Source organism: Salminus brasiliensis, chromosome 1, assembly GCF_030463535.1.
Source record: "Salminus brasiliensis chromosome 1, fSalBra1.hap2, whole genome shotgun sequence".
NCBI lineage: Eukaryota > Metazoa > Chordata > Actinopteri > Characiformes > Bryconidae > Salminus > Salminus brasiliensis.
In genome coordinates, this window is record NC_132878.1 from 46286168 (window position 1) to 46430346 (window position 144179).

At 37.1% G+C, this 144179-nt stretch overlaps 1 protein-coding gene across 12 annotated transcripts; it reads right to left on the reverse strand.

Moving 5' to 3' along the window:
* Positions 1-1190: 1190 nt before the first annotated feature.
* pum2 (pumilio RNA-binding family member 2) lies at positions 1191-78393 on the reverse strand. Of its 12 annotated transcripts, XM_072679830.1 has the most exons (24): positions 77961-78381; positions 76507-76708; positions 76342-76422; positions 68442-68510; positions 61156-61261; positions 52037-52224; positions 51732-51904; positions 51168-51459; positions 47210-47303; positions 46946-47050; positions 46717-46862; positions 37267-37384; positions 36160-36300; positions 28150-28455; positions 27819-28046; positions 26736-27003; positions 19162-19291; positions 18926-19060; positions 18637-18774; positions 4893-5018; positions 4644-4715; positions 3780-3901; positions 2926-3118; positions 1191-2771 (listed from the first exon to the last, which is right to left on the reverse strand). In XM_072679830.1, the coding sequence occupies exons 2-24, from the start codon at positions 76693-76695 to the stop codon at positions 2640-2642; spliced, it is 3552 nt and encodes a 1183-aa protein (XP_072535931.1). In that variant the 5' UTR covers positions 76696-76708; positions 77961-78381; the 3' UTR covers positions 1191-2639. The 12 variants fall into 12 exon arrangements, 8 of the variants coding, with proteins under 8 accessions (XP_072535931.1, XP_072535902.1, XP_072535882.1 ...); XM_072679801.1 differs by having other exon boundaries at positions 47210-47267; positions 76342-76708; positions 77961-78382; XM_072679781.1 differs by having other exon boundaries at positions 76342-76708; positions 77961-78382.
* Between the last annotated feature and the right edge of the window lie 65786 nt (positions 78394-144179).

A 144179-nucleotide genomic window follows, 5' to 3' on the forward strand; every position in this document is an offset into this window, starting at 1 on the left:
TGAGTATTGTCAGTACAACATTGGAAGTTCCATGTAAGATACCAAGTTTACTTTTAACTTAGCCAAGTGGTAACTTAAAACAATGTGGGACTACTATTTGGTAGGACATCCATTTGCTTTCAAAACATCATAGCAGCCTTAGTTACATTTTACCAGAATAAAAAAAAAAAAATGAATTTGAGATTGTAGTTCATGTTGTCCTTGTGTCACGTTCATGCTATGAATTTCCTGTTCTACCACATCTCAAAGATTAGATTCAGATCTGATGGAAAATTACTGATCTCTCCCCCCCCCCCCATTTTAGTTTAGCTGGCCCCTATGTGCATGATTTTATGCATTGCACTGCACTTCAACAATTTTATAAATGGATACAGGTGTTTGTACTGATGTGCTTAGTAAGTGTTTGTGAGAATTGAAATCTTCACCTGTGGTAATAGATGCAGAGAAACAAATAAAATACATGATTTAGTTAAAGTGAGCCTAAATGTTTTCAATGTAAACAAATGTTTGAGACCCAGAATTAAATGTTAGAGGAATGGTTTAATCGTAGTAACAATTCTGCTTCCCAAACCCCCCCCCCCCAAAAAAAAGTAATCTAATATCTAGAAATATACATAAGGCCACCTGAAAATGTACATGACTGACAGTGTGACAACACTCATTCATATTTATATAATTGACAAAATATTACATTTCTTTCGCCAAGTTTGTGTCTGCTCTGAAAAATCTATGTTACCCGATTCTGGCGCCCTCCAAACTATAGATAACAATAATAATAATAATAATAATAATAATGTGTTTCTTCTCCAGGTACAAATAAAGAAACCTTTTTAAGAACAGATTAAACAATACACCCTTGTGATGCACACGCGCGCGCGCACACACACACGCACGCACACAAAAATCCACAATTTTTTTTTTTATATTTTTCTTTCCCAAAAGTGTAAAAGGCATTCAATTTACAACATTAACGTTTACAAATGTACAACTGTACAGACAAAATAAAAGCAATCACTACTAAATTTAGCAAGGCCTGTCTATCATCACTACATTTTTCTCTTCTACTCAACCAATAAACTTACACTTAACTGCACATATATACTACATTTATTTATATGAGGCAAACCCCCCCAAAAAAACAGAACAATATACTATTAACATGGAATATTGTGTGTATGTGTATATATATATATATATATATATATATATATATACACACACACACACACTTTATAGCAAACAGTAGCCAATGTCATATGCCCACCTGTAATGGCAACAAAGATAATTTGGATGGCACACAAAATGATTTTGCATCTTCAGCCTCAATTAATACTGCTAATCCAAAAATTCTGTGCCAAGGACACTATCTGTGCACTTTATCTATATGCACGAAACATATTCCAAACCTCAACTTCCCTCTTCTACCCAAACTCCTACAACCCAAAAATGAAAAAAAAGAGATGGGAAAAATGGCGATAATTAAAAGCTACATAAAGATGCATTCATCTCCATACACTTTCCTATGTTAATACAAAGTAAAACGGCTATCACTATATATAAAACAAACTGTTTTTAGGCCGGTGCATCTTAAAAACTACTTGACCATTAGATGCTTCACAAACTTAATAAAAAACTTTAATTTGGGTAAATATAAATGTTGACAGCATGCCAGTGCCCACCTGTCCCTTCCCCTTTTCTGATCCCTTTTTAACCCCACCCCACAATATTCATGGAAGGATTATTCAAATGTATTAGAGTCTTTTCTATATAAATGTAATTACTGTACTGTCAGAACTGCAGAAGTAGCTGTCTTGTGCACAATCCCAGAATAAAAAACTAGTGCAAGAGATTGTAAAGTTCTACTTGGGTTGTCATAGTACATGTAATGGAATGCATACTTATTCATCTATAGAGTAAATTACATGTTTCACCGGTCCAGTACTTAAAATGCAGTTATTAAAATTATTGGTGTATGCAAATTATAAGAATGTGAGTTTGGGGGTTTTGGGAGTTTAGGGAGTTTGATGCAAGTAATGGTATTTAACTATATCTTTCTTGCGTCTCTTATAACCATGCAGCTCTGACTGGCTAGTTAAGATCATCATTTGTTTTCCTTTGGCATTAGTACCATAATGTTAGATCAGGGCTTGTAAGACCAACACTTTCTCTCTGCCATTAGTAGGTATAAAAACAAATAAAACATTTAAAACATAAAAAATGGCCTTACAAATTCACTTGCTGGTGCATATTGTAAAACTATAAATTTCAGCAAATGTTTAAGTAAATCTCTTTTTCTCGCTTTTTTTTTTTTTGTACAATTTACAAGGTAAAAAAATGTACAAGATATTTATGTGGAAAAAGAAAAACAATTACACCACAAATAAAGATGATGTGCTTTTCTCCAGAAAGATCAGACAGAAGAAGTCTGATCTGCCCCACAAGAGGACTGTGGGAGGGTGTATAACGAGGGCCACCAAAGGGAGCATGATCGCAGCATTCTTAGGTAAAGCTGATGTTTTCATCTCCCATTCTTTGTTTTGGTTTTTCAAAAATTAAACAAACAAACAAAGTGAGAGGACCCTTCGGTAGTAAAAGTATGCTTCAAATGGAACGGGGGAGGGAGGGCAAGGGCAGTCTTCTTACATAAGGCCATTGGCAGGGCCTCCGATGGGGCCCAGTTCTGAACCGCTTTTCATGTAATATTTCTCCAGCTTCGCCAAGATGTGTTTGCCGTAGGTGTACTTTCGCAGTGTGGCAATGTGTGGTCGAATCTACAGAGAGTAAACAAAATTAATAGATCTGACAAAGTACCTTCAAGCACAGTTTCACCAAACACTGACATGGCTAAGAATTAAATACTTTCCACAGTTTTTAAGTACATTTTTCTTTGAGAGTGATGTTGCAATAAAATTATTTTGTTTGTACCTTGTGCATGATAATTTTACGTTGAGCAGGCTCAGCCATGTCAATCATCCTCTGTACCACATAATTAGCATACTGATCCTTCATCATTGTGTAGAGGGCACTATGGGGGCCATCCTTCTGACAACAAACTTCATCAATCAACAGAGCTCTCTCTGCACGGGATGAGTGGATCACACACTTCTCCACAACATTACTAAGGAGACAAACATCAATGTGATTAAATACACTCACAATCAGGAAACAAAAATGTATGTGTACAGTTGTGGTGAGAAGTTTACAGACACTAATCATGGACATATATATCATGGCAATATTGGGCTTTCAGAAATTGTATGCGTTTCATCCTTCTCAGATCTGCACCGGGATCCATGGACCACCCCCTGCACAATCCATTAGGTGCTGTAAAACTAACCCGTTTTATGTCAGCACAGAGAATCTACCTGCTGTTGTCAGTTATGATCACTAAAAGAAAATATATATAAGTCAGGTCTGTCAGAAAACTAACAATTTAACATTTAACTTTTTCAACCAATTCAACTGGACCATTCTGCCAACAATAGTGTTGAAGTATTAAACCAGAATTCTGTCAGAAGCTTGTTAATATCCAGGGTTGTTTAGGTGTGCTGTATGTGTACTTTTTGACCTTGTATGTAATTCTGATTTCAAAATTGTTCTGGTTTCAGAAAACTTCAGCACCAAATTATTACTTTCTTATTAAAAAATAAACGTACACTCACTCTGTCCACAATTCAAAGAAATAACTGAAAGCCCAATTTTCCAAGACATTGATGTCCATTATGAGTGAATGTAATACTTGAATAAGGACATGCTCTTCTAAAGGAAAGTTGACAAACCTTGCAAATTTATGCTGACTCAGAGCCAGAACTTTTCCTCTGACTTCTGCCACAATTTTACTCTTGTCCTCAGGCCGCCCATGCTCCAGAACATGCTGGATGACGTAGTTACCATACTGATCCTACAAAGGATATAATTGCAATAAAGAGTGACCAGACCATGTGATCTTTCAAATCCTCTGGGATTTATGACACGTTTCAAGTCAGTGTTTTTGGAATTCAACAAAAAAAAGCATCTTAAAAATGTTTAGGAGAGTTTCATATTGTTTCACTCCAAAAAGGAAATCAGTCATTCACTGCATAGCTCACAGGGTGAAAACTATACGCACTATACTAAAAGTCTGCTTTATGAAAGTCCAAAGACTTCGACTAACATTTGGCTTAAAATCAAAATCACATTAATATACCAAGAACAACGTTAAAATGTTATGAACAATGTTAAAAAATGCATTGTTTGTATACAGAACCATTTTAAGTAAAAAATCCCACTGATGCAGATTAGATTTTACTATACTCATAGCCTAAATTGTCAAGATTAGTCAATAATCAGCACATCTGAAGTCAATGTTGCTGGTTCAAATTGCTTTTTGGTTAACTCTCTGTAGTGTTGAGAGGACCCAGAGTACAAAAGCAAAGGGCAAAAATAAAAAATGTAGAGTAAAAAGGGAGGGAGAGGTTCATCTCGGCTCAATAGGGAAAGTAGTAGTATTTTGTGTCTAAAATAAGTGAAGATAAAAAGCAGCTATAGTGTGTTAAAGACAATGTATAGATTATAGAAGCAGCTTTAAGATGTTAAAACAAAGTTAGTTACAGAAAAGACGCCAGAAGGTATATGGGACAGAGAAAAAGGCGCATGGGTCTGACCTTGAACAGTGCATCGCTGGACACAGAATAATATGTTTTGGGGGCCATCTCCAATGATACGGCTTGATATTTCTAGATAAAATAAGGTAGGAGCAAGGGGATTGGAGTGATGTTTTTTTTTTTTACATTGTAATCCATCAGCTAAAGAAAGATTAACTAGTACCATGAACATCCTTCACTGTGCATAGATATGTTTCTTTTCAAAAGTAAGGGGGTGAAGGGGGAAAAAAATTGACTAGGTGTGTTTACCTGGCCTAACTGCTCAGAGTGTTGGTGGAGCTCATCCAGAATGGGCAGAGTCTGCTCCTGAGTACAATGCTCAAGAATTCGCTGTATCACTCTGCATCCATATGGGTGAGTGGACAGTACAAACACCTACAGAAAAACATGATGAAGAGGATGCTTAGGTCACTAATAGACATCTGAAGACTACAAACAAAAACCTTTGTAGAAACTAATGCGTAACAAATAGTACAAACAATATTCACCTTGTATGTATTTTCAGTTAAAGCATACTGAACGACTCCGGACACTTTTTAAGGAAAACCAAATGTACTGCAATGACAAGGCCATTTTCTGCTGTGTATTAAATACATTTGGGTTTGGGATCAGAACAAATGTCTAAATTCCATCAACATGTGGACTTTGTGTAAACAAGGTACAGCGCGTTCGCTCCTCTCGTTGCAAACATACCTAGCGCGTACCGGGCGGAGCCCCGTCCCTACCTGTCTGTGACCACATGTCTGTGTGGCTGACTTCAGCATACACACCTCATCAGACGTTCCAGACCAGTTCAGAAACAGGTGAAAACCTGGCCTGCAGGAGTCATCTCTGCCCTTCAAGACTGTTTTGAGTGCACTGCATGGGACGCAAGGGAGGCTGCAACTGAAGGCGACTCTGTTAACTTGGAGGAGTATACAGCATCAGTCACTGGCTACATTAGCAAGTGTATTGATAATGTCACTGTCTCCAAGACCATCACCACATGCCCAAACCAGAAGCCGTGGATGACTGCTGAGGTGCTTACGCTACTGAGGACCCGTGACTCGGCCTTCAGAGTGGGTGACCCTGAGGAAAGAAAGAGCCAAAGCGCAATCCGAGAGGCAAAGCGCACACACGCCCAGAGAATCCACAGCCACTTCAAGGACACGGGTGACATGTGGGAAGGGCATCCAGGCAATCACAAACTACAGGACAATGCCACCGTCCTGTGACAGTGATGCCTTCCTCCCTGATGCCATGAACGACTTCTATGCACGGTCTGAGGCACAAAACAACACGTCGGTGAGGAAGATCACGCCCAAGCCGGATGAGCAGGTGTTGTGCCTGACTGCAGTGGATGTGAGGAAAACTCTGCGCAGAGTCAACCCACGGAAAGCTGCAGGACCAGACAACATCCCCGGCAGAGTGCTCAGAGAGTGTGCAGACCAGTTGACGGATGTTCTCACTGACATCTTCAATGTCTCCCTGTGCAGCTCCACTGTCCCAACGTGCCTCAAGACTACCACCATCGTCCCTGTGCCGAAGAAGTCCACGGTGTCCTGCCTCATTGACTACCGTCCTGTTGCTCTCACGCCCATCATGAAGTGCTTCAAGAGGCTAGTCATGAGGAACATCAAGACCCAACTGCCCTCTTCATTGGACCCCCTGCAGTTTGCATATTGTCCCAACCGCTCCACGGACAATGCCATCACCACCACCCTTCATCTCTCCCTTACCCACCTGGAGAAGGACACCTATGTCAGAGTGCTGTTCATAGACTGCAGTTCAGCATTCAACACCATCGTCCCACAGAATCTCATCAGGAAGTTAAGCTTGCTGGACCTCAACACCCCCCTCTGCAACTGGATCCTGGACTAGCCCCAGTTAGTCCGGTTCGAGGACAGCATCTCCAGCACCATCACAATAAACACTGGGGCACCCCAGGGCAGTGTCCTGAGTCCTCTGCTGTTCACCCTGCTGACTCATGACTGTGCTGCGAAACACAGTTCTAACAGCATAATAAACTTAGCAGATGATACACTGTGCTGGGTCTCATCAGCAAAGGCGACGAGTCAGCATACAGAGATGAGGTGCAGCAACTGACAGACTGGTGTACAGTCAACAACCTTCACTTGAATGCAGACAAGACCAAGAAAATGGTTGTTGACTTCAGGAAAACAAGACACGACCACTCTCCGCTCAGCATCAACGGCTCCTCTGTGGAGATTGTTAAGAGCACCAAATTCCTTGGTGTCCACTTAGCGGAGAACCTCACCTGGTCCCTGAACACCAGCTCTACAGACAAGAAAGCCCAGCAGATTCTCTACTTCCTCCGGAAGCTGAGAAAGGCCCATCTCCCTCTACCAGACTCTGCAATAGCTTCTTCCCCCAAGCCATCAGACTTCTCAACTCCAGAGACTGAACTGATGTTTTTTTCTATTCCATGCACACACACACACTGTATTGCACTGTCTATGTTGCACCATGGTCCTGGAGGAACGTTCTTTCATTTTACTGTGTTCTCTGTATATAGTTGAAATGACAATAAAAACCCACTTGACTTGACTTGAAATGTGAGACAACATATCAGATTTGTAGCTTTTAACAAGCAATAATATCTTAACAAGCAACAATACAGTCTTAAAATAAATTAATCCTTTCCTCCAATTTTGTTATACTAGTCTGAATGGTCACAGGAAAAATTCCTGTTATGTTTTAGAACACATAGTACAGTGGTATGAAAGTTTGGCACCCCTGATAATTTTTATGATTTTTCTTTATAAATCATTGGTTGTTCGGATCAGACATTTCAGTTAAATATATCATAGCAGACGAACACTGTGAGAAGTGAAATATAAGTTTATAGGATTTACAGAAAGTGTGCAATAATTATTTGAACAAAACTAGGCAGGTGCATAAATTGTTGTTCAAGTTGAGGGGCGGATGGATTCCAGTCAATATTAGCAGATTCATGAGAACAATGTTCAAGAATCAGTGACAAAGTTGCACTAAACACTTAAAGTCTACTAAGGCATTCATGCAGAAGAATAAATACAACATTCTGGAATGGCCATCTCAGTCCCCAGACCTGAACATTATTAAAAATCTGTGGTGTGATTTAAAGCTGGCTGTTCATGCTCGGAAACCATCAAACCTGACTGAACTGGAGATGTTTTGTAAAGAGGAATGGTCCAAAATACCTTCAACCAGAATCCAGACTCTAATTGGAAGCTATAGGAAGTGTTTAGAGGCTGTTATTTCTGCAAAAGGAGGATCTACTAAATATTGATGTAATTTTTCTGTTAGGGTGTCCAAATTTATGCACCTGCCTAGTTTTGTTTAAATAATTATTGTACACTTTCTGTAAATCCTTTAAACTTCATTTCACTTCTCAAATATCACTGTGTTAGTCTGCTATATGATATGTTTAACTGAAATTGCTGATCCGAACAACCAATGACTTATAAAGGAAAACCATCAAAATGATCAGGGGTGTCATTTATACCACTATATATACATACACAAGATATATCATTCCAACCAGGTGATTATTTAAAACGATAAAACTAAGCATGGTTATTAAATTGTAATATTTACAAAACTTTATTAAAATTTCGAAGTAATCATACAAATATCACATTTCTCTTAAACAATTTTTATCCAACTTATGATATATAACTTCTTTTGGGTTGTTTTGTGGAATATTTGATTAAATGTTTTTTTCACTTTGTGGATCCACAATATTCTGCTATGCTATAAACTGTGTTAGGAAAAACACAAATGGTAATTTAATTATTACATAATGGTATTAATTATTACTATAAAAAAAGACCTGACCATATGTAAAAAGCAGAACAGTCAAATTCTCATATTCCAGACATTCAGGAGTTTCTCCATCCACCTCAAAATAAAAAAGATAAATATAGGAGGTGTCCATTAAATAAAGTTAGACCCACACTGTATTCAATCATGCATTACTCTAAATCAAGCTATTTTACTATAAATAGTGTTTACACAAGTCAAACTCCAGGGCTCCTATTTTGAAGTGCAGCCTGACAAAACAGGCCATCCTTGGTGAGAGAATCAGAAACCAGTATATATCTGACATATATTTAAAATCTGATAAAACTTTTTGCAATGACGATGATGATTTCTTATATTTGCTACTGAATGACATCTAAACTTGTTTTACTTTACTATACAAAAGCAATAGGACAAATAAGTTCAAAACCTTTGTTTGTATTAAACTTGTTTAAACATTACACTAATCTGACTGGATAAGGGACATTTTCAGCTGTTTTTTGTTCTTTTACTTGTTTGAGCACCCCTGGTCAAATTACATGTATTGTTCATTTTCTTTTGGTTCATATTGTTCACACTTTTGCACATTCTGAAGCATATTAGTTGCTTAATTTAACACACTGCAAATAATAAAAAAAACGGTGGCATGTGCAAAATGGTTTCCTATATATTACGTACAGAAAATGAAAAAGAAGTCTTAAATGTGCAGTCTCATGCCAAAGGTTATTTATGTATAAAAATGCCTAAATGTGAATAAGTTAATAAATTCTCTACAGAAAAAAAAATCTTAAAAAAAAAAAAAAGTATTTAATGCTCTATTTTATTCATGCAATGAAATGCTGAGAGGGAACTTCACTGTGCTCTGGGAAATAAATGACCAGGAAAAAGTCATATATTCACTTTAACCACATCAAAGCATACACTTGCTTAGTGAACTTCTGTAAGGTATTTATTCTAAATAATTTCAATAACAACTAGAAAAGTGCAATTCCTGAAGGAAACGTGAAACATCTTAAATAGTTCCCACCACCTGCTGGGTTGTTTCTCTGGTGTTGCTTGATTGCACTGGTGTTGCTGATGGTGGATGCTATTGTCAAATACAACTACTAGAATAAAAGCAGCAAAGTATGTGGCCATACTTCTTTTGAACTGTTTTTGGTGAGAATCTTTTTAACAATTAGTGTGCTTATTGTGTCTGGTGTGGTGAGTTTGTGTTGTGTGTTTATTTACCTTAAATTTCTGTGACCCCTTAATTTTAATGTTAACTGACGTTACATCTTAAATTTCACAGATTTCACTTGGATGTACTCTCTCGCACTCTCAGGCACATTGCTTAGGTACTCAGGCCCCAGTTTTTATGAGTTTCATGACAAACAGCAATTCAACATCTGTGGATGTAGCGGTAACGATTTAATCATTTTGCTAGGAGATGCAGGGATTCCCCCTACTACACTAGCCACATAACAAGCTACCTCGTTGTGTGTCAGTTTCTACACCCCTGCCTCCCAACAGACAGTATCTATAAATGCTCAGTTCTCCCTGGAGCATATTCTGCAATGGGAATCTCATGAGAAGACGCTGACAAAGGTACTTTGTCCAGTCTGCGGTTGGTGATGAGGGGCACTAACAGCTTATGATCTGTCAAGTTTAAACTGTTCCTGTCCACTTGGGTCTCTGTCTAACTTCTTGCATGCCCACACGCTGGCCATACTTTCCTTTTCTATTTGGGCATAGCGTGTTTCTGCTTCAGCATGCCGTCTGGAGCACAATGCCACAAGTTTCCACTGCTCTCCATGGAGCTGAAAAAGTACCCCCCCCCCCTGTCCATAACTACTGGCATCCACCGACAGAGCAGTGGGTTTGTTTACATCAAAATAGGAGAGTGCTGGAGCAGTTGTCAACAGCTCCTCGATTTTTTCAATGGCTGCTTGTTGTGCGTGGTCCCACATCCATGTGTTCTGATTCCATTTTAGAAGCTCATAAAGTGGTTGCCCTACTGTTGAGAGGTTGGGAATGTATCTTCCTAAAAAATTCACCATGCCCATAATTCTTTTCAGCTCTTGCAAATCTGCAGGTGGAGGCAGCTGCTGAATGGCTTCCACTTTGTCTGGGTCCGGGTGGATACTGGACCAGTCAATAGGATGTCCAAGGAACCGTAGCGGATTTTGCCTGCTGGAGCACTTCTCGCAGTTGAGTTTCATACCAGCTGTCTTAATGCGATGCATTACCATCTCCAGACGACGATCATGCTCCACTGTTGTGTCCTCATAAATTATGACCGCTCTGCTCTCACTCAAAGCTTTCCTGTTCCGACACACTCTAGCCCAACTTTGCTACATGCATTGGATTTGTAATTTCCTAGCTGGGTAATTTTCATCTTTGATGTGCCTTGCTCTCCCACATTGTCCACACTAACCATCATTTCCACATTTTGGCTTACCGTAGATGCTTGGTGTATTTGCAGCACTTGTGAGTTATCTCATTTATCATCCCAGTTAGCTCTCTCAACCTCTTCAGACTTCCTGACCGTCTCAATTGTCAATGCTAGTGTCAGTGTTCTCACCCGGTCTTTGCACTCCCTAATGGAAAAACATGCGTTTGTGTGTTACTTTTCTCAGGGCACAAAGTACTCATTGAATTTTCCCCAGCACTCAATCAAAGTCATTTCTCTGTCCCTGTGAGCGGTAGATGTTTTCAGGAAACACTCTTCATGGCGTATATCAGGCTAATTACTTGCACGGCGATATCCTCCTTGTCTAGCTTAGTGGCGGTTCTGAATCTCAGAAAACGCTGCTTCCAATCCGGCCACTCACCTGGCTTGTTGAAAGAAAAGTTTGTTGGTGGGTTGAACTTGGCCATGACCTGTTTACTTCTGACACCATGTAGAAAAATGAGACTGAGGCTTTACTCTCTCCAACTTTTTAGGAAGTGTTGTGAATTAGCGTTGTCTCAATCACATAATTTTCCTGACTTCTTAATGAACCCATTGACAAATGTTACATATTCATTTACATAGCTGCAGTTTTAAATGCGTCCCAGTTATCACACTCGAAGCAGTTCTGTAACAATGACTCTGCCTCTTCAGGTCACCCACACATTGTCTCACCATTGCTTTAACTTGTTCCAGCAGCTGCAGTTATGTGGGCTTTATCAGTTGACAGATGTGGTCACTCTTACTGAATGGAGGCAGAGGGCTGGTTCTCCAAGCCTTCTTGATGTTCATGTAGATATGATCCAGCTTGTGAAGTTTTCTACATTTGCTTGTATGACCATCTTGATTTATGCCATATGCTGCAGGGTTCACTTTCACTTTGCCATGTATTTGGCATATCTAAACACCTCTCTTTTCCATAGATTGTGATTGAATATTTACCACGAAGCACAGCTTGCATACCATCATAGCATGAAAAAAACTGTATGATTAATCAGACCTCCTTGCTAGCCCTCGCTAGCTGTGCTTATGAAGGCCTACGTGCATCAAAAGAGTGCTTTCATCAAGCCAAATTCATTCCAACAAGACATGGACTTCATTCAGCAAGAAAGCGAAGAATTTCAACAGGAAATCATAAGCCGAAAAGGAACGGGCACATAGCCTGGTTGTCTGAGAACAACATATGCCATATGTACATATGCCTCTCTCTAGATCTAGGTCAAAATCTTGCTCGACTGCACCTATGAGGATAGGTATCTTACGATGTAAAACACCCTGTGTGACCAACCATCGAAGTACCTTTAGCACCACTTCTGGCAGCTAGCTGACAGACCAATCACAGCAGCGAATGGCAAATTTAGGGTGAAGTGCAAGGAGGGAAGTGTGGCGGATATACCTCAACCAGGGGTTACATGAGCTTACCTAGAGTTCTCTTTTATCATTTTTTGGTACCTCACTATGGCAATAATGAAGCCAACTCCCATGCAGTGCAAGAAAGCCAAGGTAGGGGGAATAAGATGGTTTAAGCCCATAGATCTGTTAAGACAATGCTGCAAAAGAAAAGAGAAGATGAGATAAAGAAGGCAAATGGAGTAGCACCAACAAATGAAATGATAAAGGGACTAAGATCTTATAAACTAAGACTTTCTAAAGCTCCTTGTGCATTTTATACACATACGTACAGCATGCATGTGACACACAGTTCAGCCTCTAGGCCTCTTTAAAAGAGAAAGGGGAGGTGGAATGCCATGTGCTCTAAGCTGAAGCATTAGAAATATTCCTAGCCCAGGGCATAAAAGCCGGGTTAGGACTCAATGTAACTTTAGCCATGCATATCAAAATCCATGCTGGATGCACAAAAAGAGAGTGTAATTTGCTAAAACAGTCTTAGAAGAGAATATTACATTATATGCTCCAAGTCAGCTTGAAGGTGGCTGGAAAAGCATTTCTATGACTAAAGAAATGTTCCATAAAAAATTAAAACTAAGCAAATAAGTTTTTGCTCACACCAAAACTCAAACACAAAATACTACTAAAATAGCATGTGGACGTAGCTCTAGTGCACTGGATAGTTGCATCCACTTCAAACGTTAGATATTACGTCACCACGACCTTAGAAGGTTTGATGGCATATGGCCAGTAAGTGCTTAAAAAATAAAAATAAGTCAGTAAGTCTCGGTGTACAACAAGCAAAGACCAACAAACCGTTTTATACAGTACAAAGAGATGTGTGCTGTAGGGGTCACCAGTAATAAAGAGAGTGATACACTGAGACTAAAGGTTTAAATATAGTTGCTGATGCATGTCTGTGTTTTACATTACCATAATCCAAAATAGATATGTTGCTTCAACAATGCTTTTTTCTGGTGTGCATTGGGAAATTAATTTAGTTTTGATACAGGAAGCCAAGTTTTTGCGACTGTGTGTCTGTATGCTTGTTATGCCTAAAAGTGCATGTCATCTAACCATATGTCGAGCTACCTCTACTCACCAACTCTTTTCTCGTCATAAACCTTGAGAGTTGTGATTTTAAATGCATTCAAATTGATGATAGATTATCTGGAAAACAGCATCAGTTTCCAAATTTCAAATATTTGTTTATCATTTAAAATGACTGCAAAAGGCAGACTGGCATTAAGAGAGAACTGATTTAATTTTAAATCATTTTATAGTCGACAATGAAGGGGATGTCATTATTGCAGATACAAAAAAAAAACTGAATACTGAATCAATTCTTGAGGGACACCTTTAGTGATTGGAAGTAGATCAGATTTGCTCTGTCCCAAGGCCACATACTGCTGTCTGATCAGAGGTAATGGCTCTGTAATCAGAAGTATTAAATGTTTAAGCAAAATCAAAAGGATGGCTGAACAGTGTTTCTATATATGGCAGTTTTGAGATAATCTAGAATGAGTAGGACAGAATTTACAGAAAAACATTGTGACTTGATCATTCATTCAGGATTTATGCCAAGCATAATAGATTTGATAGTAGTCTAAAACGATTAAGATTTGAAGTAGCACCTCCTTTGTGGAGAAGAATTACATGTGCCTTTTCCAGATACTAGGAATTCTGCTTGATAAAATAAAAAAGGTAATGTGTGTAACATTGTTCTAAGATAACCAGGGTCGCAAGCTAAAATGACCTACTGCAAAGTTATATCTGGGATTTTAGAAGTATAGTTTGTAACTGAGCACCAGGTAATTTTAAAAGGCTTGATCAGTAAAACAAAAAAATTAACATTTCTTTTAACCACCATCTGAAATGTTTACAGTGTTTCTAATGGATCAAATAGGACAGTAGTCACTAATACCAGAGTCAAATACACTTTTAGAAGTACGTAATCTTATGTTAAGTTGTAGTTTTACATCAAACGTTATATGCCACAGCAGCTTATACTGCAATATACTGGTTACATTGCTTGAATTGAATTATTTGACAAATTATATTAAATATTATTTTGTTATATAAACAAATAAACTAATAAACAAATCACTTGGCATTGTGGAGAACTATAGTAACATATCCCCTCTCATGTCAGATTGCCCTTAGAATATTACAAGACAGATAAAATGAGACAAGCTCAGTTGGATCAGAATACAACATGGCTGAGAAGGGTTGAATATTACTGCAATTGTTGCCAAATGTACATCATGAAATCCACCTTATGCAAATACACACTCATCACAAATAAAATCAGCACCCTTGATCATAACTGCTCTGCTTATGAATCTAAAAAGCTCATTGGTCAAGCAATATAGAATTAAAGCCTTTTTACACCTGCCAATAACATGCACTTTGTAACCAGATAGTAAAGACTCACAGTAATATTACTTGCTAAAAAGAGTGGTCAAATATCCAACCAGAATTCTGTGCCATAAAGCTTGTTGATGGCTACCAAAATATCTGGTCATTTTTACTGGTAAAACAGTAAAAAAATACTCTGACTTACAACCAGCAAATCCTGGTGAAAAATCATATGCAGACATTGTGAATACCCTTTGATTGCACTTTTCACCAAAACCGCTGGTGGTAAACAAAAGATGCAGTTTTCACAAAAGAAATCAGAAGAATAGAGAAAGTGTGACCATCTGAAGCAACTCTTCGGAGCACTTAATTTGTTTCACGCAAGACAATCAGAGACACACTAGTATGCCAACTCAAAAGCATACATATGCAAGCTATACAAAGCTGAGGAAAAGTAATCAGAAAGCAACAGTAAGCTACAACAGAAGCACAGCATCTCAGCAACACAAGTAAAATGCACAAAATAGTGACTGAAGCACAAGGGGTCAAAAACACCACGTTATTGCTGTGGCAATTTAGGGTGTCATGCACTCGAGTAATGGGGCAAAGATTCTTTGTGCAGGGGCTGCAGAAAGAAATACCACATTAGGTGTGCAAGTAAGGGGAAGTAAAACACAGATAAGAGTGCAAAACAGAAATATTACTAAGCTGTAAAGCACTGATTATAGTGATTTATCTATTGACGGAATGACACGGATTTTGGCTGTAGAGGGGGATTCAGAATGCCAGTGTTTCAGTAAAATCAACCTCTTTCAGACATATCTGCAGATGCAAGTGGACAATAGTTGTAAAGAGCTGCTAACAACTGACACAAAGGTTTGTTCAGGTACAAGCATTTGCCTTTTTGAGACATGTAAGCGCACTCACTGTTTCAAATAGGAACTGATCAAATCCTGAGTGGCCTGCCTGTGGTCCAGTGCTACTTCAGAAACAGCCTAGTAACTGGAAAAACACGAACAACTCTACTGCAGCATTAGAGCATCCTAAGGATTATGGCCTACGAGTTCACAAAAGCATATGTAACTGTTTTCAACAATCTGTTGAATACTTGAGGCACATAACTACCATTGGTCTTCACAACGCACTATTAAAGATGAAGACTTCAAATGCTTTTGCCCAACTCAATGTCAGTCCAGTTCCACTCATTCCTGGGGCTTCTGAATTACTATATCAAATTAGGGGAAATAATTAGGGGCTTGGCTACAGTTTTAAAACCACTATACCAGCTACTATGCGTGAACAAGCAATGAAGATAAAAAGAACACATGCCTTTGAAAGCACTTAGCAATCACTGCTGATCCTAAGTTGCAAATTCAGTGTGCCTGTGACACCTTACCTTATGGTGTGGGAGGGATATTTTCGCACATGCGAGCTTGTGTTTTGGTCAGGTACAACTGCATTCGCATCATGCCCTTTAACATAAGCAAAAATGGATAGGCCCAGCTTGAAAAAGAACTGCCTGCCATCCGCACCTGTATGGTCTGTCAGCAATTCACACTGCTGACTGACCACAGGCCACTAAACACAATCTTTATATTTTACACAGGTATACCTTTCCTCTAGTCGTTAGGAGAGGAGTGAATGCAGAGATGGGCTCAGCTGTTATCAGCCCAGACATACGGCAATCCAAACTGCACCACAATGCTGATGGACTTTCAAGGTTGTCTCGGCCAGTGACTTGCCCTTTGAGCAGCAAGAGGCAAGGGAAGTAATCATAGTGATGGTGCTGTAAAGGACTCCTACATTTGCGACCTTACCTATCAAGGCAACATGAACTCTCAGTCCAGGCAGGATGCATTCTCTGGGGAAGAAGGATTGTTTTTTTCACCAGCGTTGAAAAAGGTGGCATTACAGAAGTTATACTCAGGCCACTGGTATGGTGCAGATGATGAAAGCAAAAAAACTATTTCTGGGGTCCTGGTCTGGATGGGGACCTAGAGGAAAAAACCAAGTCATACTTATGCCAGAAAATCAGAAATGCACCCCAGCCTTCACCCTTAGATCCATAGGACTGGAGCAGGCAGCACTTTGTTTTTCTGTTATATTAAAGCACCATCCATTCTACAGCCAAAGTCTTTCCGGCCACCTTTATACTGAAACGATCCTTACAATTTGATCTACTGAGACCTCCCAAGGCCAGACATGTTGTACAATGTAAAAAACAAGCGCAAGTTATCAAAAAAGAAGAGAAAGCCAAAAAAATATATATATATACAGGGGACAACATACTTGCACGCAGCTATACGGTTTCAGTGATTGCTCATAATGAACCTGTGTCATTCACAGCCCAGACATCTGATGAAGCTTTTAGGGGATGACATGCAGATCAAATGTTGCAAGGATCTCACAGCTCTCCATCAATCAGTGAGCCTGACATACAGGTGCCTTTAGATGTCACCATGAAACAGCTTTCTTTATCCTCACATCAGATGAATCCTGATGGAGCAACAAGAGTCGACTGCTGTTCCTGTGTCCATATCAGTGTCTGACAGGTGTCGAGTTATCCTGCAAGAGAACGTTATCTCCCTTTTTGATTGACTTATTAGTTAAAGCAATTGTTAGGTGTGTTGAATGTATATTTTTGATCCTTCATGAGTAATTTTGACAACATTGGTTTCAGAAACAATACGCATTCTGCTCAAGAAAAAGAACAGTTCAATCATTAAAAGCTCAATTTTGCCATTAAACTTATATCAATTATGAGTGTATGCAAACGAATGACTACAACTGCATGTGGAGGGTCTGAGAAGACAAGAAATCTATTTAAAATATATTACAAAATTATATGAACATCTGTATAATTGTGCAAGGAGGTAAGTTCTACTCAAAGTGCCACTGCGGTTGATGTGCACCACGTCTATGAAAATGTCACTTGTTCTGCACACATGCACATCCATGTTAGCATTGAAAATATTTTTCTACATGTCCTAGCGTGTCAAATCTGTGGAATCTACCGTTCTTTGTTTTCTTTCGCTACATAACACAAGGATCTGAAAGTGCTTTTCAAATCAGGTGTTACGTATCTTGATTAAGTTTGGTCTACATGAAATTTGCATTATATATGCATTAAATAGTATAACAATTAAAGCACAGACAGATTTTAGAATTTTCTTGCAGCCTTTTGATATTGTAGTGATTGTTTTCTAATCTAGATCATTCATTCTGTATTATCTTTTCTTTATTTTTGTACTTCCTCCATTGGTGTGCCAGTAATGCTTAGCAAATTTAAATTCTAAATGAAAGCACCAGTCTACTGTTTTTTTATTTCTGTTTAGCGGAGTTCTTTTATACAGTGGCAACTGATCTGTAAAGCAAACTTCTGTGTGTGTTGTATTTTCTACATCAGTATTTTACAAATCTCTGAATTTTAGCTTTGTTAGATCACATTCATGGTGATGAAAATTTGACGCTGTAGAGGCTGAAAGTGACGTGCAGGGGTGAAGTCCACAGTCAAATAAGGACTAAAAACAACTAGACTGCAGAAAGGTGTAACCATTCATAACTCATTTTATTTTACCGTCTCTTACTTTTTATTTATCTAACTATGTGTTGCTATCCATCTAGCAGCTGCAAATATTAAACATATTTTATTTACAAATGTATGCAAGTTGGTATGGACGTGTGTATGTATGTGTGTGTGTGAGAGTGAGTGAGTGAGTGAGTGAGTGAGAGAGAGAGAGAGAGAGAGAGAGAGAGTGTGAGTGTGTGTGTGTAATGTGTGTGTGTGTGTGTGTGTGTGTGTGTGCGCGTGCGTGATGAAAGACACATCCTTGTATATGCAGACATACTTGGTCAATAAAGCCAAATACTGAATTCTGATTATGAAACCTAAATTCTATTCTAAAACCATTACTTTTATCTTGGGTGAGCAGGTGTCTAGAAAATTCTAGATTGTATAGCATCACTAGTTCAAGCTAGTATGCTTCTTCAACCAAGATAATAACTAATGCTATTAATGAATGAATGTTTTACCTGGCCTTGGAAAGCATCAATGATGAACTGCAAGGCCTGGGGCTGAACACATTCTATGCACTTCTGTACAACATGGTTGCCATTCTGATCCTTGACACACTTCAGCACATGACCATCCAGCTCTCGCACTATATCACCCTGAGAAAAACAAACATTAAGGCTGTGATTGCTGATCCTTAAGTGATACTCTATATTATATCTTGCAGTGGAGAATATTTTACTAAACAAACATTTCAGGATGTCTGTACTACGTTGAAGGCAAACAGAAAATAATCTAAAAATGACTTACAATTACCTGCTGGTCAGAGGAAATAGACTCAAGAGCTTTCTGTATGACTCGGCAGCCATACATCTGAAGGGCCAAGGGTAGCACATGGCCACGGATACGAGTAGCCAGAGCCAGTTTTTGATCTGCACTACCAAACTAGATAACATACATACAATTATTCATATATACATACAGTCTACCATTTTTAACTATAGATTTTGAAGAAAAAAAAAAAAAAAAAAAAAAAAGATTCTCACCTCAAAGAACTTCTGAATGACATAGTTGCCAAAGACATCAGTCATGAGTTGATAGGCAGCCTGTAAGATCTCTCCAAATACCATTTGTCTTTCTGCGGGGGTGGCTCGCTCCAACTTCTGCTGAATAAACCTGGGGAATTTAGTGACAGAAATGTATAGATTAAATTCAACTTCAGAAGTGCAAAGCAGGAGTCAAATCGTCACATGGGCTACAAAAATACCGCCTACATCACAATTTCTGTACTATAATAAGATTAATAAAAAGAAACAAAACATTGTAGGAAGTATCCACTTTACTGTTTTTGTCTGTTCATCCAACTGGCCATATCAGCATTATGTGTGTGAATTCCTTGGATGTCCATTCAGTAGTAAAGTGAATCTTACCTTTATATCACCACATAAAAGCTACAAAATATTTTTTAGTAAGTAATGGGTACTGCAGCAATTTACATATGTGCATATGCACCCTGTGCATACAGTATGTACATTTTCAGTGTTTTCCTGATGATTGACTCATAAATACTGAAATTACTGTAGAGAGTTCTCTGTGACTGTGCTTTGGAATGAGTCCTTGGCAGAGTAACAGAGTTGCTCAAGTGAACTAATGGAGGCCAAACTCTTCAAAAATGGTTTTCTGATTTTTTTCTAGGCTGTTGGGCTTTGATTACTCTTTTTGAGGTCCTCAGGAATCATCCTTTTGCAAGGAATGGCACATTTCTACAAACCTGTGTGGTAAATGCCAGAATGTGATTTCAAATTTAAATTTTGAATTTTTTAAAAACTCCTGCTACCCACTCAATTGAAAAATCTGACTCCAATTGCATTTTTAAATTAACTCACTTGTTCACATAACATTTTGGACAAAAGTACTTGATGTTTGTTTTGCTCAATAAATTGAGTTGATTGGATTCTCTGCATCTAGTAGGATTGATGAAGATCTAATGACCTTGTAAACTCAGTTTGTGTTACTTTCAGTATGGCTGAATAAGCATCAGGATGCAATAAGCTTGGCTTATACTAAGCTTGAAAAAAAGCTTGATTTTTGTTTGTTCAATTTTATTTTTATACAATACCTTCATCAGACTAGTCTGTATTACTAATTGCACATTAATAGATTCCAGTCAGTATCTACTGCAAACAAATCTTAAAAGAAATGTACAAAGACAAAACTCTTTATTTGATAGTAGATCTTTAAATAAAAACAAAAAATACTGTATTATAAGTAATAAGTAAATAAGTATTTAACCTTTTTGCAATAACTCAAAATAACTCTTGAGCTAAGTTTCTACCTGCTAGAAGTTGTTTTGCCCAGTCTTCCTGGTTAAAGGATGCTTGTAGACATTATTTTCAAATTGTGTCACAGAATATTGCTTGTATTCTGATTTGAACTTTGGCTTCTCCATTGTGGGAATGGAAGAACTCGCCTCTTGTTTAGCCTTGTGCTTGGGATCATCGTCCAGTTGAAAGGTAAAATTGCTCTGCTTCTTTAGTAGAGGTCTGACCACAGCAACTTTGAGAACATCTGAAAATAGTGAAAAAAGTCATAGGTGTTTTGGTGGCCTCCCTTACTACTCTCCTTCTTGCACGATCACGCAGGTTGTGATGACTGCCTGCCCTAGACAGATTTACACATGCCATATTCATACCATTTCCTAATGATGGATTTAACTAAACTCCAGATGATCAGTGATATTTTAACAACTTTTTCTATGGGTTGCATGGAGTGTTTTTTTGTTGTCATGGTGTATTTGTAGCCAGGAATACTGATTAACCAGTGAGCTCCCAGACAGGTGTCTTCATACCGCAATCAGCTTCAGACACATTTGCTGCACTCATGTGATCTTCATTCACTAATTGTAAGAGGACTAGCACCAACTGCCTGAACCTCTCTTGAATTAGATCACTTCACTTAAATGGAGGTGAATCCTTATGCAATCACTTTTTACATATATACTACATGTGTGGCCATCATATTTTACATTATATACTTCTATTTAATTGACATTACTTTGTAGAAAAAATCTTTTCAATTATTTCTTTTAGTAAATTTTGTAAAGAACTAAAAATATTGGCTATGATTCTGGCTCCCTTTGTGAAATGTCTACCTTGGTGCCTGACAGCTTCATTGTTATGTTGTACAATCAAAACTGATAGATGATGTCTACCAGTGACCACGATAGGGTTGGTGTCATCTACTCCAAATCCAGATTATTTGATGCATCCACCAACTCAGAGTAGCTAATGATCATCAAGAATCAGGTTTTCTCAGACTACTTCCCAAGTATAGATTCTGCTCATTTACAAAGCTCTTCATCTCACCATGGAAACTTATGTTGAGCACATTTCACGATGATGGTCTTGGCTTTCATTTTCTGAAGGACTCCTAGTGTGCACACATACCATCGGGTACAACTTGTCTGAACATGATGAGGACCATGTGAATTAGTCTGCTCATTGCTCTGATTATTGTGGAGAACTGATCAGACCACTTAACATTCTCGAGCCTTTTAGTCACATTGGAAGTTTTCCGGCCCTTTCGGAGTTCAATGAACATTTCTTGTTCATAATCCTGCTAAGATTGACTACCAGCCCAGCCTTTCTAAAGAATTAATCAAGTATTAGGTAATCCTATGAGGAAATGCCCAAGCTTTACCTTCCTCACAGAAGGTAAAGCTTGGGCACCACTGGACCTTCCAGCAGGACAATGATTCCAAATATACCCCAAAGTCCAGCAAGGCTTGATTTTAGAAGTAGTCCTGGAAGATTTTGGAGTGGTCATCACATTCAACTGACTTACTGACCCCATAGAAAATCTTTAGTGGAGTTTGAAGAAGGTAGTTGGAACCCAAGAATATTAGTGAACTAATGGCCATTACCCTTGAGAAATGGGCTAAGATTTCTCATGAACACCGTCAGAAGCTGGTGTCTGGTTATGCATCATGTTTGGAAAAACACTTGTTATATTGTTATACATCTGTTGAGCTATTTAAATTGTTCTTGTTTGTTGGTCTATTCCAAACAGCTGAAAGTTTGCAAATGTTGCTAATAAACCTAATTTGCAATGAGAGTTGAATAATTTCTTTCTGTAAATCCCCAGAGATTATCCATTCTAGATCCAACCTCTGGGCTAAGTGAGCATCAAGACTATTGATCTGTTTTCTGACTATGTACTTGTAGAATATCCCTCTCTAGTAAAAGTAAGTCTGAATCTGGGTTAACGAGAGGAATCGCTTGAGCCATGGGTCTCAAGTGGTTGTGATAACATGCCACATCTTCTGTTGGAATTTACAAACACCTATTGAGGATTTGACTGCATTCAAGAAGCGCAGACAAAATGAGACATTTTTATCCACTGATTCCATAACATTGCTACTAGTCTTCCAGCTGTCTATGCTGAACCTTCACCTAACCTCAATGTGAGGAAATATGCCTCTTTTAATCTTGAAGACCTCAAAGAGCTCTGCCATTTTATATAACTTCAGTAATCAGTCTCTGGCAAGGACACGCATCCTCTTGGATTGGGGCAGTGGTGGCTCAGCGGTTAGAGCACTGGTTATTTACTGCCTTGATTCGGTGTGCCTTCTCAGAGGACCATTTGCCCATGTACTTAATTAGCATATTACACTCTTCACCAGGGAAAAGATCCAATCTTTCTTTTGATTTTAAGGAAAGGACATATTCCATGCTTAATAATGCACAAATTTGTCATCAGATATAGTCGAACACGTAGCAGCTAACTGACTACAAGCAAGGTATTTACTTCGGTGTCCTTAAAATACCATATTGTCCTGGTAGGACTTTTCTTTGAAATTGTCAGGAGGCTGCTGCATATTGGTACTTCCGAGCCCTTTACAATTCTTTTTGAGCTGCAAAATAAGTCCACTGTGGGGTGAAAGCTGGCTTTAAGCTGGCGATGCTACTCTGGTCTCATAGTCAGCTATACGTAGTAGCTTGTCTTTTTGAGAAACATGGTTAGTGACTGTTCTAGCAGAGACCTTTTCCAATTAGTCCTGCCTCTAGAGTGCCTGCCTCTGCGATAGCAACATTAATTTCCTTTCCTGTTGAATAGATTCTAAAGTAGTTTGCAGACAAACTTGTGCAACTCTTACTCTTGCATCGCAAATGCAGCTCTAACCAGGGCAGGAGGTGCCTTAGAGCTCTCAGAAGTCTTAGACCTGCATGATTTTACACTTGGAGTGTGAATCTTTTGTAATCTCCAAATTAATGGCAGGTAGAAATTGACAAACATGCAGCTGGCTTGCTTAATGGCTTTTCACTTTTTCACCAGTGGCAGTATGCTTTACACCACTGCATCCGACACTTTGCATTGTACTTGGTGATGTAAGAGGAACCCATTCTTTCAGCAAATATTTGTAGACGCAATCTGCATGCATAGCTGCTTGGTTTTGTACACCTGTGGCCATGGAATTGATTAAACACCTGAATTCAATTATGTGGATGGGTAAGAAATAAATCTCGTCAACAGATCAAGGTTAAAACCCTGACTCTTAATATTAACACATATTAACACTCGTTACACTAACACTTAGGCTAATATTAACTAATGACTAAACTTTTGTACTGGATTTGTCTGTATAAATCACCTATACTACCCAAATTGCAACACACTGAACCATGTGTACATTAACACAAAAGAAGTATGACACAGCCCCACCTCAGACTGATTACACCACTGTGATGCCAATCACCACATACCAACCCATGTTGTAACAGGGAAAACAACTGCTTGAAAATAACTGCCGTTTCAGCTGCATGACTGTTAGTGCCACTGAGAGGAATACGCTTTTGGATGTTGTTACATATGAGAATCACAGAGACTATTATCTGCATTATTAAGAGCAGAATGTGCTTTATACATACAAAACACTACATTGGTGCATCTCTAAAATTTTGAGTATGATAAAAAAATAAAACTTGACAGTTTTCCAGAAGGCAATTATCAACATCCTCCACAAAGAGGGTAAGCCACAGAAGGCCACTGCTGAAAAGGCAGTTTGAAGAGTGCAGTATCAAAGGGCTGACCTCAGCCTTGAAAGGATTGTCAAGAAAAGTTGATTGAAGAACTTGGACTGAGGCTGGCATCACTGCATTAAAAGTCATCACACACAGACGTCTCCAGGAAAGGGGCTACAACTGGCAGGTCCAAAATTCTCTTTTCATTTACATTTACAGCATTTAGCAGACACTCTTGTCCAGAGCGACTTACAAAAGTGTTTCGCTGTTTACTCAAGAATAACCATAGCTAATTTTTATAGACTAAAATTCAAAGACACATCAAAACAAGTCACCAGTGAAGATACTCTTGGAAGAGGTGGGTTTTCAGTCTGCGTTTGAAGACGGCGAGCGATGAGATGGGATGCTACATTACCCTTCCTAGGCAAACTTGAAGATCCCTTATCATGCAGGGCTTTTGTAATGTATTATGCATTCTCTCAACATGAAATGTACTTAACTTTTTGAAATCAACCACTTAAAACATCAAACTCAGAGCAGTCACTGTGAGAGCCACAAACCTGCACAGTGGAGCTCAAAGAAAAACACCAAGAAGGGCGGCTTATCTAGCGCTAAAAACTCAACTCAAGTCCTTTAGCTTTCTGACCATTGCTGCTGTACTTTTGGTCAGCGTTAAATGTCATCTGCACTGTTTGCTGTTTTTAATAGTGTCCGTTAGCTCTGTTAGTTGGGTGGTCACAAGTCCTCCAGTCTCTGTTTGGACACCAGAGTGCCACAAGGCTGTGTTCTGAGCTCTGTGCACTTCTTCCTCTTATACTCAAGACTGTTTGGCTCTGCATAGATCCAACATTCAAGATTCAAGAGTTTGTCCTATGCACAGCAGAAACAAGCAGTTAGACTGTACAATGAAATTCTTACTTTGCAGTTTACTCCAAAGTATATAATATGCTGTGCGCCCTCCTGATGACCCTGGTCCTGTAGTTGTACTGCAGTTGGAGAACTGTCCTGTTCTGAGCGGTGCAGTTTCCATACCAGGCTGTGATGGAGCTGGTAAGAATACTCTTGATTGTACTCCTGATCTCACGCTGGGTTGTTATCCTCATTCTTAGCTCATCCAGCTTGTTTTCAAGGGAGCAAACGTTGACTAGCAGCAGGATAGGTAACCTTGGTCCCATTGATTAGGACAAGAGAATGTGTGTAGTTTTTGGTTTTCCAGTAGTCCACAATGAACTCTTTGGTCCTCTCTGTTTTGAGAGAAATTGTTGGTGGAGCACCATGCTGCCAAGTGCTGGATCTCCTCACTGTAGGTTGATTCATTATCATTGCTAAAGTGGCCAACCACTGTGGTATTGTCTACAAAATTGATGATCCAAGATGGCCCCCACCAGGGCAAACGTCTTTGTATGTTCTTCTGGCAACTGACACTATTTCTTATTTATTTTAACCTATTATATTATTATTTAACCTATTTACTTTACACATACAGTTCTCCTCCAGAACAGTTAGTTACAGTAGAGAGGCACTTCTGGAATTTGGTAAAGTTAATTATGAACTGATTTGGACTTTCTTTTGCGGTCGGACACCACCAACACCAGACAGCAAGGCTCAGCAGCACCGTCCCCCGGAAGACGATGCAGTGGACGGACAGAGCTCCCAAGGCGGAAGGAGGCAAGAGAGGTGGGCTACATGCTAGGCTAAAGGCTCCTTGAAAACAAGCTGGATGAGCTGAGAATGAGGATAACAACCCAGCGTGAGATCAGGAGTACAATCAAGAGCATTCTTACCAGCTCCATCACAGCCTGGTACGGAAACTGCAACGCTCAGAACAGGAAGGTTCTCCAACGTGTTTCCGGAGCAGCCTTCCCCTCACTGCAGTACAACTACAGGACCAGGGTCATCAGGAGGGCCCACAGCATATGCTGTCCAGGCTTTTTTATGTCCTGGCACCGAAGTGATAGAATGAACTTCCACCGGTTCTCCAAATGGCAGAGTCGCTCGCCGTTCGGTTAAATCTGTGGTGTCCGACAAGGAATTAGGGAAACAACAAAGCTTTGTCAACATTTTATTTATTTTTTATTATGTTTTTAGAAGTTTCAAGGTCAGCCATGTGGCCTTTGCTACAGGGCCCCCTGGAGGCCAATCAGGCTCATGTCGAGCACCCAGACTACTAGCGGTGTGTGAATTTGCACATCAGTCAATGGGTGCAAATTAAAGTAGCTGAATGCTTTCACAGAAATGGTTGTCCACAAACATTTAAACATATAGTGTATGCTGTATGTACATTGCTGCATATATGTACATTGCTGTAAGTACATTGTTGCCCCTGCATATATCATTATAATTACTGTTAATTTTAGAAATGCTCCAAAATGTTTAAGAGTTGCTTTATTTCTGCTGAACTGTTGAAATTATTGATCTTTATTGTATTGTTCATCCATTCTTTTGACATTAATTCTGAATCACATAATTCCAAATTCCTATCTATCCTATGTCATCTTTTTGTGCAAATAAATTTTTTTTTTGAAGTATACCATATCAATTCATAAGTTGGTATTTTTCATAAAAGAAATTTGAAATTAGCAGTGCATAATGTCACTTACCTGGAGCCATGCTGGTCCTGGGAAAATTCTACCATGTGTCCAGGCAGGTCTCGGAGCTGCAGGTTTGGAAAACGATTGTTGCGGAAGTCTTCCAGTAAGCGGCTGCGGCCTGAAGGCATCACATCTGAGCGGCTGTAGCGCACCCGAGGAGGGGGGAATAGCTGGCTGGTAGAGCTGAACAGGCTTGAGGTGCCACCTGTGCTCCTGTACTTCGCCTCAGCGCCTGGGGCAGCTGAAATATAGCGGCCACTGCCATTCGGTAGACCACCTGTAGAGACATGTTTCAAGCGTTGAACATATATTTTAATTTTGCACAACACCAAGGAGTTGGCTGCTGACCCAAGGAGAACTGGGGGTGGGGGGGGGGGGTGTCGAGAGTGTCGTAACCAGACTTACCATAGTTTGGAATGGAAACTGTACTGTCTTGGAAAGGAAGGCCCTCCAGTGTTTGATCATTACCGCACAGTCCATCTCAGGAGAAGCCTCACTCACTACTTGACATTAACTACACCTGGGCTATTAGGAGGGCACATCTTCAGCGACAGTACACACCCACCAACACAGCCTGATCACACGTCTGCCTTATGGCAGATACTATAGGAGTGTCCAGGACAACAAGACCCACAAACAGTTTCTATTCATGGGCCATCAAGCACACTTTATTACAAACTTTATTACAATTTAGCACAATACTGCACATGTAACGGTACTGACATGCTCTCGCACAATATAGCATGGTTAACAGTTCTAAGCTACCTATTTGTGTCTACATTTTCACTTTTCAAGTTTTTTTCACTTTTTTAAACTTAATAACTTTTATCAGAGACGAATTATTAAAGAAAAAATAATTGTACATGGTAAATCTGTTAAATGTGCCTATCACAATAAAAGTCTTGATCTTGAATCTTAATTTCCTTTTGTGTTCTCGTAATTATGACACTTCTTATGAAGTTCTATAAGTTCTAACGTTATAGACACATATTAACATGTTAAAATATTTGTTATTCCGCACAGTAACATTAATTCACTCACACTAATAGGGTAACAAAAAACTTCAACCAGATTGCAGTAAGGAGAACATACCCAAATGAAGACTGGATGATGATCCATAGGAAGAAGGCAGTGAGGGTGGAGGTGTAAGAGGAGAATGACCAGGTGTTAGGCCAATTGGACTGGGAGAAGAGGAGTAGCCCAGGCTATTGAAAAAAGGCTGTCCAATTGGGGTCAAGCTGCTACTACTACCACGTTTATATAAGTCTGAGCTGGCCAACAGGGAGTCTCTGCGAGTAGAATTGTTGGTGGAGCTGGAGCCTGCAATGGAGACCAAAAAAAACATTTAAAACTCTATATATAAATTCAAATAAATTTATCTTAAGAGCTTTCTAGCCCCCTAAATTAACCTGGTTTCTCTCACCTGAAGAGCCAAAGGCTCCAAAAGCAGACCCAAGTCCCACACCTAGGGAGCCACCCGTGCTGCTGAAGCCCAGTGAGGAGCTAGGTGGTGGGGCTGCACTTGTATGGGAAAACAGAGAATTGTTTTGGGAGCTTGGTGCCACTGAGCCTGAGCCATAGAAAGAATTGGATGGCACACCAGTAGAGGGTGGTAGTGGTTGCTGTTGGGGCTGGGGTTGTTGAGGCTGCTGGCAGCCCATAGATCGGTAGAGACCATTGGTTGGGGCAGACATGTTGCTACCAGACCCAGAGGCTGATGCGGCCACAGCTAGATCAAGAAAGAGGGGGAGAGAGAAAAAAAAAAAATCCACAAGAGTGTGAATAGAAAAACAATAACACCAAGCTCAAAAGAAGCAAGTTAACTAGACACCATTAACACAACAAACATTAGTTTTGATTAAAGTGACACTCTGGTAAAACTCAAGAAATTGTCCACCGATACATGTCAACTCACTTTTATATATGTATACAGTATGGTGTTAAAAAAAAACACAGTGTAAATTCAATAATTCATTATAAAAAGGTGTACTGCTGGATGAATTGCAAACATTAACATAGTGGCCTTGACACACAGAGACACTTCTAACACTTCTAGCCATTGCAGCAATAAATTTACTGAAAAAGTACATTCTCGCTACTACTTTTGCACAGTACCATATAGTATTATGCAGGGGGGGGTCAGTTGTAGAGGTATGTAGCTTTAGTTTTATCCAAAGGACTGGCACTAGGGCACAAAGCCCTGTTGTTTTTGGTGTGTTTATTCCGAGCACCAGAGGAGCAAACTCGTTTTGATTTTTGGTGTGCTGATTATAAGTGCTGATTCTTGCCAAAGCCAACTGTTCTTTTTATTACAACACCCTTTTCATTACAAGGGTGCTGCACAATACTGCACCCACAAATTTACTGACATGCTCTCGCACAATACAGCACCATATAAGCATGGTTCACAGTTCTAAGCTACCTTAGTTTGTTTTCTCTCCACCCATTTTCAAACCCTATTAGTTTGCGTTTGTTGGCCGCTCTCATAACTGATGCTTTAGACAAGCAACATAGTGTCCGTCTCACAACGAAAGGCCTGGGTTCTATTCCCGGGTGACTATTTTCTCTTCAGTTTTGCCTGCTCTGCACTTGGGGCCGTTGGTACCTCGCTATAGGTGACCACCACATTACACCAACTTTCTGTTCTTTGTTTTCTTATTAAGAAGTTGGCTTGTCAAATCTTGTTGGTTTGTTGTTTGTTTTCTTCTTCTTATTATTATTATTAAGATTAGTATTATTTATAAGTAAGTTGGCTTGGAAATGCCAACGCACAGTTTGTTGTTTACTTCTTTTTAAGCTGGCTAGTAAAAGCTTACGTATTGTTCTTCATTGTCTTCTTATTTTGTTAAATTGGGAAAGTCAATTTACTAGTCTTTGTGTTCTTCTTAAGTTGGCTTGGAAAAGGCCAAACCTACAGTTCTTCGTTTTGTTCATATTCTTCTTAAATTAGTTCTTTGTTATTTTGTAATTCTTATTATTAAATTGGGGTTGGGAAAGCCAATGTAATGTTCTTCATTTTCTTATTATTAGGGTTCTATGATTGAACGCTAAAACCATAAATCTTTACAGTGTAGTAGAACCTATACCTGCAAGGTGTGCTGCTGCTTTTTTTTAAAACCACCTAGTAACACTATGACGATCACTCTTGCACACGTCTCTCCAACACCACAGAAAGTAACTTGGATACCATAGCGATGCCCTAGCAACCACTTAGAAACCCAATAGCAACCACCTGGAATTTAACACACACTGGACACCTCTCTCTCTCTCTCTCTCTCTCTCTCACACACAGAATACCTAACACACTACACAGTGCACACCTCACACCCAATGATGTCACTCTCCCACACACAAGCGGATCAAGCTTCAAAAGCTTGATCAGACTCAAATAATGCATTGTTACTAATGGCCCCATCTTGATTATACATTTTATTGCACATTGAGGCAATGTGCAATGTAGGCTCTGTATGAGTTTTTGGGTTTGCCAAAAAACTTAGACACTTTCCCACACTTGACACTTTATCTACACTTGGACACTATGTTATTGCTACTTATTCATTCATGCTGCAACACTCCTTTCATTTATTGTGGTCATATTGCTGCTACCTTTTTTAATTTCTGTACTTTTCCTATTTATGCCTACCCTTCTAATATTTTATTATTTTATTTATTTAATATTGCTATTTGGGTGTAACTGGGACTTGAGATCACAATTTTGTTCCATCACATGTGATGCGAATGACAAAGTCTCCTGTATCCTGTATCATTCCAAACTGAACCGTTTTTTGACTCCTCTGAACTTCAACAGGACTGACCTTGGATTACTGCATTTGAATGCACAGATTGGTGCCAAAGTTAGATTATGTGACAATTTGGGCTAAGACATTTTAGTTTTGTCTGAGACCTGGCTTAAAAATGTTTATTTCAGGCAATGTTATTTTACTATACTGTGGGTATAAAGTTTTTTCGTCCTGATGGGAAAAGTAAAGGAGGTGGCATAGCAACTTATGTAAAGTCAGAACTTCATGCTTCTGTTATAAAATCACTGTCAATTCAGAAACAATGTACAATACATTTTGAAAATATGGAAAAGGTAGCCATCTGATTCTTGTTGGTTCTGATATATCTTCTAAAGAGAGCTAATTACTTGGGACAGGATGACCCCAGTTTTAAATAAAATAAAAACACTGTGATTTAGTAAATGTAATGCATCTTGTAAATGCCTCTACAAGGCCAAAAATCTACTTTAATTGATCTTATTTTAACAAATGAGCCTCAAAGTTACTCAGTGTGAAGTAGCTGTAAATTGTAAAATTGAATTGTAAAATGCCTAAATCTAAAACTCAGTTTCTTTATGTCTTTATCCTGTAGTTTGCCAAAACAACTAACTATAAACAAACAAAATGTTACAGATAGAATGCAATGGTGAATTGTTTTAATGAGCATTCTGCAAATCTGCAGGGTCTGACATGACTGAGCCTTAATTTGTAAAACCCGCTGCGGATATTGTTGACCCACTTACTTACAGTGGGGGAAAAAAGTATTTAGTCAGTCACCAATTGTGCAAATTCTCTCACTTAAAAAAAAATGAGAGAGGCCTGTAATTGACATCATAGGTAGACCTCAACTATCAGAAAATCACATTATTAGAAACTATTAGAACTATTAGAAAATCACATTGTCTGATTTTTAAAGAATTTATTTGCAAATAATGATGGAAAATAAGAATGTGTCACCTACAAACAAGCAAGATTTCTAGCTGTCACAGACCTGTAACTTCTTGAAGAGGCTTGTCTGTCCTCCACTCATTACCTGTATTAAAGGCACCTGTTTGAACTCGTTAACAGTATAAAAGACACCTGCCCACAACCTCAAACAGTCACACTCCAAACTCCACTATGGTGAAGACCAAAGAGCTGTCAAAGGACACCAGAAACACATTGTAGACCTGCACCAGGCTGGGAAGACTGAATCTGCAATAGGCAAGCAGCTTGGTGTGAGGAAATCTACTGTGGGAGCAATAATCAGAAAATGGGAGACCTACTAGACCACTGCTAATCTCCCTCGATCAGGGGCTCCATGCAAGATCTCAGCCCATGGGGTCAAAATGATCACAAGAACAGTGAGAAAAAATCCCAGAACCACACGAGGGGACCTAGTGAATGACCTGCAGAAAGCTGGGACCAACGTTACAAATGCTACCGTCAGTAACACACTACGCCGCCAGGGACTCGCCAGTGCCAGACGTGTTCCCCTGCTTAAGCCAGTACATATCCAGGCGCGTCTGAAGTTTGCTTGAGAGCATTTGGATGTTCCGGAAGAGTATTGGGAGAATGTCTTATGGTCAGATGAAACCAAAGTAGAACTGTTTGGTACAAACACAACTCGTCGTGTTTGGAGGAGAGTGAATGCCGAGTTGCATCCAAAGAACAACATAACTGTGAAGCATGGGGGTGGCAACATCATGCTTTGGGGCTGTTTCTCTGCAAAGGGACTAGGACGACTGGTCCGTGTACATGAAAGAATGAATGGGGCCATGTATTGTGAGATTTTGAGTGCAAACCTCCTTCCATCAGCAAGGGCATTGAAGATGAAACGTGGCTGGGTCTTTCAGCATGACAATGATCCCAAGCACGCTGCCAGGGCAACAAAGGAGTGGCTTCATAAGAAGCATTTCAAGGTCCTGGAGTGGCCTAGTCAGTCTCCAGATCTCAACACCATAGAAAACCTTTGGAGGGAGTTGAAAGTCCGTGTTGCCCGCCGACAGCCCCAAAACATCACCGCTCTAGAGGAGATCTGCATGGAGGAATGGGCCAACATACCAGCAATAGTGTGTGCCAACCTTGTGAAGACTTGCAGAAAATGGTTTGACCTCTGTCATTGCCAACAAAGGATATATAACAAAGTATTGAGATGAACTTTTGTTATTGACCAAATACTTATTTTCCACCATTATTTGCAAATAAATTCTTTAAAAATCAGAAAGTGTGATTTTCAGATTTTTTTTCTCATTTTGTCTTTCATAGTTGAGGTCTACCTATGATGTCAATTACAGGCCTCGCTCATCTTTTTAAGTGGGAGAACTTGCACAATTGGTGACTGACTAAATACTTTTTTTCCCCCCACTGTATATCTTCAATCATTAGACATGAAAGCAGAAAATTGTGTTTGATGTTTGGAAATCTAGTTTAGTCAATGCTAAAAGGGGGGGATCCCTTTAGACAATTATCGGGGGGATCCCTTTAGATCGCCCATTTCTAAATTGTCAGTATTGGCAAAACAAATTCACAAATCCTAAGTTTCAGACCATTGGTGGTCCTTAGTTTTTAGTCTAGAAGCAATTTTAACTAGTAGGAATATTCTATCAGGTTTTCTTGAAAAACAAAAAAAAAAACTAGTACTATAACAATCACCACCAAAGCACTTGATGTAATTCATGCTCTTGATAGGAAATTATATTCAGTCATGTCATTATATCATGCTTTTATTTGTGTAGCACTGGACTGTCTGTGCTATTGCTGGGTTTTAAATTACTTAAACAGATGTCAGTGTGTATATTTTGACAGGGTTCTGCTCGAGAAGCTAGTTGCCAGTGCTTAGATGCCACAGGGTTTAATTTTAGACACCCTGACAATAATGCCAATAGGTATTTTATGCAGATGATATTTTATACACACACACACAAACATATATATATGTGTGTGTGTGTACATATATATTATATATATATATATATATATATATATATATATATATATATATATATATATATATATACACACACACACACAAACACACACAGTGGGGGGGGGGGGGGAGGTACTTAGTCAGTCACCAATTGTGCAAGTTCTCCCACTTAAAAAGATGACAGAGGCCTGTTATTGACATCATAGGTAGACCTCAACTATGAGAGACAAAATGAGAAAAAATCTGAAAATCACATTGTCTGATTTTTAAAGAATTTATTTGCAGATAATGGTGGAAAATAAGTATTTGGTCAATAACAAAAGTTCATCTCAATACTTTGTTATATATAATATATAATATATAATATATATGTTATATTGGCAATGACAGAGGTCAAACGTTTTCTGTAAGTCTTCACAAGGTTGGCACACACCATTGCTGGTATGTTGGCCCATTCCTCCATGCAGATCTCATCTAGAGCAGTGATGTTTTGGGGCTGTGGGAGGGCAACACAGACTTTCAACTCCCTCCAAAGGTTTTCTATGGGGTTGAGATCTGGAGACTGGCTAGGCCACTCCAGGACCTTGAAATGCTTCTTACGAAGCCACTCCTTTGTTGCCCTGGCAGTGTGCTTGGGATCATTGTCATGCTGAAAGACCCAGCCACGTTATCGTCAATGCCCTTGCTGATGGAAGGAGGTTTGCACTCAAAAACTCACAATACATGGCCCCATTCATTCTTTCATGTACACGGACCAGTCGTCCTAGTCCCTTTGCAGAGAAACAGCCCCAAGGCATGATGTTGCCACCCCCATACTTCACAGATGGTATGGTGTTCTTTGGATGCAACTCAGCATTCACTCTCCTCCAAACACAACGAGTTGTGTTTATACCAAACACTTCTACTTTGGTTTCATCTGACCATAACACATTCTCCCAATACTCTTCCAGAACATCCAAATGCTCTCAAGCAAACTTCAGACGCGTCCGGATATGTACTGGCTTAAGCAGGGGAACACGTCTGGCACTGCAAGATCTGAGTCCATGGCGGCGTAGTGGGTTACTGACGGTAGCCTTTGTAACGTTGGTCCCAGCTTTCTGCAGGTCATTCACTAGGTCCCTCCGTGTGGTTCTGGGATTTTTGCTCACCGTTCTTGTGATCATTTTGACCCCATGGGCTGAGATCTTGCGTGGAGCCCCTGATCGAGGGAGATTAGCAGTGGTCTTGTAGGTAGATTATTGCTCCCACAGTAGATTTCCTCACACCAAGCTGCTTGCCTATTGCAGATTCAGTCTTCCCAGCCTGGTGCAGGTCTACAATGCGTTTCTGGTGTCCTTTGACAGCTTTTTGGTCTTCACCATAGTGGAGTTTGGAGTGTGACTGTTTGAGGTTGTGGGCAGGTGTCTTTTATACTGTTAACGAGTTCAAACAGGTGCCATTATTACAGGTAATAATTGGAGGCCAGAGAAGACATGACAGCCAGAAATCTTGCTTGTTTGTACTTATTGTCCACCATTATTTGCAAATAAATTCTTAAAAAATCAGACAATGTGATTTTCTGATTTTTATTTCTCATTTTGTCTCTGATCGTTGAGGTCTACCTATGATGTCAATTACTGGCCTCTCAAATTTTTTTAAGTGGGAGAACTTGCACAATTGGTGACTGGCTAAATACTTTTTCCCCCGCAACTGTGTGTGCATGTGTGTGTGTATATATATATATATATATATATATATATATATATATATATATATATATATATATACACACACACACACACATACACATACATACATACACACATACATATATACACACACACACACACACACAAAAGCTCTCTCAAATTTACAATATATATATGGACTACACATGGACTATGGAGCAGTTTATTTGCATGCATTAAACTGCATGTGTGTATATCTATTCTATATGTGTTATTTAGGGTGCAGTTTCTCTGTTTATGGGCTGCTATCTTGGCCAGGGCTCGCTTGTACAAGAGATTTTAATCTATATGACTATCCTGGTTAAATAAAGGAAGCAAAAATGTTTTTGCGCCCTTCATTGGTAGAGAGGTTGTATTCTCAGATCTACCTGGACAGGGAATTAGCCTGTGTCTGTGTGTACAACAATGGTGCTGTCCATTATGCCGATTTTACCTCTTTGTTCTTCCCCTACAGCACTACACATTTACTATAATAACTACAATAACTGAAAGCCATGGCTTCCTATAACCATAAATGAGTTTCCTTTACCACTCTACTAGAATCTTGGACCACCTTTGCCAACTGCTTCAGGTCTTTCTGATTTAAAGGAACCTTTTTCCCAACAGCTGTTCTGAGATCTCTACACAGGCGCTCTGTAGGATTTAGATCTGGATTTATTGCTGGTCACTTTAGAAGTCTCCAGTGCTTTGTCAGGAACGTTTTTAAAACCTTTTTTTTTTTTTAAACTTTGGGTCGTTGTCCTGCTGAAAGACTCTGGGCCCTACATTGCACTCCAAAATTCTTTGGTATTCTTGAGATTTCATGCACACAGTCCAGGCATCCAGTGCCAGGAGCAGGAAAAACAACCATAACATTCTGTTAAACTCTACCATGTTAAACAGTACAATTCTGTATTTTACCAAAAACCTCTATTTTGGTCTTGTGTATCTACAGGATGTTTTATGAAACTAAATTCTTTTTTTTATACTAGAACGCCCAAACTTAACTTAATAAGAATGAGGAAATGAGGGCTACTTACCAGCCTGTGCTGCAGCAGGATTGATGAGAAGTGGAGTCTGGACTAGTCGGACTGGCCCACTAAGGCCAGTACGAGTCCCAGGGCCCATCACCAACGTTCCAGTCTGGTCATAGTAAGCAGCTGGTGCCAGAACTTGATATCCTAATAAGTAATAAGGATTCCTGTTAAATATGGTGCCTTTTTTGCAACCACAATACCAGTAGATTGTGGAAAGATGTACTAGATGGGAAATGTTCATGAACAATGAACTGTAAAATTGATGCTTTTGCTTTCTGTGTACTTTCTGAGTTTATCTTTACGCTACTTAACAGACGCTCTTATCCAGAGCGACTTACAAAGTTCTCTGATGTCCATTATGGGAGTAAATCCTAGCCAGAACAAAATAAGTCCAAACTACCCATAAACTCAGACACTGCCAAAAACAAATGCAAGTGCAGCAACCTAGATAAAGACACACACATCATGCCTATAGAGAAAAACACACATCATAAGTGCAAACATAAAAAGAAGAGTCTTCAGTCTGCGTTAAGACTAGCATTAGTGAGGTCAGGATGTTAAATGACCAAAACAAACCATATTTATCTGATTATATTTAAGTCTTACAACTGGCGTTACAAAAAAGCTTTACAGGAATCCAGTAAAAGTATGTGACAGGTACTGACCAAGGTGACAGTGGCAAGGAAAAAGAGGAAGAAACCTTGGGAGGTAGCAAGACTCACAATCCCCCCTAGTCAAAACTACTTTATTTATAACTATGAAATTACTGATAAAACATTACCGTACCACCACATAAGACATTGGTAATGGGTCATTTTAATTGAACTCATTGCTCAAATATCCAATCAGAATATTGCCAGGAGCATTTTGGCCAATTGCAATTTTGTTACATTTTTACCCATCCCTTCTAGTGGCAGGCTGGACATGGCCAGTGGCAAAATACAGTATATAACCGCTTAACTTATACACATGCCCACTGTCATGCTCTTGCTTTGTTTGATACAAGTGTTTGCTGTTTTCAGAGAAACGTATGGCGTGTGGCTGTGCGAATTAGTGATAAGTGCATGATATAATAAAACATGTCTGTAAATCAGTAAGAGAGTGAGAAACCTGGCATGCTTGTGAAGGCCATTGCTGGATTGGGTGCACCTGCGGCAAGAGACTCTTGCTGACTCTGCTGGCTCTGCCCTGGAGTTAGAGGTCGCTGGCTGGTACCTGCACGCATCACCTGACCAGAGAAAGAGGTGGTTACAATACACATTAGAGTAAATCAACTGTATAGTAAATCCATTTTAACTTGAAGATCCTCAGTTTTCAATATTTAGTTGTGTTGTAGTAGTTTTGCTGCTCATATTGTTTTTATTACAACCACTTAAAAATATAAAACAATATGAGATGATATGATTTAATTCTTCAATAAATAATTGAATAACCACATTAAATTAGGCTTAGGGACAGTGTTGTTCATTATTTAGCGTTTGTTGAAGCGTTTGTTTATGATTTAGAGTTTGCATACAATCAAACTACAGGGTGGGCCATTTATATGGATACACCTAAATAAAATGGGAACGGTTGGTGATATTAACTTCCTGTTTGTGGCACATTAGTATATGTGTACATTAGTATATATAGTATATTTCAAGATGGATGGTGACCATGGCGGCCATTTTAAAGTCTGCAATTTTGGATCCAACTTTAGTTTTTGTTCAATGGGAAGAGGGTCATGTGACATCAAACTTATTGAGAATTTCACAAGAAAAACAATGATGTGCTTGGTTTTAACGTAACTATTGTTTCATGAGTTATTTACAAGCTTCTATTTGTTTACAGCCATTGACATGTCGCAGAGGTTAACAGTACCCGGGTCATTGCAGCAGATTTCAATGCAAGACACCCTACGAGACCACCCATCTCCCATGCTACAGTTAGCAAACTGCTTGCCAAGTTTCGTGAAACTGGTTCAGTGTTGGATTTGCCAAAATGTGGACGCATGAAAACTGTCACTAATGAAGAAACATCAGTGGCTGTCCTAGCTTCATTCAGCACGCCCACAGCGTAGCACTCGCCGCATGTCACTGGAGAGTGGCATCAGTCGAACATCCCTTCGGCAGATATTAGCTACTCACAAATGGCACCTTTACAAACTCCAGCTGCTGCAGCATCTCAACGAGGATGACCCAGATCGGCGCACTGAATTTGCAGAACGGGCAAAACAAAAATTGGAACAGGACCATCAGTTTACACAGAACATTTTGTTCAGTGATGAGGCAATTTTTTATGTGAATGGTGAAGTTAACAAACAAAACCAACGCCATTGGTCTGACACTAACCCACATTGGATAGATCCCTCCAAGACTGTTGGAACACAAAAATTTATGGTATGGTGTGGTATATGGGGTACAAAGATAGTGGGGCCATTCTTCATCAATGGAAACCTCAAGGCCACTGGATATTTGAAATTGCTACATGATGTGTTTCCCTCTTTATGCACTGAAGCTGGCACGTTCCCTGAGTTTTTCCAGCAGGATGGTGCACCACCACATTATGGGTGTCAGGTCCAAGCACTCCTAGATGAACAGTTTCCTGGAAAGTGGATTGGTCATCGTGGGCCAGCTGAATGGCCCCAAAGGTCTCCCGATCTGACCCCCTAAGACTTTTATCTTCGGGGTCATCTGAAGGCAATCGTCTATGCTGTGAAGATACGAGATGTGCAGCACCTGAAACTACAGATACTGGAAGGCTGTGCTAGCATTTCTTCTGCAGTGTTGCTATCAGTGTGTGAAGAGTGGGAGAAGAGGGTTGCATTGACAATCCAACACAATGGGCAGCACTTTGAACACATTTTATAAGTGGTCAGAAACTTTTAAATAACTCATGAAAGAACAAAGTTATGTTAAAACCAAGCACAACATTGTTTTTCTTGTGAAATTCTCAATTCTCAGTTTGATGTGTCACATGACCCTCTTCCCATTGAAAAAACTAAAGTTGGATCCAAAATGGCCGACTTCAAAATGGCCACCATGGTCACCAGCCATCTTGAAAAGTTTTCCCCCTCCCATATACTAATGTGCCACAAACAGGAAGTTAATATCACCAACCATTCCCATTTTATTTAGGTGTATCCATATAAATGGCCCACCCTGTACATCTAACATTTATATTAAATCAGAACGGTGGCTCCTAAAAATAGCCAAAATAGCTCAAAGCAAAGGTTTGGGCACCCTGCATAGTAAGTAGTTAGTAACAGTTATTGTAGTTAGCCAAGAATCTGAGGTCTTGTTTATGGGATTTCTAACTCCATAAGATGAATGTTTAAATAAGATAAATAAGTTGAACTGTTTCCTGTCACATTGGAAGTCACACTGTGCTTAACAGTTGGAGAGATATTAAAGCTTTATCGCAAATTCTACCAGGTGAGACTCTAGAACTACAGCAGGCAACAATGCAACCAATCACCCGCTTCCACCTGTCTGCAGATGAACTTGACTTTCTTTCAAATGCTGTTGTTTCATCTTTCTGATCACGCGGCCATTCGCTGCCATTTGCTTGCTTGTCTAAAGTTTTTTATATATATATATATATATATATATATATATATATATACACACACACATACATACATACATACACACAGTTTCACAATCTTTCCTAGTAATTCAAAAATTTGGAGTATCACCTTCACGCTAGACGGGTCAATTCTTCCGCATAGGCACAGCTACTAGAGGAGTCAAACTCTGTCTACCTATCTCTGTAATAATGCTGCTTGGGACATGGCCCTCCTCTGCTTACAAATCCTATATCAGATAAGATGCTAATCGCATCCTGGATGCTCATTTAATGCTCTTACAATTGATTAAGTTATATAAAAATTACTGCCATTACTGTCAATTGCTGTTGTAGCAGAGGACTCCAGATCATATTTTGTAAAAAATATTCGGGTTGTTTAAAAGTTAATCCATCCTGACCCAACCTGCTAAAACAAACACTTTTTCCTTTGAAATGCACTGGGTCCAAGTTTAAGTCAATAAAACAGTTGCAAAAAGGACTCCCCTCTTTTGGAGTGAAAATGAGTACTTATTCCAAAAAAAAACAAACAAAAAAAAACATAATTGTTCACTCTTGATGCATACATTTTTGCCCTAATAAGAAGAGCTACCAGGATCAGTGACATTATCACCCTATACAGACACTTAACATGTTCTGTGGGATCAGGAAAAATTCACTTATACCCCATGGATCCTTTCCTGCAGTCACATTTTACATAATGCATTTCTGTCTTTCTTTTCATAATTAGTGTGAAATCATGACTTCTATTTGTTTCACGTGTATTTACCCACATATGTATATTTTGATATGTGTATTCTCTTTCTAAAGTCTTGGCAAAAAAATAGCTTTCCCTTATTTTCCTCTGTCTCTGTTCAGGAAAAAAGGCCATATAATCATTACCTCGTCTCTGTAGTGGAATACAAGTGAACATACCAAGCAAAACTAAGTTTTATCTGAAATTGAGAATTCTGTCATTGTATATACAAATGCGAGTCAATTGACAATGCACTTAATGCCTCAAATTCAAAATTAGGATATTATAGTGGTGACCCTAAAACAGATAAATAGATATAGCTGAGAAAAAATAGGAAGCATAACAGAAAAGTCAAGCCCAGAGTTTAAATTTGTGTCTGTGTAAGGAACGGAGCTCCAAAAAAAGAAGGGAGAAAAGAAACAGCTGAGAAGTTACTTTTTACAAACTTAATGCTCTGAATTTTTTACTTGAGTAAGAGGCGTTTCAAAACTAAAATAAAATAAAGTATTTTATTTTTTTTATTTTATGTTTGTGTTTGAAGTAACTTATATCTAGTTGTGTATCTAGTTACCACATAAGCTCCAATTTTGTTTGATTTCTTGAAGTTTCAACCGACCATTTGAAACTTTGAGCAAGTCTATATATAAACGACCACACCCTGCCTAAGGAAGACTTAAGCATCCAGAGCAGCCACGTCACTCCATCTGAACAAAGCCTGCTTTCTCACTGGGCTGAATCAGAGCTTGCCTGCGCGGAAATGCGGGAGCATTCTTGGGACCACCTCTTTTACCGATTACAAGCTGTGGTGAAAGGTAATGGAATGCAGGCGTTCAGACACCTTAAAGCCAACTCTCGACTGGACCTTCCGCTGACCTCCTTTCAGGACCACTTATAATCTCCAGACACCTCTGCAAATTAAAGTGGTCAGCTTTACCTGCAATTACTAGTGCCTACAGTAACTTAAGCAGGGAAGTTGCATTCAGATTGTTTAGTCTATTGTTAATGTATGGGACCATAGCACGAGCTATCGCAATGAATGTGTGGGCCGGTCGCCCAGCAAACATAATGCATGTGTAGGCCTGTCGTCTACGAACATGGTGCATGTATGGGCCCTTTGCCCCAACACTTGTGTTGACTATCGCAATGCTTAACACATGTATGATCCTGTGGCCCATATTCATAGTGCATATTTTATCTTCACCAGCCACAAATAAGGTGTTTGTGTTTAAAATGTTTGTGTATTGTTAAAAAACAAATGATGCTGTGGCTCTTTACTGATGGGCTCTGGTGGGTAATGACAGGCTTTTGCCAAAACATTTGACATTAAACTTTCACTTAAATTATTGTTAACTATGATGTTACCTATGATGTTATTCAATGAGGTCATTCAATATTCAACCCTTGTGGGAAATCCTGACTTCTGACCTGGACCTTGGAGGCATCACTGTCTCCGTGTTTAGTTTGTTTTTATTTCTTATCTACTGCATCATACGTTTACTAACTGATTTTAGATTGTGTTTACAGTCCACAGGTTTATCAAAAGACAAAAACAAAAAGCGGAGTAGCCGTTTACCCCTACAACGACACTTATTTCAGTGCCCAAATCAACTGCAAGCAGTACGTTTTTACTTTTACTTATTATGGCCAAATTAATTACATTTAAAATTTATTAACTTAACGTCAGTTTTGTAGGAAGAATACTCGTACCATTACACCCCTAATACTATATATAACGGACATATAAAATTGTTCTTTGAAATCCAATTACATAATAGGCTACAGATAAAACCTGTAAAATTATAGCTTGATTGGATATATCTTGATACAAGAGAATGCAAGTTACAATGTGTCAAAAAGGTGAACATATGATTTTTGATCATATAGATCTTTTGCATAGAGCCTCTGGCTCAAATGCAAAATTGATGCAATGCAATGGCTCAACATCATACTATCATTACATGTATGAATATACATTTCTGTGTTAATAGGATCAAAGGTTTGATTTGTTGTTTTGGCCTGTGAATATACATATACATAATGTTAGACACTGCATATCCTTCCAATGGCCTATCTATCTTAAACTTGGCAGTTGTCCTCAGAATGTCATTTCATTCTTTTTTTTATTTGCAGAGTAACAAAACATTACTCAAAACAAGTAGATATGATAAGGGTGACATTGAGAAAGAACAGAGAGAAAGAGAGAACACAAAACAAAAACCACAAACAAAAATGAATAATAAAGTATTGTGTGAACAATACACTGTGTGAAGAACATGTGAACATGAAAACAGACATGCAGACGTACATCTCTAGCTGCACATTATTAACTGCACAGACAGCACTATACGCAGCACTGCACTATACGGGCTGGACTGTATCGGAGAAGGCAAGCCACACCGTTCACAGAGGTACCCCTCACCCTTCAGTATTTGCTCTCTTTCCTTGCCCACATTTAGTGTACATTTCAAGCTTTACCTAAGCAAGTGGACAATAACTAGGCAAGTTTTATAGATATTAAAATAGTAAATTCTGTTTGATCCCAGACTGCAGCAGAGATTTGTTCTTGTGCTGTGTTAAAAGTTTTTAAAGGAATGGTAAGTCTTTGATGAGTATGTCAGTGCAGTAGCTTTGTTCTATGTCTAGCCATTGATTGTTATAGTAGTCTTCTTGTCTTCATTTAATTAAATAATGAAGTTTGTTTGCAAAGTAGTATTGAAGGAAGTCCAGAGCATCTAGGCCACCATGAGCTTTATTATTTTGTAAAGTTGTGATTTTTTTTTCTTTGAGTTATTAATGTTCAGTGTGTCAAACCACTTTTTGGTTGGTTCAAATGGAACCGTAGGGAATAGGTAGCTGATCTTTGGTAGAACTGTCATTTTGATTTGTTGCAATATGCCCTAAAATTGAGATGGGTACGTTCATCCGTGGATTTAAGTCATCATTTAAGGACAGTGGGGTGAAATTGACCCAAAATAAATCAGAAATCCTAGAGAAAATGTTTATTTCAAGTTATGTGATGTGATTTGCAGTACATGGAAGGGAGAGGTTTTAGAGAACAGCATTCCCGCATATTGGTAAAATAATTGATTTATGCCAGTTTATAGAATAATCGGGTAATATGTGAGTAGGTGTTGATGACGTTAGTGACTTCTTTGATTGTGTGGGATTTTGAAGATAAAGCAATACATATAATCTATGAATAAACTTATTTAGTGGATAGTGCTAATGGTCAATACCCATTTGGCACCTTTATGTTTGAGAGGGCTCAAAGGAGCTGCCTACTCAACAAAGTGGAGAATTAACTTTATAATACCATACTACCAAGCCAAGAAATCACTACTAGGATGGTAGATTGTGAGGAGTTGGAAACATAGCAATAGCAGTTTTCTCTGGGTCAACAGCAGCCCCTCATTAGATACTATACAGTTGAAACCAGACATTTACATACACTATATAAAGACACATATGCATTTTCCCCCTCACTGTCTGACATGAATTTAGAATAAACTTTTCCCGTTTTAGGTCAATTAGATGGCGCCGCGGAGGTGGCAGCCTGTTGCAGCAGCTCCTGCTCACTTCTGAGCTTTTTCTAACTTTTTTCCAATTTAGAAGTTTTAAGTTCACTCTACAAGAAAGGCCAGAGCAGACTCTACCTGCTGAGGAGATTGAGGTCCTTTGGAGTGCAGGGAGCACTCCTGAGGACGTTCTTCGACACAGTGGTCGCATCTGCCATCTTTTATGGAGTGGTCTGCTGGGGCAGTAGCATCTCGACGGGAGATAAGAAGAGACTGGACAAACTCAAAGAGGGCCGGCTCTGTCCTGGGGTGCTTCTTAGACCCAGTGCAGGTGGTGGGAGACAGGAGGATGACAGCCAAGCTGGCATCCATGCTGGAGAACAGCTCCCACCCCATGCATGAGACTCTGGCAGCACTGGGCAGCTCCTTTAGCGACAGGCTGCTTCACCCCAAGTGTGTGAAGGAGCGGTATCGCAGGTCCTTCCTTCCTGCTGCCGTCAGACTGCACAACCAGCACTGCTCCCAGCGGACCACATACACACACACTTAACTACACACACATGTTCATGTTCAGGGAATACTATGTGCAATACCCCCCCCCATGTGCAATTAAGAGTCTTTTGCTGTAAATAGTATTGTTATTGCTCTTTTAATTCTTATTTATATTGTGTATATAGTGTAAATTATTTATCCAAATTTTTGTAACTGAGTGTCTTGCTATCCCTTTCTGCTGTTACACTGGGAATTTCCCCACTGCGGGACTAATAAAGGACTCTCTTATCTTATCTTATTACCACAATTATTTATTTTTCCTAAATGCCAGAATAATGAGAGGGGAAAGTTTTTCAGGACTTGCACAAGTCTGGCTCATCCTTGGGTGCCTTGTTTACCTGTACAAACAATTATACGCAAATACAAACAAGATGGGAATGTCCAGCCATCATACCGCTCAGGAAGGAGACTGTGTCTCTGTGTCTCAGAGATGAACGTGCTTTGGTCCGAAATGTGCATATCAACCCGAGAACAAAAACAAAAGACCTTGTGAAGATACTGGCTGAAGCTGGTAAGAATGTGTCATCCACAGTGAAACAAGTACGGTATCGACATGGACTCAAAGGCCAACTCTGCCAGGAAGAAGCCATTACACCAACAGAAACACAAAAAAACAGATTAATGTTTGCAAATGCACACAGGGACAAAGACCAATTTTTGGAGACATGTCCTGTGGTCTGGGTCTTGTTTGGCCATAATGACTATCGTTACGTTCGGAGGAAAAAAGGGGAAGCTTGCAAGCCTGAGAACACCATCCCAACTGTGAAGCACAGGGGTGGCAGCATCATGTTGTGGGGTTATTTTGCTGCAGAAAGGACTGTGCACTTTAAAAAATAGATGGCATCATGAGGAAGAACATTGTGTGTAAATACTGAAGCAACATCAGCCATGAAGTTTGCTTGGGTGCAAATGGGCCTTCCAAATGGACAATGACGACGCAAAACAAACTGCCAAACTGGTTACAAAGTGGCTTAAGGATAACACAGTCAATGTTTTGTGGGCTTAGTGGCCATCACAAAGCCCTGATGTCAATCCTATTTTGTTTATGGTCAAAGCTGAAAATGCATGTGTGAGCAAGGTGGCCAACAAACATGACTCAGTTACGCCGCCATACATGAAACCATGGTTAAACTAACCAAAACAACTAAGGAATGCATGAGTTGGAAATGAGACAGTTATATATATTTTATATATTTAAATGTTATATTATCTGAAAAATTTGGGAAATCACTAGAATCTTTCATGTAGTGTTGCGCAGTATCCAATTTGTTCACACCATATCTTTATACTACAGTGGTAAGAAAAAAAACTTTTTGTGTGTGTGTGTGTGTGTGTGTGTGTGTGTGTGTGTGTGTGTTTTGGGTTTTTTTTTGTCCCTTGGTGGTGAATCCAACAACTGGGACTCAACTGGGACAGTACAGCTGCAATACTAGCGTGAATGTAACCAACAAACGCTTAGATAAATTAGCTAGCAGACTAAACACCACAGCACAGACCATGTTCCAGCTAACCGAGGCTCAAATTACAAAAAAGTAACCTATGTTGTCAGTGATCCATGACACGCAACTTAACTAACTTCCAGCACAATGCATCCATGGAAACCTTGTAAGAAAAGAGGGTGCTAATTTCTAGAAAGAGGTGCTTGCATCATAACTGTTTTCAGGCAGATCTTGCAGACTGGTTCATCTTGTCTCTCATTTGAAATGTAGTTCGCTAAACTTGCTCTCTTGCTACTGAGAGTCTGTAACACCAGTGAGTTCCTACAATACCCCCACCTTGTAAACCCTTTACATTTAAATAGCAAAATGAGCACTTGATAGACACAGAACAAAAAATTGACAAATCATTCAGGTCATCATTTTCCAATAAAATTTGGATATACATTATTACCCTTATGCCACCCTATCCTAGTTTCTGGTAGTAATGTCAACTGTGATCTGCTGTAAGAAATTGATATTGTAACCTACATAAGCCAATCCAATGTTTCCTGTAAAAACATTCTTCCATCAGTTCTCTTTCCGAACAGAGCAAACATCACATTAAATCATCACCATTAGGTTACTTGTCAGTCATTGCTGATATCTTATTACACTGGCCTATAGACCTTTCACACCTTTAAAACAGGATTACCAATAGGATTAAATAAATTACATACCACAGACATCAGTACAGAACAAGCACAGGGCTGCCTACCTGTGGCTGCCCAGGCCCTGGACCCTGATTTGAAGATTGCTGGTTTGTAGAATGATTTGCAGCAGCCGCAGCCTGTTGCTGGAAAAGATTGGCTGGATACACACTCCAAGGGACTCCATAGTACTGTGGAGGGACCACTGTAGGGCCTGGAAGCAAATTACTGCTTATGGATTTATTTTTTTTAAATGCCTCAGAAAATAAAGTGGACATTAGATGTTCGCACATGTACCTGCAAGAGTTGCTGCTGCTGCTAGGCTGGCAGCAGTGTAGGGGTCTGTTCCAGGTGGAGCAGCATTGATGATGTATGGGTTGGGCACAAATGCAGGAGTAATGCCTACAGAAAAAAAAACAACCACAGAACAGTCTAATCAAAGAATATTGCAAAAAAAAATAAAACAAGATATAGGCAACAAAAAAGGTTTCTCAAATCCTTATATATCAAATCTTTTTCATTACAGCCACAACTATGATTTTAAATCATAAAAGATCTTACCAAGATGTTGCTGCTGGGCAGCAGCAAGAGCATATTGTTGTTGCTGTGCAGCCGTGAGCTGCTGGACAGTCAGATGGTTAGATCTCTGAAACAACTAAACATAAATTCAAAGTTTCAGCTTCATTATAATACAAGGTAATGTAAGGTAGAGCAAGGAGGAGTGTAACACCAGAGAGATACAAAATTTTAACATAATAAACTATCACTACCATATAAACTACCAAGGTTCAATGAAAATCTTTCTATGAACTATTTATTTTGTAATGTTAGAACCTGGGATTATAATTAAAATATCTGGAATAAAAAGTATTCAGGTATTCATCTCTACATCATATCCCCACCATCATAATAAGCAATCAGAAGCTCCACTAAGCAACTGCTCAGTATAGGGTTGCCAAATGGCAAAACCCACGTTTGACTGCAAAAGATCTTCAGCAAGATTTAACGACTCTGGGTCAATTTAAGCAAGATTTAAGATTAAAGACTCTGGAGTGGTGGACAGTTATGTGTAGCGACAACTGATGACTTTTCCTTTATGGTCATAACAACACCTACACAAGTCTTAAATGTGGCAAGGACCGTGGCATGACCAAGGGGTGTGCATTAAAAGCATTTGATGTTTCCAGTGGTACTGTTGAAAAATCTGCATGTTATGATTTACACTTACAGAAAATGTCATTTATTTGGGTCAATTCCCTAGTTTTCCGTCTAACTTGAGCGCAGTTGATCAGGATTAAACCTGATTTTCTGTTTGTGCGCTCAGTGTAAAAGGAGAGGAATCTGTACGTTTTGTACAAATCCTGTAACTGCCACGGTTTCCACATTTCAACAATCCACATAACACATTCACGGTGACCTGTATCTAAGCTAAATAACATTCAATCAAGTTCAGTTCAATCCACCACTTTTACAGTTTGATTAAAAGTCTTGAAATGTTAACTGAATTGTGAGTACAGAGGCTGTGGTGTCTTTTACCAAAAAAAAAAAGTCTCTAAGCTCATTTATCTGGCATTTATTACTGTACTAGCAAGATTTAGTGAACAATAAATTAATTAATGGTTGGTTTCATTGGTTCAATGGTTGGACAATGATTAATTCTAGTCCTGGACTACAATTTCCTTTTAGTGGAGAACCACCACTTAATCAGAATCAGAATCTCTTTATTTCACCAAGTATGTTGTACATACAAGGAATTTGTCTTGGTGAGAGCAACACGTATGACAAGTAACAAAAACACAGAACAAATGGGGTATAGTACTGGACTAGGCTTAATCCCTGTTCAGAAAACTGACCCTAAGTGACACTGAAAAATTAATCTCTATGTGACATAACTGGTATAAATATAAATTATATATATATATATATATATATATATATATATATATATATATATATATATATATATATATATACCAGTTAAGTTGCAGTATAAGAGTGTTTATAAATAAAGTTTGGGCCAGACCAAGCAGGAAACATTTTAGCCCTGGTTTACTTTGTGTTCATACTGATATACATCACCCTACCCATGATACACGTATGACAGAATGCAAATAGAGATCTGCACAAGGCAGGTGTGTCTGTGGGTCCTGCGTGATCCGTAAACTAGTAGGCGGGATTAAAACTGCAGTACAAATATCCAACAATTTGTGGGTGGAAGTGCGCAAATAACAAATCTTACGGGGAGAAGCAGAGCTCGGGTGGACAGATCTTCACTTATGTAAGAGTAAATGCAACCTAAATGCCTGGGGTGCAAATAAGGAAGGCCCCTCCAAAATCTCCTCTAATCATGTTGTAATTAATTGTATTAATGTTCTAACGTTTTGCTCACAAGACTGCATTGATAAATTGCATTTATATTAACTGTATTTACTAATAAATAATAATAATAATAATAATATGTTCAACTGTTAAGATAAACTGGTTAACCGTTAGACAAAAATTCCATGACTGTATAACAGCCCGTCTACAAGACCAAAGGGCAATAAAATAATTAGTCTTTATAAACAGAAACAAATCTGTGATGTCAGTCATTACGACATTTAATGACAGACAGAATAAATGTTCAAAATATGTGCCCATGACACTGTTGCCAAAAATGAGTCAGGTACAGCTCTAACCATTTCTAATGCACCTGAAAATTTGGTAATGCGGAGCTATAATTCTAGTTAATGAGCTCTTACACTCTGACTTCTAGCCGGAGGATAAGTCTTTAATGATCACAATAATTTTTATTTGGATTTTATGTAATGAGCCTACACAAAAACACCCCAAATTAGTGAAGTGAAATGTCTGTGGGAGACTCCCCAAACATATGGAAGAAGGTGGTGGTGCTGGTGGTGGTGGTGCATGCATCAACAGTGGTGGCAGAATCATGCTGTGGGGATGTTTTTCATCATCAGTGACTGGGAAACTGGTAAACTTTAAAGGAACAATGGATGGTGCTAAATACAGGGAAATTATTGAGGAACCCATTTCAGTCTTGCAGAGATTTGAGACTGGGAGGTTCCTCCACCAGCAGTACAATGACAAAGCATTCTGCTAAAGCAACACTTAAGTGGTTTAGGGAAAAACATTGAAATGTCTTGAAATGGCCTTGTCAAAGATTTAAAAATTGTTTCAAAATGTGGCTCTACAAAGTACAGTGGCTTGCAAAAGTATTCATACTCCTTGTCACCTTACAACCACAAACTTAAATGTATTTTATTAAGATTGTAAGTGATAGGCCAACACGAAATAGAACATAATTGTGAAGTTAAACAAAAACGATACATTTTTTAATGAGTTTTGTGAGTCTTGGTTTCTTCCAAGGTTTCTTCCTCCAGCTCTAAGGGTTTTTCCCCCTTGCCATTGTCGCCGTTGGCTTGCTCACTGGGGGTCTCAGATTTTTCAGGTCTTTTTATGTTGTTAATTTCCTGTCTTTTACTAATTACTAATTGTGTAAAGCTGCATTGCGACAACAGTCATAACAATCGCTATACAAATAAATTTGGATTTGATCTGTTCTCTGAAGGTCTCAGTGGTTTGTTAGAGAACACTAGTGAACAAACAGCTTAATGAAGACCAAGGAACTCACCAGACAAGTCAGAGATAGTTGAAGTTGTGGAGAGGTTTAAAGCAGGGTTAGGTTATGAAAACATATGCCAAGCTTTGAGCATCCAAAGGTAAACTGAAAAAAATATTCTAAGTATTCTACAACTGCAAACCTACCAAGACATGGCCGTCCACCCACACTGACAGATTGAGGAGAGCACTGGTCAGAGAAGCAGCCAAGAGGCCCATGGTCACGCTGGATGAAATCATCTTTTTAGATTAGCTTTTGGTAATTAATGTTTTCCCTTGGATAAAGCTTGTAGGTCCAGGGGTTCACAGACACAGGGAATTCCAGTGAACTGAGACGCTGGAGCTGTTGTCTCGCTGCTTGCACACGATCACTCAGGTTTGTGGACAGTGGAGCAGATGGACGCTAGTGTTTCAGGGTGTTCCAGTGTCTGTGTTACCTTCTGGCTCTCTCCTTTTAATTAGGCTGTTATAGTCAGACCTGCCGGACTTAACAGCCACACTGTAATATTGCTCAACATTCTCTACTATCTATAAATCCATTCCAAGATCAGATCGAAGAGAGCACTGGTCAGAGAAGCAGCCAAGAGGCCCATGGTCACTCTGGAAGAACTGCATTCTCAAGCCAGCTGTTTTGACTTTGAGGGGGGTGTTTTTTTTTCTTTTCTTGTTTGTTTCACAAAGTTGTAGGCATGTTGTGTAAATCAAATGATACAAACCCTCAAAAAAATCTATTTTACGAAGAATTCCGAGGAGGTGAATACTTTTGCAAGGCACTGTAAACCAAGCATATTTAGCCATATGCAATCACGTTTTTACCATGTTATGTTACGTATTTGGCATGCCCTACACACCATGGAACCTCAGCATCAGCATCCCAACTGCACTTTTGTGGTCTTACCTGCTGCTGGGAGTAGTCAAACAAGCCAACAGGAGCTCCTGAAGAGTCCACCTGAATTTGGTTTCCAGCATAGTCAAACTGGAGTGACTCAACACCGGCCTGCTGTTCCATGCCACCCATGCTCTGAGCATCTTGGCACTGAAAGTCCTCTGCCGGGGTCTTGCTGGCACCAGCGGTCGAAGAATGCAGAGCATTAGGATGGTGCTGTACAATTATCTCAAGTCCAGCCTGACTGTGACCCAAGCGCTCCACAGCTTCTGTGGGAGAAGACTGCCGACTGCCTGGGGTGGTGCTACGGTAAAGCATGCATGACAGGTTTTTAGAATAAATTGACATGGTCTTTATGACGATCACAAAAACTGAGGGCTGGGCTGTGATTAAAAAAAAATCCTACACAGTACCGATCAAAAAACAGCAGAAAATAATGACTGGTGTCTTTGCAGCAACTCTCACTTCTACTTTCTACCTTAAGGAATGCAATACCCTGGTTAAACTTAAATCCTGAATCTAAAAAGGGAACATGAGAAACTTGAACATATTTTTCCCACTGTAATGAGACCATACTTGAAATCTTTGCAGTCGCGGTCCATTCCATTGAGTAAACATCGGCTATTGGCTTTCACAGCATCACATTCTTCCCCAACTTTCATTTCTGAGTTCTTGTCATCTTCAAAGGGGGAGGACTTTTCTTTTTGATTGGCCTTTTCTCTTCCATCTGTGTCTGAATCTCCTCCAACCTATAACCCCCAACACATACAAAATAACAACATACTTTAAAAATAATTATTTGCTCAAACAGTGCATTTCACAATGAAGCTCAGCAAGCAGAAAGGTTGACGGAAAATGTCTTCAAATATCAATTTACTCACAAAACCTCCATTTCTGTAGCGTCCATCCAACTTGTCTCCAGGAGAGGAGCTGAGAACATACTCCACCATACTCACACCCAGGCCACCTCCCTCTGAGCGAGGAGATAACACTGAGCTAGCCTCTATGTTTCCAGTATACCCCTGACCAGGGCGCCTCTGCACCATGATAGGCTGTGATACTGAGTGATCTGAAGAAGGAGGCGTCAATGTGATTTACAACAGTAAGGAAACAACAAACGTCAGTAAAGCAATAAGACACACAGTCTTATTAAAAAGGGCAGTTTTGGCCAAAGTACATAAAATAACATTACAATTTGGCATGCTTTTTATAGCCAGCTAAAAGTATTTCAGTTCTTGAAGTTGGAATTTTTGCAAAATTATTTTCAAAAGACTTTAGAAGAGTTCAGAAATGTTCTTGAGTTGTTATGCATACACAGAATGGGAGCCTGGGAGCCTACATCTGAGTTTTCATTCTAATCAAGATCGTTTGTCTCCTTAGTATGTTTTATCTTCGCAAAATCTAATAAATGTCTGCTTTATCTGACCAGTATCGCTCTCCTCTCAATGTAAAATTGGTAGTTTTAAAAGCGGTCAGGCTTACTTTAGCATAACAAAAGAAAAGTGGAAAAATCCCAGACCTTCACATTAAAACTGAATAGGTTTTTCAATTCATCATGGACACAGTGGCATCATCTAAAACAAGACCAGCATATACAGGTGCTGGTCATAAAATTTGAATATCATGAAAAAGTTGATTTATTTTAGCAATTCCTTTCAAAAAGTAAAGGATAAAAAGTGGTGCATCACATCTTCCTCTTTACAATATCCCTTAGATTTTCTATAGAGTTAAGGTCAGGTGAGTTTGCTGGCCAATTAAGAACAGGGATATCATTGTCCTTAAACCAGGTACTGGTATCTTTGGCACTGCATGCAGGTGCCAAGTCCTGTTGGAAAATGAAATCTGCATCTCTATAAAGTTGGTCAGCAGCAGGAAGCATCAAGTGCTCGAAAACGCCCTGGTAGACGGCTGCGTTGACCTTGGATCTCAGACAACACAGTGGACACTGGAAACTTTACACTGGACCTCAAACAACATGGATTCTGTGCATCTCCTCTCTTCCTCCAGACTCTGGGACCTTGAACATTTATTTTCATCAGAGAACATAACTTTGGAGCAGTCCAGTCCTTTTTGTCTTTAGCCCAGGCGAGATGCTTCTGACGCCGTCTCTTGTTCAAGAGTGGCTTGACCACAAGGAATGCAACAGCTGAAACCCATGTCTTGCATATGTCTGTGCGTTGCAGTTCTTAAAGCACTGACTCCAGCTGCAGTCCCCCCTTTGTGAATCTCCCCCACATTTTTCCCCTTCGCCTCTCTATTAATGTGCTTGGACACAGAGCTCTATGAACAGCCAGCCTCTTTAGAAATTACCTTTTGTTGACCTCTTGCCCTCCTTGTGCAAGGTGTCAATGGTTGTATTTTGGACAACTGTCAACTCAGCAGTCTTCCCCATGATTGCCAACAGAACTAGACCGAGAGACCATTTAAAGGCCTTTGCATGTGTTTTGAGTTAATTAGCACCAGGTGTCTTTAATATTGAACATTTTCACAATATTCTGAGATACTGAATTTGAGGTTTTCATTAGTTGTCAGTCATAACCAGTTATACACACTTGAAATATATCAGAGTGTAATGAATAAATATAATATACAAGTTTCACTTTTTGAATGTAATTACTAAAATGAATCAACTTTTTCATGATATTCAAATTTTATGGCCAGCACCTGTATAAGTTAAAAGCACCTGTTAAAAGCTTCACTGAGGACAGCTTCAGTAACTTCACACAGAAGGCAAATAAGGAGAAGCCTGGCTAAAACCCGGCTTCGAGACAATGCAAGAGAGAGCCAGCTGGGGCTCAGACAGACTGTTCCTCTGTGAAAGGGCAGAGCTAGGCCTGTGTAGCACTGCAAGAGGGAGCCAGGTTGTGTAATTGGGCTGGACCTCTGGATGGTAGAGCTTCACTAAGAGTTGAAAGACGATGACTACAGTCCTGTAGTGTGTCATGGCTCTTTAAGGTTAAGTCCAAGCTTAAAGCTCAAAGCAAGCTCCATTATGTTGTCCATCTTTACATGGGCCAGCGACTCGATTACAGATATCAAAAACTCTGTAAACCTTACAGATCTGCGAAATCACAACTCCACTTTAAAGTAAAAACAAAAAAATGCAACTTTTCTGTCTTAAGGCTGTGCCATTGCTAATGTAAACAAGATTCTGCTTTCCAGTGACGGAGGGCTGTCACTCATGCATGTCTATATTTTAAGCCCAGACTGTTCTCAGTGTTGTCTGATGAGTGCATTTAGGCGATTTTCACCATATTTCTGTGCTTCTAAAAACTTTGTGTTCTTCGGTAGTAACTGGTGGAGGCAAGTGTTTAAGGCAAGTGTTGAATCCTTATCCTGTTGAAGCCACCTTCCTCCTTTGTGCTTCAGTTTTTTATATTTAACATTTCACTGTTTGACATTTGCATTCAGATATTTTGCATAATCTGTTCTTACCTCTGTCCACAGAATATTTGAGTTGTTTAATGGGGTCACAGGTAAGGTTTCCTTCATATAACTATTTAATAACTATTATATAATTAATTAAAAAACATTTGTGCAAGCAATGCAGCACAGTGGAACGGTAGGCCACCCTCTTGAGCTAATTTTTTATGTAGGTTCTTGGCCGTTGCAAACACTTTTTGATTTTGACTAAGTTTTCTTGATTTTCAAGCTGTTATCTTGGTCTCTGGGCAATGCGAAGAGAAAATGTAAAAAAATGTAAAAAAAAAAAAACACATCCACGGATCTCAGACTGAACACACATGGCTTGTTTGGAGGGGTTACCAATAAGACACTGAACATGGACCACAGAAATCTATAAAGAGAGCTCTTTTAGGAGACTATAAATTATAAACAAACATGTTAAAGGTTAAAGACTCTGAGAAAAGGTGCAGAAGTCTCATTGAGAGTAACGGAAATCGTTTGATTGGTACTTTTGATTGGATCATATTTGTCCAGGTCAGTTTCTTTAACATCTTTTAAAAAAATTATTCTCCTGAACCACAATTCAAACGTGAGGTCTGATCAAATTAGGCAGAAGCTAATGTTCAAATGACAGATGTTTGGGCTGACCCAAGGAATCAGACGAATCAAACCTATCTACTTTTTTTTAAGATTTAGGATGTCAAATATTTTGTTGAGCTCCAGTACAACCCTTAGGCTGATTGGGCATATGACGTGCATCTAATGGCTTCGACACACTACACGACTTGTACAGTTATAAGGACGCTATACTGTTCAAACTACACAACTAGATCTCTTGTAATCGTTAATGTTGAAGTTGTTTTGGTTTGTACACTATACGACAGCACATTACATGACCGTTCCAGGAAAAAATCTAGTCTGTCTGCTCTCGTTTTGTCACAAAAACAAGATGATAGAAATACAGTGGGAGGAAAAAAGTATTTAGTCAGCCACCAATTGTGCAAGTTCTCCCGCTTAAAAAGATGAGAGAGGCCTGTAATTGACATCATAGGTAGACCTCAACTATGAGAGACAAAATAAGAAAAAAATTCAGAAAATCACATTGTCTGATTTTTAAAGAATTTATTTGCAAAAAATGGTGGAAAATAAGTATTTGGTCAATAACAAAACTTCATCTCAATACTTATATATACTTATATATCCTTTGTTGGCAATGACAGAGGTCAAACGTTTTCTGTAAGTCTTCACAAGGTTGGCACACACCGTTGCTGGTATGTTGGCCCATTCCTCCATGCAGATCTGCTCTAGAGCAGTGATGTTTTGGGGCTGTTGGCAGGCAACACAGACTTTCAACTGCCTCCAAAGACTTGGGGTTGAGATCTGGAGACTGGCTAGGCCACTCCAGGACCTTGAAATTCTTCTTACGAAGCCACTCCTTTGTTGCCCTGGCAGTGTGCTTGGGATCATTGTCATGCTGAAAGACACAGCCACGTTTCATCTTTAATGCCCTTGCTGATGGAAGGAGGTTTGCACTCAAAATCTCACAATACATGGCCCCATTCATTCTTTCATGTACACGGACCAGTCGTCCTAGTCCCTTTGCAGAGAAACAGCCCCAAAGCATGATGTTGCCATCCCCATGCTTCACAGTTGGTATGGTGTTCTTTGGATGCAACTCAGCATTCACTCTCCTCCAAACACAACGAGTGTTTGTACCAAACAGTTCTACTTTGGTTTCATCTGACCATAAGACATTCTCCCAATGCTCTTCCAGAACATCCAAATGCTCTCAAGCAAACTTCAGACGCGCCCGGATATGTACTGGCTTAAGCAGGGGAACACGCCTGGCACTGCAAGATCTGAGTCCCTGGCGGCGTAGTGCGTTACTGACGGTAGCATTTGTAACGTTGGTCCCAGCTTTCTGCAGGTCATTCACTAGGTCCCCCCGTGTGGTTCTTGGATTTTTGCTCACCATTCTTGTGATCATTTTGACCCCACGGGCTGAGATCTTGCGTGGAGCCCCTGATCGAGGGAGATTAGCAGTGGTCTTGTAGGTCTCCCATTTTCTGATTATTGCTCCCACAGTAGATTTCCTCACACCAAGCTGCTTGCCTATTGCAGATTCAGTCTTCCCAGCCTGGTGCATGTCTACAATTTTGTTTCTGGTGTCCTTTGACAGCTCTTTGGTCTTCACCATAGTGGAGTTTGGAGTGTCACTGTTTGAGGTTATGGGCAGGTGTCTTTTATACTGTTAACGAGTTCAAACAGGTGCCATTAATACAGGTAATAAGTGGAGGACAGATAAGCCTCTTAAAGAAGTTGTTACAGGTCTGTGACAGCCAGAAATCTTGCTTGTTTGTAGGTGACCAAATACTTATTTTCCACCATTAGTTGCAAATAAATTCTTTAAAAATCAGACAATGTGATTTTCAGATTTTTTTTTCTAATTTTTTCTCAGTCTCTCATAGTTGAGGTCTACCTATGATGTCAATTACAGGCCTCTCTCATTTTTTTAAGTGGGAGGCCCTCACCACACACGTAGATGCATGATAAGACTAAATTTAGGGAATCCCTACCGCACCGCACTCACTGCTAGTCATAACTTGGTCCAGTTGCTACTTTGAACAATTCACACAGCGATCTAGAGTCGATTTTTGAGCCCCAAGCAAACACAGATTTGCCCCGCGAGCTGATGTTTTTCTTAAAGACTTCCAAAACCTGTCCGAGAGTGGAAAATCTTTAGCTTTAGATGATCTTTAGCTTTCACTTCAGCTGATTCACTTCAAACCTTGACTCCTGTTTACCATTATACCAATCCACTTAAAGCCTAGCAACCACCTGGAATATAGGAACTGCTTAGGAACAGCATAGTAACAACCTTGCATATCCCAGGCATAACCATTAAGATAGCCGACAGCACAGCATTTCACTGGACTCTGATAAGAGCAAGGGAGCAGTGTTAAGGGGTGCATTAATGTACATAACTGCACCAATACCAAAACCCTTGACAATGTTTGTGGTCGAGTTGGAGTACCTCTTATTATAGCCTAGGTAGTTTTTTTTTTTTAACTATGCAGAAATAAAGCTGTTCACCTGAAATGTGTGCACCAGCATCAGTGCTGATCTGAGTTGCTACATGCATTCCCTCTACTGAAATAAAGTTGAGTGATCAGCATAGACTATGCTTTTGTTTGAGTTTAATGGATTAGCTGCTCTACCAGCATAATGAACCTGAGTAATATAGCTAACCATCAAGACCAAGATGGTTGACTAATACGAGCATGCTGGTTTGACCAGGATCACCAGCTTGACAACCATGCTGGTCAGAAGCTAAACTGTTTAACCAGACGGCATTTTTGCTTGGATGAACAGTTTTTTTTTTTGGTCTGGATAACTTTTACATATGGTTAGCTGTTTTTTTCAACAAAAATATACATAAATACACAGTCATGTGGGAAACGGAACACCCCATGAAACCTTGGTCTTTCTTAAACATATTTAAACATATAAACAATAGATCTTCATTTGACAAATACTGAGAAATGGAGGTAATATGTAACACATACAACTTAAGAAATGTCTTAATTATTTATAAAATGTATTTAACATAAATGCAATTTTCCTGTAAAATTATACATGTTCATGTAAAAACATGTATAACTACTTAAAATGCTTAAATGCAGTATAATTAAATGCAGCATATTAGCTGCAGATGATTAGAACATTGTTAAAGAGAATTTTGGAGGAGCCTGTCTTAATCAAGCTTCAACATTTAGCTTGGTTTGCTGAACTGTAAAGGTAAAAGCCAATTCCAATTATAGCCAAACCAATTATAACCAAACCAATTATAACTGCAAGTCTCTATAGGTTTGACTGGGATCTTTGCCCATTCTTCAAGATGAACCTCCATGCAAGTCTCAAATCTCTGAAAGACTGAAGGTTTTACATAAGAATTTCCACAGAAACATAAGTCTACAAGAACATAAGTACAGACAAGACTGTAGATTAAGAATCAATCAGGCTTTTCTCCTCTAACAATTTTAATATCTACTAAATTATACTTTTTCTTGTTGATGTCACACTGATTTTCTAGAGTACTATACAATTTAAGGTCACCCTACCACTAAGAATTACAAAAACAAAAAAAATTCTATAGATTTCAGAAAACAAGACAGTAATATGATGTAATACATTGTTGTAGCAAATATTTTTAGATGACAAAGATGTTAACTATGTACTGTAGCACCTGTGATACTCATAAAATCCTTTGATTTAACCTTTTACTATTTCTCACATGCAAAATCCAAGTTATACTATGTATAGTTTGAAACATCAATTAATTAAGTTTGCAAAAAGTGACACCGCAAATGTTTACTTTGTCAGTTTTTAAAAATGGCCACCAGCTTGTGTGAACACATGGAAAGCCATATCTTAAAATCCACAATGGACTATCTCAAGAGACTTTGCCATGGCTCAAACAATTCTTTAACTTAAACGTCATCAGAAATCTGTGGGCAGAGCCAAAAAAAGAGCAGTGCATGCAAGACCAAGAATATCACAACTAGCAAGCTTTTGCAAGGAAGAAGGTGGGGGAAGCCTAACAACAAAAAAGAAACACTCATAGCTGGCAACAAAAATAATTTTCAAGCTACTTGCCAAAAGGGGCATTACTAAGTGCATATACAGTGGATGAAATAAGTATTTGAACTCCCACTGATTGTGAAAGTTTGTACTCTGACAAATAATTAAAAACAGTCTATTTTTATGGTAGCTTCATTTTAACAGAGATAGATGGAATATCAATAAGAAAATCTAGAAAATTAAATAATATTTAAATAAACATAATTTGCATTTCATTGAGGGAACTAAGTATTTGATCCCCTAAAAACCATGAGTAATGTTGGCTCCCACAGACCACTGACACACCCTAATCTCAGTGAAGTCGTTACCTGCATGAGAGACAACTGTCCCAAATGGTCACCTACGTAAAAGGCCACCTGCCAAGAGACTCCGTGACACGCCAACATCTCCACCATGGGCAAGACTAAAGAGCTGTCTAAAGATGTCAGGGACACAATTGTTGACCTACACAATTGTTGACCTACACAAGGGCTACAAAGCCATAAGTAAGAAGCTGGATGAGAAGGTGACAACTGTTGGTGCAATTACTCAGAAGTGGAAGAAGTACATTCCTGTCAATCAACCTAGGCCTGGAGCTCCATGCAAGATATCACCTCGTGGAGTCTTATTGATCATGAGAAAGGTTACAAATCAGCCAAGAACTACACGGGAGGAGCTGGTTAATGATCTCAAGGCAGCTTGGACTACAGTCTCCAAAAAAAACACTGGTAATACACTGAGATGTAATGGTTTAAAATCATGCACGCAAGGTTCCTCTGCTCAAGAAGGCTCATGTCCAGGCCCACCTCAAGTCGCCAATGAACATATTAATGACTCAGAGAGAGACTGGGAGAAGGTGCTGTGGTCAGATGAGGCCAAAATTGAGCTCTTTGGCCTCAACTCAACCCTAAGAACACCATCCCCACCGTCAAACAAGGTGGTGGAAGTATTATGTTTTGGGGGTGTTTTTCTTTTAAGGGCACAGGCCAACTTCTCCGCATCGACAGGAAGATGACTGGGGCCAAGTATTGCAAAATCCTGGGTGACAACCTCCTTGCCTCTGCCAGGGCACTGAAAATGGGTCGTGGATGGGTCTTCCAGCACGACAACGACCCAAAACATACAACCAAGGAAACAAAGGAGGGGCTCCATAAGAAGCATATCAAGGTCATGGAATGGCCTAGTCAGTCTCCTGACCTCAATCCCATAGAAAATCTATGGAGAGAGCTGAAGCTTCACATTTCCAAAGGCACGCCTAAAAACCTTAAGGATTATAAAAACCTTAAAAAACTACAAGAAACGCCTGACTGCTGTGCTTGCCAACAAGAGTTTTGCCACCAAGTATTAAATGATGTTTTACCAGGGGGTCAAATACTTATTTTTCCTTCAATGAAATTCAAGTTAATTTTTATTTCTCATTTTATGTAATTTTCTGTTTTTCTTTTGATATTATATGTCTTACTGTTAAAATAAAGCTGGCATAAAATTATGAGATGTTTCATTTATTTTTTTGTATTAAAACTTTTAAAGTCAGTGGGGGGTCAAATACTCATTTCCTCCACTGTGTGTGTGTGTGTGTGTGTGTGTGTGTATGCGTGTGTGTATAGGAATATCTCTTAATTATTCGTATATAATCGTATATAATTATTCATATTAATCGTATATAATCTGCATTTCTATTTCCAATCAATTATGCTTTACAGCAGGGGCGTTCAATGTTATCTGCAAAGGGCCAGTGTGGCAGCAGGTAATTTCTTCTCATTTCAGCCAAGCAGAAGCACGTGTGATGAGTTTAAAAACTGATCAATTGATTAAACAATTGAAATAAGGCTGTTTAGAATGAAAACAAGACACCTTTACACTGATGATCTAGCACTATGACAGAAAAATAATCTGCCTTTAGCTCAGAGCAAAAATATGTGATTTAATTGTAACAAGTCATGTATGTAAGAGAGAAAAAAAGTTTGTTACTTACCAGAAGCTCCCCAAGCATTATCCCGCCACTCTTCCCCTAGAAGCATCCCTTTACGTCCATCTTTTGCCAATTCATCAGACTCCCACAGTTTTTTTGCTGGTAAGAGCTAAACAATAAAAATAACAAATAGATAAATTATTCTAGCAAAACAAACTAAATAGACTAGACCAAATAAGTGTCACAATTCCCATGACACCAACCGTCAAGTATTAAATTCGATGTTTAAAAAAAGTAAGGAGTCAGAAATAATCAGGCACTCTCATATTACATTCCAAATGTTTTTATGAAGTTTACCTTTTTGACACAAAGTACTAGTAAGTACGCTACTGGCAAACACAGCAAAATTCCACCTGATCATTATTTTTTTTAACAAAGACATCATTAGCTTGTAGAACCATGTAAAGTTATCATTTTCTGAGACTATTAGCCACTCTTCTCTATTACATTTCTCTAGTTCATTGAGGTTTGTGGGCATTCATTTATGCACTGCTTTCTTCTGCCACAGCATTTAAATTGGGTTGAGGTCTAGCCTTTGACTGGGCTATTGCAACATCTTAATACTTTTCTTTTACAGTCATTGTCATAGATTTGCCAGTGTGTTTCGGATCGGTCATGTTGCATGACCCAATTTCAGCTAAATTTCAACTGAAGATCAGCATCAGCAGAGTCACATTTGACTTTAAAAACCTTGTTATACAGAGGTGTTCATGGTCAACTGAATGACTGCAAGGTGCCTAGGTCCTATGGCTGACCGTGTATTGTTAAACACTCCACTTGTCTCATGTGTCCAAATAACATTGATTCTAAACAAACCACAAGACTTTTAAAACAATCTTTCTTTTTAGAAAGAAGCAGCTTTCTCCTGGCAACCCTCCCAAACAAGCCATACTTGTTTAGTCTTTTTCTAATTGTAACTTGCTTGGACATTCACTCCTTGGCACCTTTATCACTTTTATTTGTGAACAATCGCTCACTGCAGAATTGACTTTAAATTGCTAATGAATGGCCTCAACACTTCCCAGAATAAGGTCTCTGCTCCTTGGCATTATGTTAACATCTGCAAATGCTCCAGACCAACAAACTGCAAACTTCTGCTTTTATAGAGGTGGTCACACTTGTTGCTGATCAAATAATCAAGGGTATTTGATTAGCAGTATCTGGCTGCTATTACATTCCTAATTCCTATGAATACAGTAAGGATGTACTTAATTTTACCACATACTGCTTCTTCATTGTGCCCTAGCATTTTGTTAAATAAATGACACTTTGTAATTTGCTATGTTTGAGGCATGTAAGGTTACCCAATTTTAAGACCTGCTAAGAATCAGATTTTTAAAATCATGTTTTGATATGGAAAACCATACAATTCAAAAAGGATGCATGTACTAGTAGGTACATGATGTACAATAGTGTGAATATGATCTGCATAGGATGACCATTAAAATTGACATGCATTTACTCCTAAAAGTCTTGCTATTTGGTTAAACATGTAATGTCTGTCTCATTCATATTCCTACAAGTATCACATTACAATCAGACTTATTTTTTTTACTAGATTTAAGTTTATTTATAATGCAAATAGTTGATTAGATCTGACTACAGTTTACTGAAAAACATAATGAGAATAATCTGATCTAATAAGAAACAGGACAAAGCGGAGCAAACACTGAAAATGGTTTTCTTGCACCATTTCCCACAATGGTCAGTTAACAGTGGGAACAGAGACAAGCACAAGACTGAGTCCTACAGAGTGTGCAGGGTGATCAGGGAGGCAAAGCGATGCTACATGAAAAAAAACAGTCACAGTTCTGTGTCTGGCTCTAGGAACATGTAGCAGGGACAGAGAGTGATAATGTGCTACAAAAGCCCACCCTCTGGTCAAAACATCATCTCATGCAAACTTGTGTGAGCTATACAGCCAATTTGTTAATTGGCCTCCTACTGTAAAACATGGAGGAGGCTCTGTTATGTTCTGGGCCTGCTTTGCTGCATCTGGCACAGGGTGTCTTGAATCAGTGCAGGGCACAATGAAATCTCAAGACTATCAAAGGATTCCAGAGAGAAATGTGCTGCACAGGGTCAGAAAGCTTGGTCTTGGTCGCAGGATAATGACCCCAAACATACAGCTTAAAAACAGCCAAGAATGGCTAAGAGGAAAACATTGGACTATTCTGAAGTGACCCTCTATGAGCCCTGACCTAAATCCTATTGAGCATATTTGGAAGGAGCTGAAAAATGCAGTCTGGAAAAGCCACCCTTCGAACCTGAGACAACTGGAGCAGTTTGCTCATGAGGAGTAGGCCAAAATACCTACTGAGAGGTGCAGAAGTCTCATTGACAGTTACAGGAATTGTTTGATTGCAGTGATTGCAGTGACAGACCATTTCTGTCAAGGCCTGTTTCATAAGTTTATTTTTTAGTAATTCTGTTGAAGCATGGTTGAAAAGCAATGTCTGACTTTCATTGGTTAATTTCCATAGCATTTTTATTTATTATTACTTTTGTCAGATTAGAGTTATTTCTGTGACCATTGTGTGTTTTTCTTTCTTTAACCGAGGGGTACCAACAATTTTCTCCATGTGGCTAATATTACTAGGACAGCTTCTAAGCCATGATGACATTGAGGAGGAGATTATTATCCTGGCACCAGTTCTCCTGGTGTTTAATTTTAACCAGGTAGGCCCTCTTATCTGGGTTATCTGGGAACCCAGGGCCAACCGCACCAGCATATGGTCTCACAAGGGGTCTGAGGATCTCATCTCGGTGCCTAATGGCAGTCAGGCTACCTCTGGCGAGCACATGGAGGGCTGTGCGGCCCTCCAAAGAAATGCCATCCCACACCATTACTGACCCACTGCCAAACGGTTCATGCTGAAGGATGTTGCAGGCAGCAGATCGCTTTCCACAGCGTCTCCAGACTCGGTCACATGTGCTCAATGTGAACCTGCTTTCATCTGTAAAGAGCACAGGGCGCCAGTGGTGAATTTGCCAATCCTGGTGTTCTCTGGCAAATGCCAAGCGTCCTGCACGGTGTTGGGCTGTAAGCACAACCCCCATCTGTGGACGTCGGGCCCTCATACCATCCTCATGGAGTCGGTTTCTAACCGTTTGTGCAGACACATGCACATGTGGCCTGCTGGAGGTCATTTTGCAGGGCTCTGGCAGTGCTCCTCCTGTTCCTCCTTGCACAAAGGCGGAGGCAGCGGTTCTGCTGCCGGGTTGTTGCCCTCCTACGGCCTCCACCACGTCTCCTGGTGTACTGACCTGTCTCCTGGTAGCGCCTCCAGCCTTTCGCATTGATGTGCCATCCTGGATGAGCTGCACTACCTGAGCCACTTGTGTGGGTTGTAGAGTCTGTCTCATGCTACCACGAGTGTGAAAGCACCACCAACATTCAAAAGTGATCAAAACATCAGCCAGAAAGCATAGGTACTGAAAAGTGGTCTGTGGTCACCACCTGCAGAACCACTCCTTATTTGAGTATGTCTTGCTAATTGCCAATAATTTCCATCTATTGTCTATTCCATTTGCACAACAGCATGTGAAATTGATTGTCAATCAGTGTTGCTTCCTAAGTGGACAGTTTGATTTCACAGAAGTTTGATTTACTTTGAGTTACATTGTGTTTAAGCGTTCCCTTTGTTTTTTTTGACCAGTGTATTTTCTCCCAATTGTCTTTTTTCCGTAACATAACGCATATTGTTCTTTGTGAAGATAAGAAATTCTGTACAAAGTCTTGATATTTTAGTACAAGTATTCGATTTAATCACTGACCAAATGTATTTAAGAATCCCTGTCTCAAGAGCTTCTGGATTTGTGTTTAAAAGAATAATTAAAATAATGTCTCAGGTATTTATAGAAATCCTTTTGTTTTAATCAATCATTTGGAGCTTGGTATATAAAAAAAGTATAAATCCTTATAAAATCTCAAAACTTTCTTGAATTTTCTCCGTTTTAGATTCCAACTCTTCAGTTGTCTGTAACCTTTTTAGTTGTACCTCTAGGTGTTTTAATTTCTGTTTTTTTTAAGTTTGTTTTACTTTTTAAAGTTTTTTTTATTGGTGGAGGTCATCTCTACAACTTTTCCTGTCATAACAGCCTTCATTGTGTCCCACAGGATAGATGGTGAAACATCTCCATTGCCGTCTAGAAGGTGCATCTTGGACATAGTTACATATAAGACTGAGAATGATCCAGGCAAACAACAATGAAATAAATTGGTAACACTTCCATAAACCCAGCTTACTTATAATGCATTATATAGCATACAGAATAACTTAAGTGAAGTTATGTCACCAAAAGTGTGACTATGAGTATGTGACTTTATAAAGACAGGTTTCATCATGCATTATAATATCTGTTTATATTAATGTAATCACCTCACACACCATATGCATGTTCACAAGGAACAAAAAAGGTAATAAGCCACACGGAAGGGGGGGGGGGGGGGTCAGATGCGATAAGTTAAATTTGCTCTTTACTTATCATGATAATGCACAGTCCCTAATATTTCTTATTGCTTTCATTACCGGTAACAAGAATTTATTTAAAATTATACGCACAAACAATTCTTCTGCCAATGTAGTCTGTTTGTTGATAAGAGCTCAATGTAACATTTGGTTGCTAGGCAAAATAATGGCTAAAGTATTCTACTGTAATCTAAGTATTCTAATGTAAGTAATCTTTCAACTCTAAATCCATGTTGTCCATATAGACATCAAGCTTCTGTACAAAGGGAAAATCAGAACCAAAATTATAAAACACACCAACTACACAACCAAATTACACACCAACTACATTTAGCCATTATTTTGTCAAGCAGCCAAAGTTTGCATGGAGCTCCTAACAACACATTCCCTTTTTTTGGCTTTTTATTTTTGACTGAAAGTACAAAATTACAAACAGGTAGGATTTCTCTTAGTTTGAGGAAACAAAGGAATCAATTTCAATCTTCTTAAGTACAAGATTAAAAAATAGCACAGGCAGTAAAAACATTTTGGGGAAACCCACCCCTGGTTAGTCCCAACTTCAATTCACCACACTTTGCCTCCTCACCGTGGCAAGTAAAAAAAATAAATCACAGCAGACTGGTAGGGTAAGACTGTTACCATATGCAGTTTCTAAAGCTAGAGTCACAACTTCAAGTAATCAGTCAATTGCAAAAGACTACATAGAGTGCTGTTTATTTATGTCTTTGTTTTTCAGTGAACTCAAGAACGGTTTCTTGTCAAACAGTGGATGGACCACTGGTGGCTGAATTTAAAATTCCATTTGACTTCCACTAACCAGAGCACCAACTTCAAACATCTTCTCAATTATTCAACAAGGCAGACTTTGCTTCCAGGACAAAGTGTCTGCATTCCCCATCCAGTTAGTATGTGTCTGCTGGGATAGCCTAGACTGGACGTAAACTGAGTGTACATCACAGCCCAGTATAGTGAGAATCTGAAGACAGCAACTAGCAAACACCAAAAAACTGTGATTGGTTATACTACAATATATTGCTTTTCCTTTATTGTTAGCACTGAAAGCAACACAACCAGAGAAGCAGAAACAAAGAAGATGCTATGGACTGTTCTTTGGATGAGTTATCATTTATTTACAAGACTGATCCAAACAACCTGACCACTACAAGTTGGAATGCTGTCAAGGCTGCCTCCAACTTCCCCAACAATCTCCTATATCCACTAAAGCCTATGGGCATTTAATAGGTGCAGGATCGGATTACATTTGGACAGAAGGACTGTAATCAAGGAAACTGGTGCATAGCATAGCAGTCTTTACCTGCATTAAATTATTTCTCCCATATATTACACATTCAGGCTCTAATAATGATTATAGTACTTAAGTAAAGTCCATTCTAGTCTTAACAACACCCGATTAATATGTTTCTGCTGCCATGCACAGGTGTCTGTTTCCTAGAGGGGGGTAATCTAAAACAACAAAGAAAGAGAACTTGTACCACACAACACAATTCACTTAGAAATGGAAGCAAACAAAAAGTAAAGTAATCTGAGTTTGCCACAGAACTAATTCACTAAAATCTTCTGGCATGCATACAGTCACAGTAAAACAATAATTCCAAGTTCCAGATTGGGGGGGGGGGGGTTAGTTCATGTTCTGATAGCCTTAGTTTTTTAGTTCTTAGTCAGGCATATACATCCTGTCACAATTTGACCTACAAGTCAAAAGATTAGACATCTTGTCCCACCAACCACAAACCGAAAGTATAGAAACATGTTTGTTCAGACTGAGATGGCACCTCACAATAGCAACAAATAAATAGCCTCGTTTCCTGACTCTTCCTGACTCGTCACACATTTTGGAATAATCCACCGTTTCTGTCAGACTGTAAAAAGGAGAAGCATGTGGGAGGATTGGTAAGCACCATTTTATTTTCTATTATATTTTTTTATTTCAAATGGTGTATAAATATTTATTATGAATGTTGGTGGTTTTCCAAAATATTATCCTTGCAAATCATTTACCAAAATTGGTAAGCTAGCTATTTTTTCCCCCAAAATGGTGGCTATGGTGTAAAGTGAGTCAAATGCCATGGGGTAAATTAAGCCAGCAGTTAAACAACAACAGCAGCACAGAGATTAGGTTACATCTCTGACATACAAACCATACAAACTGGTATTTCAGTCTAATATTATGCAATTGGTGCAGTTTATCATATGTTTATTTTGTTTTATTGAGTTTATTTGCAGAGGGAAATTGATTATTATTGAAAGTAAATTGAGGTATTGAGGTAAATCTTGCATATATATGTGTGCGTGTGTGTGTGTGTAGTATTTGTTGTCGAAAGAACATAACGGGTTGTGGAATGATTAAGAAACGGTTGACACTGCGACTTTGTGTGTGTGAAATACTCCCACACTTTCGATGCACACGATTTTTGTAGATGCAGCCTGCGCTCCAGATAAATCCATGCTTTTAGTAGACGCAGCCATCTTTATGACGCAATGGCGCACGTTATGCAAATCTACTTTTTTGGTAATTGATTACACTGACTGGTCACCCCAGCCCTACTGAACAAAGGGGACTATTGTTTCCTGGCCAAGTTTTTTCCATTTTGTACCTTTTTTATATCTTGTGTATTATATGAGTGTAACATGAGCCAAAATCAATGGTAGTAAAGTCTCTTTGTGATGGTAAATGTATATATGTTGATACGTGTGAAAGCCTTACACCATAAAACCCAAAATGCAGTTTAGAGTACTGTTTAAAATTTAAGTAAGGTAAGCTTCAAGAATATCGAAGTATATGAGGTCACCACCTACCTCACCCATTCCACGGGACTCCAATGCAAGAGCTTGAAAACCATAATTCATCTCATCCACAGTCCGTACCTGCATATAATGAAAACCTTTAATTGCACATGTATTTTTTGCAAGTTTTGGTATAAAGAACATCTCTGATGAACAGAACTACAGTCCCTACATCACAGCCATTGACAACATGTAGTTTAAAAATCAACTCTCCAGCCAATGTCAATGTGCAAACATATGAAGCAAAATGGGTGATACATGGCAACATAATTGAAGTGCTGTTACTGTTAACCGGAAGAGCTCCAAGAGCACCTGAATTGTGAAGCAATAGACCACACAAGTTTACAGAATTCCCACTGTTCTGGAGAACATAGTCTGGTCAGATAAGACCAAAATTTAACTCTTTGGACACACCATGCTTGGAGGTCAAAAGGCACCACACCATACCAACAGTGAAGCACCTGACCTGAATCCAATGGAAAATCTATGGAAGGAACTACAGCTCAGAGTTCATAGAAGAGTGTTTGTGTGGAGGAATGGGCAAAGCAAAAAAAATGCAACTAGCTTCTCCATACAGGAAGCACCTTTAGAAATATATTTACTTAGAACATTGGTAACATGTTCAATACTCATTTCACCCGCTGTGTATATACACAGTTGTGTTCATAAGTATACACAGCCTGGCAGAATTTGTGACTGTGATATTTTTTCAGAGAATAGTAATGACAATACCACATAGATTTAAATGGCTACTAAAGGTAACCATCCTCACCCGTGATCTGATTGTCTGCAAGTAAATCTGTGTGTGTGTGTGTAAAGACCAAAAAAATTATTTAAGGATCTGCAGAAGATAAATGCAACTTTATATCATAATTGAGATAGTTCCTTAATGAAAATGGAGTTTTCTATCCTGTCACTTATGTCTTCCCAAGTCATGTTTTTTTGTTTGTTTATTTGTTTGCTACGAAGTAAAAGAGTATTCCACAACAAATTCCTAGCAACAGTCAAACTTGGTGATGACTGCTGCTACATGGCTTGAATGACTGGTGAAAGACTAATTCCTACATACAGGACCTAGAATTTTTTTCCAATCATTTATAATAAATATATATGAAAAAAATAACTCAGTTATTACAGACAACTGCCCACAACTAGCCCACAACTAGGTTAAAACAGTTTGCATACTCATTAATTTGTCAAGTTGTGCACATTAAATCACCACTTATGTTTAAAAATTAAGATTTCCACTTATGGCATTTGACCAATGCTGTTATTGTGACTTACACTTGAGTCTTGTTACATTGTTGTAGCAAATGTAGCATAAAGAGTAGAGATAGAAGGATTGACTGACCATGTATAGTTATCGGACGATTTTCAGACCAAACATACAATCAGTCATAATTTAGAGGTGAAGAGAAGGAGGAGACTGCTGCACCACCACACGGAAACAGGATATTGCAGGAGATTATTAATGCAGTCCAAGTCCGAAGATGAAGAGGAACACCATCATCATGGATACAGCTAGAAGAAAGCGATGGAGTAGTATTTGAACTAAAGTCCTGTCTGGCCCACTGGCATGGTGGAGCAAAACTACTGCTACCCTAAATTGGCATTTGCAGTCAAACATTGCCTTTCACATTTTGGCCACTTCAACACCCTCTGAGCACAATGCGAATAGGAAGCTCCCGTTCCCCACTTCTAGTTTCCTTGGCACACAAATACAGAGGCTATAGGCCTATAGTCAAATTACTCTTGCCATTTATTAACTTTAAAAAATAGTTTAAACATGTGCTATGTCGCTATTATAACAGCTCTAATTTGTTCATTTTTACAGTGTGTTTTTGTATACAAAGTCATTCATATATTTTTTAATTAACACTGTTCAAATTAACACATCAAATTTTTAAGATGTCAGATTGTGATTGAGCTGGCAAAGGCACGCTCAACCACACGCCTGTATAGAAGCTGCTGAAAATTTCCTCAGCCTTCTAATAACACAGTTGCTGCTAGGACTTAATGATTTGGAGTGTGTTGTAAGATGAGGTGAGATCCTCACTGATGTAAATGCCAAGGAATTGGAAGTTCTGCACTGCTGCTTACCTGTCTTGCAGACTGGCTAACTAAATAACTTTCTAGTACAAACAAGCAAAGCCAAGGCCTGTCTGCAGTGTAAAACACTGTCCCTGCATGGTGAAACAAACATCAAAGTAAATTCTATACTCAGTGTGTGTGTCTGTCTGACTTGATCCTGTAGCTACAGAGAGGGGTCGGCTTACCGGTACTCTGATTTTTACTCTGACCCAATGGCTATTAGTTCCGATTGCCAACTTGGGATAGCACAGCTACTTGAGGCAGTTCAGAAAAGCCACATTCAAGGCAGGGGAAATAAATAAATAAAAAAGGCACAGACGGGGAAGTCCTCCCGGCACGCCATAAAAAAATGCCATGATTCAAAACAAGTCCCTAGTAGTCACAGGTAAGTGAGGTCATCTGAGCTCTTTTGTTGTCTGCATTAAAAGGCCGAATGTTGTCCTGACACCAGGTCAACAGATCTGCCACCTCCCTGTACAGCAATGGTCAGCCACAGCCCTGCGGTTCCCAATTCTGACTGGGATCGGCCTGTTAGGGAATTCAGTTACAAAGGTAGGATGCCAGGCGAAAAGTGAGAAACTTTTCTGAAAGTTTGTCGGATGACTGTGTTAAATGCTGCGCTATAGTTGTGGAACAGCAATCTGACACAGATGTCCTTGCCCCATAGGTGTGAATGGCAGTGCTGACTGCATCGTCAGTGGACTGGTCTCTGGTGGAATAGGGTTCAAAGTGTTCAGAATAGTCTCTTGGATGTGTGTCATAACTATCCTTTTAAAGCACTTTATCAAGACTGTAGTGAGTGCAACAGAACGGTAGTCATTCGGGCAGGTCACTATGCTCTTCTTTGGGGAGGGCACAATGGTGATGAGAATAAAAGCTTCCGTGAGCAACAGACTGAATATGTCTGAAATATGTCAGCCATCTCTAAAGAGCAATTCCTGAGAGTGTCCTGTGTGCCTGTGGATGTTGTTTGGGACTGCTGACATCCGTGGATTTATGAAGTTTTATGCACAATGACAACAGTGGCCAAAACACCTCTCTGTTGGTTGGCAGTGAGGACGTTGTGTTGCAGTCCTTGCCACAAGAGTTAAGAGTCTGCGGTAGTATCCCTCTAGCCTCAGTCGTTATTGTCTCTTGGCATCTCTGATAGATCTACAAAGGTAATGTATTGGCAATAGAACAGGGCTCTCTGAAGCAGATTATCATGAACCTATTGGCACTGTGTCTAATGTCGATGACTGAGCTGTGTAGCAGTGGAATCTCTGGAATGATGGTGCTCCATCCAATACTTCTGGTATGAGTTGGGGTGGTGATCATGGTGATCAGTGCTTGTATGAGCATGCGTGTAGCATATTCTAACAGAAATTTTGTACAATGTGTTATTTTGACTCATGTCTGTGTTCACTCTAACAAACATTGGTTATAGTTTTGTGTTCAGATGTGTGTGCATTACTAAAGTTGTGCGAGTGTGCATCACAGTGGAGACACTGTCTTTCTCTTGTATGTAAATATCTGTTTCGTGTGTGCGTATAAATATAATTGTGCTTTAATGCATGCGTGTGTTAGATGGAACTACCTTCTGAAATCTGATTTGCCGATGGTGATCATGTATTTTTTGAATATGACATTAGAGAATATTAATACAGGACAGCGCAAAGTTTTTTTTTTGCTTGTTATTGTGCCACCTAGTGATGTAGTTCCACCAAACTTTGAAATCATCTACAAACCACCTATGTTACATGCAATTAGTCTAAGCACTTCTGAGTTAGAGATGTATATGCACGATTTTTGTAATGTGAGCTTGAAATGTGTGAGATACTCAAATTCTTAGTGGGCGGAGCTATGTGTTTTTTTTAAGCTATTTTGTATGGCATGAGACAAGTAATTAAGGGGAAAAAGAAATTTGTCCATATATTACATGGACTGGAGATATGGACCTTAAAGTCTGACGCCTCATTACTGCACCACCATCAGGTCAATCAGGCTGAGCTGAAGTGCTTGAGAAGCAGGGGGGACTACTATCTGTTGACCAAGTTTCATGTCTGTACAACTTACGGTTTGGTCTGGGCACAGCCACAAGCTGTGATGTCTTGGCTCCAAGTACGTATTAGGCCATGATGGTCCTTTTTGTCAGTATGTGTGTCATCCATGTCTGAGACAAAAGCCACATTATGTGTAGTTCGTGTATATGAAGCATTTAAAACTTTGGTCCTGGTATTCTTAAGCAGTCAGTGTGGAGTTAGTAGGGGAGGACAGGGTAGATGCATTTCTGGACACCTTCTAATGAATACATTCAGTTACTGAAAGTTGCAACCATCGTGCAAATGTACACACAGCTTGTCCAGTCCCTGTAGAGATCTATAGCCAATAATAATCTGGCAATTTGGAGCAGATAATTATTAACCTATTGGCACCATGTCTAAACCAAACATGTAGAGGGGTATAAAGCCCCCAAGCATTGAGCTGTGGAACAGTGGAACTGCGTTCCATGGAATGATGATGCTCCGTCCAGTACTTTTGGGCTGAATTGGGTGGTGGTCAATTAATAATGCTGACATTCACTGTTTAAATGAACACGTGAAAAATATCTGTACTGAAGATGGCATATGTATGTATCCTAATACAGGTAAAGCATTTAACATGAAAATATGTTTTTATACTACTTAATTCATTTATACGATTCCAACTGTAGCACCTCCCAGATGTGATTTTTTGGCACACTATGTCAAAGTCTCCAATCTTGGAATCTAGATTAATTGATTGTTGTTTGTTTATTGTTGTGGATAGCCATTACTAAAAAAGTTTTTGTATTTATTTTTAGATCATTACTTCCACTACTTCTACTAATTCAACACCAATGTTAGGACAATAGGATGTAAATTGGAGGACTAGTTTGAAATGTGTTTTTTTTCTTCAAACAATTCACATTGCTGTTAAAAAAAAGGGTAAATATTAATAAATTATTTGCATACGTATCAAGTTTTGTGGTGATCAGCCGACTGTCACATCATTGATGTTGGGAAAAAAAATCGGAAAACCTTTGGTTGCATTACAGTTTTTTGCTGGTTATAGCGCCACCTAGCAATGCCGTTCCTTCAAACTTTATAATCAACTATCATCTTTGGGGTACATGAAAATTCAGTTAGTGTTCAAAAAACTGTGAGATTTTGCATATTATGCAAATTATCTCTAAATTTATCTGGGCAGAATTTTGTGTCTACACCATAGAGTGTAGGAGATATGGACCTTGAAGTTTGACGCGTTGCTATAGAATCACAATCAAGCCAATTGGGCTTAGTACCAGCTGAGGGACTGCTATCTACTGACCAAGTTTCATGTCTGTACGACTCACAGTTTGGTCTGGAAACTTTGTTTTATCTGAGAAAAAGAATAATTAGGAAAAAGAAAGAGAAGAAGAAAAACCCTAACAAAAGCAATAGGATTCCCACAACTTCGATGCTTGGACTTCTAAATATGGGTTATCGTGGGGTGGTGATCATTGCCCCAATACTTTTGTCTATATATTTAATCTTATATTTATACTAACAAAGGCAACAGCGATCCCACCGCACAGAAAACTGGAAAACTTCCTGAAGAGGGGTGCCATAAAACACACAAAAATACCATGATACAAATTGTCATACTGCCCAGCCATACTTAGCCATTATACTGTAAAAGTATTTAAACTAGTAGTAGTAGTAGTAATAATAGTACTAATTACGAGAATCCTTTATGTATCACAATAAGTCAAAATGCTCAATTAACCGTGATATTGATTTGAGGTCATGTCACCCAGCACTAGTGATAAATGTTTTTAAAAGTCAACAGAATGTTTTGTAAGATTCTGCAATGTGGAGATGTTTCACAGTGGAAGTAAGAACTCTTTATTATAACCACTGGGTCCTATTTAACAATATCTTTCTAGGAATTTTACATTTGTTCTGTTTAAAAGTCCAAACAAAGAGAAGTCTATATCGGATTCACAACTGTGTTTTTAAACTGCAGAATTGTTAGCAACTATGCCTCAAATGACAAATGTCAGTAATCAACTGAATACTTTGAATATATATATATAGTATAAATACTGTTGAAAAGTAGGATACTTTTACTGTAGTATAAGTTACAAGACTAACACATCTTGCCTACATGGAACAGCTGCATTATGTTTATTTATTTAAAAACAATAAATAATAAATAATAAAAACAGGGTCAGATTAGTTTCGCCCTATACTCTTAGCATAAGGGTACTGGTTTAGGACATCCCAAGTAATGACAGATTAAAAATCTAGACAATTATGGGGAAAACAGCGGTTTAAGAGTGGCTTGTAAAGCTCAACCATTAGTCCGTAACCATTAAAGGCACGTCATCACGATTTATTTGTGTAAAGGGCTTAGTATACGGCAGGCTAATGTTTGTTTCCAAAGTAAAATCTATGACCTGGTTTCAAATCAACTACATCCATTTCCCAATCCACTACAGATGCGATTATTAATAAGACTTATCTAGCAATGTGGGCTGTACTGAATTTAGCGGTCAGCCCAGCCTTTTTTTTCTAAAGGACTTTACTCACATATTTGTAGAATGTGTAAAAGTAATGTGCCTCATGGAGGAAGCAGAGTAAAGACACCACTAGGGCTGCCATGATTACTTGCCGTAGTCAAAAACGTTTTTTAGGTGTCTAAAACTCTAAACACAAATAACAAATGCTTTTACTCATTACTACTATGTAGTTTCTCCATGAGGTCATTCCTCCCTAAACACAATTAACCAGATACTTCTCTCCATGCTAGATAAGCAGCCCTTTTCTGTTGTGTTTTCACACTGCAGTTTCTCTCTCAGCTTTTTCTCTCTGCTCAGAGTTCAATGTTTTAAATGTGGTAGATTCCACAAGTAAAGCACATCTTAAGAGACATTGCACAGAACGTTACCGAAACCCTGCACAATGATAACGCCTGGAAAGGTTAATGCTGCCTCCAGCCTCACCCTCAATTGTTATTGACAATCATACTGACTTTCGGTGATCAGTATCAGCCCCATAAACATTGATCAGTCCATCTTTACACAAAACTACTAATTCCAGCAGGTCATTGTTTATTTAACCAAAATGAAGCCAAATGGAAAGGCCATGTGTGAAAAACTAAAAAGTACTCCCCATTAATCTAGAAGAAGAAGAACCACTGTTAGCAGCAATAACAAAGTAAGTGTTTTCTGTGTGACACCAGTCTCTCACATCATTCTGGTGGAATGTGAGATGCAGCTCTTGGGTCTCTGAGCATTGCACAGTCTGACCTTGGGATGAATTTGCTGGGATGTCCACTTCAGGGAAGATTAATAAATGTTTTCACTTTGAAAGTTTGTAACTTTATTCTTTGGAAATGACCATATAACTCATAACAGATTGATGTGCAGCAAGACTCGCTTCTCCAAGACTGTGGCTTATGTGTTTGCTCCTTGGCATTGTGTTCACACACAACAGAATGCTCCAGATCAGCAAACTGCCAAAACTTCTGCTTTTATATATATGTGGTCACTTGATGTTGATCAATTAATCAAGTCCATTTGATTAGCAGCACCTGGCTTCTACATACCATCCTAATTTCTATGGGAGCCTTAAGTGTGCTATGGGAGCCTTAAGCCAGAATCGTGTTATTTTTTCACACAGTGCTTCTGCATTCTGGCCTAGTTTTCGTTAAATAAATAATGACAAGGTGAAATCTGTGGTGTGTTGATCAGCTATAGTTGTATAGGCATAGGATTCATTGTTTAGTTTTACAATCCACACTTTGTCAAGGATTTTTTTTTGGGCAATAAAAATAATACCTGGTCAACATGGCTCCCATCACCAGTGGGCCAGCGGTGTTTGTTTGGAATGCAGCCTCCTAACTGCTCCCCAGGCTGTCTCTGAAAGAAATAACCCACAGTGGCATCATCTTGGGAGCGACCACTGAGAGGAGGCTGTGGGGTGCCAGAATTTGGGTTAGCTACCCGATCCATGCCTGACAGAGGGTGTGCTTCTCCAGTGCCCTGCCCTGCTCCCCCAACTACAGCAAGGGAATTTCCTGAATGAGCTCTGACACCTCCAGTCTCTGGTGCACCATTTGTGTGCAGCATCCCCCCTCGTGTCTCCTGCCAGGCCACTTCATTCATACCTAGGATGCTGCATGGAATACTCATTCCACGAGGAAACCTGGGGATAGCAGTAAGATCCAAAAGAAAGGATGAATTAGTAACAAATACATCCTATAGACTATATCAAGCAGAGTTGGCATATACAATTGTTAGTCCAAAGAAATTGACCATTTAAGACTTTCAATATTTCACAGTAATTAAGAAACATTCCAAAAGCTCTCTATCCTACAATAGTACACATTTTAACCCTCTTTCCTTTCCAATAACAGCAAAACAGCTACAGCCGTTTTGGGGCCATGATAAACTCTGGGTTTCTTTTTCGTAGTGAGGACAGTGTTCGATGTTAAAAGTAAAGATCAAAAAGCACATTTTCGATATAATTAACAACTGTCCCACTATTGCAAATATTAGTCAAATCACAAGACACCTCAAATCAACGCATAATGCAATACAAAAGGTATCGCAGCTAACACTACGATGGATTTGTAAATATTTACTGCTATCTAGTAAAATATTATTGTAAATAAACACGTTTTGTGTGACAAATACATAGCTAATAATAACTAAATAATAACTAAATGTTAGCCGACGTTAGACAAGTAACGTAAAGCTAGCTAACTTGTTTTATCGGTGGTTAGCAAGTGACCGAAAATATCCACTTCAACAACAAATTAGTTACAGCAAAAATTTATAACACGTGGCTGGGTCGTGAAAATTGTTAAGAACTTAGTGCCTAGCTTACATCAAACTAGATAAGCCAACCTAGCTACACCAAAGCTATTAGCTAGCGCAAGCTATAGCAAATTTATTTAACTATTAGCTAGCTAGCTAAATGAACGGAACAATCTGCACTGACAGCTAGCTATCTAGTAACACGGGGAAACACTCATAGCAATACGACAAGAAAATAATAATCTAGTTGTAGAATTGTGTTAATGAGTAGATATATTCGTTTAGAACTACTGTGCAAAATACAGTGCATTGTAGCTAGCTAGCTAGCCTTTAGCCTCGTATCGGCTATGACTTAAACGGTTAGCTAGATGGCTAGCTAGCTAGCTGAGCACTAGCATTGCAAGGGAAATCGGGGAAAATTATCCCAATAATACATTTAGGAAGGTCTGCTACAGTATCCAAATGGAATTGGACCTTGAGAAAAAAAAATATGCACACAACATTAAACATACTTGGACTAAGAATCGCTTTTGTAAATGACAATGTTTACTCTTATAACTCGGTAAGACAACAAGCTAGCAATATAGCTAGCTAGCACAAATTAAGCTGCTTTGTGTAGAATATCATAGGCCTCTTACCGTTAAAAGTTGAAGAGTAAACGAAGACTGATATCGAACTTCACAACAGTCGGTGCACTATTAAACAGTAATTATCCACACATTGAGAAACAAAGTGCATCGTTCAAGACCGTGCGATCAACATTAACTTAACACCATCGCTGCTGGGTCACAAGGCGCTTACTAACAACATGGCCCCCTCCAAGTTCTAAACAGAGGGGCCTTGCCCACTAAACAAAAGAGGGAATATCCAACGACAACGGCAACTATCCCTGTTGAAATCACATATATAAGTCCGCAATTTAGTGAACATTAGATGTACGTACGTGTTGTCTACAGTATTGAAGTATTACATGACGCGCTAAAATGTAGATATAGTATTGTATTTTTCGTATAGGTTTAAACGTAAAATAGCTGTTCGGAACCGTTTATTTGTAGACAGGGTGTATGCATTGAATGCAATGACATGAGTGTTGGCCCTCCTAGTCACCATCCTCTCCACAATTCCTTTTATCACTCTGGAAATATGTCCAGGTTGGTATGCTAAGTAAGCAGTCATTGATCACAGATGATGACTGGTGGTGGTGCTGATGTTGAGGTAACACTTTTTTTTTATATATATAATTTGTTGTAGTTGTAGAGTTTATCCATGTGATCTATGGGTCGGTAAAGTTCGAATGATATTCAATTCATATCACATTCACATCATATTCAGCGTACCTCACAAACAACGTCCTAAAATCTCTCAAATTACACTAAATAGTGGAGAGCAGAGGTATAACTACGATCATTGGATTTTGTCTCAATCCCTGATCTTTCCATTTCGTCTGGTACATTTTAATTAGAACAGCCGGAATCGCTGCAGGAGGCGCCGAAGACGGCAAAGGACTGTCTAAAAACGTGAGGGCATCTTCACGTGAAGGCATCATTGGTGTTAGTTATGAAGACATGAAGACTTGAAGCCTACGGAACACCAGAGATGATATAAAATCAATTTCAGTTTCACCATGTTTACAATGATAATCCTTTTTACACAGCCCTTATTTCAGTACAATATAATATTTGGGACGTTTGGCTTCACAGGTGTTTATGATTACTCAGGTTTGCTCTATTGTATGCCTGGCATTAGGCATGTGCCTATAGGTTCATGATGATCTGCTAAGAGAGCCCTATTCTATTGCCAATACTTTGCTACAGGAACTAGATAAGCTGTGTGGGCGCATCTGTGTCAGCAAGGGGTGCAACCTAAAGTACCTGAATTAATTCCTTAGAAAAGATTCCCACAAACATTCGGACATATTGTATATTTTTGCCGTCTTTATAGGCACGTTAATTATTAAGCACACAAACAATAAATGGTAAAGTATCTGCATGTTTATTAAACCCACAAGAAATGCAGGCTCGTGTCCTTGTTTTTATTTATTTGTTAGACTTGGGCTAATCATTTAAACATTTGCCACCTGCTGTTCAGTAGCTAACTCCAGTGGTACTAGTCATTTCCAGTGGCAGTAGTCATTTAGACCACAGGCACCTGCCATTCAGTAGAGGCAATAGCCTTGTGTTGTTTTTGTGATGTGTTAGAAAACAAATGTTGCACATGCTTCTCATTAAGGCTGTTAGTATTGATAATGTTCATTATATTATAGAAAACTATAGGTGTAGAAATTCCTAAATGGCATTATGTGTAAAGAATACACTATGATACAAAAGTATTAAGATTGCATTTAAAATGCAGAAGTAATTTCTGCTTGTTATTAGTATATTAGTAGTATATTAGTATATTGATCTTGCAGAAGAGTCTGTTAACATGAATATTACATGATATTGCAGTCAGCGTCAGTGCACTACTAAACTACTACACCACCCAAATAATACCAACTCTGTGGTGGTCCTGTGGGGCCCTGCACTGCATCCTGCCAGCTAAGAAGATTGCCGGCACCTCTCTTAACTCTCTACATCACCTACACAGCACCCACCTCATTCTACACAGCTACACAGCTTCTTCAGCCTGCTGCCATCAGGCTGTCTCCAGGCACAAAACACACAAACTCAATACTAAACTCTGCATCATCAAGAACGGGTTATGCACACATCACTTTAAGAGTCTACAAGCTACAAATTTGCACTACTGTTTATATTTGCACCGACCATACCCATATTTTTAATCTGCTGCATATGTCACTCTACTTTTTATGTCATTTCAGGGACCTCTATACATATACTTTTGTTTATACACCTTAATACATTGCTGCATATGCCACTTTAAAAGTGTGATGTTTATTGTTGCAACATGGGTCTGAGAGTAATGCAGTTTCAATCCTGTGCATGTCCTGTTCATATCACAGTTTTGACAATAAAGCTGACTTTGACATTGTTTTTCCTTGATCCAATATTTTTGTGATGAGTTGGGGAGCTGTGGATGAGATGGGGTGGTGATCATTCAACATCCTGACCTCAGTAACACTCTTGTGAAACTATTAGAAGCCTATCATTCTACAGTAAGAAAAAGTATTCACAAGTGGAAAAAATTACCAGTTGTCTATCTTCCCAGGAGTGGATGTTCCAGCAAATTGACCCCAAGGTCAGACTGTTAAATACTTAGAGAAAAAAAGCTACATCTCAGATGCTACAGACCTTAGTTAGCATGTTAAATGTCCCAATTATCACCAATCATTACAGTACAATTAAAAAGACTAAAAAAGTATGGTTTGTGTGGAAGAGTTGCCTGGAGAAAATCTCTTCTTTCAAAAATGAACATGGCAGCATGGCTTAAGTTTACAACATTGGATCTGATCAAACCACAAGACTTCTGGAACAATGTTATTTGGACAGATGACACAAAAGTGCATTGCAAGCCAAACACAGCATAGTAGCACAAAAACCTCATACCTCATAACTGTCAAGCACAATGGTGGAAAGGTGATGATTTGTCTTGTCTTGCAGTCACAGGGCCCTTGCAGTCATCAGTCACTAGAATCTATTCTTGTACATCTGAGGTTGTATTTATTTAATGATATTGGATTTACCTGAAGATATATGTAATGAATATGAAATATGAAATTGTATCTTTTTGAGTAAGAAGGATTTGATTTTTTTTATATATTTTAATATAATTTGTACATTGGCCTAGATTCACAGTCATCAAACTGTACTTCCATCAATTAATTAATAAACTATCAACTGCCATGTTGCTCTTTAAAAACAATTACCTTTCCATCCAGAATAAAAAACTATACGAGAAACCTTTACAACCCCAAAAACTCAACAGCACTTTTAAGAGTCTATTTGTCTGTCTGACTGTCAATATGTATGTCTGCCTAACCTGTTATACCTACTTATGGAATTATAATGAATACATGTTAACACCCCATCACTGAACTGGCACTGTAATTTTTTTTTTTTCACTTAGTAGCTTTTAATCAGGAAGCTCTTTAGATGCTTCTGAAGCCCACTCCAGTTCTTCAGGTCCTTTCCGACTTCATCATGCAACTTCACATGTCATTTATGTGGTGTCCCATGGTGGAAAGCTCAGATAAAATAGACACAACATAAAAGAATAACAAGCGTTACTGTGGACGTACATGATGTTTAAAGGTGTAATGTCTCCCTCTGCTGGCCTCAGTGGGGAGCTCTGAGTAATAATCTAATGGCAGAGCTTAAGAGCAAAAAATTGTGCCTTGAGTACAAATATCCAAAAGAGGAAAGTTGCAGAGGGTATCTAAAGAGGTGAGTGATCTTTTGAATGTAAACAGAGATAAATGGTCCTGTTTTCCTGATGTGTGCAGTCTCCACTTAAAAAAAAAGGTCAAATGCATTTACTACCTGCTGGAGGATGCATGCAAAGTAAAAAACTATTTAGTTTGAGAATGAGATCTTTGTCACATTAAGGCCCAACCCTAACCTTATGTGAACACATCCTAGGCTCAATTTGCTAATGTTTGGGACACCAAATACACTGATGAGCTAAAATATCATAACCACAAGCCTATTATGCTGTTAATCCTTTGCCAACAGGATATCTTACTATGGTATCTGGCTCATTAGCTGCAAATTCCCTTATGATGCAAGTCCTTTAAAATTGGACTACCAATTGGATAATACTACTGCCATGAAGGGGGGCGAGGGTTTCCCAGCAGAACATTGCCCAGAGCATTACACTCCCTCCTCTAGCTTATCTTCTTTACACAGTGTATACTTGTGCCATCACCTCCCCAGGGTGCACACGTGCCCAGCAATTCACATGATGAAACACAGCAGTCAGATCAGGCAACCCTCATCTATTGTTCTAAAGTCCAATTCTGATTCCTATTGTGTAAGGGCACTCTGACTGGTCTGTGACTATATGCACTAGTGTGCAATGCGCTGTGTGTGTGTGTGACTTGTAACCATCATTAAATATTTTTGTACCATTTTAGAGATGTCCCTGCCCATTTCCTGTCCATTTCAGCATGCCAACTGTAAAAACATGTAATTTGTTATTTTGTTCAGAATTTTACGTTAACTATGTACCTACAGTTAGCAAGTAATTGAAGGCAGCAAATAACATAGCAAGTATCATTTTTATGTCACAGTTAGACAGCCAGCCAAACTCTGTGCACATGACACTGGAGTCAGGGAATAGCCTTTAGCTCCTTCATTTATTGCAGACTTAGCGGAAATGTGTCACAAGTAGGGTTGCAATATTCTGGGAATTTTCAAAGTTGGGACATTTACCATGGCAATTAATGGGAATTAACAGGTTATAATGGGAATAAAATGTGAATATTCAAAGCTAAAGGGGAGAAACTTACATATAGTTAAATTATAATGACGCATAATCTTAAATAAAATAATTAGATATATTACCAAAACTGTTGAATAGCAAGGCTGCTCCTCAATCCCAGGCACATGGCGCATGTACCACATGTACAGTATATGTCCAGATGATTTCTAAAAACCTGACACTCACCACTAGCTTGTGAGACACTTTATTTGATTTGATGTTAACAATAATTAATGAGTATTAGTTCTTGGTTACAGAAACCCATTGAGGCTAAATATATAGGTAGCTGGCTTATGCTGGCCTTGGTAAGATGGCTTCTTGCTAGCTTGCTAGCCCTGGTCTGAAATAAAATTGCTCATTAAGCTTTTCTAATTTACCAGATAGCAACTATGAGATAACACCATGATTTAATAGTTGCTTAAATGTTTCATTTCTATTACTGTCAGTACATTCAAAATATTACTGATCAAAATATTACTTGATAAATCCTATCATGTATCAGTGCATAGGCATTAAAATTATACTGATTTAAGAATGCATCAGTGGTACTTATGTGTTATAAATATATATTAAACAGATTACACATTGTTTCAAAAGAACAAATTGTTCATGTTTGTTGCATTGCAAAAACCCTATTCATATTATTGTACAGAAGTGTCACAAAGGGACTTTTTAATGGCATATTCCTGGCCAGAGATAAGGAGGCATCCTTTTTGTTGCTCAAGTGCAACAAAAAACCAAACATGTAAATGTTCCCTGTAATTTTCTTTTTATTGATCTTTCAGGTGCCTTGGTCTACTTAATTTAATTCGGTTTTGTTGTGGCTCCTCCGAATGGCTGAAAGAGAATTCCAAGGAGTCCCACTCAAATGTTTCTTTTTTTGTTTGCATGTGGCTTGCAAGTACAGTCTAGCCAGAAGGTCTGTACACCATTTTCATGTAAGTTCTTTACAATCTTCTACAATAATGAGTTTTTTTTCTGGATTAACTATAATCGCAAGCCACATTTACATAGGTGTCTATTGGGAGGCTATTAGACATTTGTGCTAATTAATTAAAAATCAAAATTCAGGTTTAGACAATTGTGCTAATTTATTAAACATCTAAATTCATGTTATTGTCATGCTGGCTAGGCGAGACAAGGGAACACTCGCAGGGACAGAGCAATGCAGGGAAACAGTCTTTAATGACAAAACAAAACGAGGCAGCAAAGTACAGGGTCCAATAAACAGAAACAGAAAACAAACAGGTGACAACTGAAATGGGGCTTAACCTGGAAAACCACCTGAGGCTGGAAAGTAGTCCGGGAGCAAAGCGAGAGGGGACAAATCAAACGGGGGGAGAAAGGCTAGAACGCAAAAGAACCAATGAAACTAGCAAACAAAAGCCTCACCCCAAAACCGCGCTCGTCAGGCGCTGATGAACTTACTCGACTAGGGTGCAAGGGAACCGGACGCCAAATCTCCCTGGCGACCAACCGGTGAACCAGACAGTGAACTCCTGAACGTGAAACCGCTCCGATAGAGCATATACTACTTGAACTCGTAGACCTCCCTAGAAGTCTCCAGAACGTGAAGCCAACAGGGCTGACAGTCATATTTATTAAACAAGTGTGCACACCCTTATGACACCCTAAGGTGAACTAAGGTGCATTTTGTTTTCACTAATACTGATGTTTCTACAACTGAATTAGAGTCCACCTGTGGTAATTTCAATTGATTGGACATGATTGGGGATTGCCAACACCTGCCTATATAAGGTCCCACAGTTGACAGTTTTTCAGGGAAGACGGGCCTTGGCCAGGAAGGTGAGAAGAAACCAGAGGGTCACTCTGAAAGAGCTCCTGTGTATCCTTGTGGAGATGGGACCTTTCAGAAGATCAACCATCCAGGCAGCACTCCACAAATCATGCCTTTATGTTAGAGTGGCCAGACGGAAGCCACTCATTATTTCCAGGCACATGGCAGCCTGAGTTGAGTTTGCCAAAAGGCACCCAGAGGACACGCAAACCAAACAAGATTCTCTTGTCTGATGAAACCAAAATTTTACGTTTTGGCCTGAATACCAAGCTGCACATCAGGCACTGCTCATCACCTGGCTAATGCCAGCCTTATAGTGAAGCATGGTGGTGGCAGCATTATGATGTGGGGATGTTTTTCAGCAACAGGACTGCGGCAACTAACCCTAATAAAGGGAAAATGACTACAGCTAAGTACACTGAGATCCTTAAGGAAAACAGGCTCCAGAGCACTCAGAGAACTTTAGACTGAGGCAAAGGTTTACCTTCCAATGACACAAACAGCCAAGTGAACAATGGAGTGGCTTCAGAGGAGTCTGTGAATGTCTATGAGTGGCCCAGCCAGAGCCCACACCTGAATTTAATTTAACAGAAGCTGAAAATGAAAAAATGCCCATAAACAAGTGTGCCAAACTCATACCTTCTTTTCCGAGATACCTTGAAGCTGTAATTGCTGCCAAAGGTTAATCTACCAATGAACTAGGCTGAAGATGTGTACAGATATGTAACCTCTTAAATAACTTGTCAGTAAAAAATGCATATTTTCTATTTACTCAATCTATTGCAGAATAAGACATTTTGGCTTCACTGTATCTCATTACAAAGAAATTGATTAAAGAATGAATGAATTCATTCTGCAGCAACAGTGACCAACTGTGGATAAGATTAGTGACCCGTGATATTAAACAACAAATAAACTGATGCACACTTACTCTAGCAAAATACTTTGTTCTTTTATAAAGCATTCTAATAAATGTTTGCAGTGAAAGCCCTTGAGCCAGCTGCTTTAGGTCTTGAAAGGACTGGAACACATTTACATGGAAGACGGTCTGGTGGTTCATGATAGCAGACCAATACCCTGATTAAACTATGGTTAATCAAGTCCAGTAGTCCAGCTGTTGAGGCACTGAGAGCAGCTCAATGTTGGCAAACTTAATTTGTAGCGTTCTTAGATTAAAAAAAAAAAAAAAGAGATGTCTTCTCGGTTATGGAGAATGTACTGATCCGTGCATCACAGGCAAGGCAAAGGAACTGTCTTGGCAAATCTCTGCACAGATATAGGTGTCTGTGTGCTCAAAGAGAAATATGTTTTTATAAATGGCTGATCTTGCAGCATTCCATCTTTCAGAACTTCAGAAGTTTGCTGTTCTGCCCAGATCAGTGGCACAAAGATCTCTTTTAGAGGAACGTCCCCCTCAATTTCTTGCAGCACCTTAATTTCTGTAATAGTACCTGTAAATGTAAGATAAATTAATGTATAATTATATTATTATTATTAAATGTGTGAATAGGAGTTATATAGATATCATCTGTGTAATTAATCGCTGCTGACCAAAGTGTGTGACCAAGTGTGACCAAACTCCTCTGGCAGAACTTTTCCCACTTCAGAACTTTTCAGGTAATTCCAGGAATATTTGTTCTTTCCTAAATTTGGAATAAAGAGCATATTGAAGTGATGTGAGATCAAATTACACTTTCATTATTCAATAAGTACAATTCATATTTAAAGAACAAAAGGAAAACTTATTAAGGAAACGTATGTCCCTGGATTAGCTATATTAACTATTTTACTGTACATCACATATAGTGATTTATCATAATTCCCCCCTCAATTCAGGGCACCATAATGTTTGGGATTCAGCTATAACAAGTACATTAAAGCACATATGATTTAATGACATTTTAAACTAGAGCAGAAGAAAAATTTATTTGTGTGCAGGGAACTGTAATTATTTACATAAAGTTATCAAATTATTTCTGTACTGCAGATGGTTTTGGGTGTCACTAGTGAGACAAACTATGAAAAACACTAAAAGAATACAATCAAATGCAACCATTCTACCACTTTATAAATGCAATTCGTCAACACCAACAATATGCACAAAAAATTACTTCTCTGCTCTTACCTACCACATTCTCAAAATTGTATGCAGTGCAGTGGAACCCACCCAGAACAGAAAGGTCTTGATGGTGTACAGGTGTGTAACAAGTGTGTGTGCATCTTTCTACTGTTTACTAGCAGCAAGGTTCTGATTGGTCCATTAGTGCAGGGAAGCAGCCACCTTCAGTGGAAACTCACATACACATGCCTGAGAAAGTGTCTTAGTTTCACATACTATGCTAATTTCAACATTAATTACTAGTACATAAATACTAATTCTTTGTGACCCTGCAAGTAAAGTGAAACGTCAATGATCTTATACATACTATTATCTCACTAATACCTACCAAGAACTAGCAGTAATGAATTGATAATATAAGGTATTCTTCTATCCAATTAATCTACACATTTAGTAGCCAACATTTACATTTACTGCATTTAGCAGATGCTCTTATCCAGATCGATTTACAAAAGTGCCTCACTGTTTACTCAAGAATTGCCTAGTTTGAATAGACTAAAAAAGATAGCTCTAAGCTTAGACACTACAAAACACAAGTCAATAAGGAGACCATAATACTCTACTCTTCGCCCAAGTACTCTCTGAAAAAGTGGGTCTTCAAGCCAATTAAAGTTTTTAACAACAAACAAAATACAATATATATACACATGTAAAGGACACACAAAAAGGACATATGGTTATGCAGAAGTGTGCACTGATTTGTTTTTATTTGTAACACTGTAAAGAAAAATTATCTTTAGAACTGCTACAATTTTAAGAGCAAAATGCACATTTAATAACAGTAATGTTGCAGCAATCCTAACAGTCATTTTTATCAACATTAAACATATGACAAGATAGGATTACCCACTAACCCTGTCATTTTGAATAAACTCTGTAAAAAAGGTTCAAGTTAAACAAACATTTTTTAACTTTTAACTTTTTTTTTAAACACAGTACAAAACAGTTCTCTGAAAACATTAGATGTAAATATGTCAAACAGAAAAGTAAAAATTAAATACAGTAGTTGATTTTCCCATGCAACTGTTCACATATCTGAACCATGTTATTTTAAAGCAACCTTTTTGTGCACAGGTGTAAATATCCAACAGCTTGCCATTGTCCTTTATTTGTGCACTTTGTTGCTCCACTTTGCTGGTCTACAGTAGTTCATCTGTTGATTCAAAGTTAGTGTTAGCTGTTCATTTAGCCCTTCATTAACAGTACACAGTATATTTGCTAGTGTTAAATCAACACTGTTATCATCTGTCCTAAAATACATTTGTTTATGATTGCTCTTTATTATTTTATCATTAACAATGTGTGAGTTTAACTTTTTTAATTTCAAAACAAAAGTTAAATGAAAGGAACTAAACAAACACAGTTATTAAATATAATGATTTTTACGTAAAATAAAGATCAATACATTCAGAAAATGAGTGTAAAAGAACTAAACTATTTGCAGTGTTCTATACTAAACTTTATAATAAATTAAATATATATCTTTATATATTTTTTTCAAAAACAATATACAGTAAGCTACAGTAAAAGAATAATTTACAATATGTAATATTGTATCTGCCGATTTAACATAATTTAAAACATTAAGATGAATGATAGACTGGAATGAAATAATCTCTACACGGAAAATATCTACACTGAATTAAATGACATATGAAGGAAGGGCCATCTAACGATGGTTATATGTCAGTCAACATCTCAACGGCTTCCTTGTATAAAGGCTCACCGGTGTTTAGACCACCAGAACCGCTCTATAAGTCGAAGAAACGAACGCGGCGCTTCTAGTAGTCACAGCGATCAAATAACCAGCCTGATGATTTGACGCTTCTAGGTATAGTGGTATACTGTATAGTGGTATACTGTGGTATACTGTTATCGTCAGAATCATGCGAGAACACCTTCCATCTACTAGGGTAAAAGCTTTACTACCACTACCTAAATTGTTTTGTACCTAATTGTTTTGTAAATAGTTGTTTTCAGTCAACCATCAGTAATTACTGCAGATCTGGTGAATGGAAAAAACAATGAAAATTAGTAGCAGGCCTTTCTTTAGAGATGTTTTAATTGTATATTGTGTGTTGGGAAATATTTTTCATATTCGTATGTAATACAGTATGTTTGTGTATCATGCAAGCGCTTACCAACCTTATCTATGTCACTTGACACCTCTAACTACAAACTTTTTTAGAAACATTTTTAGTGCAAAATCTCCTAATATTGCTTGAGGGAAAAAACTTGAATGTATGTATTGCTTTTGGGCACTGAGTTGTGGGCACTGAGTTGCCTTGACAACTTTTCTTTGAGATTTAATGTTTTTTTTAATTTAAATAAATGTAATTCGCTTTTACATTTTTGGCAATGAAAACTAAGCACTACTTATTTTTCTGGTTCTTGTCTTAGAATTATAAAACGAAAGTTTTCTTTTTTTTCTTTTTTTTATTTCCGTTTTTGAAATGAAAAGAAACTATTTTGGTATTTTAGGTATTTTGCGATTTTCCCATCTTTCTAAAAGAAACAAACTGTAAATAAAAATACTTTTGTTTACAGTTTATAGTTTCCTTGAGTTGAGAGTTCTTTAAATTCTTCTTTTATTCTTTAAAAAACAAAAAAAAAACAATCAAACAACAATCAAACCAGAAAAGGGGGAGTCGGATTCTGCGCCGTGAACAATGCACATGACAGCCGCGGAGCCGTTCTGTTTTTATTAGAAGAGCGTAGAAGAGTGTTACATTAATTTATTTATTATCCCACCTACAGGAATACAGAATTAAACTGAGCCGGATGTTAAATACTGGGATAAAAAACACATAGACATTGACACTATAAGTAATGCACACAAGATTACATAACCTAATGGGTTATGTAGACACCCCAAAATTGGTCATGAATAGGCCTAGGAACTAAATACCTTAATTAGCTACAATAATTATATGGACAAAATATCACTCATTTACATTTTAATTCAACCTCAACGTTGAATGCTGGCTTTAATAATTCATGAGTTTTATGTGTACACGTACATGTCAAAACAACATAAACAGACTTAAACTGAGCATAATACTTTATTAACACAATAAAATAGTATTAATACGAACATAAATTAAAACTATATTTATAAATATATATACTTAATTAATTAATTTAATACATTATAATGAAAGATTATATATTAAATATGCTTTTAGATGTTGCATTTGTGGTAGATTTTTTAGTCTTGCACACAATTTAATGGTTTTCAAAGTCTTCTTTACGCAACCCTATTGACTGACAGTATATGCAGTGGTAATGGATATAAAGCACTTTTGTAAGTCGCTCTGGATAAGAGCATCTGCTAAATGCCTTAAATGTAAATGTAAATATAATGTAGTTGTGCCCGGCACCCTAAGCCACATCGACGAATAGTGTTTTCTAAACATGAGAAAACCAATTCTATTTGTTCTAGTGTGGGGCCATAAAATAATTTTCTTTGAAAGGCTTAGTAACAATGACAGTAACCAGCTTTTGACAATTACAATATCTAACACAGCTGTATTTATTATTATTTTATGATTAAGCCTCAAATGACAAGGTAAAAACCTTGTTGGGTATACTGTTTTAAAATATGTAATTTAAGGCTTAATCATACATGTATTTTACAACATATTGAACAACCTATGTTGTACTGTTGATTCAAAATACTGTTATTGTTGTATTAACTGACTTACCTTCATGTTGGACTGCTCAGTTAAAATGTAGTTTGAGGTGACTCCTAAGTTTACTGGCTGATGTTGGCTTATAATGTTATATATGACTATATAACTTTTTAATATAATAAATTTCAGGCATTTTCTTTAAATCTTTCTTACATCGTCATACATTGTTTTATTCATGTTAATTCTTTGGAACAAAACCATTCATTTAGTGCCAGTATATTAGCTGATCTGAAACATTAGGAAATTATGCATTATAAATAAAAAATTAATTATATTCTCACTTTGAAGGCGCAGCATCAACACTTCAGGCTGCTTTACAGAAAAAAATGAAAAACTGGCTTCCTGTAGCTGCCCGCATCAGATTCAAAACCCTGACGCTGGCCTACAAAGCCAAGAACGGACCAGCCCCTGCATACTTGATGGCAATGGTCAAAAGCCGATCCGCACCTAGAGCCCTTCGCGCTTCAAGTACGGCTCGGCTCGACCCGCCATCTCTCAAAATCCACGGAAGACAAACGTCCAGGCTTTTTTCTGTCCTGGCACCAAAGTGGTGGAACAAACTTCCCCTGGGTGTCTAATCGGCCGAGTCGCTCGCTGTCTTTAAACGCAGACTGAAGACTCACCTCTTCAGAGAATACTTGGATGAATAGAGTACTATTGTCACCTTATTGTCTTGTGTTTAGTAATGTCTAAGCTTAAAGGTATCTTTGAACTATTAGTCTATTCTAACTAGCTAAGGTTTTCTTGGGTAAATAGCAAAACACTTTGTAAGTCGCTCTGGATAAGAGCGTCTGCTAAATGCCATAAATGTAAATGTAATGTAAATGTAAGGGTTAGCCAATGCCCCCTCTGTCTTCCAGTCCTTTATCAATGACGTCCTCAAGGACTACCTCGGGCATTTCGTGGTGGTCTTTTTGGAAGACATCCTGGTGTACTCCCCCGACCTGTCCTCGCACGTGCGTCACGTTCACCTGTTCAAGCTTATGGGAGCCGAACAGAATTACGGGGAAGGGGATAGGGAGCTCCTAGCCGTTAAGATGGCACTAGAAGAGTGGCGTCATTGGTTGGAGGGCGCTTCCCAGCCATTTCTAGTCTTGACGGACCACAAGAATTTAGAGTACTTACGGCAGGTAAGTACTCTAACAAGTGTTTGAACCCCCGGCAAGCTAGGTGGTCCCACCTATCGGCCAGGCACCCACAATACCAAGGCTGGCGCTCTCTCTCGCATCCACCAGTGGATGAGGGAGAGACCACACCAGCACCGATCCTTCCGTCCAGCGTTACTGTCACGGCGATTCAGTGGGACCTGGACACGTACTTACCATCTGCTTTCGCCCAAGTATTGGTGGGAGGGGATGAGGGCCGATATCCACGGAGTGGTGGCATCGTGCAGTGAGTGTGCACAATGCAAAACCCCTAGGACACTCCCTTCGGGGAGGCTCATGCCACTGCCCATCCCCAAACGCTCGTGGTTTTATCTGGTGGTGGACTTTGTCACTGACCTGCCCGATTCAGAGGGGAATACAGGGGTTAAGTTCATTCCGTTCTTTGCATTGCCGACTGCTCAGGCCTTGGTGGACCACGTCCTCTGGAATTTCGGGATTCCGGAGGACATAGTATCGGACCGTGGGGCTCAGTTCATGTCCAGGGTTTGGGGGGCTTTCTGTGAACATCTGGGGTGAGCGTTAGCCTCTCCTCCGGTTACCACCCACAATCTAACGGCCAGTGCGAGCGCACTAACCAGGAGCTGGGGAAGTTTTTGCGGCTCTATTGCCACTGGCCTGACCCCATATCAGTGTGTTTTAGGTTACCAGCCCCCATTGGCTCCCTGGACTGCCGCGGAGAGCCGAGTTCCAGCAGTTGATGCTTGAATGCGCAGCAGCGTAGCGGTCTAAGTACATGGGCCCTTTTGTTATTGTCAAGCGCATCAATGATGTTTCAGTTACCCCCACACTCACGCATCCAACCTGTTTTTCATGTGTCACAGCTGAAGCCTGTGGTGCCCAGGCCCCTGGACGAGGCCACCCCGGCGGACACGCCGCTGGAGCCAGTTGAGGTCGAGGCTTACATGGTTCGGCAAGTGCTGGACTCCCGGCAGCGCGGCCGACTAGATGGGAAGTATGTCACCTAAAAGTACCTTTTTGGTTGGAACTAAATCAACCACACTGAATAACAAATATATGTGATGGAATAGCCTTTGTTTAGAAGTCCAGATAAGAAAGCTATATAAACCACATCAGACTTATTCGGATTATGGGGAACGCTGGCTGAACACATTTTGTATTAGTGCCTTATGTTTAAATAAAGTGTATACCTGCCTATCATTTATTTCGGAGCTGGAGTGATTTCTGCACATTTCTTTAAGACTTAAGTCTGTTTACAGAGTTGAAAAATGACATGGTCAGTGGGTAATTATTTCATGTCATGTTTAATGTTGATAATAATGATTGTTGGGATTGCTGCAACATTACTGTTATTAAACAGTTCTTAAGATCATTTTTCTTTAGTGTTACAAATAAAAAGAAATCAGTGCACTTATAATTATTAAACATGCTTGTAATTATTAAAAAATGTGTAGATTCATTGGAAAGAACAATACCCTTTTCATTAATATTAATAGTGTCAATTTGTTACTGCTAGTTTTTTTGTAGTTACTAGTGAGTTAATAGTACATATAAGATCATTGCCTTTTTTACTTTGTTTGCGGGGTCACAAAGAATCATAAGTAATTCATGTTGAAATTAGCACAGTATGTGAAACTAAGACACTTTCTTAGGCTTGTGTATGTATTTCATTTTCCACTCAACGTGTGGCTGCTTCCATTTAATGGACCAATTAGAATCTTGCTGATGGTAAACAGTAGGAAGAAGTTAAGCCTTAATAAGGACCAGTCAGGAAGGCTGAGACCCAGAACACACACACACTTGTTACTTTTGTAACACCTGTACACCATCAAGACCTTTCTGTTCAGGGCGGGTTCCACTGCACTGCATACAATTTTGAGAATATGGTAGGTAAATTTGTTGTGCATATTGTTGGTGTTAAAAAAATTGCATTTAGAAAGTGGTAGGATAGTTGCATTTGGTTGTATATCTTTGGAGTTTTTCATAGTTTGTCACTGCAGACAAAGACACATTTTTACTCTGCTCCAGTTTAAAATGTCATAAAATCATATGTGTTTTAATGTACTAATTATTGCTGTGTCCCAAACATTATGGTGCCCTGAAATGAGGGGGGGGGGGTGTTTTGGAGGGTACTACATGTGATAAATAGTAATAGTAAATAGTTTGTCATCAAACACACACTCTATAGCTAATCTAGCTAATTCACTGTCATAAGACATAATTTGAAATGGTAATGCATAAATTATATCCCTGCATAGTTAATGATTACTTAAGGAAGCTTTAAACATGTAGTTAGTGCACATGTTCCACAATTGGTTATTAATTGTTATACTTCTGTTAATATTGCAGTTCGCTATAGGAAGGAGTAATTAGTGTACACTTCATCAATTAGTGCTTAGTTAAGTAGTACTTTAGCATTAATTAAGGAACCATATTGTAAAGTGTTACCCACTAGTGTTTAGTGCATAGTTTGGATGTAGAAGCTATGATGTTTTATTTTTCTATTTAAGATTTTACTTAACCATTCTAACTATCTAGGGAGTAGGGAGCCCCCTGTGATTAAGCCTAATCTTATATGTTAACACCAACTACACAGTTGTGCATAGCATTCTCAGGGTATCAAAACTCTACTTCCAGAAAGTGCAACTATTTTGTGGTCAACATAACTTTATGTTTTGTTTAAATCAATTTAAATTTTACATTCTGTTAACTTAGCTAACTCACCATTTTCTGAGGCTCCCGTTTCCTGGGGCTCAGGAGGACGTAATACCGAAATAGCAATCTTTGTAATTCATGTATAAACAACCCTATGCCATGCAAAAAAGTGTCAGAGATGAAGCCAGTGAATCAGGTGTTTGTTTGTTGAAACTATGTGAAAACTCCTAGTTCTAATGAATTATTGTCCCAAAATATGAAAATGCTGACCAAGTAAATGTCCGTCCACTCATCTGGAATGACCTGTTAGAAGGGTGACTGCTGGGATCCCCTCTACCTGCATCAGACCAGCCACCACCCACCAGTCCGACCACCAGGCTCCCCCACCACCATGCCAAACCAGACCACCCTCCTCCCACTGCTACCTGTCTAATGACCATGTTAAATTCTAAATTGACTCTTATATCAGCACACATGAGCAGTAAAACAGTCTTTATGGTTTGGTGACTTTCATTAATGATGTTTAAATAGTGGAGGAGCATGGGTCCCCCTTCATCCCAAGGTTTCTTCCTCCAGCTCTAAGGGAGTTTTTGTATGCCACTGTTGCCCATGGCTTACTCACTGGGGGTCTTAGGTCTTTGGAGATTGTTTATTTATTGTCTTTTACTAATTACTGATTGTGTAAAGCCACTTTGTGACAAGACCAGTTGTAAAAATAACTATAAAAATAAATTTGATTTGATTACATTTAAAAAGTTCAGTTTAACACATATATAAAAAGAATGTTTAGCACACTTATAAAAAGAAACCTAAGCAAAAGGATAGGTTAGGAAATGCCCAATAAAATAGAACAAACTTAAATCCACAGATCAACACATTCACCACCAAGAGAGAGAAAGAAGGGTAGAAAGAGCAAAAACATGATGAGTGGGTGAGATCATCCTTGGGCATTACTTCACCTAACCATCACAGGCATAATTAAAGCCATTATAACTTTATGTAAATTATATGTAATGCCCTATGATTGTTCATTAAAACTTAGCAAAATGTAAAACTAATGAGTAAACAGAAAATTATTTTTGCATCTATAAATATGATAAATATAAATCTATAAATATCATCTATAAATAACAGCTTTGTCTGATTAAGCTTCAATAAGTGGCTCCACTTTGGCAGTTTCTACAGCTTAAAGATAAAAACAGCCAGTTATAATGTCAATTACTAAATTACTAAGCAATTAGTTAGAAAAAGTATAATTTTAACACTTAAAGATTAGTGTAAGGGCATGGTTGTGTCCAATCATTTCCATCATAGTGCAAGGCATTTGTGTTGAATCCTGGATCCATGATTAGGAAATGTAATGTAATGTATTTTCTTTTGTAATATCTTCAATGAGTTCAATAGCCAGGGAAAATGGACAATATCAGAACACAGAATACGGCTTCTTGAACCTTATTGACATTTAGATTAAAGGTGTTGATAGAGTGACAAGAAGCAGAGAAAAGTACAGTGCCCTCCATAATTATTGGCACCCCTGGTTAAGATGTGTTCTTTAGCTTCTAATAAATTGAGTTTTTTTCTAAATAATATAGGACCACGATGGAAAAAGGAGTAAAATCCAACCTTTAACTCAAGTGAATTTTAAGGGGGAAAAAGATCCCTGACTAAAAAATAATTATTCTTCATAAAATCACCTGTTCCACAATTATTGGCACCCCTAACATTTCTTAGGAAATAAATGTAATTAAAGTATTTCTGTCAATTCTACAGTAGTTCACGAAGTTGATCAGAGTATGTAGAAACATTTAATTAGTAATTCACAACTTCCTGTTTTCCTGGGGTATAAATATGATGCGACACAGAGGCCATTTCTCTTCAACATCGGAAAGACAAAGGAACATACCATTCAAGTAAGGCAGATGTGTGTTGACCTCCACAAGTCAAGCAATGGCTACAAAAAAATAGCCACTCACCTCCACCTGTCCATATCTACTGTCAGAGGAATTAAGAAGTTTAAAACAACTGGAACAGTGGTAAACACGCCTGGACGAGGACGCAAGTTTATTTTGCCACCACGCAGAAATAAAAAGGTCTCCAAAGCTCACTGTTACAGAATTGCAACAAATGGTAGCTTCTTGGGGTCACAAAGTCTCCTAAACAACCATCAGGCGCTATCTGCATGCCAACAAGCTGTTTGGGAGGCATGCACGGAAAAAAACTTTTCTCACTCACAATCATAAACGCAAACATCTGGAGTTTGCTAAGCAGTACTAAAACTTCAACTGGGACCGTGTGCTTTGGTCAGATGAAACTAAGATAGAGCTTTTTGGCAACAAATGCTCTAAGTGGGTCTGGCGTAACACAAGAGCTGAGTATGCAGAAAAGCACCTCATGCCCACTGTGAAATATGGGGGAGGATCAGTGATGCTGTGGGCCTGTTTCTCTTCCAAAGGCCCTTGTTAGGGTGCATGGCATCATGACTGCTTTGAAATACCAGGACATTTTAAAACAAAATCTGGTGGCTTCTGCCCAAAAGCTGAAGATGGGTCGTCACTGGGTCTTTCAGCAAGATAATGACCCAAAACATATGGCCAAATCTACACAGAAATGGTTCACCACACGCAGAATCAAGCTCCTCCCATGGCCATCTCAGTCCCCAGACCTCAACCCCATTGAAAACCTGTGGGGTGAGCTGAAGAGGAGAGGACCCAGGTCGCTGGATGATTTAGAGAGATTGTGCAAAGAGGAATGGTCAAAGATCCCTCTATCTGTATTCTCCCATCTTGTGAAACATTATAAGAGAGGATTAGGTGCTGTTTTGTTGGCAAAAGGGGGTTGTACAAAGTATTAACATCAGGGGTGCCAATAATTGTGGCACACATGATTTGATGTTAAACAATTATTTCTTAATGTGGGATTTTTTTCACTTGAGTTAAAGGTTGGATTTTACTCTTTTTTCCATCGTGGTCCTATATTATTTAGAAAAAAAACTCAATTTATTAGAAGCTAAAGAACACATCTTAACCAGGGGTGCCAATAATTATGGAGGGCACTGTACATACAGTGGGGAAAAAAGTATTTAGTCAGTCACTAATTGTGCAAGTTCTTCCACTTAAAAAGATGAGAGAGGCCTGTAATTGACATCATAGGTAGACCTCAACTATGAGAGACAAAATGAGAAATAAATTCAGAAAATCACATTGTCTGATTTTTAAAGAATTTATTTGCAAATAATGGTGGAAAATAAGTATTTGTTCAATAACAAAAGTTCATCTCAATACTTTGTTATATATCCTTTGTTGGCAATGACAGAGGTCAAACGTTTTCTGTAAGTCTTCACAAGGTTGGCACACACCGTTGCTGGTATGTTGGCCCATTCCTCCATGCAGATCTCCTCTAGAGCAGTGATGTTTTGGGGCTGTCAGTGGGCAACACAGACTTTCAACTCCCTCCAAAGGTTTTCTATGAGGTTGAGATCTGGAGACTGGCTAGGCTTCTTACGAAGCCACTCCTTTGTTGCCCTGGCAGTGTGCTTGGGATCATTGTCATGCTGAAAGACCCAGCCATGTTTCATCTTCAATGCCCTTGCTGATGGAAGGAGGTTTGCACTCAAAAACTCACAATACATGGCCCCATTCATTCTTTCATGTACACGGACCAGTCGTCCTAGTCCCTTTGCAGAGAAACAGCCCCAAAGCATGATGTTGCCACCCCCATGCTTCACAGTTGGTATGGTGTTCTTTGAATGCACATCAGTATTCACTCTCCTCCAAACACAACGAGTATAACGAGTTGTGTTTGTACCAAACAGTTCTACTTTGGTTTCATCTGACCATAAGACATTCTCCCAATACTCTTCTGGAACATCCAAATGCTCTCTAGCAAACTTCAGATGCGCCCGGATATGTACTGGCTTAAGCAGGGGAACACATCTGGCACTGCAAGATCTAGGCCCCTGGCGGCGTAGTGTGTTACTGACGGTAGCATTTGTAACATTGGTCCCAGCTTTCTGCAGGTCATTCACTAGGTCCCCCCGTGTGGTTCTGGGATTTTTGCTCACCATTCTTGTGATCATTTTGACCCCATGGGCTGAGATCTTGCGTGGAGCCCCTGTTAGAGGGAGATTAGCAGTGGTCTTGTAGGTCTCCCATTTTCTGATTATTGCTCCCACAGTAGATTTCCTCACACCAAACTGCTTGCCTATTGCAGATTCAGTCTTCCCAGCCTGGTGCAGGTCTACCATGTAGAATTCTGGTGTCCTTTGACAGCTCTTTGGTCTTCACCATAGTGGAGTTTGGAGCCTCTTAAAGAAGAAGTTACAGGTCTGTGACAGTCAGAAATCTTGTTTGTTTGTAGGTGACCAAATACTTATTTTCCACCATTATTTGCAAATAAATTATTTAAAAATCAGACAATGTGATTTTCAGATTTTTTTTCTCATTTTGTCTCTCATAGTTGAGGTCCACCTATGATGTCAATTACAGGCCTCTCTCATTTTTCGAAGTGGGAGAACTTGCACAATTAGTGACTGACTAAATACTTTTTTCCCCACTGTATGATAAGCATCATGCCCAGCTTTTTTTTATTAACAGAAGCCTCCCAGTACTGCCTTCCAAACCAGTAAGCCTTGGCAACCACAACCCATGAATTCAAGATTCAACAACCCTCATCCCATTTTCTTGGCATAAAACAACCAGGACTTAGCTCATCCACCCACAGAGGGGCACTGGCTTCTGAAACATAATTGTAAGATGATAAGAAGATTTTTTTGTAAAACTGTAAAAATGTCCTGTTTCAAGAATCATAACATAAAGTGAGAGCCAAAATCCAAATGTATATCTTGTTCTCTCAACCATTGCCACACTGGGATATAGATATAACACTTATAAGTCTTGAGACACAGATGATGGTACTGAGGAATCAGATTGCTAAAAATAAACCTGAACCCAGACCCAATTACAAGCTCAGGGAACTCTATCTAAGGTTGAAGAGCCTGGGAAAAGCACAGTATTGTAAACAACAAAAAGTACACGAACCAAAAATTTGACTTAAATGCCTTTTTTGTGTTTCTGAAGGACAAGTACTGAAATTTAAAGATTAAACATTTTGATGGAACCATTTAATCCAAGCCCCTTGGTTTTAACATTCTTGGTCCTATGGGTCTCTTTCTAAGGGTCAGACCTGTCTCCTGAGCCTCCTTGCTTGTGCTACTGTACGTTAGGGGTTTATAAGAAAAAAATTTTTGGGAACTGGTAAGAAGCCAGCATCCTGTGATCTAAATAATTATAATGGTTATGGTTATAGGAATAGAGGTCCTGCAGGTACCCAGGAACAAGACTACATATGGTTTTGTATGTCAATAGTAGATTTTTATAGTGGGGAATTGGACTGGACTGAAACTCTTTCTATATTAGTAAGGACCCTGGGTGCAGCATTTTAAACTAGTTTAAATTTAGGTATGACAATAGTGTGTTGCTATAATCTAGCCTTGAGGTATGAAAAGGATTTACTAATTTCTCTGCATCATGTAGAAATAAGACATCTCATAGCTCGGCAATGTTCCAAAGATGTAGAAAAGTAAAATAATAGCTGTCCTAAAATAGAGCCTTACGGAATTCCACATCTCACTTTTGAATAATTTGAAGATAAATCCTTTACGTTTGTTATCTTCACTAAAGCTGTCTCAGTGCTATGGTAGGGTCTGAATCCAGATTGGAATTTCTCATACATGTGGTTCTTACGCAGGTATAAGAGTTGTTGGGCCACAACTGTTACTAAGATGTTACATATAAATGTTAGGTTAGAAATGGGTCTGTTCTTAAATAGTGCACTAGGATCAAGATTTGGTTTCTTGATCAAAGATTTAATGACTAATTTAACAGCTTTGTGCCTCGTTCATAAGTACAAACAAGATGGGAATGTCCGGCCATTATACCGCTCAAGAAGGAGACTGTGTCCCAGTAAATACTTTGGTCCGAAATGTGCATATAAGAACAAAAGCAAAAGACCTTGTGAAGATGTTGTTTGAAGCTGGTAAGAGTGTGTCATTATCCACAGTGAATCGACATGAGCTGAAAGGCCACTCTGCCAGGAAGCCATTACTCCAAAAGACTCATAAAAAAGCCAGATTAATGTTTGCAAATGAACACAGGGACAAAGACCTTAATTTTTGGAGACGTGTTCTGTGGTCTGGACGAAACTAAAATTGATTTGTTTGGCCATAATGACCATCGTTACGTTTGGAGGAAAAAGAGGGAAGCTAGCAAGCCAGAGAACACCATCCCAACTGTGAAACACAGGGGTGGCAGCATCATGTTGTGGGGTTGTTTTGCTGCAGAAGGGACTGTGCACTTCACAAAATAGATGGCATCATGAGGAAAGAACATTATGTGGAAATGCTGAAGCAACATCTCAAGACATTAGCCAGGATGTTAAGGCTTGGGTGCAAATGGGTCAAAGCATACTGCCAAACTGGTTACAGAGTGGCTTAAGGATAACAAAATCAATGTTTTGGCCATCACAAAGCCCTGATCTTAATCCTCTTGAAAAGGTATTGGCAAAGCTGAAAAGGCATGGTGACCTACAAAAATGCCTCAGTTACACCAGTTCTGTCAGGAAGAATGGGCCAAAATTCCTGCCAACTATTGCGAGAAGCTTGTGGAAGGATATCCAAAATGTTTGACGTCATACAGATTAAGGGCAATGGTACCAAATACTAATGAAATGTATTTTGACCTTGAAGAAAGTAATAAAAATCACCTTTACACCTTTACCCTAAATAGAAATAATTTTGGTAACCCTAGTTCACCTAAAATGGGAAACATTTATTCTGATTTCATGTCAGGCAGTGAGAAAAAAATGCCTGTGTACTTGTGTCTTTTTATATAGTGTATGTAAACTTCTGGTTTTAACTGTAGATGGAGAGTAAATTTTTTGGGGGGGGGAGTGAAACATGAAGCTGTAACTTATAAAAGATTAGGTAATGGTCTACAAATACTGAGCTTTGAGGAAGAACATTTAGGTCAAAACTAAACCCAGGGTATGTTTCCAGTAATGTGTAGACCCAGTTATGTTTTGGGTATATCAGAACATATATCTTTATTATCTTCATTAATGGATTGCATGTCTTTTCAAAATAAATGTTAAAATCTCCTACAATTATTACTTTGTCACTGTACACTGCTAAGTCTAAGTCAAAACCACTAAATGATAAAATTCTGAAAATTCAGAGAAGAGTCTTGGGGGGCTGTAAGTGTTAATACCCTGGGCAAAGGTCCCAAAACAACAATGTTGCTTGATTAGCGCTGAAACAATGTCTTTGTGTTTGCCAGAACGTTCAACATAAAATGCCATAAGGCGGCTATTTCCAATAGAATAGTACACAGAACTAAATAAACCTGTTGCACTCCTGAACTATCATCCAACACAATGGACAATGGGCTTGGAAAGTGAATGCCGTTGGTGACATCTACAGGTTAGCATGGGTAATGCGCTTAAGGTTTCCTAATTTGTGTCTGAATTTTTCTCAATTAGAAGTGTAGGTGTCCTGGGTTTTGAGATTAGGGCATTAGAGTTTTTTGGGATTTGGGAATGGACACCACTGAAATCTTGTATGTTTCTGGGCAAAAATATGGTTCTGCGGCTGGGGCTTCTCTAAGACAATTCCCCTTTATCTAAAGCTTTGAAACGAACATGTAAAAACCCTAACCCTAACATGTTAAACAAAGGATAAGGCGCTGGGGCAGTATGTAAATTAAGAATTTCAGTGAGAAAAAAAATAAAGTTAATATAGCCTATACAAACATAACAAAATATATGAACAAAAACTATGTTTAATCTTTAAACAACACTTAATAAATAAATGTTACACAGCAAACTAGACGGTGTTAAATGAACACCTGTAGTGTTAAACGAACACTGTGTTTTTCGATAACATACATACATACATACATAAGGAAGAAAAATGTAAACAGCAATTATATACATTTTATCTATACACAGGCACACACTTAATATGTTTACACTATTTAAAACCTCGTCAATGCAATAATGCATAAATTCACAGTGGAAAAAAATGGGTCATAGCATCCAAACAAGTTACTCCTTCAACCTCCTTTCTCTCTCCTTCCACCTCTTTTCTTTCTTGTTCCACTATCAGAGGGAAGAGAAGGATTCTTCTCTTCCCTCTGATCTTTCACCTTATTTCTATCTCCTCTTCCACCTCATCTTCACCGTTTACTTTCATTTTCTAATTCTCTTGCCTATGTAAAACTATGTATGCTACCTTTCCTCTCCTTTCTGTAATATTCAAAGTAACGTTTACAACGTTTTTCTTTACAGACGTTGAATCTATAACCTACTTTACTCATAACCAACGCCAGACCTCGCTAACATTACAAAATCTTGCAAAATAACGTTCAATCCTCTTTGAGATGATATTTATAAATCAAAATTTTACCTATACTAGCACTGTGCTTTCATTGCAGTTTAATTGATTGATGGATAGTTAATCAGTTTTTCATCTCGTTCCTCCCCTGTCTTCTTTTCCTCCCAACTCCTGGCTCCCTCATTTCACGCCACTCAGTTTCCCAAACAAACCAGTCTTTTGCTGCTCTGCCGTCATCTCCTGCTGCATTCACTGCGCTCGGACATTTGAGATTCGCGCTCGTAAATGTCAAATTGGCCTTACATTTTCTTTGAATTCGTAGCTGCCAACTGGGGTGGCAGCAGGGGTGGCAAGGCTGTCTTTTAGGGTGGCATTTGGGTGGTCTTTTCACTGAGAAAACGCCTTTCAGCCCATCGAGAAGTTAATAAAACTCTACATTAGTTTTAAACTTCATGAATCAGTATTGTAATAGGAACACTTCACATACTCTCAGAAATTACTCTTTTTATTATTTTAACTTATTTGAACTGTTCACTATGGAATTATTATATCACTTGATTTTACTATAACTGTAAACAATGGTGCCTATTTGTATAGATTTGTTTAGATATGCGTTTGTTGTAAAGATACGCGTTTAGATAAGTGGTTCTTTCGCAGAGAAAACGTGTTTATGCCCATGGATAGTTAATTCAATTCTCAACATTAGTTGATCAACTCAATGAAGCGCAGTACTGTGTTAGCAACACTTCACCTACTCTCAGAATAGGAGTGGATCTAAAAAAATATTTATGGGGAGGCGAGGAATTTTTGAGGGGTGGCAACATATGGAAGTCTTATATATACTGAATTTAATCACAGTTTGATGAGAAATAGAATGGTAGATACTATAAAAGATTCAGTTTATGTTAGGAATAAGTGACCATACAATGTGATCTCACTTAACAGGAGATGGGCATTATCATAGGAAATGCATTATGGTAAATCATAGGTGATGAGTGGTAGATGTGTGTGAGGGAAAGTAAACGTTTTTGACTGTGTCAAAGTGGCAGCTTTCCAGGCAACATTTGTACAAGAAGAAACTATCCAAAGAAAAACGTACCCCTGAAGATCTGAGCTGTACTAAGGTGAGCATAAATTCACTGTGGAAATAAATGGGTGGTAGCACTCAAGGGTACTGAACATTGCTTTTATTGTTTACTCAGAACACATTCTCCCAATTTGTCCCTCCGTAGCTTGAACAGATTTATACTGTATAAAAGAAGAACTTTGTCCTTGTCTCTCTCTCCTTCAATCTCTTTTCTCTCTCCTTCCACCTTATCCTTCTCTTATCTTCCTCCTTCCACCTCATCTCTCTCTTGTTTCACCTCTTTTCTCTCTCCTTCCACCTAATCCTGCTCTTCTCTCTCCTCCTACCCCATTATCTCTTTCCTCTTCCACCTAATCTTCACCATTTAGCTATATTTTCTTTTTCTCTCACCTTTCTCTTTGGTGAGACAAAACTATGTATGCTACCTTTCCTCTTAATTTCTAAGATTTAAGGTAACTTTTACATTCTTGACAGACGTTGAATCAATATTAGCTTTGATACCATAGGTATCAAACGTGTAAAACATGACTAACATCAGACCTAGTTAACATTCAGTATGGTTAAGAAAATAATGTTAAACCAGATATTTATCATCTCAAAATCAGCATAGTAACTATACTAGCACTGTGCTTTGATTAGAATTTAATTGATTGATGGATAGTTAATCAGTTTTTAACCTATTTCCTCCTGTGTCTCCTTTCTTTGTGACTACTGGCTCCCACTGAAGTTTTCCAAACAAATCAGGCTCTGACGTTATCTTGCGCTGCATTTACTGCAGTCAAACATTTGATGTTCGAATAGAACAGGGAAAACAGAAATTGCGTAGTGAAAAAACAAGTTAAAATATAAAATAGTCATTTCTGACAGTAGCTGTGGTGATCCTACCCCAATACTGCTTTATGCAGTTTAGAACTAATGTTGAGAGTTTTATTAACTTCTCCATGGACAGAAACACGTTTTCTCAGTGAAAGAAGCACGTATCTATACGTATCTTAACATATCTATACACAAATACCCAAATGACGACCCTTCGTTAAATTTTTTTAAAAAGCAGGTAAAAAAAAGTAATGCCATAAGGAAAGTTAAAATGTAAAAAAGCCATGTCTGTTAGTAGGTGAAGTGTTCCTATCACAATTCTGTTTAATTGAGTTTAAAAATAATGTTGAGAGTTTTATTAACTTATTCATGTGAAGAAATGCGTTTTCTCAGTGAAACAAGCAGAATGTTAACAAATCTAATCACATCAACCCAAATTAGCAACCCTTCATTACAGTTTTATTAAAAGCAAGTAAAACTACAAGTGAAAAAACATGTTAAAATTTAAATAGTTGTTTATGACAGTAGGTGAAGTGTTCCTGTCATAATACTGTTTAATTTAGTTCAAAACTAATGAAAAGAGTAGTTTTAACTTCTCCAAGTGCAAATATGGCATTTTTAAGTGAGAAAAGCACTAATTTAACATATTGAAACAATTCTACCAAAATGACCTTTTTTTTTATACAGTATTATTAAGAACAGGTAAAACAGCAAAGACATTTCTGACAGTAGGTAAACAAGCAGGATATTAACATATCTAAGCAATTCTACCCAATTGAGCACCCCTGGTTACAGTTGTATTAAGAACAGGTAAAACAGTAATTCCATTGTGAAAAAAAGTCATTTCTGACCGTAGGTAAAGTGTTCCTTCTGACCGTACATAAAGTGTTCCTAGAGGCACTAATTTAACATATCCAAACACTTCTACCCAAATAAGAACCATTGGTTAAAGTTTTATTAAGAACAGGTAAAACAGTAATTCAGTAGTGAAAAAAAGTCATTTCTGTCCATGTGCAGAAACATGTTTTTGCAGTAAAACAAGCAGATTTTAACATATCTAAAATAGTATACCCAAACGAGCAAAGTTGGTAACAGTTTTATTATTATTATTGAACAGGTCATAAAGCAAGTTAAAATGTAAAAAAAAGTCATTTCTCAAAGTAGGTAAAGTGTTTCTATAACAATGCTGCAAAACGTGTTTTCTCAGTAAATTAAGCACTATTTTAACATATGTTAACATGTTTACCCAAAGGAGCACCCATGAATACAGTATTATTTAGAATAGGCAATATAGTAATTCTGTAGTGAAAAAAGTTAAAGAGTAAAAAATAAATCATTTCTGACAGTAGGGAAAGTGTTCTTATAACAAAACTGTTTAAATGAGTTCAAAACTAATGTTGAGAGCTGTATTAACTTCTTCATGTGCAGAAACGCATTTTCTCAGTGAAAGAAGCACTATTTTAACAGATCTAAACATGTTTACCCAAATGAGCACCCATAAATACAGTTTTAATTAGAACAGGTAAGATAGTAATTCCGTAGTGAAAAAAATAGTTAAAATGTAAAAAAGTAATTTCTGACAGTAGGGAAAGTGTTCCTATAACAACATCAACATCAACATCAACGGCTCCTCTGTGGAGATCGTTAAGAGCACCAAGTTCCTTGGTGTCCACCTAGCGGAGAACCTCACCTGGTCCCTGAACACCAGCTCTACAGCCAAGAAAGCCCAGCAGCATCTCTACTTCCTCCGGAAGCTGAGAAAGGCCCGTCTCCCTCCACCCATCCTCACCCTCTTCTATAGAGGGACCATAGAGAGCATCCTAAGCAGCTGCATCACTGCCTGGTTTGGGACCTGCATAGCCTCTGACCGCAAGACCCTCCAACGCATTGTGAGGACAGCTGAGAGGATCATCGGAGTCTCTCTCCCCTCAGTCATGGACATTTACACTGCCCACTGCATCCGCAAAGCAACCAGCATTGTGGATGACTCCACCCACCCTTCACACAGACTGTTCTCCCTCCTGCCATCAGGAAGAAGATACCACAGTATCCGGTCCAACACGACCAGACTCTGCAATAGCTTCTTCCCCCAAGCCATCAGACTTCTCAACTCAACTTCTGAACTGATGTCTTTTCTGTTACATGCACATACACACACTCTCTCTCTCTCCAACCATTTACCCCAGATAAAATGGGAAGCATTTTTTGCACAAAGCATTTGCACTAATAACTTTACTACCTCACTGGACTCAATACTTATTACACACTGCATAATTTGCACACTACCGCCAATTATTTATTATTCTCTGTCTGTATTGTGTTGTGTTGTCTGTCCGCACTTGTTTGTGTTGCACTTGTGTTTTGTATGCACTGTCTATGTTGCACCATGGTCCTGGAGGAATGTTGTTTCGTTTCACTGTGTACTCTGTATGTAGCTGAAATGACAATAAAACCCACTTGACATGACTTGACTTGACTTTACTACTGTTTATTTGAGTTCATTTCTGACAGTAGGGAAAGTGTTCCTATAACAATACTGTTAAATTGAGTTCAAACCTAATGTTGAGAGATGTATTAACTTCAGCATGTGCAAAAAAGCGTTTTCTCAGTGAAAGAAGGATTATTTTAACAGATCTAAACAAGTTTACCGAATTGAGCACCCATGAATACATTTTTTTTTAGAACAAGTAATTCTGTACTGAAAAATACAAAAATTAAAAAAAAGTCATTTCTGACAGTAGGGAAACTGCTCCCACAACAATACTTTATAACTGAGTTCAAAACTAATGTTGAGAGTTGTATTAACTTCTTCAAGTGCAGAAACGCGTTTTCTCAGCGAAAGAAGCACTATTTTAGCAAATCTAAGCAATTCAACAAACAGGAGCAACCTTGGTTACAGTTTTATTTAGAACAGGTAATATAGTAATTCCGTAGTGAAAAAACAAGTTAAAGTGTAAAAAAAGTCATTTCTGACAGTAGGGAAACTGCTCCCACAACAATACTTTATAACTGAGTTCAAAACTAATGTTGAGAGTTGTATTAACTTCTTAATGTGCAGAAACGCGTTTTCTCAGCGAAAGAAGCACTATTTTAACATATCAAAACATGATTACCCAAATGAGCACCCATGAATACAGTTTTATTTAGAACAGGTAATATAGTAAGTCCGTAGTGAACAAAACAAGTTAAAATGTAAAAAAAAGTCATTTCTGACAGTAGGGAAAGTGTTCCCACAACAATACTTTATAACTGAGTTCAAAACTAATGTTGACAGTTGTATTAACTTCTTAATGTGCAGAAACGCGTTTTCTCAGCGAAAGAAGCACTATTTTAACATATCTAAACACTATTACCCAAATGAGCACCCATGAATACAGTTTTATTTAGAACAAGTAATATAGTAAGTCCGTAGTGAAAAAACAAGTTAAAATGTAAGAAAAGTCATTTCTGGCAGTAGGGAAAGTGTTCCCACAATACTTTACAACTGAGTTCAAAACTAATGTTTAGAGTTCTATTAACTTCTTCATGTGCAGAAACGTGTTTTCTCAGCGACAGAAGCACTATTTTAGCAAATCTAAGCAATTCAACAAACAGGAGCAACCTTGGTTACAGTTTTATTTAGAACAGCTAATATAGTAATTCCGTAGTGAAAAAACAAGTTAAAACGTATAAAAAAGTCATTTCTGACAGTAGGGAAAGTGTTCCCACAACAATACTTTACAACTGAGTTCAAAACTAATGTTTAGAGTTCTGTTAACTTCTTCATGTGCAGAAACGTGTTTTCTCAGCGAAAGAAGCACTATTTTAGCAAATCTAAGCAATTCAACAAACAGGAGCAACCTTGGTTACAGTTTTATTTAGAACAGCTAATATAGTAATTCTGTAGTGAAAAAACAAGTTAAAATGTAAAAAAAAGTCATTTCTGACAGTAGGGAAACTGCTCCCACAACAATACTTTATAACTGAGTTCAAAACTAATGTTGAGAGTTGTATTAACTTCTTCATGTGCAGAAACGCGTTTTCTCAGCGAAAGAAGCACTATTTTAACATATCAAAACATGATTACCCAAATGAGCACCCATGAATACAGTTTTATTTAGAACAGGTAATATAGTAATTCCGTAGTGAAAAAACAAGTTAAAATGTAAAAAAAAGTCATTTCTGACAGTAGGGAAAGTGTTCCCACAACAATACTTTACAACTGAGTTCAAAACTAATGTTTAGAGTTGTATTAACTTCTTAATGTGCAGAAACGTGTTTTCTCAGCGAATGAAGCACTATTTTAGCAAATCTAAGCAATTCAACAAACAGGAGCAACCTTGGTTACAGTTTTATTTGGAACAGGTAATATAGTAATTCCGTAGTGAAAAAACAAATTAATATGTAAAAAAAAGTCATTTCTGAAAGTAGGGAAAGTGTTCCCACAACAATACTTTACAACTGAGTTCAAAACTAATGTTGAGAGTTGTATTAACTTCTTCATGTGCAGAAACGTGTTTTCTCAGCGAAAGAAGCACTATTTTAGCAAATCTAAGCAATTCAACAAACAGGAGCAACCTTGGTTATAGTTTTATTTAGAACAGGTAATATAGTAATTCCGTAGTGAAAAAACAAGTTAAAACGTATAAAAAAGTCATTTCTGACAGTAGGGAAAGTGTTACCACAACAATACTTTACAACTGAGTTCAAAACTAATGTTTAGAGTTCTGTTAACTTCTTCATGTGCAGAAACGTGTTTTCTCAGCGAAAGAAGCACTATTTTAACATATCTAAACATGATTACGCAAATGAGCACCAATGAATACAGTTTTATTTAGAACAAGTAATATAGTAATGCCATAGTGAAAAAACAAGTTAAAATGTAAGAAAAGTCATTTCTGACAGTAGGGAAAGTGTTATCACAACAAAACTTTATAACTGAGTTCAAAACTAATGTTGAGAGTTGTATTAACTTCTTAAAGTGCAGAAACGTGTTTTCTCAGCGAAAGAAGCACTATTTTAGGAAATCTAAGCAATTCAACAAACAGGAGCAACCTTGGTTACAGTTTTATTTAGAACAGGTAATATAGTAATTCCGTAGTGACAAAACAAGTTAAAATGTAAAAAAAGTCATTTCTGACAGTAGGGAAAGTGTTCCCACAACAATACTTTACAACTGAGTTCAAAACTAATGTTGAGAGTTGTATTAACTTCTTAAAGTGCAGAAACGCGTTTTCTCAGCGAAAGAAGCACTATTTTAACATATCTAAACACTATTACCCAAATGAGCACCCATGAATGCAGTTTTATTTAGAACAAGTAATATAGTAAGTCCGTAGTGAGAAAACAAGTTAAAATGTAAAAAAAGTCATTTCTGACAGTAGGGAAAGTGTTATCACGACAACCCTTTATAACTGAGTTCAAAACTAATGTTTAGAGTTCTGTTAACTTCTTCATGTGCAGAAACGTGTTTTCTCAGCGAAAGAAGCACTATTTTAGCAAATCTAAGCAATTCAACAAACAGGAGCAACCTTGGTTACAGTTTTATTTAGAACAGGTAATATAGTAATTCCGTAGTGACAAAACAAGTTAAAATGTAAAAAAAAGTCATTTCTGACAGTAGGGAAAGTGTTCCCACAACAATACTTTACAACTGAGTTCAAAACTAATGTTGAGAGTTGTATTAACTTCTTAAAGTGCAGAAACGCGTTTTCTCAGCGAAAGAAGCACTATTTTAACATATCTAAACACTATTACCCAAATGAGCACCCATGAATACAGTTTTATTTAGAACAAGTAATATAGTAAGTCCGTAGTGAAAAAACAAGTTAAAATGTAAAAAAAGTCATTTCTGACAGTAGGGAAAGTGTTATCACGACAACCCTTTATAACTGAGTTCAAAACTAATGTTTAGAGTTCTATTAACTTCTTCATGTGCAGAAACGCGTTTTCTCAGCGAAAGAAGCACTATTTTAACATATCTAAACACTATTACCCAAATGAGCACCCATGAATACAGTTTTATTTAGAACAAGTAATATAGTAAGTCCGTAGTGAAAAAACAAGTTAAAATGTAAAAAAAGTAATTTCTGACAGTAGGGAAAGTGTTCCCACAACAATACTTTACAACTGAGTTCAAAACTAATGTTTAGAGTTCTATTAACTTCTTCATGTGCAGAAAAGTGTTTTCTCAGCGAAAAAGCACTATTGTAGCAAATCTAAGCAATTCAACAAACAGGAGCAACCTTGGTTACAGTTTTATTTAGAACAGGTAATATAGTAATTCCGTAGTGAAAAAACAAGTTAAAACGTATAAAAAAGTCATTTCTGACAGTAGGGAAAGTGTTATCACAACAACACTTTATAACTGAGTTCAAAACTAATGTTGAGAGTTGTATTAACTTCTTAAAGTGCAGAAACGTGTTTTCTCAGCGAAAGAAGCACTATTTTAGCAAATCTAAGCAATTCAACAAATAGGAGCAACCTTGGTTACAGTTTTATTAAGAACAGGTAATATAGTAATTCCGTAGTGACAAAACAAGTTAAAATGTAAAAAAAAGTCATTTCTGACAGTAGGGAAAGTGTTCCCACAACAATACTTTACAACTGAGTTCAAAACTAATGTTGAGAGTTGTATTAACTTCTTAAAGTGCAGAAACGCGTTTTCTCAGCGAAAGAAGCACTATTTTAACATATCTAAACACTATTACCCAAATGAGCACCCATGAATACAGTTTTATTTAGAACAAGTAATATAGTAAGTCCGTAGTGAAAAAACAAGTTAAAATGTAAAAAAAGTCATTTCTGACAGTAGGGAAAGTGTTATCACGACAACCCTTTATAACTGAGTTCAAAACTAATGTTTAGAGTTCTATTAACTTCTTCATGTGCAGAAACGTGTTTTTTCAGCGAAAGAAGCACTATTTTAGCAAATCTAAACAATTCAACAAACAGGAGCAACTTTGGTTACAGTTTTATTTAGAACAGGTAATAAAGTAATTCCGTAGTGAAAAAAACAAGTTAAAACGTATAAAAAAGTCATTTCTGACAGTAGGGAAAGTGTTATCACAACAACACTTTATAACTGAGTTCAAAACTAATGTTGAGAGTTGTATTAACTTCTTAAAGTGCAGAAACGCGTTTTCTCAGCGAAAGAAGCACTATTTTAACATATCTAAACACTATTACCCAAATGAGCACCCATGATTACAGTTTTATTTAGAACAAGTAATATAGTAAGTCCGTAGTGAAAAAACAAGTTAATATGTAAGAAAAGTAATTTCTGACAGTAGGGAAAGTGTTCCCACAACAATACTTTACAACTGAGTTCAAAACTAATGTTTAGAGTTCTATTAACTTCTTCATGTGCAGAAACGTGTTTTCTCAGCGAAAAAGCACTATTTTAGCAAATCTAAGCAATTCAACAAACAGGAGCAACCTTGGTTACAGTTTTATTTAGAACAGGTAATATAGTAATTTTGTAGTGAAAAATCAAGTTAAAATGTAAAAAAAGTCATTTCTGACAGTAGGGAAAGTGTTCCCACAACAATACTTTACAACTGGGTTCAAAACTAATGTTTAGAGTTCTATTAACTTCTTCATGTGCAGAAACGTGTTTTCTCAGCGAAAGAAGCACTATTTTAGCAAATCTAAGCAATTCAACAAACAGGAGCAACCTTGGTTACAGTTTTATTTAGAACAGGTAATATAGTAATTCCGTAGTGAAAAAACAAGTTAAAATGTAAAAAAAGTCATTTCTGACAATAGGGAAAGTGTTCCCACAACAATACTTTACAACTGAGTTCCAAACTAATGTTTAGAGTTCTATTAACTTCTTAATGTGCAGAAACGCGTTTTCTCAGCGAAAGAAGCACTATTTTAACATATCTAAACATGATTACGCAAATGAGCACCCATGAATACAGTTTTATTTAGAACAGGTAATATAGTAATTCCGTAGTGACAAAACAAGTTAAAATGTAAAAAAAAGTCATTTCTGACAGTAGGGAAAGTGTTATCACAACAACACTTTATAACTGAGTTCAAAACTAATGTTTAGAGTTGTATTAACTTCTTAATGTGCAGAAACGCGTTTTCTCAGCGAAAGAAGCACTATTTTAACATATCCAAACACTATTACCCAAATGAGCACCCATGAATACAGTTTTATTTAGAACAAGTAATATAGTAAGTCCGTAGTGAAAAAACAAGTTAAAATGTAAAAAAAGTCATTTCTGACAGTAGGGAAAGTGTTATCACGACAACCCTTTATAACTGAGTTTAAAACTAATGTTTAGAGTTGTATTAACTTCTTCATGTGCAGAAACGTGTTTTCTCAGCGAAAGAAGCACTATTTTAGCAAATCTAAGCAATTCAACAAACAGGAGCAACTTTGGTTACAGTTTTATTTAGAACAGGTAATAAAGTAATTCCGTAGTGAAAAAAACAAGTTAAAACGTATAAAAAAGTCATTTCTGACAGTAGGGAAAGTGTTATCACAACAACACTTTATAACTGAGTTCAAAACTAATGTTTAGAGTTGTATTAACTTCTTAATGTGCAGAAACGCGTTTTCTCAGCGAAACAAGCACTATTTTAACATATCTAAACACTATTACCCAAATGAGCACCCATGAATACAGTTTTATTTAGAAAGAGTAATATAGTAAGTTCGTAGTGAAAAAACAAGTTAAAATGTAAGAAAAGTCATTTCTGACAGTAGGGAAAGTGTTCCCACAACAATACTTTATAACTGAGTTCAAAACTAATGTTTAGAGTTCTATTAACTTCTTCATGTGCAGAAACGTGTGTTCTCAGCGAAAGAAGGACTATTTTAGCAAATCTAAGCAATTCAACAAACAGGAGCAACCTTGGTTACAGTTTTATTTAGAACAGGTAATATAGTAATTCCGTAGTGAAAAATCAAGTTACAATGTAAAAAAAGTCATTTCTGACAGTAGGGAAAGTGTTCCCACAACAATACTTTACAACTGGGTTCAAAACTAATGTTTAGAGTTCTATTAACTTCTTCATGTGCAGAAACGCGTTTTCTCAGCGAAAGAAGCACTATTTTAGCAAATCTAAGCAATTCAACAAACAGGAGCGACCTTGGTTACAGTTTTATTTAGAACAGGTAATATAGTAATTTTGTAGTGAACAAAAGAAGTTCAAATGTAAGAAAAGTCATTTCTGACAGTAGGGAAAGTGTTCCCACAACAATACTTTACAACTGAGTTCAAAACTAATGTTTAGAGTTCTATTAACTTCTTCATGTGCAGAAACGTGTTTTCTCAGCGAAAGAAGCACTATTTTAGCAAATCTAAGCAATTCAACAAACAGGAGCAACCTTGGTTACAGTTTTATTTAGAACAGGTAATATAGTAATTCCATAGTGAAAAAACAAGTTAAAATGTAAAAAAAAGTCATTTCTGACAGTAGGGAAAGTGTTCCCACAACAATACTTTACAACTGAGTTCAAAACTAATGTTTAGAGTTCTATTAACTTCTTCATGTGCAGAAACGTGTTTTCTCAGCGAAAGAAGCACTATTTTAGCAAATCTAAGCAATTCAACAAACAGGAGCAACCTTGGTTACAGTTTTATTTAGAACAGGTAATATAGTAATTCCGTACTGAAAAATCAAGTTAAAATGTAAAAAAAAGTCATTTCTGACAGTAGGGAAAGTGTTCCCACAACAATACTTTACAACTGGGTTCAAAACTAATGTTTAGAGTTCTATTAACTTTTTAATGTGCAGAAACGCGTTTTCTCAGCGAAAGAAGCACTATTTTAGCAAATCTAAGCAATTCAACAAACAGGAGCGACCTTGGTTACAGTTTTATTTAGAACAGGTAATATAGTAATTCCGTAGTGAAAAAACAAGTTAAAATGTAAAACAAGTCATTTCTGACAGTAGGGAAAGTGTTCCCACAACAATACTTTACAACCGAGTTCAAAACTAATGTTGAGAGTTGTATTAACTTCTTCATGTGCAGAAACGCGTTTTCTCAGCGAAAAAAGCACTATTTTAACATATCTAAACATGATTACGCAAATGAGCACCCATGAATACAGTTTTATTTAGAACAAGTAATATAGTAAGTCCGTAGTGAAAAAACAAGTTAAAACGTATAAAAAAGTCATTTCTGACAGTAGGGAAAGTGTTCCCACAACAATACTTTACAACTGAGTTCAAAACTAATGTTTAGAGTTCTATTAACTTCTTCATGTGCAGAAACGTGTTTTCTCAGCGAAAGAAGCACTATTTTAGCAAATCTAAGCAATTCAACAAACAGGAGCAACCTTGGTTACAGTTTTATTTAGAACAGGTAATATAGTAATTCCGTAGTGAAAAATCAAGTTAAAATGTAAAAAAAGTCATTTCTGACAGTAGGGAAAGTGTTCCCACAACAATACTTTACAACTGGGTTCAAAACTAATGTTTAGAGTTCTATTAACTTCTTCATGTGCAGAAACGCGTTTTCTCAGCGAAAGAAGCACTATTTTAGCAAATCTAAGCAATTCAACAAACAGGAGCGACCTTGGTTACAGTTTTATTTAGAACAGGTAATATAGTAATTTTGTAGTGAACAAAAGAAGTTCAAATGTAAGAAAAGTCATTTCTGACAGTAGGGAAAGTGTTCCCACAACAATACTTTACAACTGAGTTCAAAACTAATGTTTAGAGTTCTATTAACTTCTTCATGTGCAGAAACGTGTTTTCTCAGCGAAAGAAGCACTATTTTAGCAAATCTAAGCAATTCAACAAACAGGAGCAACCTTGGTTACAGTTTTATTTAGAACAGGTAATATAGTAATTCCGTAGTGAAAAATCAAGTTAAAATGTAAAAAAAGTCATTTCTGACAGTACGGAAAGTGTTCCCACAACAATACTTTACAACTGAGTTCAAAACTAATGTTTAGAGTTCTATTAACTTCTTCATGTGCAGAAACGTGTTTTCTCAGCGAAAGAAGCACTATTTTAACATATCTAAACATGATTACGCAAATGAGCACCCATGAATACAGTTTTATTTAGAACAAGTAATATAGTAAGTCCGTAGTGAAAAAACAAGTTAAAATGTAAAAAAAAAGTCATTTCTGACAGTAGGGAAAGTGTTCCCATAACAATACTTTATAACTGAGTTCAAAACTAATGTTTAGAGTTGTATTAACTTCTTCATGTGCAGAAACGTGTTTTCTCAGCGAAAGAAGCACTATTTTAGCAAATCTAAGCAATTCAACAAACAGGAGCAACCTTGGTTACAGTTTTATTTAGAACAGGTAATATAGTAATTCCTTAGTGAAAAACCAACTTAAAACGTATAAAAAAGTCATTTCTGACAGTAGGGAAAGTGTTCCAACAACAATACTTTACAACTGAGTTCAAAACTAATGTTTAGAGTTCTATTAACTTCTTAATGTGCAGAAACGTGTTTTCTCAGCGAAAGAAGCACTATTTTAGCAAATCTAAGCAATTCAACAAACAGGAGCGGCCTTGGTTACAGTTTTATTTAGAACAGGTAATATAGTAATTTTGTAGTGAACAAAAGAAGTTCAAATGTAAGAAAAGTCATTTCTGACAGTAGGGAAAGTGTTATCACGACAACCCTTTATAACTGAGTTCAAAACTAATGTTTAGAGTTCTATTAACTTCTTCATGTGCAGAAACGTGTTTTCTCGGCGAAAGAAGCACTATTTTAGCAAATCTAAGCAATTCAACAAACAGGAGCAACCTTGGTTACAGTTTTATTTAGAACAGGTAATATTGTAATTCCGTAGTGAAAAAACAAGTTAAATCGTATAAAAAAGTCATTTCTGACAGTAGGGAAAGTGTTCCCACAACAACACTTTATAACTGAGTTCAAAACTAATGTTGAGAGTTGTATTAACTTCTTCAAGTGCAGAAACGCGTTTTCTCAGCGAAAGAAGCACTATTTTAACATATCTAAACATTATTACCCAAATGAGCACCCATGAATACAGTTTTATTTAGAACAAGTAATATAGTAAGTCCGTAGTGAAAAAACAAGTTAAAATGTAAAAAAAAGTCATTTCTGACAGTAGGGAAAGTGTTCCCATAACAATACTTTATAACTGAGTTCAAAACTAATGTTTAGAGTTGTATTAACTTCTTCATGTGCAGAAACGTGTTTTCTCAGCGAAAGAAGCACTATTTTAGCAAATCTAAGCAATTCAACAAACAGGAGCAACCTTGGTTACAGTTTTATTTAGAACAGGTAATATAGTAATTCCGTAGTGAAAAATCAAGTTACAATGTAAAAAAAGTCATTTCTGACAGTAGGGAAAGTGTTCCCACAACAATACTTTACAACTGGGTTCAAAACTAATGTTTAGAGTTCTATTAACTTCTTAATGTGCAGAAACGCGTTTTCTCAGCGAAAGAAGCACTATTTTAGCAAATCTAAGCAATTCAACAAACAGGAGCGACCTTGGTTACAGTTTTATTTAGAACAGGTAATATAGTAATTTTGTAGTGAACAAAAGAAGTTCAAATGTAAGAAAAGTCATTTCTGACAGTAGGGAAAGTGTTCCCACAACAATACTTTACAACTGAGTTCAAAACTAATGTTTAGAGTTCTATTAACTTCTTCATGTGCAGAAACGTGTTTTCTCAGCGAAAGAAGCACTATTTTAGCAAATCTAAGCAATTCAACAAACAGGAGCGGCCTTGGTTACAGTTTTATTTAGAACAGGTAATATAGTAATTCCGTAGTGAAAAAACAAGTTAAAATGTAAAAAAAGTCATTTCTGACAGTAGGGAAAGTGTTCCCACAACAATACTTTACAACTGGGTTCAAAACTAATGTTTAGAGTTCTATTAACTTCTTCATGTGCAGAAACTTGTTTTCTCAGCGACAGAAGCACTATTTTAGCAAATCTAAGCAATTCAACAAACAGGAGCAACCTTGGTTACAGTTTTATTTAGAACAGGTAATATAGTAATTTTGTAGTGAACAAAAGAAGTTCAAATGTAAGAAAAGTCATTTCTGACAGTAGGGAAAGTGTTCCCACAACAATACTTTACAACTTGGTTCAAAACTAATGTTTAGAGTTCTATTAACTTCTTCATGTGCAGAAACGTGTTTTCTCAGCGAAAGAAGCACTATTTTAACATATCTAAACATGATTACGCAAATGAGCACCCATGAATACAGTTTTATTTAGAACAGGTAATATAGTAATTCCGTAGTGACAAAACAAGTTAAAATGTAAAAAAAAAGTCATTTCTGACAGTAGGGAAACTGCTCCCACAACAATACTTTACAACTGAGTTCAAAACTAATGTTTAGAGTTCTATTAACTTCTTCATGTGCAGAAACGTGTTTTCTCAGCGAAAGAAGCACTATTTTAACATATCTAAACATGATTACGCAAATGAGCACCCATGAATACAGTTTTATTTAGAACAGGTAATATAGTAATTCCGTAGTGACAAAACAAGTTAAAATGTAAAAAAAAAGTCATTTCTGACAGTAGGGAAAGTGTTATCACAACAACACTTTATAACTGAGTTCAAAACTAATGTTTAGAGTTCTATTAACTTCTTCATGTGCAGAAACGCGTTTTCTCAGCGAAAGAAGCACTATTTTAACATATCTAAACATGATTACGCAAATGAGCACCCATGAATACAGTTTTATTTAGAACAAGTAATATAGTAAGTCCGTAGTGAAAAAACAAGTTAAAATGTAAAAAAAAGTCATTTCTGACAGTAGGGAAAGTGTTCCCACAACAATACTTTACAACTGAGTTCAAAACTAATGTTTAGAGTTCTATTAACTTCTTCATGTGCAGAAACGTGTTTTCTCAGCGAAAGAAGCACTATTTTAGCAAATCTAAGCAATTCAACAAACAGGAGCAACCTTGGTTACAGTTTTATTTAGAACAGGTAATATAGTAATTCCGTAGTGAAAAAACAAGTTAAAACGTATAAAAAAGTCATTTCTGACAGTAGGGAAAGTGTTCCCACAACAATACTTTACAACTGAGTTCAAAACTAATGTTTAGAGTTCTATTAACTTCTTCATGTGCAGAAACGTGTTTTTTCAGCGAAAGAAGCACTATTTTAGCAAATCTAAGCAATTCAACAAACAGGAGCAACCTTGGTTACAGTTTTATTTAGAACAGGTAATATAGTAATTCCTTAGTGAAAAAACAACTTAAAACGTATAAAAAAGTCATTTCTGACAGTAGGGAAAGTGTTCCAACAACAATACTTTACAACTGAGTTCAAAACTAATGTTTAGAGTTCTATTAACTTCTTAATGTGCAGAAACGTGTTTTCTCAGCGAAAGAAGCACTATTTTAGCAAATCTAAGCAATTCAACAAACAGGAGCAACCTTGGTTACAGTTTTATTTAGAACAGGTAATATAGTAATTCCGTAGTGAAAAATCAAGTTAAAATGTAAAAAAAGTCATTTCTGACAGTAGGGAAAGTGTTCCCACAACAATACTTTACAACTGGGTTCAAAACTAATGTTTAGAGTTCTATTAACTTCTTCATGTGCAGAAACGCGTTTTCTCAGCGAAAGAAGCACTATTTTAACATATCTAAACATGATTACGCAAATGAGCACCCATGAATACAGTTTTATTTAGAACAAGTAATATAGTAAGTCCGTAGTGAAAAAACAAGTTAAAATGTAAAAAAAAGTCATTTCTGACAGTAGGGAAAGTGTTCCCACAACAATACTTTACAACTGAGTTCAAAACTAATGTTTAGAGTTCTATTAACTTCTTCATGTGCAGAAACGTGTTTTCTCAGCGAAAGAAGCACTATTTTAGCAAATCTAAGCAATTCAACAAACAGGAGCAACCTTGGTTACAGTTTTATTTAGAACAGGTAATATAGTAATTCCGTATTGAAAAATCAAGTTAAAATGTAAAAAAGTCATTTCTGACAGTAGGGAAAGTGTTCCCACAACAATACTTTACAACTGAGTTCAAAACTAATGTTTAGAGTTCTATTAACTTCTTCATGTGCAGAAACGTGTTTTCTCAGCGAAAGAAGCACTATTTTAGCAAATCTAAGCAATTCAACAAACAGGAGCAACCTTGGTTACAGTTTTATTTAGAACAGGTAATATAGTAATTCCGTAGTGAAAAAACAAGTTAAAACGTATAAAAAAGTCATTTCTGACAGTAGGGAAAGTGTTCCCACAACAATACTTTATAACTGAGTTCAAAACTAATGTTTAGAGTTGTATTAACTTCTTCATGTGCAGAAACGCGTTTTCTCAGCGAAAGAAGCACTATTTTAACATATCTAAACATTATTACCCAAATGAGCACCCATGAATACAGTTTTAGTCAGAGCAGGTAATATAGTAAGTCCGTAGTGAAAAAGCAAGTTAAAATGTAAAAAAAAGTCATTTCTGACAGTAGGGAAAGTGTTCCCATAACAATACTTTATAACTGAGTTCAAAACTAATGTTTAGAGTTGTATTAACTTCTTCATGTGCAGAAACGTGTTTTCTCAGCGAAAGAAGCACTATTTTAGCAAATCTAAGCAATTCAACAAACAGGAGCAACCTTGGTTACAGTTTTATTTAGAACAGGTAATATAGTAATTCCTTAGTGAAAAAACAAGTTAAAACGTATAAAAAAGTCATTTCTGACAGTAGGGAAAGTGTTCCAACAACAATACTTTACAACTGAGTTCAAAACTAATGTTTAGAGTTCTATTAACTTCTTAATGTGCAGAAACGTGTTTTCTCAGCGAAAGAAGCACTATTTTAGCAAATCTAAGCAATTCAACAAACAGGAGCAACCTTGGTTACAGTTTTATTTAGAACAGGTAATATAGTAATTCCGTAGTGAAAAATCAAGTTACAATGTAAAAAAAGTCATTTCTGACAGTAGGGAAAGTGTTCCCACAACAATACTTTACAACTGGGTTCAAAACTAATGTTTAGAGTTCTATTAACTTCTTAATGTGCAGAAACGCGTTTTCTCAGCGAAAGAAGCACTATTTTAGCAAATCTAAGCAATTCAACAAACAGGAGCGACCTTGGTTACAGTTTTATTTAGAACAGGTAATATAGTAATTTTGTAGTGAACAAAAGAAGTTCAAATGTAAGAAAAGTCATTTCTGACAGTAGGGAAAGTGTTCCCACAACAATACTTTACAACTGAGTTCAAAACTAATGTTTAGAGTTCTATTAACTTCTTCATGTGCAGAAACGTGTTTTCTCAGCGAAAGAAGCACTATTTTAGCAAATCTAAGCAATTCAACAAACAGGAGCAACCTTGGTTACAGTTTTATTTAGAACAGGTAATATAGTAATTCCGTAGTGAAAAAACAAGTTAAAATGTAAAAAAAGTCATTTCTGACAGTAGGGAAAGTGTTCCCACAACAATACTTTACAACTGGGTTCAAAACTAATGTTTAGAGTTCTATTAACTTCTTCATGTGCAGAAACTTGTTTTCTCAGCGACAGAAGCACTATTTTAGCAAATCTAAGCAATTCAACAAACAGGAGCAACCTTGGTTACAGTTTTATTTAGAACAGGTAATATAGTAATTTTGTAGTGAACAAAAGAAGTTCAAATGTAAGAAAAGTCATTTCTGACAGTAGGGAAAGTGTTCCCACAACAATACTTTACAACTTGGTTCAAAACTAATGTTTAGAGTTCTATTAACTTCTTCATGTGCAGAAACGTGTTTTCTCAGCGAAAGAAGCACTATTTTAACATATCTAAACATGATTACGCAAATGAGCACCCATGAATACAGTTTTATTTAGAACAGGTAATATAGTAATTCCGTAGTGACAAAACAAGTTAAAATGTAAAAAAAAGTCATTTCTGACAGTAGGGAAACTGCTCCCACAACAATACTTTACAACTGAGTTCAAAACTAATGTTTAGAGTTCTATTAACTTCTTCATGTGCAGAAACGTGTTTTCTCAGCGAAAGAAGCACTATTTTAACATATCTAAACATGATTACGCAAATGAGCACCCATGAATACAGTTTTATTTAGAACAAGTAATATAGTAAGTCCGTAGTGAAAAAACAAGTTAAAACGTATAAAAAAGTCATTTCTGACAGTAGGGAAAGTGTTCCCACAACAATACTTTACAACTGAGTTCAAAACTAATGTTTAGAGTTCTATTAACTTCTTCATGTGCAGAAACGTGTTTTCTCAGCGAAAGAAGCACTATTTTAGCAAATCTAAGCAATTCAACAAACAGGAGCAACCTTGGTTACAGTTTTATTTAGAACAGGTAATATAGTAATTCCGTAGTGAAAAATCAAGTTAAAATGTAAAAAAAAGTCATTTCTGACAGTAGGGAAAGTGTTCCCACAACAATACTTTACAACTGAGTTCAAAACTAATGTTTAGAGTTCTATTAACTTCTTCATGTGCAGAAACGTGTTTTCTCAGCGAAAGAAGCACTATTTTAACATATCTAAACATGATTACGCAAATGAGCACCCATGAATACAGTTTTATTTAGAACAGGTAATATAGTAATTCCGTAGTGACAAAACAAGTTAAAATGTAAAAAAAAGTCATTTCTGACAGTAGGGAAAGTGTTCCCATAACAATACTTTATAACTGAGTTCAAAACTAATGTTTAGAGTTGTATTAACTTCTTCATGTGCAGAAACGTGTTTTCTCAGCGAAAGAAGCACTATTTTAGCAAATCTAAGCAATTCAACAAACAGGAGCAACCTTGGTTACAGTTTTATTTAGAACAGGTAATATAGTAATTCCTTAGTGAAAAAACAAGTTAAAACGTATAAAAAAGTCATTTCTGACAGTAGGGAAAGTGTTCCAACAACAATACTTTACAACTGAGTTCAAAACTAATGTTTAGAGTTCTATTAACTTCTTAATGTGCAGAAACGTGTTTTCTCAGCGAAAGAAGCACTATTTTAGCAAATCTAAGCAATTCAACAAACAGGAGCAACCTTGGTTACAGTTTTATTTAGAACAGGTAATATAGTAATTCCGTAGTGAAAAATCAAGTTACAATGTAAAAAAAGTCATTTCTGACAGTAGGGAAAGTGTTCCCACAACAATACTTTACAACTGGGTTCAAAACTAATGTTTAGAGTTCTATTAACTTCTTAATGTGCAGAAACGCGTTTTCTCAGCGAAAGAAGCACTATTTTAGCAAATCTAAGCAATTCAACAAACAGGAGCGACCTTGGTTACAGTTTTATTTAGAACAGGTAATATAGTAATTTTGTAGTGAACAAAAGAAGTTCAAATGTAAGAAAAGTCATTTCTGACAGTAGGGAAAGTGTTCCCACAACAATACTTTACAACTGAGTTCAAAACTAATGTTTAGAGTTCTATTAACTTCTTAATGTGCAGAAACGCGTTTTCTCAGCGAAAGAAGCACTATTTTAGCAAATCTAAGCAATTCAACAAACAGGAGCGACCTTGGTTACAGTTTTATTTAGAACAGGTAATATAGTAATTTTGTAGTGAACAAAAGAAGTTCAAATGTAAGAAAAGTCATTTCTGACAGTAGGGAAAGTGTTCCCACAACAATACTTTACAACTGAGTTCAAAACTAATGTTGAGAGTTGTATTAAGTTCTTAATGTGCAGAAACGCGTTTTCTCAGCGAAAGAAGCACTATTTTAACATATCTAAACATGATTACGCAAATGAGCACCCATGAATACAGTTTTATTTAGAACAAGTAATATAGTAAGTCCGTAGTGAAAAAACAAGTTAAAATGTAAAAAAAAGGCATTTCTGACAGTAGGGAAAGTGTTCCCACAACAATACTTTACAACTGGGTTCAAAACTAATGTTTAGAGTTCTATTAACTTCTTCATGTGCAGAAACGCGTTTTCTCAGCGAAAGAAGCACTATTTTAACATATCTAAACATGATTACGCAAATGAGCACCCATGAATACAGTTTTATTTAGAACAAGTAATATAGTAAGTCCGTAGTGAAAAAACAAGTTAAAATGTAAAAAAAAGTCATTTCTGACAGTAGGGAAAGTGTTCCCACAACAATACTTTACAACTGAGTTCAAAACTAATGTTTAGAGTTCTATTAACTTCTTCATGTGCAGAAACGTGTTTTCTCAGCGAAAGAAGCACTATTTTAGCAAATCTAAGCAATTCAACAAACAGGAGCAACCTTGGTTACAGTTTTATTTAGAACAGGTAATATAGTAATTCCGTAGTGAAAAAACAAGTTAAAACGTATAAAAAAGTCATTTCTGACAGTAGGGAAAGTGTTCCCACAACAATACTTTACAACTGAGTTCAAAACTAATGTTTAGAGTTCTATTAACTTCTTCATGTGCAGAAACGTGTTTTTTCAGCGAAAGAAGCACTATTTTAGCAAATCTAAGCAATTCAACAAACAGGAGCAACCTTGGTTACAGTTTTATTTAGAACAGGTAATATAGTAATTCCGTAGTGAAAAAACAAGTTAAAACGTATAAAAAAGTCATTTCTGACAGTAGGGAAAGTGTTCCCACAACAATACTTTACAACTGAGTTCAAAACTAATGTTTAGAGTTCTATTAACTTCTTCATGTGCAGAAACGTGTTTTCTCAGCGAAAGAAGCACTATTTTAGCAAATCTAAGCAATTCAACAAACAGGAGCAACCTTGGTTACAGTTTTATTTAGAACAGGTAATATAGTAATTCCTTAGTGAAAAAACAACTTAAAACGTATAAAAAAAGTCATTTCTGACAGTAGGGAAAGTGTTCCAACAACAATACTTTACAACTGAGTTCAAAACTAATGTTTAGAGTTCTATTAACTTCTTAATGTGCAGAAACGTGTTTTCTCATTGAAAGAAGCACTATTTTAGCAAATCTAAGCAATTCAACAAACAGGAGCAACCTTGGTTACAGTTTTATTTAGAACAGGTAATATAGTAATTCCGTAGTGAAAAATCAAGTTAAAATGTAAAAAAAGTCATTTCTGACAGTAGGGAAAGTGTTCCCACAACAATACTTTACAACTGGGTTCAAAACTAATGTTTAGAGTTCTATTAACTTCTTCATGTGCAGAAACGCGTTTTCTCAGCGAAAGAAGCACTATTTTAACATATCTAAACATGATTACGCAAATGAGCACCCATGAATACAGTTTTATTTAGAACAAGTAATATAGTAAGTCCGTAGTGAAAAAACAAGTTAAAATGTAATAAAAAGTCATTTCTGACAGTAGGGAAAGTGTTCCCACAACAATACTTTACAACTGAGTTCAAAACTAATGTTTAGAGTTCTATTAACTTCTTCATGTGCAGAAACGTGTTTTCTCAGCGAAAGAAGCACTATTTTAGCAAATCTAAGCAATTCAACAAACAGGAGCAACCTTGGTTACAGTTTTATTTAGAACAGGTAATATAGTAATTCCGTATTGAAAAATCAAGTTAAAATGTAAAAAAGTCATTTCTGACAGTAGGGAAAGTGTTCCCACAACAATACTTTACAACTGAGTTCAAAACTAATGTTTAGAGTTCTATTAACTTCTTCATGTGCAGAAACGTGTTTTCTCAGCGAAAGAAGCACTATTTTAGCAAATCTAAGCAATTCAACAAACAGGAGCAACCTTGGTTACAGTTTTATTTAGAACAGGTAATATAGTAATTCCGTAGTGAAAAAACAAGTTAAAACGTATAAAAAAGTCATTTCTGACAGTAGGGAAAGTGTTCCCACAACAATACTTTACAACTGAGTTCAAAACTAATGTTTAGAGTTCTATTAACTTCTTCATGTGCAGAAACGTGTTTTCTCAGCGAAAGAAGCACTATTTTAGCAAATCTAAGCAATTCAACAAACAGGAGCAACCTTGGTTACAGTTTTATTTAGAACAGGTAATATAGTAATTCCGTAGTGAAAAATCAAGTTAAAATGTAAAAAAAGTCATTTCTGACAGTACGGAAAGTGTTCCCACAACAATACTTTACAACTGAGTTCAAAACTAATGTTTAGAGTTGTATTAACTTCTTCATGTGCAGAAACGTGTTTTCTCAGCGAAAGAAGCACTATTTTAGCAAATCTAAGCAATTCAACAAACAGGAGCAACCTTGGTTACAGTTTTATTTAGAACAGGTAATATAGTAATTCCTTAGTGAAAAAACAACTTAAAACGTATAAAAAAGTCATTTCTGACAGTAGGGAAAGTGTTCCAACAACAATACTTTACAACTGAGTTCAAAACTAATGTTTAGAGTTCTATTAACTTCTTAATGTGCAGAAACGTGTTTTCTCAGCGAAAGAAGCACTATTTTAGCAAATCTAAGCAATTCAACAAACAGGAGCGGCCTTGGTTACAGTTTTATTTAGAACAGGTAATATAGTAATTTTGTAGTGAACAAAAGAAGTTCAAATGTAAGAAAAGTCATTTCTGACAGTAGGGAAAGTGTTATCACGACAACCCTTTATAACTGAGTTCAAAACTAATGTTTAGAGTTCTATTAACTTCTTCATGTGCAGAAACGTGTTTTCTCGGCGAAAGAAGCACTATTTTAGCAAATCTAAGCAATTCAACAAACAGGAGCAACCTTGGTTACAGTTTTATTTAGAACAGGTAATATTGTAATTCCGTAGTGAAAAAACAAGTTAAATCGTATAAAAAAGTCATTTCTGACAGTAGGGAAAGTGTTCCCACAACAACACTTTATAACTGAGTTCAAAACTAATGTTTAGAGTTGTATTAACTTCTTAATGTGCAGAAACGCGTTTTCTCAGCGAAAGAAGCACTATTTTAACATATCTAAACATTATTACCCAAATGAGCACCCATGAATACAGTTTTAGTCAGAGCAGGTAATATAGTAAGTCCGTAGTGAAAAAGCAAGTTAAAATGTAAAAAAAAGTCATTTCTGACAGTAGGGAAAGTGTTCCCATAACAATACTTTATAACTGAGTTCAAAACTAATGTTTAGAGTTGTATTAACTTCTTCATGTGCAGAAACGTGTTTTCTCAGCGAAAGAAGCACTATTTTAGCAAATCTAAGCAATTCAACAAACAGGAGCAACCTTGGTTACAGTTTTATTTAGAACAGGTAATATAGTAATTCCTTAGTGAAAAAACAAGTTAAAACGTATAAAAAAGTCATTTCTGACAGTAGGGAAAGTGTTCCAACAACAATACTTTACAACTGAGTTCAAAACTAATGTTTAGAGTTCTATTAACTTCTTAATGTGCAGAAACGTGTTTTCTCAGCGAAAGAAGCACTATTTTAGCAAATCTAAGCAATTCAACAAACAGGAGCAACCTTGGTTACAGTTTTATTTAGAACAGGTAATATAGTAATTCCGTAGTGAAAAATCAAGTTACAATGTAAAAAAAGTCATTTCTGACAGTAGGGAAAGTGTTCCCACAACAATACTTTACAACTGGGTTCAAAACTAATGTTTAGAGTTCTATTAACTTCTTAATGTGCAGAAACGCGTTTTCTCAGCGAAAGAAGCACTATTTTAGCAAATCTAAGCAATTCAACAAACAGGAGCGACCTTGGTTACAGTTTTATTTAGAACAGGTAATATAGTAATTTTGTAGTGAACAAAAGAAGTTCAAATGTAAGAAAAGTCATTTCTGACAGTAGGGAAAGTGTTCCCACAACAATACTTTACAACTGAGTTCAAAACTAATGTTTAGAGTTCTATTAACTTCTTCATGTGCAGAAACGTGTTTTCTCAGCGAAAGAAGCACTATTTTAGCAAATCTAAGCAATTCAACAAACAGGAGCAACCTTGGTTACAGTTTTATTTAGAACAGGTAATATAGTAATTCCGTAGTGAAAAAACAAGTTAAAATGTAAAAAAAGTCATTTCTGACAGTAGGGAAAGTGTTCCCACAACAATACTTTACAACTGGGTTCAAAACTAATGTTTAGAGTTCTATTAACTTCTTCATGTGCAGAAACTTGTTTTCTCAGCGACAGAAGCACTATTTTAGCAAATCTAAGCAATTCAACAAACAGGAGCAACCTTGGTTACAGTTTTATTTAGAACAGGTAATATAGTAATTTTGTAGTGAACAAAAGAAGTTCAAATGTAAGAAAAGTCATTTCTGACAGTAGGGAAAGTGTTCCCACAACAATACTTTACAACTTGGTTCAAAACTAATGTTTAGAGTTCTATTAACTTCTTCATGTGCAGAAACGTGTTTTCTCAGCGAAAGAAGCACTATTTTAACATATCTAAACATGATTACGCAAATGAGCACCCATGAATACAGTTTTATTTAGAACAGGTAATATAGTAATTCCGTAGTGACAAAACAAGTTAAAATGTAAAAAAAAGTCATTTCTGACAGTAGGGAAACTGCTCCCACAACAATACTTTACAACTGAGTTCAAAACTAATGTTTAGAGTTCTATTAACTTCTTCATGTGCAGAAACGTGTTTTCTCAGCGAAAGAAGCACTATTTTAACATATCTAAACATGATTACGCAAATGAGCACCCATGAATACAGTTTTATTTAGAACAAGTAATATAGTAAGTCCGTAGTGAAAAAACAAGTTAAAACGTATAAAAAAGTCATTTCTGACAGTAGGGAAAGTGTTCCCACAACAATACTTTACAACTGAGTTCAAAACTAATGTTTAGAGTTCTATTAACTTCTTCATGTGCAGAAACGTGTTTTCTCAGCGAAAGAAGCACTATTTTAGCAAATCTAAGCAATTCAACAAACAGGAGCAACCTTGGTTACAGTTTTATTTAGAACAGGTAATATAGTAATTCCGTAGTGAAAAATCAAGTTAAAATGTAAAAAAAGTCATTTCTGACAGTAGGGAAAGTGTTCCCACAACAATACTTTACAACTGAGTTCAAAACTAATGTTTAGAGTTCTATTAACTTCTTCATGTGCAGAAACGTGTTTTCTCAGCGAAAGAAGCACTATTTTAGCAAATCTAAGCAATTCAACAAACAGGAGCAACCTTGGTTACAGTTTTATTTAGAACAGGTAATATAGTAATTCCTTAGTGAAAAAACAACTTAAAACGTATAAAAAAGTCATTTCTGACAGTAGGGAAAGTGTTCCCACAACAATACTTTACAACTGAGTTCAAAACTAATGTTTAGAGTTCTATTAACTTCTTAATGTGCAGAAACGTGTTTTCTCAGCGAAAGAAGCACTATTTTAGCAAATCTAAGCAATTCAACAAACAGGAGCAACCTTGGTTACAGTTTTATTTAGAACAGGTAATATAGTAATTCCGTAGTGAAAAATCAAGTTAAAATGTAAAAAAAGTCATTTCTGACAGTAGGGAAAGTGTTCCCACAACAATACTTTACAACTGGGTTCAAAACTAATGTTTAGAGTTCTATTAACTTCTTCATGTGCAGAAACGCGTTTTCTCAGCGAAAGAAGCACTATTTTAACATATCTAAACATGATTACGCAAATGAGCACCCATGAATACAGTTTTATTTAGAACAAGTAATATAGTAAGTCCGTAGTGAAAAAACAAGTTAAAATGTAATAAAAAGTCATTTCTGACAGTAGTGAAAGTGTTCCCACAACAATACTTTACAACTGAGTTCAAAACTAATGTTTAGAGTTCTATTAACTTCTTCATGTGCAGAAACGTGTTTTCTCAGCGAAAGAAGCACTATTTTAGCAAATCTAAGCAATTCAACAAACAGGAGCAACCTTGGTTACAGTTTTATTTAGAACAGGTAATATAGTAATTCCGTATTGAAAAATCAAGTTAAAATGTAAAAAAGTCATTTCTGACAGTAGGGAAAGTGTTCCCACAACAATACTTTACAACTGAGTTCAAAACTAATGTTTAGAGTTCTATTAACTTCTTCATGTGCAGAAACGTGTTTTCTCAGCGAAAGAAGCACTATTTTAGCAAATCTAAGCAATTCAACAAACAGGAGCAACCTTGGTTACAGTTTTATTTAGAACAGGTAATATAGTAATTCCGTAGTGAAAAAACAAGTTAAAACGTATAAAAAAGTCATTTCTGACAGTAGGGAAAGTGTTCCCACAACAATACTTTACAACTGAGTTCAAAACTAATGTTTAGAGTTCTATTAACTTCTTCATGTGCAGAAACGTGTTTTCTCAGCGAAAGAAGCACTATTTTAGCAAATCTAAGCAATTCAACAAACAGGAGCAACCTTGGTTACAGTTTTATTTAGAACAGGTAATATAGTAATTCCGTAGTGAAAAATCAAGTTAAAATGTAAAAAAAGTCATTTCTGACAGTACGGAAAGTGTTCCCACAACAATACTTTACAACTGAGTTCAAAACTAATGTTTAGAGTTCTATTAACTTCTTCATGTGCAGAAACGTGTTTTCTCAGCGAAAGAAGCACTATTTTAACATATCTAAACATGATTACGCAAATGAGCACCCATGAATACAGTTTTATTTAGAACAGGTAATATAGTAATTCCGTAGTGACAAAACAAGTTAAAATGTAAAAAAAAGTCATTTCTGACAGTAGGGAAAGTGTTCCCATAACAATACTTTATAACTGAGTTCAAAACTAATGTTTAGAGTTCTATTAACTTCTTCATGTGCAGAAACGTGTTTTCTCAGCGAAAGAAGCACTATTTTAGCAAATCTAAGCAATTCAACAAACAGGAGCAACCTTGGTTACAGTTTTATTTAGAACAGGTAATATAGTAATTCCTTAGTGAAAAAACAACTTAAAACGTATAAAAAAGTCATTTCTGACAGTAGGGAAAGTGTTCCAACAACAATACTTTACAACTGAGTTCAAAACTAATGTTTAGAGTTCTATTAACTTCTTAATGTGCAGAAACGTGTTTTCTCAGCGAAAGAAGCACTATTTTAGCAAATCTAAGCAATTCAACAAACAGGAGCGGCCTTGGTTACAGTTTTATTTAGAACAGGTAATATAGTAATTTTGTAGTGAACAAAAGAAGTTCAAATGTAAGAAAAGTCATTTCTGACAGTAGGGAAAGTGTTATCACGACAACCCTTTATAACTGAGTTCAAAACTAATGTTTAGAGTTCTATTAACTTCTTCATGTGCAGAAACGTGTTTTCTCGGCGAAAGAAGCACTATTTTAGCAAATCTAAGCAATTCAACAAACAGGAGCAACCTTGGTTACAGTTTTATTTAGAACAGGTAATATTGTAATTCCGTAGTGAAAAAACAAGTTAAATCGTATAAAAAAGTCATTTCTGACAGTAGGGAAAGTGTTCCCACAACAACACTTTATAACTGAGTTCAAAACTAATGTTTAGAGTTGTATTAACTTCTTAATGTGCAGAAACGCGTTTTCTCAGCGAAAGAAGCACTATTTTAACATATCTAAACATTATTACCCAAATGAGCACCCATGAATACAGTTTTAGTCAGAGCAGGTAATATAGTAAGTCCGTAGTGAAAAAGCAAGTTAAAATGTAAAAAAAAGTCATTTCTGACAGTAGGGAAAGTGTTCCCATAACAATACTTTATAACTGAGTTCAAAACTAATGTTTAGAGTTGTATTAACTTCTTCATGTGCAGAAACGTGTTTTCTCAGCGAAAGAAGCACTATTTTAGCAAATCTAAGCAATTCAACAAACAGGAGCAACCTTGGTTACAGTTTTATTTAGAACAGGTAATATAGTAATTCCTTAGTGAAAAAACAAGTTAAAACGTATAAAAAAGTCATTTCTGACAGTAGGGAAAGTGTTCCAACAACAATACTTTACAACTGAGTTCAAAACTAATGTTTAGAGTTCTATTAACTTCTTAATGTGCAGAAACGTGTTTTCTCAGCGAAAGAAGCACTATTTTAGCAAATCTAAGCAATTCAACAAACAGGAGCAACCTTGGTTACAGTTTTATTTAGAACAGGTAATATAGTAATTCCGTAGTGAAAAATCAAGTTACAATGTAAAAAAAGTCATTTCTGACAGTAGGGAAAGTGTTCCCACAACAATACTTTACAACTGGGTTCAAAACTAATGTTTAGAGTTCTATTAACTTCTTAATGTGCAGAAACGCGTTTTCTCAGCGAAAGAAGCACTATTTTAGCAAATCTAAGCAATTCAACAAACAGGAGCGACCTTGGTTACAGTTTTATTTAGAACAGGTAATATAGTAATTTTGTAGTGAACAAAAGAAGTTCAAATGTAAGAAAAGTCATTTCTGACAGTAGGGAAAGTGTTCCCACAACAATACTTTACAACTGAGTTCAAAACTAATGTTTAGAGTTCTATTAACTTCTTCATGTGCAGAAACGTGTTTTCTCAGCGAAAGAAGCACTATTTTAGCAAATCTAAGCAATTCAACAAACAGGAGCAACCTTGGTTACAGTTTTATTTAGAACAGGTAATATAGTAATTCCGTAGTGAAAAAACAAGTTAAAATGTAAAAAAAGTCATTTCTGACAGTAGGGAAAGTGTTCCCACAACAATACTTTACAACTGGGTTCAAAACTAATGTTTAGAGTTCTATTAACTTCTTCATGTGCAGAAACTTGTTTTCTCAGCGACAGAAGCACTATTTTAGCAAATCTAAGCAATTCAACAAACAGGAGCAACCTTGGTTACAGTTTTATTTAGAACAGGTAATATAGTAATTTTGTAGTGAACAAAAGAAGTTCAAATGTAAGAAAAGTCATTTCTGACAGTAGGGAAAGTGTTCCCACAACAATACTTTACAACTTGGTTCAAAACTAATGTTTAGAGTTCTATTAACTTCTTCATGTGCAGAAACGTGTTTTCTCAGCGAAAGAAGCACTATTTTAACATATCTAAACATGATTACGCAAATGAGCACCCATGAATACAGTTTTATTTAGAACAGGTAATATAGTAATTCCGTAGTGACAAAACAAGTTAAAATGTAAAAAAAAGTCATTTCTGACAGTAGGGAAACTGCTCCCACAACAATACTTTACAACTGAGTTCAAAACTAATGTTTAGAGTTCTATTAACTTCTTAATGTGCAGAAACGTGTTTTCTCAGCGAAAGAAGCACTATTTTAGCAAATCTAAGCAATTCAACAAACAGGAGCAACCTTGGTTACAGTTTTATTTAGAACAGGTAATATAGTAATTCCGTAGTGAAAAATCAAGTTAAAATGTAAAAAAAGTCATTTCTGACAGTAGGGAAAGTGTTCCCACAACAATACTTTACAACTGAGTTCAAAACTAATGTTTAGAGTTCTATTAACTTCTTCATGTGCAGAAACGTGTTTTCTCAGCGAAAGAAGCACTATTTTAACATATCTAAACATGATTACGCAAATGAGCACCCATGAATACAGTTTTATTTAGAACAGGTAATATAGTAATTCCGTAGTGACAAAACAAGTTAAAATGTAAAAAAAAGTCATTTCTGACAGTAGGGAAAGTGTTCCCATAACAATACTTTATAACTGAGTTCAAAACTAATGTTTAGAGTTGTATTAACTTCTTCATGTGCAGAAACGTGTTTTCTCAGCGAAAGAAGCACTATTTTAGCAAATCTAAGCAATTCAACAAACAGGAGCAACCTTGGTTACAGTTTTATTTAGAACAGGTAATATAGTAATTCCGTAGTGAAAAAACAACTTAAAACGTATAAAAAAGTCATTTCTGACAGTAGGGAAAGTGTTCCCACAACAATACTTTACAACTGAGTTCAAAACTAATGTTTAGAGTTCTATTAACTTCTTCATGTGCAGAAACGTGTTTTCTCAGCGAAAGAAGCACTATTTTAGCAAATCTAAGCAATTCAACAAACAGGAGCAACCTTGGTTACAGTTTTATTTAGAACAGGTAATATAGTAATTCCGTAGTGAAAAATCAAGTTAAAATGTAAAAAAAGTCATTTCTGACAGTACGGAAAGTGTTCCCACAACAATACTTTACAACTGAGTTCAAAACTAATGTTTAGAGTTCTATTAACTTCTTCATGTGCAGAAACGTGTTTTCTCAGCGAAAGAAGCACTATTTTAACATATCTAAACATGATTACGCAAATGAGCACCCATGAATACAGTTTTATTTAGAACAGGTAATATAGTAATTCCGTAGTGACAAAACAAGTTAAAATGTAAAAAAAAGTCATTTCTGACAGTAGGGAAAGTGTTCCCATAACAATACTTTATAACTGAGTTCAAAACTAATGTTTAGAGTTGTATTAACTTCTTCATGTGCAGAAACGTGTTTTCTCAGCGAAAGAAGCACTATTTTAGCAAATCTAAGCAATTCAACAAACAGGAGCAACCTTGGTTACAGTTTTATTTAGAACAGGTAATATAGTAATTCCTTAGTGAAAAAACAACTTAAAACGTATAAAAAAGTCATTTCTGACAGTAGGGAAAGTGTTCCAACAACAATACTTTACAACTGAGTTCAAAACTAATGTTTAGAGTTCTATTAACTTCTTAATGTGCAGAAACGTGTTTTCTCAGCGAAAGAAGCACTATTTTAGCAAATCTAAGCAATTCAACAAACAGGAGCGGCCTTGGTTACAGTTTTATTTAGAACAGGTAATATAGTAATTTTGTAGTGAAAAAACAAGTTAAATCGTATAAAAAAGTCATTTCTGACAGTAGGGAAAGTGTTCCCACAACAACACTTTATAACTGAGTTCAAAACTAATGTTTAGAGTTCTATTAACTTCTTCATGTGCAGAAACGTGTTTTCTCGGCGAAAGAAGCACTATTTTAGCAAATCTAAGCAATTCAACAAACAGGAGCAACCTTGGTTACAGTTTTATTTAGAACAGGTAATATTGTAATTCCGTAGTGAAAAAACAAGTTAAATCGTATAAAAAAGTCATTTCTGACAGTAGGGAAAGTGTTCCCACAACAACACTTTATAACTGAGTTCAAAACTAATGTTTAGAGTTGTATTAACTTCTTAATGTGCAGAAACGCGTTTTCTCAGCGAAAGAAGCACTATTTTAACATATCTAAACATTATTACCCAAATGAGCACCCATGAATACAGTTTTAGTCAGAGCAGGTAATATAGTAAGTCCGTAGTGAAAAAGCAAGTTAAAATGTAAAAAAAAGTCATTTCTGACAGTAGGGAAAGTGTTCCCATAACAATACTTTATAACTGAGTTCAAAACTAATGTTTAGAGTTGTATTAACTTCTTCATGTGCAGAAACGTGTTTTCTCAGCGAAAGAAGCACTATTTTAGCAAATCTAAGCAATTCAACAAACAGGAGCAACCTTGGTTACAGTTTTATTTAGAACAGGTAATATAGTAATTCCTTAGTGAAAAAACAAGTTAAAACGTATAAAAAAGTCATTTCTGACAGTAGGGAAAGTGTTCCAACAACAATACTTTACAACTGAGTTCAAAACTAATGTTTAGAGTTCTATTAACTTCTTAATGTGCAGAAACGTGTTTTCTCAGCGAAAGAAGCACTATTTTAGCAAATCTAAGCAATTCAACAAACAGGAGCAACCTTGGTTACAGTTTTATTTAGAACAGGTAATATAGTAATTCCGTAGTGAAAAATCAAGTTACAATGTAAAAAAAGTCATTTCTGACAGTAGGGAAAGTGTTCCCACAACAATACTTTACAACTGGGTTCAAAACTAATGTTTAGAGTTCTATTAACTTCTTAATGTGCAGAAACGCGTTTTCTCAGCGAAAGAAGCACTATTTTAGCAAATCTAAGCAATTCAACAAACAGGAGCGACCTTGGTTACAGTTTTATTTAGAACAGGTAATATAGTAATTTTGTAGTGAACAAAAGAAGTTCAAATGTAAGAAAAGTCATTTCTGACAGTAGGGAAAGTGTTCCCACAACAATACTTTACAACTGAGTTCAAAACTAATGTTTAGAGTTCTATTAACTTCTTCATGTGCAGAAACGTGTTTTCTCAGCGAAAGAAGCACTATTTTAGCAAATCTAAGCAATTCAACAAACAGGAGCAACCTTGGTTACAGTTTTATTTAGAACAGGTAATATAGTAATTCCGTAGTGAAAAAACAAGTTAAAATGTAAAAAAAGTCATTTCTGACAGTAGGGAAAGTGTTCCCACAACAATACTTTACAACTGGGTTCAAAACTAATGTTTAGAGTTCTATTAACTTCTTCATGTGCAGAAACTTGTTTTCTCAGCGACAGAAGCACTATTTTAGCAAATCTAAGCAATTCAACAAACAGGAGCAACCTTGGTTACAGTTTTATTTAGAACAGGTAATATAGTAATTTTGTAGTGAACAAAAGAAGTTCAAATGTAAGAAAAGTCATTTCTGACAGTAGGGAAAGTGTTCCCACAACAATACTTTACAACTTGGTTCAAAACTAATGTTTAGAGTTCTATTAACTTCTTCATGTGCAGAAACGTGTTTTCTCAGCGAAAGAAGCACTATTTTAACATATCTAAACATGATTACGCAAATGAGCACCCATGAATACAGTTTTATTTAGAACAGGTAATATAGTAATTCCGTAGTGACAAAACAAGTTAAAATGTAAAAAAAAGTCATTTCTGACAGTAGGGAAACTGCTCCCACAACAATACTTTACAACTGAGTTCAAAACTAATGTTTAGAGTTCTATTAACTTCTTCATGTGCAGAAACGTGTTTTCTCAGCGAAAGAAGCACTATTTTAACATATCTAAACATGATTACGCAAATGAGCACCCATGAATACAGTTTTATTTAGAACAAGTAATATAGTAAGTCCGTAGTGAAAAAACAAGTTAAAACGTATAAAAAAGTCATTTCTGACAGTAGGGAAAGTGTTCCCACAACAATACTTTACAACTGAGTTCAAAACTAATGTTTAGAGATCTATTAACTTCTTCATGTGCAGAAACGTGTTTTCTCAGCGAAAGAAGCACTATTTTAGCAAATCTAAGCAATTCAACAAACAGGAGCAACCTTGGTTACAGTTTTATTTAGAACAGGTAATATTGTAATTCCGTAGTGAAAAAACAAGTTAAATCGTATAAAAAAGTCATTTCTGACAGTAGGGAAAGTGTTCCCACAACAACACTTTATAACTGAGTTCAAAACTAATGTTTAGAGTTGTATTAACTTCTTAATGTGCAGAAACGCGTTTTCTCAGCGAAAGAAGCACTATTTTAACATATCTAAACATTATTACCCAAATGAGCACCATGAATACAGTTTTAGTCAGAGCAGGTAATATAGTAAGTCCGTAGTGAAAAAGCAAGTTAAAATGTAAAAAAAAGTCATTTCTGACAGTAGGGAAAGTGTTCCCATAACAATACTTTATAACTGAGTTCAAAACTAATGTTTAGAGTTGTATTAACTTCTTCATGTGCAGAAACGTGTTTTCTCAGCGAAAGAAGCACTATTTTAGCAAATCTAAGCAATTCAACAAACAGGAGCAACCTTGGTTACAGTTTTATTTAGAACAGGTAATATAGTAATTCCTTAGTGAAAAAACAAGTTAAAACGTATAAAAAAGTCATTTCTGACAGTAGGGAAAGTGTTCCAACAACAATACTTTACAACTGAGTTCAAAACTAATGTTTAGAGTTCTATTAACTTCTTAATGTGCAGAAACGTGTTTTCTCAGCGAAAGAAGCACTATTTTAGCAAATCTAAGCAATTCAACAAACAGGAGCAACCTTGGTTACAGTTTTATTTAGAACAGGTAATATAGTAATTCCGTAGTGAAAAATCAAGTTACAATGTAAAAAAAGTCATTTCTGACAGTAGGGAAAGTGTTCCCACAACAATACTTTACAACTGGGTTCAAAACTAATGTTTAGAGTTCTATTAACTTCTTAATGTGCAGAAACGCGTTTTCTCAGCGAAAGAAGCACTATTTTAGCAAATCTAAGCAATTCAACAAACAGGAGCGACCTTGGTTACAGTTTTATTTAGAACAGGTAATATAGTAATTTTGTAGTGAACAAAAGAAGTTCAAATGTAAGAAAAGTCATTTCTGACAGTAGGGAAAGTGTTCCCACAACAATACTTTACAACTGAGTTCAAAACTAATGTTTAGAGTTCTATTAACTTCTTCATGTGCAGAAACGTGTTTTCTCAGCGAAAGAAGCACTATTTTAGCAAATCTAAGCAATTCAACAAACAGGAGCAACCTTGGTTACAGTTTTATTTAGAACAGGTAATATAGTAATTCCGTAGTGAAAAAACAAGTTAAAATGTAAAAAAAGTCATTTCTGACAGTAGGGAAAGTGTTCCCACAACAATACTTTACAACTGGGTTCAAAACTAATGTTTAGAGTTCTATTAACTTCTTCATGTGCAGAAACTTGTTTTCTCAGCGACAGAAGCACTATTTTAGCAAATCTAAGCAATTCAACAAACAGGAGCAACCTTGGTTACAGTTTTATTTAGAACAGGTAATATAGTAATTTTGTAGTGAACAAAAGAAGTTCAAATGTAAGAAAAGTCATTTCTGACAGTAGGAAAGTGTTCCCACAACAATACTTTACAACTTGGTTCAAAACTAATGTTTAGAGTTCTATTAACTTCTTCATGTGCAGAAACGTGTTTTCTCAGCGAAAGAAGCACTATTTTAACATATCTAAACATGATTACGCAAATGAGCACCCATGAATACAGTTTTATTTAGAACAGGTAATATAGTAATTCCGTAGTGACAAAACAAGTTAAAATGTAAAAAAAAGTCATTTCTGACAGTAGGGAAACTGCTCCCACAACAATACTTTACAACTGAGTTCAAAACTAATGTTTAGAGTTCTATTAACTTCTTAATGTGCAGAAACGTGTTTTCTCAGCGAAAGAAGCACTATTTTAGCAAATCTAAGCAATTCAACAAACAGGAGCAACCTTGGTTACAGTTTTATTTAGAACAGGTAATATAGTAATTCCGTAGTGAAAAATCAAGTTAAAATGTAAAAAAAGTCATTTCTGACAGTAGGGAAAGTGTTCCCACAACAATACTTTACAACTGAGTTCAAAACTAATGTTTAGAGTTCTATTAACTTCTTCATGTGCAGAAACGTGTTTTCTCAGCGAAAGAAGCACTATTTTAACATATCTAAACATGATTACGCAAATGAGCACCCATGAATACAGTTTTATTTAGAACAGGTAATATAGTAATTCCGTAGTGACAAAACAAGTTAAAATGTAAAAAAAAGTCATTTCTGACAGTAGGGAAAGTGTTCCCATAACAATACTTTATAACTGAGTTCAAAACTAATGTTTAGAGTTGTATTAACTTCTTCATGTGCAGAAACGTGTTTTCTCAGCGAAAGAAGCACTATTTTAGCAAATCTAAGCAATTCAACAAACAGGAGCAACCTTGGTTACAGTTTTATTTAGAACAGGTAATATAGTAATTCCTTAGTGAAAAAACAACTTAAAACGTATAAAAAAGTCATTTCTGACAGTAGGGAAAGTGTTCCAACAACAATACTTTACAACTGAGTTCAAAACTAATGTTTAGAGTTCTATTAACTTCTTAATGTGCAGAAACGTGTTTTCTCAGCGAAAGAAGCACTATTTTAGCAAATCTAAGCAATTCAACAAACAGGAGCAACCTTGGTTACAGTTTTATTTAGAACAGGTAATATAGTAATTCCGTAGTGAAAAATCAAGTTAAAATGTAAAAAAAGTCATTTCTGACAGTAGGGAAAGTGTTCCCACAACAATACTTTACAACTGGGTTCAAAACTAATGTTTAGAGTTCTATTAACTTCTTCATGTGCAGAAACGCGTTTTCTCAGCGAAAGAAGCACTATTTTAACATATCTAAACATGATTACGCAAATGAGCACCCATGAATACAGTTTTATTTAGAACAAGTAATATAGTAAGTCCGTAGTGAAAAAACAAGTTAAAATGTAAAAAAAAGTCATTTCTGACAGTAGGGAAAGTGTTCCCACAACAATACTTTACAACTGAGTTCAAAACTAATGTTTAGAGTTCTATTAACTTCTTCATGTGCAGAAACGTGTTTTCTCAGCGAAAGAAGCACTATTTTAGCAAATCTAAGCAATTCAACAAACAGGAGCAACCTTGGTTACAGTTTTATTTAGAACAGGTAATATAGTAATTCCGTATTGAAAAATCAAGTTAAAATGTAAAAAAGTCATTTCTGACAGTAGGGAAAGTGTTCCCACAACAATACTTTACAACTGAGTTCAAAACTAATGTTTAGAGTTCTATTAACTTCTTCATGTGCAGAAACGTGTTTTCTCAGCGAAAGAAGCACTATTTTAGCAAATCTAAGCAATTCAACAAACAGGAGCAACCTTGGTTACAGTTTTATTTAGAACAGGTAATATAGTAATTCCGTAGTGAAAAAACAAGTTAAAACGTATAAAAAAGTCATTTCTGACAGTAGGGAAAGTGTTCCCACAACAATACTTTACAACTGAGTTCAAAACTAATGTTTAGAGTTCTATTAACTTCTTCATGTGCAGAAACGTGTTTTCTCAGCGAAAGAAGCACTATTTTAGCAAATCTAAGCAATTCAACAAACAGGAGCAACCTTGGTTACAGTTTTATTTAGAACAGGTAATATAGTAATTCCGTAGTGAAAAATCAAGTTAAAATGTAAAAAAAGTCATTTCTGACAGTACGGAAAGTGTTCCCACAACAATACTTTACAACTGAGTTCAAAACTAATGTTTAGAGTTCTATTAACTTCTTCATGTGCAGAAACGTGTTTTCTCAGCGAAAGAAGCACTATTTTAACATATCTAAACATGATTACGCAAATGAGCACCCATGAATACAGTTTTATTTAGAACAGGTAATATAGTAATTCCGTAGTGACAAAACAAGTTAAAATGTAAAAAAAAGTCATTTCTGACAGTAGGGAAAGTGTTCCCATAACAATACTTTATAACTGAGTTCAAAACTAATGTTTAGAGTTGTATTAACTTCTTCATGTGCAGAAACGTGTTTTCTCAGCGAAAGAAGCACTATTTTAGCAAATCTAAGCAATTCAACAAACAGGAGCAACCTTGGTTACAGTTTTATTTAGAACAGGTAATATAGTAATTCCTTAGTGAAAAAACAACTTAAAACGTATAAAAAAGTCATTTCTGACAGTAGGGAAAGTGTTCCAACAACAATACTTTACAACTGAGTTCAAAACTAATGTTTAGAGTTCTATTAACTTCTTAATGTGCAGAAACGTGTTTTCTCAGCGAAAGAAGCACTATTTTAGCAAATCTAAGCAATTCAACAAACAGGAGCGGCCTTGGTTACAGTTTTATTTAGAACAGGTAATATAGTAATTTTGTAGTGAAAAAACAAGTTAAATCGTATAAAAAAGTCATTTCTGACAGTAGGGAAAGTGTTCCCACAACAACACTTTATAACTGAGTTCAAAACTAATGTTTAGAGTTCTATTAACTTCTTCATGTGCAGAAACGTGTTTTCTCGGCGAAAGAAGCACTATTTTAGCAAATCTAAGCAATTCAACAAACAGGAGCAACCTTGGTTACAGTTTTATTTAGAACAGGTAATATTGTAATTCCGTAGTGAAAAAACAAGTTAAATCGTATAAAAAAGTCATTTCTGACAGTAGGGAAAGTGTTCCCACAACAACACTTTATAACTGAGTTCAAAACTAATGTTTAGAGTTGTATTAACTTCTTAATGTGCAGAAACGCGTTTTCTCAGCGAAAGAAGCACTATTTTAACATATCTAAACATTATTACCCAAATGAGCACCCATGAATACAGTTTTAGTCAGAGCAGGTAATATAGTAAGTCCGTAGTGAAAAAGCAAGTTAAAATGTAAAAAAAAGTCATTTCTGACAGTAGGGAAAGTGTTCCCATAACAATACTTTATAACTGAGTTCAAAACTAATGTTTAGAGTTGTATTAACTTCTTCATGTGCAGAAACGTGTTTTCTCAGCGAAAGAAGCACTATTTTAGCAAATCTAAGCAATTCAACAAACAGGAGCAACCTTGGTTACAGTTTTATTTAGAACAGGTAATATAGTAATTCCTTAGTGAAAAAACAAGTTAAAACGTATAAAAAAGTCATTTCTGACAGTAGGGAAAGTGTTCCAACAACAATACTTTACAACTGAGTTCAAAACTAATGTTTAGAGTTCTATTAACTTCTTAATGTGCAGAAACGTGTTTTCTCAGCGAAAGAAGCACTATTTTAGCAAATCTAAGCAATTCAACAAACAGGAGCAACCTTGGTTACAGTTTTATTTAGAACAGGTAATATAGTAATTACGTAGTGAAAAATCAAGTTACAATGTAAAAAAAGTCATTTCTGACAGTAGGGAAAGTGTTCCCACAACAATACTTTACAACTGGGTTCAAAACTAATGTTTAGAGTTCTATTAACTTCTTAATGTGCAGAAACGCGTTTTCTCAGCGAAAGAAGCACTATTTTAGCAAATCTAAGCAATTCAACAAACAGGAGCGACCTTGGTTACAGTTTTATTTAGAACAGGTAATATAGTAATTTTGTAGTGAACAAAAGAAGTTCAAATGTAAGAAAAGTCATTTCTGACAGTAGGGAAAGTGTTCCCACAACAATACTTTACAACTGAGTTCAAAACTAATGTTTAGAGTTCTATTAACTTCTTCATGTGCAGAAACGTGTTTTCTCAGCGAAAGAAGCACTATTTTAGCAAATCTAAGCAATTCAACAAACAGGAGCAACCTTGGTTACAGTTTTATTTAGAACAGGTAATATAGTAATTCCGTAGTGAAAAAACAAGTTAAAATGTAAAAAAAGTCATTTCTGACAGTAGGGAAAGTGTTCCCACAACAATACTTTACAACTGGGTTCAAAACTAATGTTTAGAGTTCTATTAACTTCTTCATGTGCAGAAACTTGTTTTCTCAGCGACAGAAGCACTATTTTAGCAAATCTAAGCAATTCAACAAACAGGAGCAACCTTGGTTACAGTTTTATTTAGAACAGGTAATATAGTAATTTTGTAGTGAACAAAAGAAGTTCAAATGTAAGAAAAGTCATTTCTGACAGTAGGGAAAGTGTTCCCACAACAATACTTTACAACTTGGTTCAAAACTAATGTTTAGAGTTCTATTAACTTCTTCATGTGCAGAAACGTGTTTTCTCAGCGAAAGAAGCACTATTTTAACATATCTAAACATGATTACGCAAATGAGCACCCATGAATACAGTTTTATTTAGAACAGGTAATATAGTAATTCCGTAGTGACAAAACAAGTTAAAATGTAAAAAAAAGTCATTTCTGACAGTAGGGAAACTGCTCCCACAACAATACTTTACAACTGAGTTCAAAACTAATGTTTAGAGTTCTATTAACTTCTTCATGTGCAGAAACGTGTTTTCTCAGCGAAAGAAGCACTATTTTAACATATCTAAACATGATTACGCAAATGAGCACCCATGAATACAGTTTTATTTAGAACAAGTAATATAGTAAGTCCGTAGTGAAAAAACAAGTTAAAACGTATAAAAAAGTCATTTCTGACAGTAGGGAAAGTGTTCCCACAACAATACTTTACAACTGAGTTCAAAACTAATGTTTAGAGTTCTATTAACTTCTTCATGTGCAGAAACGTGTTTTCTCAGCGAAAGAAGCACTATTTTAGCAAATCTAAGCAATTCAACAAACAGGAGCAACCTTGGTTACAGTTTTATTTAGAACAGGTAATATAGTAATTCCGTAGTGAAAAATCAAGTTAAAATGTAAAAAAAGTCATTTCTGACAGTAGGGAAAGTGTTCCCACAACAATACTTTACAACTGGGTTCAAAACTAATGTTTAGAGTTCTATTAACTTCTTCATGTGCAGAAACGCGTTTTCTCAGCGACAGAAGCACTATTTTAGCAAATCTAAGCAATTCAACAAACAGGAGCGACCTTGGTTACAGTTTTATTTAGAACAGGTAATATAGTAATTTTGTAGTGAACAAAAGAAGTTCAAATGTAAGAAAAGTCATTTCTGACAGTAGGGAAAGTGTTCCCACAACAATACTTTACAACTGAGTTCAAAACTAATGTTTAGAGTTCTATTAACTTCTTCATGTGCAGAAACGTGTTTTTTCAGCGAAAGAAGCACTATTTTAGCAAATCTAAGCAATTCAACAAACAGGAGCAACCTTGGTTACAGTTTTATTTAGAACAGGTAATATAGTAATTCCGTAGTGAAAAAACAAGTTAAAACGTATAAAAAAGTCATTTCTGACAGTAGGGAAAGTGTTCCCACAACAATACTTTACAACTGAGTTCAAAACTAATGTTTAGAGTTCTATTAACTTCTTCATGTGCAGAAACGTGTTTTCTCAGCGAAAGAAGCACTATTTTAGCAAATCTAAGCAATTCAACAAACAGGAGCGACCTTGGTTACAGTTTTATTTAGAACAGGTAATATAGTAATTTTGTAGTGAACAAAAGAAGTTCAAATGTAAGAAAAGTCATTTCTGACAGTAGGGAAAGTGTTATCACGACAACCCTTTATAACTGAGTTCAAAACTAATGTTTAGAGTTCTATTAACGTCTTCATGTGCAGAAACGTGTTTTCTCAGCGAAAGAAGCACTATTTTAGCAAATCTAAGCAATTCAACAAACAGGAGCAACCTTGGTTACAGTTTTATTTAGAACAGGTAATATTGTAATTCCGTAGTGAAAAAACAAGTTAAATCGTATAAAAAAGTCATTTCTGACAGTAGGGAAAGTGTTCCCACAACAACACTTTATAACTGAGTTCAAAACTAATGTTTAGAGTTCTATTAACTTCTTAATGTGCGTTAAAACGCGTTTTCTCAGCGAAAGAAGCACTATTTTAACATATCTAAACATGATTACGCAAATGAGCACCCATGAATACAGTTTTATTTAGAACAAGTAATATAGTAAGTCCGTAGTGAAAAAACAAGTTAAAATGTAAAAAAAAGTCATTTCTGACAGTAGGGAAAGTGTTCCCACAACAATACTTTACAACTGAGTTCAAAACTAATGTTTAGAGTTCTATTAAC

Coding starts and splice junctions, on each gene's coding strand:
- pum2 (XM_072679781.1), bottom strand. CDS start 76,695: ATGAGTATTCCATGCAGCATCCTAGGTATGAATGAAGTGGCCTGGCAG. Junction 61,262..68,441: donor AGTCCCGTGGAATGGGTGAG/GTAGGTGGTGAC, acceptor TTTATTGTTTAG/CTCTTACCAGCAAAAAAACT. Junction 4,716..4,892: donor ACTCTGAGCAGTTAGGCCAG/GTAAACACACCT, acceptor TATTTTATCTAG/AAATATCAAGCCGTATCATT.